A 126882-nucleotide genomic window follows, 5' to 3' on the forward strand; every position below is an offset into this window, starting at 1 on the left:
ACCATTTTACATTCCCACCAGCAGTGGCTGAGAGTTCCAATTGCTCCATCATTTAAATGGAAATGCAAAGGGCCTATAATAACTAAGACAAGCTTGAAGAAGAACAAATTGTTGGAATTACTGCTAACAGAAATTAAGCTTTACTCTAGCCCAGCTGGTGTGGCTCAGTCGTTGAGTGCCGACCTATGAACCAGGAGGTCACGGTTCCATTCCCGGTCAGGGCACATGACTGAGTTTTGGGCTCGATCCCCAGTGTGGGACGTGCAGGAGGCAGCCGATTGATGATTTTCTCTCGTCCCTGATGTTTCTATTTCTCTCTCTTGCCCTTCCTCTCTGAAATCAGTAAAAATATATTTAAAACAAAACAAAACAAAAAACAAGACTTGTTCTAAGACTACAGTAATTAAGCTAGTGTGGTATTTTGCAGGGACAGATAGACTGATGTAACAGAACACAGGCTAGAAGCAGGCCTGTGCAAATACAGTCAAGAGATAGCTGAGAGCCCTAACTGGTTTGGCTCAGTGGATAGAGCGTTGGCCTGCGGACTGATTGGTCCCGGGTTCGATTCCGGTCAAGGGCATGTACCTTGGTTGCGGGCACATCCCCAGCAGGGGGTGTGCAGGAGGCAGCTGATTGATGTTTCTCTCTCATTGATGTTTCTAACTCTATCCCTCTCCCTTCCTCCCTGTAAAAAATCAATAATATATATATATATATATATATATATATATAGATAGATAGATAGATAGATATAGATATAGATATAGATATAGACATATAGATAGATAGATAGATAGATAGATAGATAGATAGATAGATGAGAAAGTTCCCACATTCACATTCAGTGGGGAAAGATAGTCTTTTTACTAACTGGTGTGGGATAAATTGGATGTCCATGTCGGAAAGCAGGACATCTTGATGCCTACCTACCACCAGAAACAAAAATCAATTTGAGATGTAGCATAGACCTAAATATGTTTTTTTAAAGATATTACAGCTTTTTAAAAAATATGTTTTTATTGATATCAGAGAGGAAGGGAGAGAGAGAGAGAAACATCAATGATGAGAGAATCACTGATCGGCTGCCTCCTGCACACCTCTCACAGGGGATCAAGCCCACAACCCAGGCATGTGCCCTGCCCAGGAATTGAACAGTGACCTCCTGGTTCACAGGTCAACGTTCAACCACGGAGCCACGCCAGCCAGCTGGGCTAGACCTAAATATGAAAGGTAAAGCAACCAAGTCTCTAAAAGTCGAAGGACAGTATCTTCATGACCTTGCGAAGTTCAAGAACATGCAAAACTAATCTATGTGTCCCTGGTCTCTCTTGTGTGAGGAACCTTCCCAGGGTGACAGAAATGCCCTTGTACTGGTTTTAAACACGTGCACAAATTCTCTGGCACTCCTATCATCAAAAGCTGGATTGTAGCCCTGACTGGTTTGGCTTGGTAGTTAGAGTGTCAGCCCTTGGACCAAAGGGTCCAGGTTTGATTCCGGTCAAGGGTATGCACCTGAGTTGCAAGCCAGATCCCAGCCCAGGTCCCACCATTGTGTCTCTCACATTTGCATCTCTCTCTCTCTCTCTCCTCCCTCCTTCCCTTCCTCGCTCTCTTTCTCTCTCTCAAAAAAAAAAAAATCAACGGAAGAAATGAGAATTAACACACACAAAAATCACTGAGCTATACATGTATAGTTTGTGTACTTTTCTGCCTTTAAGTTAAACCTCCTTAATGAATTCTATTTCAAAAGCCTAACTTTTGAGGTCTGGCTCGGGCAGCTGGGTGGGAAGGTGGTGGTAGTGGCACACAGAAAACTTGTGGCAACTGGGAATCCAAAGTTCTGTTTTGTCAGTTAACAGAACTATGGCGACCTGTGAGACGTCAGAAGCCATGCCTGTGGCAGGCATTTGGAAGTATGGGTGAAAAGCTCAGAGGAGAGCTCATTGTTGCAGACGTTATTTGGGAATGATTAATAGATAGATGGTCTTTAGAGCCATGAGAATGAGTGAGTTCACTACAAGAGTGAGTGGAGGTAGCAATGAGGGTCCAGGGTGAGCCCTGAGGGACTCCTACCTTGTAGAGGTTGAGGAGAGGAGACAGAGAGGGCATGTTGGGGAGGTTGCCAGAGGAGGGCGGTCAGAGGGGGTGTGGGCACCAAGAGGCCCATAGGATGAAGTCAGAGAAAGGTCACTGGAAGTGCCAACATGATCATTGGTATCTTTGAAACCACTCTGGTGGAGTGGTGGGGTCAGAGCCAGATTAGGAGGGGTTGAAGAGAGAAGAAGTGAGGAAATAGGTAATTATTTTGGCTATAAAGAGTAACATAGAATTAGGGTTGTGATTGGATAGAGGTCTTGGGTCAAATGACCTCTTTAAGAATGGAACATATTTGCCCTAACCGGTTTGGCTCAGTGGATAGAGCATCGGCCTGCGGACTCAAGGGTCCCAGGTTCGATTCCGGTCAAGGGCATGTACCTTGGTTGTGGGCCACATCCCCAGTAGGGGGTGTGCAGGAAGCAGCTGATCGATGTTTCTCTCTTATCGATGTTTCAAACTCTTTATCCCTCTCCCTTCCTCTCTGTAAAAAAAAAAAAAATCAATAAAATATATTAAAAACAAAAAAAAAGAATGGAACATATTTGATGAAAATAGATCCAGGAGCAAGGGAGAAATTGATCATGCAGGAGAAAGATGGGATGACCTGAAGAGCCAAGAATTACAGTGGAACCTTGTCTCCCAGGCTTGATTTGTTCCGGAAGGCTTTTCGAGAAGCAATTTGTTTGAAAACCAAATCATTTTTTCCCATTAGAAATAATGTAAATTGAATGAATTCCTTCCAGTCTCCCAAATGATTCCGTTTTAACCTTTCTTATATACAGTGCATGTCTAATATACTGTTTAATCTATAAACAAACACTTCTTTCCTTTGTTAAAAAAATCTGTTTTTATTGATTTCAGAGAGAGGAAGGGAGAGGGAGAGGAGAGAGAGAGAAATATCAATGATAGGAGAGAATCATGGATCAGCTGCCTCCTGTACGTCCCCCACTGGGGAGTGAGCCCGCAACCTGGGCATGTGCCCCGACCAGGAATCGAACTGTTACCTTCTGGTTCATAGGATGACACTCAACCACTGAGCCACGCCAGCTGGGCAGAAAGGGGGCTCTTGAGCAGAACCAGTTATTAGAGTGAATAAGCCACTAGTGGAGAAAAAGTAGAACACCAGAAACATTTGATGAATCCAAAAGAAGCCAGGGAACAAAGGAAAAAGGAACCAAGAACAGATGGAACAAATGGGAAACAAATAGCATGATGGTAGACTTGAGCTCAACCATTACATGTAAATGGATTAAACAAACCAATTAAAGGCAGATATTATCAGACTGGTTCCAAAAGTAAGCTGAGCCGAAACCGGTTTGGCTCAGTGGATAGAGCGTCGGCCTGCGGACTCAAGGGTCCCAGGTTCGATTCCGGTCAAGGGCATGTACCTTGGTTGTGGGCACATCCCCAGTAGGGGGTGTGCAAGAGGCAGCTGATCGATGTTTCTCTCTCATCGATGTTTCTAACTCTCTATCCCTCTCTCTTCCTCTCTGTAAAAAAAATCAATAAAATATATTTAAAAAAAAAGTAAGCTGAAACCATATGTTGTCTTATAAGTGCACTATAAATATAAAGACACAGGTAGGTTAAAAGAAGAGAAAAAGTTATATGGCAAAACAAATTATAACAAAGTTGGGCTGGCCCTGGCTGGTGTGGCTCAGTTTGCTGTGTCGTCCTGTGCACCAAAAAGTCACCAGTTCGATTCTGGGTCAGGGCACATACCTGGTTTGTGGTCAGAGTACATGCAGGAGGCAGGAAGGCAGCCGATCGATGTTTCTCTCTCGCATTGATGTTTCCCTTCCTCTCTCTCTCAAATCAATAAAAATATATCTTTAAAAAAGAAGCTGGAGTGGCTATATTTATACTTGACAAAGCCGACATCAAAAGAAAGAATATTACCGGAGATAAAGAGGGGTATATCAAGATGATAAAAGGGTCAATTTCTCAAGAAAACTTAACAATCCTCAATGTGTATGCACCCAATGCAAAATAGATGCTGCAAAATCTTACAGAACTGAAAGAAGGCGCATCCACCATTACAATTGGAGACTGTGATATTTCCTCTCAGTCTGCCAGAGAGAACTGGTGGATAGAAAATCAGCAAGGATACTGAAGACTTGAACAACGCTATCCACCACCTTGACCTAATTAGTACTCCACCCAACTGCAAAATATATACTCTTAAAATCTACATAGAATAGCCCTAGCAGGTTTGGCTCAGTGGATAGAGCGTTGGCCTGCAGACTGAAGGGTCCCAGCAGACTAAAGAGTCCTAGGTTCAATTCCCGTCAAGGGCATGTACCTTGGTTGCAGGCTCCTCCCCCGGCCCTGGTCAGGGTGCGTGCAGGAGACAACCAATCGATGTGTTTCTCTCACATGGATGTTTTTCTCTGTCTTTTCCTCTCTTCCACTCTCTCTAAAAGGATCAATGGAAAAACATCCTCGGGTGAGGATTACCAACAATAACAACAACAACAAAAATATATATGGAACATTCACCAAGCTAAGTCTCAATAATTTTAAAAGGAATAAAATCATACAGAGTAAATTCTCTGACCACAATGGAATTAAAAACACATAACGAAAAGTTATCTGCAACCCCCCCAAATATTTGGGAACTCAATGTACTTCTATGTAAGACATTAAAGAAGTAATTGCACGGGAAGAGAACATTATGAACTGAATGATAATTAAAATAGAACATAGCCAAATAAGTAGAATTCAACTAAAGCTGTTCTCAAAGGGAATTTGTAGCTTTAAATGTTTATGTTAGGAAAAAAAGGTTTAAAACCAATTATTTTAAGGTTACATTTTAAGAAGTTGGAAAAAAAGGTGAGCAAATGAAAACCAAAATAAGTTTTATTATTCCAAAGTAAGTAAAAGAAAGGAAAGGGTAAGGAGCGGACATTAACAAAATAGAAAATGGGTAAACAATGGAGAAAAATCAATGAAACCAAAATTTGGTACTTTGAAAGTGTTTGATAAAATCGAGATAAGCTATCTAGGACAGTGATTTTCAACCAGTGTGCTGCCAAGAATTTTCAAAACATGCAGTACCTGACCATTTAGTCATGGGAACTGACCTCTTTTCCCTTAGATTGTCAAATAAAAAAAATGACAACAGCCAACACAATAGCCATCTAGTGTGGATGAGTCAAAATTATACCTATTTTTGTCAGTTTGGCAAAAAATATTTTTTGGTGTGCTGCAGAATTTTAGTAATTAGTTTATGTGAGATGAAAAATATTGAAAACTGCTGATAGAACATTTTGGAGGGGATTATTAACTTTATAATTTAGATGAAATAGGCAAATTCCTTGAAAGACCCAAATTACTAAAACTGACACATGAAGCAGAAAATCTGAATGGGCTGATAGATAATTAAAGAAATTGAATGTGTAATTAAAAACCTCCCACAAAGAAGTACAGAAGCCTTCACTGGTGAATCCATCAAACATTGAAAGAAATGAACACCAAGCATACACAAGCCCCTTAAGAAAATAAGAGAAGGGAACACTTTCGAATTTATTTTATGAGGCCTTGCTACCAAAACCTGGTGAAGATATTACCAGGAAACTACAGATCAATATCCTTCATGAACATAAATGCAAAAATTCTCAAGAGATATTAGCAAATGAAATTCAGCAAGTGCTCTTTTTAAATAGGGAATGCAAAGTTGGTTTAATATTTGAAAACCAATGGATGTGTTTCACATTGACAAAATCCGTGTTTGACAGTCCTACAGCTAGCATCATACTTAATGCGGAAAGATAATACTTTGCACCTACAATTGAGAACAAGGCAAGGATGTCTACTTTCACCACTTGTATTTAAGATTTGATTAGAGGCGCTAGCTAGTGCAATCCGGCAAGAAAAAGAACTAAAAGGCAGATTGGAAAAGGAAGTGTTAAAACTGCCTTTATTTGCAGATGAAGTGATTGTGTACTATCCCAAGGCATTTTACAAAAAAACTGCTAAAGCTAAATAAGTGAATTTAAGCAAGGTCACAGAATACAGAGCCAATAGATAAAACTCAGTTGTATTCCTATACATTATCAATGACCAATTAGAAAATGCTATCAAGGCATCATTTACAATAGTATCAAAACCCATAAAATAACCCTAGCTGGTTTGGCTCAGTGGATAGAGCATTGGCCTACGGACTGAAGGGTCCCAGGTTTGATTCCGGTCAAGGGCACATGCCCGGGTTGTGGGCTGGATCTCCAGTAGGGGGGCGTGCAGGAGGCAGCCGATCAATGATTTTCTCTCATCATTGATGTTTCTATCTCTTCCTCTCTGAAATCAATAAAAACATAGTTTTTAAAAACCCCATGAAATATATAGGGAAAATTTAACAACCCATGAGAGTACTGATGGGTAGTGGTGTTGTGGACCTGCCACCAGTATGGTGACTTACTGGGAATAGAAATAAGGACCTCCAGAGGATTGGGGGGGGAGGGGGAGGGTCTGGTGTTTTGTGTTGGGCACTCTGGAAGCCTGAGTTGAAAAGCATTGGAAAAGCTTGAAGCTTTCAGTGCAACAAACTCCACAAGTACAACCAGAGATTGAAACATAAGATTTTATTGCTCTAGTACAACTTGGACTTCACCAATGCCTAGCTTTGTGGGGCATGTAGTGTGTCATGACTGTGGACACAAAATCATTGTAAGCATGTGCTACAGCCCTGGGCTGCTTTCGAGGACACTCCTTCTCATGAAACTTCACTTGCTTCTAAAACTGCAAGTCCCGTTTTCTTTTTCCTCTTTCTCTGTCTCGATCCCAACTTCTCACCTTGGGGCTTCCCACTGTCTGGGGAACACAGGACTTGGGCCAAAGCGAACCTTGAGAAGTGGCCCCTTTGTGACACCAGTGCCTGGGCCTGGTGCTGAGCCTGCAGCCTCTGGAGGCTGACTCGGTTTGGGAGCCCGTCTCTAGCATCTAGGGGTGGCCTGGCTGGCAGGCAGTCATGTTAGGCGAGCTCCCAGCTCCTCAGACAAGCCTACGGACACTGGCTTGATGTGGGGCGCTGCTGGAGTCTCTGGGGTATCTCAGAACCCTAACTTCTAGCTAGTGGACTGAACCATAGGGGTAACCACACCTCACTTCTCCACATTGTAAGCAGGTGGGAGGGCCCCGGGCCTCACCTGCACTATTGCACAGAGTGGCATTTTCCTGCAGGGCTTCAGCTAAGGACAAAGGGAAGGGCTGTGGGCGGCTGCTGTTGGCCTGGGCTGCACATGGCTTACCCAGCCCTCAGGGGAGCCAGCTCCCCGCTGCATCCCACTGTACTAGTGGTCCCACCCACTCTCCTCTGGCCTGGGCAGCCAGCAGCCTTCAGACATGCATTCCTCCCCCACACACCCCTCCCATGACGGTGGCTTTCCTCTCCCCCAAGTGCTGGGCTGAAGGCAGGCCTTTGAGATGTCCTGCCCTACGGACGGCTTCCGGCAGCCGGCCCCGGTGGCTCTGAGTCTGGCCTGTGCCCACACCCTTACAGCACAGGGGCCACCATCTGCTCTGCCCTGCGAGGCTAGGGCCCCATCCCTACTGCCCACAGGCTCCTGAGGGTTTGCGTGTGCTCTGAGAACTTGCAACCATGAGAACTTTGACTTCCGGGTTTGGGGGATGTGCCTGGGTGAAGAGATCAGCTCTGAAAGTCATCACTCTCTTCCGGGCCCCGCCTGTTTCGGTGGTCCAGGCCCAAGCCTGCAGAGGGGGGGAAACGCCAGTCAGTCAATGGGGGAGCCTCCTGGGCTGCCAGAGGGCTGGGCCATGGTTCCCCTCAGCTCCCAGGATGCTCTCTGGAATGAGGGGGTTTCTGTTCCTTGTTCAAATGGCACCTGCATGGAAAATTCTTGCTGGAAGCAAACGGGGGCACTGGCACCCCAGGGCTATAAGGGAAGGTGCTGTTCTAGGAGAAAATGAGGGAGGCACCGGGCCAGGCTGGGCTTCCAGCCATTGTGAGACGGGGTGGGTGGCCTGCCCCCGCACTGGCCCACACCCTGAGGGAGCGGGGCGGGGGGCCTCATCGGTGCACCGTCAGAAGGAACACTGCTGTTTGGGGCTGGCAGGAGGCCGAGCGTCCAGCTGCAGAGCGCACACGGGGTACCTGGGAGGGAGCTGGACGACAGCAGCTGCAGGCTGTCTAGGACCCCGTCCTCATACAAGGCCAACTTCTGCACCATCTTCTGTCGGGCCGGGTTGATGACGATCTGTGGTGGCTGCGATGATGCAGAGCTGCCCAGGAGTGATCCTGGGGGAAGAGAGAGCATCGTCTTAGCTTCAGGGGCTGTTGTCCCTAGGCACTTCTCACGAGACACTTCAGTCTCACGAGATTTCCCAGCCCCCCCCCCAGCCTAGCTTCCGGCCCCTTCAGGCAGAAGTCCTCGTGCCCCGAGGGCAGCATCTAGGAGGCTGGTGGCCATGAACAGAGCGCTTTCCTTGTCCCCAGCTTTCAGGAAGTGAGCTCCTGGCCTCCTCCCACCCATCTGGGGGGGGGGAGGGCACGGCCTGGGGAGATGACAGCACCGAGCTGTCCTCTGGGTCCCTTTCCAAGGCTGGGCAGGCCACCTGCCCTAAGACAGAGGCCGGGAACTGGCCAGGGAGAGAGTGAGCTTACAGCAGGCCCCCAGTGGCCTCACCCCAGAGGCTGGGGGTGCAAGGTTTGGGGACCGCTGCCAAAGGAGGCCCCCGGTTCCTATTCTGGGCGCTTGTCCCCAGCTACCTTCCACAGCCTTGGGCCGGGGCTCCGGGCTGCTCCCCCATGACTCTCGGGCGGCACTCGCTTGAGTACAGCTGGCCTGCCTGACGGGTGCAGGGGTCCACGTGGCAGCCCCCTGGGCAGGGCTGTCTGGCAGGGCGGGGCCTGGAGGGCAGCCTGCGGTCAGGTGCCAGGAATGCAGGGCGGCAGACACGCCAGACACACTCTCATCACTCTCCACGGGCTGGTTGGGGCCTTTCTGGAGCCGCTCTGTCGCCGGGGCCGGGGTTCCTGAGGGCGCTGCCAGGGGCTGCCAGGGACTGGCATTGCTGGCGGTGGACATGTAGGAGTTTTCCTGTGGGGAAGGGGGGTTGCGGCCGGCAGCCTCTGCCTCCAGGGACGGCCCTGCCACTGTGACCTGAAGCTTCTCCAACCTCTCGTACACCTGTGAGGAGAAAGAGGGGCTCAGGGCACGTGGTGGGTGGGATCTCCCTTGCTCTTGGGCAGGCCAGCTAGGCCATGACCAATCACAGCCCTCACAGGAGACACTCAAACCGCAAGGCTGCTTCGGGGCATCTGTGACCTGCCTTGGGGCTTGGGCTGCCACCCCAGGCCCCACACAGCCACTCTGGAGGCTGCGGGGGCCCCCCAAGACGGTATATCCTGCAGCTGGGAAAGCTGTCCCTTGCCCCCTTGTCCCTGCCCCAAGGAGCGCTGAGTCACAGCCATCGAAGCTAAGGACTGAAAATGACTTCTCTGTCTTCTAGAAAGTGAATCTCTCTTGGCCAGCGTGGCTCAGGGGTTGAGCGTCGACCTATGAACCAGGAGGTCGCGGGTCCATTCCTGGTCAGGGCACATGCTCGTGGGGTGCGCGCAGGAAGCAGCTGATCAATGATTCTCATCATTGATGTTTCTATCTCTCCCTCTCCCTTCCTCTCTGATATCAATAAAAATAATTTCTTTTTTAAAATATATTTTATTGATTTTTTTACAGAGAGGAAGGGAGAATAGAGAGCTAGAAACATCAACCAGCTGCCTCCTGCACACCCCCCACTGGGGATGTGCCCGCAACCAAGGTACATGCCCTTGACCGGAATCGAACCTGGGACCCTTCAGTCTGCAGGCCGACGCTCTAGTCACTGAGCCAAACCGGTTTCGGCTAAAAATATATTAAAAAAAAAAAAAAAAGAACGTAAATCTCACTGCCCTGCTGCCCTCAAATGGGGCTTCTCTAGTCTCAACTGTCAGAGGGAAAGAGGTGGGGGCCAGGGAAGGGCCAGAAAAAGGCAGGTGCAGTGGTGCGGTACATCCAGAAGGGGGCGCAACAGAAGCCCTTTGCCTCTATACACCAGGCAGAGTTCAGTGGAGCTCCCGCCACCCCAGGCAGAACCAACGGGTGAGAAATATATGGAGACCTGGTCTCCAGAAAGATGCCGGACAGGTGCTGGTTGGCTCGCTACAGGGCAGTGCCAGGAATGTGGGGTTCCCAGCAGGCCACTGCCCCCACGGGCAGGAGGCGCCTCAAATGCTTTCTGTCCCCCTCCCCTAGGATACCTGGGTCATGGGGGGTCTCCTCTTAGCCCGGTGGTGCAGGCAGCAGCAGGCCAGCTGGCCCAGGGCCAGGCCTAGCTCGGGCGGGCAGGGCCCAGGCCTGGGATCCAGGTGCTTCTTGTAGATCTGAGAGGCGATTGGGGCAGCCCAGGCATCTGAGGCCAGACCCGCTTGGAGTGTGGTCTGGGTGCTTTTCAGGGCCACCCCGGCATCCTCAGCTTCCTCTTTAACCAGGTCTTTCTGTGGGACAGACACTGTGAGCATGGCCACTAGGGAGGCAGTGCCTTTGGCTGAATCCCCCAGGCCCGCGGTCACTGACTCCTGTGGTCTCCCTTTGGGGGGTTAAGCACCCGCTGTGTGCCCAGCACTGCCCGAGGCCCTAGGGATACAGCGACAAACAGAACAGCCTGGGCCACTTTCACAGAGCGGACTTCCTGGGGGGGTGGGGGGGGAGAGACGCCCACAAGCAGCCTAGAAAAGCAATGGAGGCCCATGAGCAAGTGGCACCTGAGCTGGGATCCCAAGGCATGAGTTAACCAGGGAGGGTAGAACCAAGAAGGGGGACGTACCACGGAGAGACACCCTAGGACTGGAGGCCACTTTTGAGTTCTGAGAGAGGAAGGACCAGGAGGAAGCATCTGAGTGGGGGGTGGCTTTTGAGGCCCTACGATAGGCAGCAGGGAGACTAGAGGACAGAGAGAAGGCTGGGGGCGGTGGGACCCGGGGAGTTGAGGCTGCGTTCAGGCATCGGGCCTTCACCCCCAGTACAATGGGAAAGCGACGTGGCTTCCCTGTTGTCTTTACAATTCCCACCTTTCTATTGATTTTAGATCAGGGGTGGGGATCCTTTTTTCTGCCAAGGGCCATTTGGATATTTATAAGATCATTCTCAGGCCATGCAAAAATCATCAGGTTAAAAATGAGCCTGCTATATTGGGTCAAACATTTAATTAACTCACCCCTAATGCCTTGGCAGGGCCGGACCAAGTGATTTCAAGGGCCTTATAAGGCCTGTGGGCAGGACATTCCCCACCCCTGTTTTAGAGAGAGAAGAAAAGAGGGAGAAAAAGAGGGAAGGGAGAGAGGGAAGGAGACCCGTTGTTCCACTTATGAATGCATTCATTGGTTGACTCTTGTATGAATTCACAACCTTGGCACATCGGACGACACTCCAACCAATGGAGCTACAGGGCCAGGGCTCTTTGTTTTTAAACGATTAATTTGGCAGCACGGAGAACAGATTAGAAAGGATCCAAAGAAGACCAAAGAAAGACCCCCTGAGGGGTCGGGGCGGTGATGACAATAGAGAGCAGCCCCGGTGGGATGTGCTGATGGGTGTGGAAGGTGAGGGAAGGAGGGCTCCTGTCTGGCTCCCTGGTTCCTGTCCCAGGCCCGGCAATGGACAGAAACAGCCCCAAGCCAGGAGCAGAAGCAGCCGGAGGTACGCCAGTTGGTCAAGTGCTGCTCGGGCATGAAATCTGTTTCCGCACCGGTCCAGAAAGGGGTCCAGAAAGAGCAGGGATTTGCTGGGATGCCCCCCTCCCTTCCCCCCAGCCCGGGTGGGGTCTGGAAAAGCCCAGAGCATCTACAGAAGAAAGACAGGTTTCTCTTCAGCAAGGTAAAGGAAGCTGCGGGTGCCCTGCCTACTTTCAAAGGTGAGTCAGCAGCAGCAAAGGTTGGCTTCTGTGGTTGCATTCCAGAACATTCCACCCCTCCAGGGCTGCACCTGTTGGTTGTCAGGAGCAGCGCCTCCCTGCCCCGCGCCCTGCCCTGTCTGCCCCTCATGCTTCCTGTCTGCCTCCCTCCCTGCCCTGCTCAGGAGGCTCACCAGGTACTTGGTCTTGGCACCATGCATTCTCACAGCCCTCTGGCCAGCCAGGGTTTCCAGAACTACCTGGAGAGAGAGCAGGATGAAGGGCACAGCAGTGGCTTCTGGGATGGTGCCGCCCCAGGCCTTGGTGGGGAGGGCTGCAAGCAGAGGTGGCTTGTGGGGTAGATATACTGGCCCAGCCCTTGGATGAGCCAATCAGGACTAGCACACTACAGGGAAGCTTTGACAGTATGGGGCACCGACTTGAAGAAAAAGAATGCAAAAGGACAGCTCGGCAGGAGTGGCTCAGTGGTTGAGTGTGGACCTATGAGCCAGAAGGTCACCAGTTCAATTCCTGGTCAGGGCACATGCCCGAGTTTTGCGCCCGGTCCCCAGTAGGGGGCGTGCCGGAGGCAGCCGATCAATGCTTCTCATCATTGATGCTTCGATCTCTCTCTCTCCCTCCCTTCTTCTCTGAAATCAATAAAAAATACATTTTAAAAAAGCAAAATGACAAATATGAAATGAGGTAACGGGGCCAAAGAAGGGGCCCATGCCAGGGAGGGAGGGGCCTGCAGCTGAAGCTCCGTTAGCTTCCTGCAGGTTGGCCTTGTCTCCACGTGGAATTCTCCAGGCCCTCCTACCCTGGCTGGCCTCAGCTGCCCCCCCTCCAGCCAGCAGAGGGGGCCGTGGCTCACCACGCCAAAGCTGAAGGTATCGGTGTCCACGGCCAGCCTCCCAGTCTTGATGTATTCCTCGGGCAGGTAGGCCAGGGTGCCGCGCACAGTCTGCGTCCGGGCCACGGTGCTGCTCTGACCAGGTTTGGCCGCTGCGAAACGGCTGAGACGGGCCAGGCCAAAGTCTCCCAGTTTAGGCATCAGTCTATCGTCCAGCAGGACGTTGGAACTGAGGGAAGAAGGGCAAGGTGTGAACTTGGCCCTGGCCCCAGCTCGCTCTCCCCTCCCACACCTGCCTGGCCCTGATGTCATTGGGCTCGAAGCCGCCACACTGCACAGTTCAGCCCCTACACACCAGTGGGGCCTGTCCTTGGCTTTTGCTTCCACATCTGTCCCATGCCAGGTACTCAGTGACCCTGGCCCCCAGCTGTGATGTCCCAGGCCTCAGGGCTATGTCCCCCACTTCCACCTTGAGCAGGAGAGGGCAGGCCTATTTTCATGAGGGGCACTCGGGGCGGGCCTTCCCTGGACCACATTCCCTGCTGGTGGAAGGTTTTGGGAGCATCATTGTCTTGCCATAGACGCCACTCCTGCAGCTCTCAGGGGACCCCGGGGCCCGGCTGTGTCCCCTCCTTACCTCTTGACATCTCCATGGATGAGGCTGGGGCTGTCCTGATGCAAAAACTGAATAGCCCGGGCCGTGCCCAGAAGGATGTCCAGGCGCTGAGGCCAGGAGAGAGGGGAGCAGGCCTGGGTCTGGAGCAGCAGAGGGAGCAAAGGGGCATGGAGGAGGCTGGGGGGGGCACCGTTCCTTGACCCCCAACCCTCCCTCCACCTGTCACTGTGGGATCTGGACAAACACTTCACTCTCTAGGCCTTAGTTTCCACTGCTTTATAAAGCACGCTGGGAAAATGGCTAGGAACAGGCTCTCTGTGAGCATAGAATTCGGCGGTTCTCACTTCCTGAAGTTCATTCACTTGTCCCAGGATGATCAGGACGTCGTCGGAGGCTTTCTCTCCACTTCCCCCACCACAGTGTGCAGTTCATCCCTGTGTCTTGTGGGCACCTCACTGGGCAGGGGCCCAAAGGGGGGTCCAGATAGTGCAGCCTGCTGCCCACTGCCCTCTTTCCTCGAGGGCAACGCTGACCACACCCTTCAGCTACTCAGTTTGCAAAGAGGCGTGGCTTAGTGGTTGAGCCTCGACCTATGAACCTGGAGGTCACATGCCCGGGTTTCGAGCTCAATCCCGTGTGGGGCGTGCAGGAGGCAGCCGGTCAATGATTCTCTCTCATCATTAACGGTGCTCTCTCCCCGTCTCCCTTCCTCTCGGAAATCAATAAAAACCTATTTTTTTTAAAAAAGAGGAGAAAGTTGAGGCAATAACTCCCTTTTTATAGAGGCACCAAGGCCCAGCTCCCGGGCAGACAGGAACAGTCAGGGGAGAGGCCACGGAAAATGGTGACCCCCACCTTGGGCCAAAGACTGAGCCCAGGCCCTGCCTGCTGGTGGGACTCACTCACGGAGGCCGAGAGCCCGGGCCTCCTGCCCACTCTGCCCAGGTGCTGCAGCTCTGGGAAAGCGTGCCAGGCCAGGTGAGACTACCTGGAAGTGGAGGCGGTCTTCCAGGGAGCCGTTGGGCAGGAAGCCGTAGACAAGGCAGTAGTAGCCACTCTGAGCACAGTAGCCAGCAAAGTCCACGATGTTTGGGTGACGAAACCTGCTTGGAAAAGTGGGGCCTGAGTGCTCTGGCCCCCAGGCTCCGTCTCGCTGTAGTGGGGGTGAGCAGTCCCTACTGGTCCCTCAGCGAGGCTGGGCCCGGCAGGTGTCCGTATCCGAGGGAGCTGTCCCGTGGTGTGTGGTCCTGGAGGGCCGCCCCAGGCTCACCGTGACAGCTGCTCCACTTCGGTCAGGAAGCTCTGCTTCACAGTGGTCCACTCCAGGTCTGCCTCCTGTAGCCCCCAGGGAAAATGGGGTGTGGGGGGGAAAGCATGAATCTCTTACAGCCAAGGCTTGATGGCCACTCCCAGTGCCATCTGTCCGGGGCCCAGAACAACCAAGGGGCTGGGGACCCGGGCAGGGGACCTGGAGGGCTGTGTGGGAAGCAGGGGGAAGATCAGAAAGGCGAGGGTTTGCTGTCGGCCTTCCCTGCCTGTCTCTACCCTGGTGTTCTTCTCAGGCACAAATCAAGCCACAGGGCCCTCGCCAGGATGCTACACCCACCTCCTTCAGCTTCTTCACAGCGTACACCGTGTTCCTCAGCACAGCCCGGTACACACATCCGAAGCCACCCTCCCCGATCTTCAGCTCCTCTGAGAAGTTGTGGGTGCCCTGGGAAATCTCATGGAGGGGCCAGCAGAATGGAGAGGGGTGGTTCCCTTGCAGTAAGGACACGGGGTTCTCTGGGCTCTGCTGTGGAAAGAGACCCCAATCAGGTGACGTCCTGTCTCCTCCCCTAAGCCCTCGCCACAAGCTCCCCCGCACCCCAGCTGCCTCCCAGCTGGACTGGCCGGGGCTCCCTGGTGTACCAAAGCCTGGGTTTCTTGTTCCTTGTCTGGAACCTTTCCGGGGGACCCACCTACCTTGGTAGAAGAAGGTTCTAGAGACGGTGGCAGTGGCTGGAGGGCAGCAGGGCTTGGGACAGGGCCACACTCAGGCCCAGAATGGGTCTGGAAGCCTGGAAAAGCTTCATAAAGACACCAGTGAGAGGCAGGTAGAGACCAGCGACAAGGTCTAGAGCCATGGCCATGGTCAAGGTGGCCTTTCCCTCAGGTCTATCAAGCCCAACATCAGAGCCATCTTACCTGGGGAGAGTACGGTTGAAGCTGACGACGGCATTTTCGGGGGGCTGGGGACCTTGGCCTCAGAGGGTGCAGGGATGGAGCTGGTCCTCAGGGCCTTGGTGCTGGAGGTTGGGAGGGGGGCGGGAGGGTGCCCTGGGACATTAAGGAAGGAAAGGCTGGTTAGGCCTTGGCAGGGGGAGGAGCCCCGTGGGAGGCCTCCAGCTCCGGGGTCCCAGGTCCCAGGGCTGCGCGCTCACAGGCCGTGATGATGTCCCTCGCACGGAGCAGCTGCAAGTGCGTGAGGATGTGCACGAGGTCGGCCACGCGGGCGTTTCGGTTGATCCAGGGCCACAGGACGCTGGCAGTGCGCTGCTCGGAGCGTTCGCACAGCCGGAGTTCCGTCTGGTCACGCACAATCAGGGCGGCTGCGGGACAAGGGGGCATCAGGCCTGGGCGCCGGGGCCCGGCGCGCCCCCTGCCCCGCCCCGCCCCTCCCCTCCCCTCCCCTCCCGGCCCGCCGCCACGTACCAAACTGGCACCAGTCACTGGGCTCCAGGGCGTCCATCACTTTGTAGAAGCGGCACATGACCCAGGGTGGCACCTCGTACAAGAAGTGTTGGGCGCCGGGGGCCGCGGGGTCCCCCGGGCCCGGGCCCCCAGCCATGGCCGCCGCTGCCGCCGCCGCCGCCGTCGCCAGGCCGGGGCCTCTTGGGGCCTCGGCCGGCCGGGTCCACGGACACTGACTCACTTCCCCTTTAAGCCAGCCTCGTGCGACGCCCGCCCGGGCGGAAGAGGCGGTGCCCGGGGCGCCACCATCTTACCCGCCGCGGCCGCCGCTGCCGCTGCCGCTGCCGCCGCCGCCACGGCCGCCGCTGCTGCCCTCGGCCACACGGGGGCGCCGCACGCGGTCCCTTCCTGGGAAGGCAGCGCCACTGCGCGGGTTCAGATGGGCAGGATGGGCTTCCAGGAGGGGGGGCCATTGAGTGGGGCTCTGGGGGATGGAGAGCGGTTCCCAGCACGGAGGAGGAGGAGGACGGAGGCTGTGGCAAAGGCATGGGGCATTCCAGAAAGGGCTGGAGTCGGGCCTTGTTGACAGTCACAGGGAGGTCCCATTGAGATGTTTTGGCTTTATTTGGGAGGCATGGAGAGTCCTCAGAGATGCCGGCAGAACAGGGTCAGATGGGGGTTACATATACAAAGCCCCCCCTGGCTGACTCCTGTCAGCTGGCCGAGTGGCTGGGTGCCGGGAGAACGTTCTGGAAATTTGTACAGCAGCCCGCCCCAACTCGGAGCATTTTCGCCCACCTCCTGTGCCCTGGATCCCATCTTTCCCACTCCTTCAGGAACCTGCGCCAGCATTACCTCTTAACAATATCTTCCACTTTTCCTTCTTTGCTGGTTCCTTCCTACCACATGAACTGTGTTTCTCTCTTTAAAAAAGGATTTTAGCTCCTGCTGTCCCTCTGCCCTCTTGTCGTCACGTTTCTGGCTCGGTTTGCACTCACTCCTGTGAGGATGGCTTCTCCCACCCTCTTTTCTGAAGCAGTGGCCAGGCACCAAGCTCAGTCCCCAGCCTGTTTTGACGTCTTGGCCACATTGGTCTCTCTTGCCCGTTGCCACAATGCTCTGCAGCCTCCAACCCTCCCAATCATCAGCCACTGTTCTCCTGCTGTCTCCCTGAACATCTCGAGTCCATCTCCTCCCCACCTGCCCCCTGCCCTCACTACTACCTCTTACCTGGACAAATGTGCTGGCTTCCTGGCTTCCCTGCCTGTCTCTACCCTGGTGTTCTTCTCAGGCACAAATCAAGCCACAGAGCTTTCCTGCTGAAGACCTTTCTGTGCTTTCCGAAGCGCTTGGATGGGTCCTAGCTCTTCAGGGCAGCCTCCACCGCTGTCACGATGTGGCCCCTGCCTTCCCACCTCATGTCTAGCTTTCTGCACATGTCAGCAGCCTGCGCCAGCCAGAAGTCCTTGGGGTTCCTAGAATGGGCCAGGGCTTCTGCAGAATTTGCACTTGCCGTTTCCTGGCCCTCATGTGCCAAGGTTGAGCTCAAACAGCTCCCCAAGTGGAAGTTAAGGTGAAAGCTCCCTAAGCCCCTCTGACAGAGCGGCCTGCAGCCCCTGCTGTGCCTGGCATCTAGGGTGCATCCTTCTTGAGCCTCCCCCACTAGAGGGGGAGAAGGCCCCCACAAGCAGCACCAGGTGTCTTCTGGTGCTTCTCCAGATAGATGAAGGCTTGCAAGGCAATAGGTCTCCTTCACTCACTATCCCCCCCCCCTTGTCCTCTCGATCCTGAACCCAGAGGGCTTTCGCCTTCCCAGGCTGTCCTCCCAGGGACTTAGGGCTGTTTCCAGAAACCAGGTCCAGTGTGCAGCTCAGCGGTTGAGTGTTGAGCCAGGAACCAAGAGGTCACTGGTTTGATTCCCAGTCAGGGCACATGGCCTCGGTTGTGGGCTTGATCCCCTGTGGGGAGCGTGCAGGAGGCAGCCGATCCATGATGTTCCTCTCTCATCAATGTTTCTATCCCTCTCCCTTCCTCTCTAAAAAAAAAAAAAAAATCAATAAAAATATATTAAAAAAACAAAACAGAAACCAGGTCCACCCAAATATGGGCCTCCATTGGAACCCCTTCCCAGAAGCCACAACCACTCCCCAAAAGGCAGCCAGCCACACCCCGCGTATGGGAAATTATCATGCACGCACACACCAAGCTCTAAGGGAACAGGCACTTGATCCTACTTGCTCACTGCTGGACTGCAGCACCCCAGACAGGCCTGGCACACAAGAGACACTCAGTACACACATGCTGAATTTCAACCCTTTGTTTTAACATTCAAGTCCAGGACTTTCAAATGCACCTTCTGATGGATACGTCCACATTTGCGTGTGAAGCTGGACACTGGGCAGTTGTTGTCCCCTCCAGCCCTGCAACTTCCTGGTGAGGATGTCTGTGGAGGGGCAGGTAGCTCCCGAGAGCCTGCAGCCTTATGCAAAAGCCAAGTAGCACAGGCAGGGTATGATACCTGCAAATGCTATGACAGCGCCCCCTTTGGGCAGGGAGGCAGTTCAGCAGAGACCATGGAGGGTCTCAGGTAATAATGTTATCCTATATAATAAAAGGCTAATATGCAAATTGTCCCCTCGGGAGTTCAACCAACCAGGGGTTTGACTGCTTGCTATGAGTGTGCTGACCACCAGGAGGCAGCATGGAACAAAGGCAGGCCCTGGCCAGCAGCCAGAAGGCCCCGATCAGCCCTGATCATGGGCCAGGCCTAGGGACCTTACCTGTGCACGAATTTCGTGCACTGGGCCTCTAGTATAGAATAGTTAAGAAGCTGGGAAAATTCCAGGACAAGCGGAATAGAGAAACTAAGACAGATAGTTAAACAACAGTTTGCAGCCACCTAGTAAATCCTATCTTCCCTAAACCAAAGATACTTAAGAGTAAATGGTTTGGTCTGGGTGGTATGGCTCAGCGATTGAGAATTGACCTATGAACCAGGAGGTCATGGTTCAATTTCAGTCAGGCCACATGCCTTCATTGTGGGCTCGATCCCCAGTGGGGGACATGTGGGAGGCAGCCAATCAATTATTCTCTCTCATCATTGGTGTTTCTCTCTCTCTTACTCTCCCTTTGTCTTGCTAAAATCAATTATAAAAATGTTTAAAAAAAAAGAGTAAATGGCCCTAGCCAGTTTGGCTCAGTGGATAGAGCGTCGGCCTGCGGACTGAAGGGTCCCAGGTTCGATTCCGGTCAAGGGCACGTACCTTGGTTGCGGGCACATCCCCAGTGGGGGTTGTGCAGGAGGCAGCTGATCGATGATTCTCTCTCATCGATGTTTCTAGCTCTCTATCCCTCTCTCTCCCTCTCTGTAAAAAATCAATAAAATATATTTTAAAAAAAAAAGAGTAAATGGCCCTAGCCAGTTTGGCTCAGTGGACAGAGTGACAACCTGCAGACTAAAGGGTCCTGAGTTCGATTCCAGTGAAGGGCATGTACCAAGGTTGCAGGCCCCCTGGTCAGGCATGTGCAGAAGGCAACCAATGGATGTGTCTCTCTCACATTGATGTTTCTCTCTCTTTCTCTCTCTCTCTCTCCTTCCCTTTCACTCTTTCTAAAAATCAATGGCAAAATATCCTTGGATAAAGATTAACAACAACAACAACAAAAGAGTAGTTTGCACTTCTCCTCCCCAACCAGAGGGCATATAGCTTAAATCACCCTACTCAGGGAGAAGATAGAAATCCAATTACTGCCATTTGCCAACCACACCCAAGGACAGACAAGAGAATAAATCTCATTTTGGTACATCAGCATAAAGTTGATGAATATTCTATTGATCTGCCCTTAAGACCTCCCCTAAACACCCAACCTTTTTTAAAACCCCTGAAAATTAAGGTCCCTGAGGCCCCCCCCCCCCCCAGAAACAAGCCCATGCTCTTCTCATCCCCCTCAGGCATGTATCCACTAAAGACTAGGGGACTCCATGGTATCTTTGTTACCATTAATACATCCTTGCTTGCTTTTCTACACTTTGTCTCGATTGAAATCTTTCCCTCAAGAAGACAAGAACAGCCCAGCCGGTATGGTTGAGCATCAACTCATGAACCAGGAAGTCACAGTTAAGATTCCTGGTCAGGGCACATGCCTGGTTGTGGGCTTGATTCCCAGTGGGGCGTGCAGGAAGCAGCCAATCAATGATTCTCTCTCATCATTGCTGTTTCCGTCTCTCTCTCCCTCCTCTTTCCTCTCTGAAATCAATACAAATATATACAGGAAAAAAAGGCAAGAACTGAGGTCTTGTCATCTTCCTGATAACAGTAAGCACAGAAGGAGCCTGAAGGAGGGGGGAAGGGGGGTTGTATTTGCAAAAGTACCTTGGCACACCTAGACCGAAGAGGTGCCCCTATCATGTGCTACTGTGCAGAAGGCCTGCAGCCCACCTGCCTCTGGGCCTAGGGCACGGTGGGCAGATTTGCACGCAGGAGCAGCGTGCCTGGAAAGTGTGGCCTCGGGGCGGCAGTGTATGGAACTGCAGTCCTGAAAGCGGTGGCTCTCCTCTGTGTTCAGGGACAGCCAGACCGAATCAGGAGACACACCACCATGCTGTCCTGTGAGCTGTCAGATAATGAAAGCCCAGACCTTGAGTCACTTTCACAGAGAGATTTATCGAGAATGCTAACAGCAAAGGATACAGTACTTCCCAACAAAAGGTGCAAACGCGTCACTTAGAAAGGCATGCTGAGTAGTCTTTGCTTTCACACGTATTAAAAAACTTACAAAAATAAAATAAAACTGCGTGCTGCCCATCTTTTCAAATAGTAAAAGAACCTTATGAAAAAATCACTTGATTTTACAACAAAAGACACAAAAGGACATTTTTATGTAAATTTATAAGGCAAACTCTTTATATAATAAATAGGTTACAGGGATTCAGTGGGGGGGGTGTTTTGAAACGTATACAGGTACATTCAGACAGGTTTACTGAAATGGTACAAATTTCCTTAATAAATTGCCTTTTGTTTTTAAATATATCAGTGCTTTCAGTCATTTGGCTATACACAAAGAACCTTTTTTTGAACACTACAAAAAAGCAATCAATATTTTTTTTGTTTTAAAACGACCTACTTATTTCCTAAAGTAATTGTCCCAAAACACAAAAACTGAAGGTGAATGCAATAGAGGGCTTTTAGAGACATCTCCAGCCAAGTCTGTCCTGGGCAGCTCCCCGCGCTCCTTGCCTACCTCTCCTGCCCTCAGCAGGGCTTCCCTCTGCACAGGGTGGCTGGCTTGTGTCACTGCAACTCGGGAGGGGGCAGCCACCCTGCTTGGTTCTTCCTGCTGCTAAACCCCGTGTGTAGTGGTCACTACAATCGGCACGGTCATCGCCTTGCAGATGAAGGGCTGCCAGGCGCCAAGGGAGCACGCATCTGTCCCTGTTCTGTGAACCCAAAATAATGTCTGGTGGGGGTAACGGCTTCTCTGAGGAGGCTCTGGTTTTGCCATGGAAAGGGAAGGGGGTTTCTCACATCCACATTTTTTTTCTGGGAACCTTATGACAGCAAAGAGAGTGCACCCTCCCATCCCACCACCGTTATCACCTGGGGTGGTTGGAGATTGAGGGGTCACATTAGTGTGGTGCACTCCAGGTAAGGGGTGGGATGTGATGAAGGTGTCCTAAACGATAATGCCCACTGCCTGGCCTGTCTAGAAAGAGCTGCGTCAGGTGAAGAGTGGCCAGTCTGCCCTGTCAACATATACCTGACCTGTGGCCACAGTGGAGATCTCCAGGGAGCTGCCCACCTTTTGTCTGAGCCACTCGGTTCAGGCCCGCTTCAGGCTGGCCCTGCTCACACCCCACCTGGCTCCCCTCACAGGAACATAAACCTGGACTGTCCTTAAAAATATCAATGATGCTAATAATCTCGGGGAGGGAAGGGGGAGGCAAAAATGTCCACTGGGTGGAACAAGATCTGGTTTTGCTCTGACTTGGAAAATGGCAACAAATCAGCTATTCGGTCTGTTGGCTTCGATTGATTTTCTTGGGTGGCTTCTGGCTGATCTGAGCAGGGGTCATCTCTTTGGGTCTCCCCTCCTGGGAAAATAGGACAGCCCCTCTCATCTCAGTCGCCAGCCCCTCCCTCTGAATTCTTTTGTTTGTAAAGAAAAGGTGTCTAGAAGCATTTGTCTCTGGAACAATTACTTTAAACAGGGTTACAATACAAACTTCAGTTCAAACACAGAAGAGATTTACTTAGCAAAGTTCCTTTCACCCACCAATTACACAAATATAAGCCTCAACACCACAGTTAAGAGGACCAGTAGAGAGAACCTCATGTTTGGAACACAAAAGGGGAAATAAAAACCAAACCAAACCCAAACAGAAAACCCCCAGAAAAACAAGGGGAGGGTGAGGAGAGCTAACACAGCACACATTACAGTGTCCGGGTACACAGGAGCCCAGCGCGATAAAAGGGCTCGGCACACATTGAGTAACAGTCCTGGTGATATTTGGTCATATATTCATCAACTACTGACTCTGGAGCGGCTGTTATTGATTGAAGCAGTGACAAATCAAACGGAAAAGGAGGCCTTGGTAGCAAAGGAAGGAGCAGGCTTCAAGTTCTGCAAGCCTTGTGCACTCCACTGTCCAGCTCCCCAGAAACACTGAACTGGGCGGGCCCCGCTCCAGCCCGGCGGGGCGAGGTCCCTGGGTGAGGCTAACTCGGGTGCTGATTTCACATTTCAGTCAGAAAGCATGCACGTGGACACATGCGGACACCCACCTGTTAGTGGCCAAGCATCGGTGGCAACGGCCTCCTCACCTCCTCGGCCCCATTCCAGGCTGGGTGGGCAAGGACGTCATGACCCACCGCTAATACTGAATGTGGGCTGGAGTGGGCCCAAGACCAGGTCCTCTGAGGGGCCTGAGGGTAGCCCAGCCACACAAAGAGCCTATGAGTGTTTTTTCTCTCTTGGATTCAGGCCTCAGAAGAAGTATTGACGCAGGAAGGGAAGCTTTTGGCCCTGGTGATTATAATGCTCTCTGCTTTGGAAGAACAAGTTTCTGGATTTTTTTTTGGTGTTTTTAATTACGTAAAAAAAAAAAACACAACAAAAAACGATCAAAAAGAATTGTTACAGCTAAACTCTAGCAGATATTGCTCATTAAGAATTACAAAAGCAAATGCAATTACTCGCAGGATGTGGGAGAAGAGAAAGGGACATTTCTGGAGTCTTCACTACCTCCTAGAGGAGACTGGACTCTCTATGTGGTTCTGGGTCCCTGGCATTCTACCTGGTGCAGCTCACACGTTCAAGGACACGACAGGCCTCCCTTCCCGGCTTCCCTCCAGCCCCTGGACTCAGCAGAGTGGGAGCCCTACTGGTGGGGAGGCCTGCTGAGCTGACTCTCCACACATGATCACTCTGACCGGTCACTGGAGGGGGTGGGAGGATCAGGCCACCCCCATGGACTCCAGCTGCCCTACCCAGAGGTGCAAGAGGACCAGGCGGTGCCAACTACATTCCGGACTTTGCCAGGGCAAGGGAGCGCTCTCGCACCCACCCACTGAGGTGGACTGCCCTGCACCAGTATCCCGGCACCTCTCTCACAAGCACTGGAGCAACAGTGCAAAACCTGGGCACTGCCTGGAGCCTCCTTAGCTTGGCACAGGGAAGCCCTTGAAAGAAGCGAGGAAAGACCACAGATCTGCTTGGACAGAAGAGGTGACCAGCAGACAGATTTGTCAGGTTTTTTTTTTTTTTTTTTTTGGTTTTTTTGTTGTTTTTATTTTCCCTTGTCCTATGCTACGGTTATCAGAAATATTGTAATTAAGCAACAGGTATTATTTTAACAGGTGTGTGTTTGTGTGTGTTTGTGTGTGTGTATGTGTGTAGCCACAAGCAAAATGAGTTTATAATTGTGCAATATACAGATATATATATAAAAATTCAACTTGCTTTGTGTGTCTAATCGGTGCATTAAATAAAAGGGACAGAAAAACTAAAAGCAAAACTAAAAAGCAAAACAAAAGCCCAGAACAGAGAGGACCAAGCAGGCCTATGCTTATAGTCTATAAGATACTGGATATAATCAGGGTCACCAGGAAAAACAGCTTTGTCACTTGACACACAAACACTGCAGGGAGAGGGACTACCAGTGATAGAAGCCAAACCTCTTGGCCTTTTCATCTTATTTTCTCTCACTGCTGAGCAGGACCTGAGAAAAGGTAAGATAGAAGGGGAAGCTCGAGGAGCAAAGACAATTTGCAAGTTTCCCAAATGCTCTGAAAGTCAAAAGGCCAGACTTCCCCTGTGAGGATCTCAGCTCTGCTAGGGGTGCGGACACTGATCCTCACACACAGCCTCCCCTTCTACCCCAGGGGCTCTCAAGGGTGAGGGGCGAGTGGGGCACACACCACAGCGAATGCTCAGGCCCCTGTCCTCACCTCCGAGTTCAGAAGGGATGCCACTTCATCAGGCCCTAGACCCCAAGGAGAGCAGAGCAGGGAATGTCCTCAGGGGACAGGCTGTGCCACAGGCAGAGGCCAAGGGGGAGACATCACCCTTTCCTTTCTAGTTACCTGGGCCTTAGTTAGAACTCATTTTTTCCTTGACAAATCAGAGCTTCGGGTAGGCTCTGTGGAGATGAGAACGAAGCAAGAAACAGGTGGTGCTGGGAATGAGACTGATGTAGGCCTTCACGAGTCCCTGTGACCACTCTGCTTCCCACACCAAGAGCTGTGCTCCTGCAGCTTTGGGCCCAGGTGGGCCACTAACCTCCAGGCCACCCCAGAGGACAGAGCTGAAGCCAAGTCCTCAGGGATGCTACCCAAGGAGAGATGGGTTCTCCAATGACAGAACGGCCCTGAGTCTCAGATCCAGTGGCTTGGGGCTGGAATCCCCTTTGCCTGCAGCGCTCACCACACATCAGGCCAAGCTCCAAGTATTTTCAGATCAGAATTTTCACAAAAGCTTGCTCTTATTTGTTCGGAAACATTAAAAAGTATTTTTTTGACCTATATTTTCTAGGTTTTTCCTTCTGAATTGTTGAGAGTGGGTTTCAGTGTTCACTGTTCCCCCCTAAAATATGTAACTTCAGACCCTGGGAGAGGCAGTATCCTAGCTATTTATAACAATTAGGCCTTGTCTAAAGATTGATCTAAAAGAGAAAGACGCAAAAATGGAGACTCAACAAACCCCTCCAGAGTGGACGGGCTCACTGACCAAGAGCAAAGATGGACCCTTGCAGAAAGCAGAGTAAGAGCAGGAATCCAACACAGCAGGGGCATGGCCACAGGCCTGGTAATGCTGTGCTTGCCCATCCACCAGCAGCTGGCACTTGGGGGACTGGCTAGGCAAACACCCATTCGGCTCTCGACACAGCTTGCTTCCTGAGGGCTGGGCCACTGGTCCTAGACTCTGTGCGGGAAACTCGCATCAGGAAGCAATTCGGGGCAATGACACCAGCTAGGAATGGATGTACAAAGGTCTCCAAGAACCAGTACCTGTGACCTCCCCTGATCACGTCAGTCCAGAGAGCCGGTAGGAATGCTCCCCAAGATCCAGGCAGCCCCCTGGTGGGTTTAGTTCATAACCTTTGCTCCCTCCTGGGCTCGGTCTGCTTATTAAGAGTTACTTAAAATCCAGAGGGCCTGTCAGCTAAGAAACTCCTTTCCCACCAAACATGGAAGCTTGTTTCTGGCTAGTACCCTTTCATCATGGCTGTCACGACAATGACAAACTGGGCAGAGGAGCAGGCAACAACTTGGGGCTGTTGCAGGTCTCGCTGCCACTGTTTTTGGCTCTAGTCTGAAATGAAGCCACTGAAGAGACTGTTGCCCACACTCGCATGGGGTCTCAGTAGAAGCCAGGTGCTGGCTGTGGCCAGTGTCCCCAGGCCACCACCATGACTTTCACCTTCCAGGGAGCTGAGGGGCTGGGGTCCTTGGCTACTTTGGCACTGATGGACTGGGGACATGGCATTTTTCGGTGTCTTCTATGCCAACAGAAGGGCACTGCACTAGAGCCTGGTTGTGGCCCAGTTCCCCAGTTCACTTTAGTGTCAAAGCCAGCAATTCCACTGGTAAGGACAAGCTCACCAATGGGCAGACAGGTAGGGCAGGGCTGGGCTGGGCATTGTGGGAGGAGCTCGAGGACACAGAATCTGTCAAGAAAGGAGGTAGTAACTAACAACTAGAATGACGGCTGGGGAGATGGAACATGACTCTCTGTGTGACCTAGACCCATGGGGATCTGAAAGTTGTCAGTCAATTCCTGTATTCTTCACAGTCCCTAAAAGATGCCCGCCCCCCCAATCTTCGTGGTGTTCAAGTACACGCAAAATCAAGGTCACACCCCGAACTGGGCTGGACACAGCTGGTGAGAATCCCAGGGCTTAGGCTTTCCCTCCAAACTTCCATCCACCTGACTCTAGGAACAGGGGTGGCACGGGAGCTGTAGGGCCTCTGCCTGCCGGGGTGACAAACCACCAAGGTGGCCTGTTTAAAGGTCACTCACTCATGATGCCCTTATTTGGGGAAGAAGAGGGAATATGGAAGAAAGGGGGGAGAGAAAACCTTAAGGAGCCTCAGGCACTGCCTGCAGCTCTGGAACTCTAGGGGAAGGAGCTGGGGAGTGAGGGGGCTGCAGGTCCGGCCGGACAGAAAGAAAATGACCCTTGAAATGCTGTGTTCTTGACCATCAATGCCCAGTCAGCCCCTGAATAACTGTCATGGGTGAAAGGGGGGCCTGGTGAGCCCCACACTTCTCTTCCCAGGACCAGCTGAATGAGCTGATGGGGTGGCCAGCCAGCTCCTGACATTGGTCCCAGGAGCCACATTTCACTGGACTAGGTATATAACACATAAAAACCCGACCGACCAGAATGGATAGCGTCTCCATGACAAACTGGCTGAATGCCGCGCTCGCACGGATAGGTGTCTTTTGGGGATGCCAGGAGTGCAAGGCCACTGTGGGGTCAGGAGCCTTTTGTCCTTGGAGGAAGAGGGGTCCCGAAGGACTCGCTCTCTCCTCCGACCCCCCTTCCCTCCTGGGGAGGAGTCAGAAGTGAAGCCCGGATAATCGACAGCAGAGTGGGGTTGCTTGTGGGACTTGCTTTTGCAGCATAAGGAAATGGATACAAAAATGCTAGGAAGGCCAACTATGACTCTACGAACAGAATGGGCAAACTCCCTTGCTTCTAACCATTCCGGAAGAGACAGACATGGTTTTTTCTTAAGCTACTGATCGGAACTGTCAACTATGGTTCCTGATCACTAAGGACTGGCAAGGAAGTGCTAGACAGTTTCTAGGATGTTTTACTCCTTCATGGTTACACCAAAGTAAGGAAGCCAGGGGACAATAACTGAAATACACAAGACAACACGCACTTGACAGTTCATGGCAGCAGCTCACATGGGACGTGCTTGTGGGTATTTCTGGAAGCATAAGACTGCTGTCTCATTTGCTACTTTGATAAGGTACTTCTCAGTTGGACAGATTTAGATATAAGAGACATCTCTGTAAACACAGAAAAGGATATACCAATATGATGAAGATATGCAGCTAGATAAGGACTTCCTGAACAGAGAGGTTGAAAGGATGGGATCCCACAGCAAACCCAAGCCTCTAAGCCCCTACACCATAACCCTGGTGCAGACGTGAAAATGTGTGCTACACTGGCCCTACCCAGTCTCCAGCAAGCTAAAGCCAAATGTTTTCCATTTGAAAAGAACTTGTGGTTAACAGAGGAGCCTGGGTGGGCAGAGGGGGGGGGGGTGCACCCTAAGCACTGGTCCCAGCTCAGGTCTGGGGGCATCTGCATTTGTTCTGCCTGCTGCCCTGCCACACTGCACTGCGCTAGCCAGGCCTGGCAGAGGCCAAGGTCATGGCTGGGCCGCTCGATGATTGTGGCAGACCACGGGGGCCTCAGTTCTGCCCTCAGCTCCAAAATCCAAATCTGGTCTGATTCCTCCCACCCACTTCTCTCAAGTGGAAGGTTGAGGAGGCTCAGTGTCTGGATTCTGACTTAGGAGAGCAAGGGTCAGGTCGGCTCAGCAGAGCCCGGGGCTTCCTCAGGGCTCAGGATGGAGTGAGGCTGGGCTGGGGTTGGTGGCGGAAAGGCCAAGGTTGGGGTGAGTTCTGGGGGGCATGAACTAACCAGAATCAGTTCGGGATACAGCTGGGCACTGGGGCTGCTTGGAACAGAAGGGATGAATGAGGAGGAAAGAGGGGAAGAAATGAAAGGATAAAATGACAGAAGGCAGAAATGGGAGAGAAGAGAAAGCAGTCAGGAAGTCCTTATAAAATTGCAGCAAACACTTAGAGTTTCGGAGCTTCGTGGGAACCCTATGTGCTGAGCCCACTTTAAAACAAGCGCAGGTATCTACAGATCCAGGCAGTTCTAAACACCATCGCGTCTGGTGGCTTGAGGGACAAAGTGCCACCAATTCAAGCCAGTTTGCTCTCAGAGCATGTTTGTTTTGAAGTGGGAACATGAAGACTCAATAGTGCAAATAGTTCTAAGCTGTCCCTAAGGAGTAGAATTGGAAAGTTTTGGAAGAACATTCTCCCCTCCTTCCCCTCGGCCCCCACCCCACTGAGCCTCTCTAACTGCCAGTCACAGACTGCTCTGAGCAACTGAGGAGTCTCCGCTGTGCTCTGCTGGCCCGGAGCTGGGCCAACCTGCCTACACCTCGTCCTGCTGCCTCCATAGCCTCTCTCTAGTGCCATCCACTGGAGGCCGGCCCTGGGCCAGCCTCTCCTCTGGCTCAGGCAAGTCTACACCTAGCAGCTCGAAGGATGACTCCCTCTGAGCCATGCCAGACTGGAGTGAACAGGTGCTACTTTCCTGTCCTGTGAAATGTCCTGGTCAGTTTTGGATTGGGGCTGGAGTGGGGCCAGATTTGTGCCACCACGAGTGGGATCACACAGGCTGTAGCCACTGGCCATCTCCATCTTCTTCTCTAAAGAATACAACTGTATCTCCTGCCTCACACCTCCTTGTCCCAACCTGGGTGAGTGGGGGAGGTGGGGAAGCTGGGGCAGGGTGGGGGGGGGGAGGAGAGCTGAGACTGGGGCACCAATGGCACCAAAAATGGAGTGTCCTCTTAAGTGCTCTCTGTCCTTAGCGACCACACGGGGGGAGGTCTGGGTGGGAGGGGAGGTGCAGGCATACCCTAAGAAGCCTGGTCAACAGCTTGTCTGGTCAGTAGTATCTGCAGCAAGCCTTGTTGAAGGAGCCTAGATTAGAAAAGTGCAAAGCTACTTCTGGCCCTGGTTAGGTCTTCAACCTGACTGTGCTTGTCGGTAAGAAAAACATCCCCAATGCTCCAACTACTCCCACCCTGAAGCCACGAAACTCTAAGTTTACTGAAAGAAAAAAAAATATTTTTTATTTCAGTTAATCGGGAAGCTTTGTCAGAGCCCTACCCATAAGGAGAAGAGACAACAGCTGCCTTTATTCTTGTTGGTTTGCTTTGCAATCCACTCTGTGTAAAGTCAGCTAACTCTCTCGGTCACGGGCGTCCGGCTGTCCACAGGCTCCTCTCTGTTTGGCCTCGGCATGGAGGATGAAACAATGTCTTTGCGCTCTCCCTCCCCTCGGTGTTTGTACTTTTCTGTGGCCGTGGTGGTGGTGGTCGCGACCGTGGGCTGAGTCTTAGCTGGCTCCTTGGGGCAGCCGTCGCTCTCCAGCGAGCCTCCTCTCGGCATCTTCTCCTCTTTGCAGATGCTGCTGCTCAAGTCCTGGGGCTCGGGGGGGCTGGCGGGGTCCTCGGAGCTCTGGGGCTCAGGCGGGGGCGGGGGCGGGGGCGGGAGCAGCGGTGTGGGTGCCTTCTGGGGCTCTGAGTGGTGGTGGTGGTGGTGGTGCTCCTTCTTGGGGGGCGAGGAGGCACTGCTGCTGCGCCCTTTAGGGCTGCTCTCCTTGCTTTTCCGCCCGGGGCTCTTGCAGGTCTTCAGTCCCTTCCCACTCTTCTCACCGAGGGTGGACACCAGCAGGGGCTTCACCACCTCCTTCACCTCAATGCTGACTGTCTCTCGGGTCTTACGCTTCTTGATGGGGAGCACGGTCTCTTGCACAGACCGGATGGATGACTCCTTCACGGCTTTCTTCTTGGCCTCAGCGGCAGCAGCTGCCACCACACTGCCCGGCTTTCGGCCCCGTTTCTTGGGAATGGCCTGGGGGTCGGCTTCGGCTTTTCGCTTCCTGCCAGGGCGTTTGATCACCATGACCTGGGCTGATGTGGTGGCCCCAGCCCCTTCGGCCTTGCTTCCTGGCGAAGTTTGAAAAGGCAACTTGACGAGCAGCTTCCCGGGACTTTTCTCCAGGACCCTTTTCACCTGCACGCCCTCTGATGCTGTTGCCTTGGGTCTCGCGGTGCCACTCCCTTTGGGGCGTCCCCGACCTCTGCCAGTTCCTGGAGCTTTGGGAGATTTGGGCTTCTTAGGTGGTTTCTGCTCTCGCCGGGAGGGGCTCCCTCTCCCAGTTACCGTGAAGTCAAAATCATTAGGGTCCAGGGAGGTGTCGCCTACCTTTTCGAAGTACGCAATCAACTCCACTTTAGATCGAAAGGCTTTTCCCTGGGGACTGTGGGAACAAGTGGAGAGACACAGAAAGTGATTAGAAGCTTCTACAGCAATGCTGGAGACAGGGCAGAGCAGAAGGTAGTGATGAACTTTAACAGAAGAGGTTCTGCAGCTGATGTACCTGACGATGCTACTGAGCCAGAGTCACATTTAAGAAGAGCCAAGATGAGCTAAAACTTGAGGGGCACAGCTGCGGTTATACATGAAGCAATCAGGTCGCCGGGCAGTGGCGGGCATCTAAACGGCCTGCTCCTATACCAGAATAGCTTGGTGCTAGCTGCTCCACAGCTGTCACCAGCATGCCACTGAGGCCCCTTCTGGACCCTGAAGTGGTCTGACCTGGGGACCCTGCCCAGCCATCAGGCAGGGGCCCATTCTGCTGGCTGGTGGCTGGGCATGACCCGCCAGTAGAGCACCGTGTCTGAGTCTGGGCCTGCTGTTTTAGCACTTCTGGGAATTGGTTTCCTCATATGACAAGAGGATAATGCTTTGCTCACCCTTCTCAGACTTTCTGGGACCAAACAAGGTTGCACATGTCCGTAAATGTCCTTTGAAAACTGCTAACCTTTTTGGGATTGTCTAAGGGGCTGACCTGAAATGTACTTATTCACTTCTCTGTAGCTCAGGCTTGGAAGTTACTGTTTTAATAGAAAATATCCAGAAAAAAACACACACCCAAGACCTGGCCAGTGTGGCTCAGTTGGTTGGAGCATCATCCTATACACTGAAAGGTAGTGGGTTCGATTCCCGGACAGGGCACATACCCAGGTTGGGGGTTTGATCCCATGGTCAGGACGTGTGTGGGAGGCAACTGATCAATGTCTCTCTCTTTTCCCTCATCTCTCCCTCCCTCCCTCCCTCTCTCTAAGATCAAAACAAACAAACAAGCAAGCAAAAACACCCAGTGACCCTCCCCCAAGGCTGGACAAATGCAAAAGGGACAGTTGAAAAGGTACATGGGACCTATCTGTGTCTTTCCCCAGAGGCCCTGTCCGAGAGCCCACTTTCCCCAGCACAATTCACAGAGTGTCCTGTGCTCTACGACTCATCTATTTTATTTTTTCTGGTTCATGAAGCAATGTTACAGAACAACTCTCCCAGAAAGAAGATGAGGGTAATAGGTTCTGAGAAGAGCCTTTTAGCTGGATGCTCTCCAGCTGAGAAATGGCAGGAACCCCAGGGAGCTCTGCTTGCCTCCTGAGCCCGGGCCACTACATATGGCAGATCCTGTGGCCTCAGCACTTCCCAGGTGATCTCTCCTGGCATTCTCATCGTGACCCTGGGTAGGTCCTACTGCTATTCCATCTTCAAACAAGGCCTCAAGGGCTGGCAGGGTAAATCACACTCTCTTATACCCCGTGCATGTTTCACTCAGGGCAGTGACTTCCATACACAGTCGTTCCTAGCATACCTAGTCATGCCTGCAAGAGGTGCTCATTACTGAAACCATCTTACCCCAGGTGGGGTTATGCACACACATTTTTTTGATCAACTAGTAGCAACTAGCTCCTACTCCAAGGGACCCCCATTAGTTTTCAGCACCTGTCCCCAACTTCCCACCTACCCAGGGCTCCCAGCTCTGTAGAGGCAGGAGTTGCCCTTACTTACTTGATCAAATACACATCATACTTCCCAGCGGAGCGGCCAGATTTCCTTTGCTTAAGCTTCCGGGTCCAACCTTCAGGCAGAGTGGGGTCATCATACATGGGTCCCCGGTCACGAATGATGGAGCGCCGCTGTTTGGGGGAGGCAGAAGCTTCCGGGACGGCTGGGGCTGAGCCTGACCCTTCCGAGGTCTCCGCTTTGCCTGCCTCTGCTGGTTCAGCAGAGTGGTGGGCTGGCGGCTGCAGGGGCTCATGCTTGCTTTCTTCTTTCTTATCCTTCTTCACCTTTTTAAACTTCAGGGGTTTGTCCTTGAGGCCCTGGAGGTCCTGGTCTTCTGACTTTTCTTCCCTGAAGTATTAAACAAGTATGTAAGTATCACAGAGGACACACCGGTTTGCAGAAAAAGTGAGCATCGGAAGGCTCGAGGCCGCCCAATGGCAGGGCTCCGGAAGCCGGGGCTGCCCTGCTGGTGCTCACTCAGGTCTTGATATTCTTCCCTTCACAGATTTCTTTAGGGGCTTTGGGCTGCTGGTGGTGGTGGCCAACTGCACTCTACCTGCACTGTGGTCACCCTTTGTCCCATTCCTGGTGTGCAGGAGAGTGAGCGGCCTGCACAGGTGGCATTTTTCCGAGTAGAAACACTATGTGGCTTTTCTGCATGCTGCCTTGGCCACTGGGATAGGGAGCTGTCAGCCCCAAAGGGGGTGGAGCTCCTTTTCACAAAGGCCGGGCTTGGGTGCTACTATAGCTTCTGTATTTTGGGTTTTCTCAAATGTGTACTCGACAAAGAGCTGCTGTGGGCACAGTACAACTTGCTGACAGGAGCACAGCCCTGCACTATTCCCTTGGGAGGTGGCACACAACGCAGCACTGCAGAAAGAGCACACGGGTTTGGAGCCAGCCAACCTGAGCTCAAATCCGGGCTTTGCCATTTCCAAAACACAGATCTGAGCAGGCCTGTTTCCTCATCTCAAGAATAGGTACCAACACCCCAGAGGAAGAAAAGTCACAAAGGCACCATATAAATCCTGGCTAACCTGGGCAACCAGAAACCGCTGCACAGGGTTCCGGCATAAGAAAAGTGACCCCAGGTCAGGTAAGCCTTGGTCACCAGACCCTCCCTTACAACGCAAGGCAATAGCACAGCCTTGCTGGTGAAAGGAAAGAGCAAGGAGGAAGGCACAGAGGAGCGCCCTCACCGCTGTCCCAGGCTGGGCATTCCCCATTTTTCACACGGACAGAGCAGCGCCTTCCCTACATTTCAGTTCCATCCGGTAGGGGCCCTTCCTTGTATACTTCAGAAATGCTTACTTGAGGCCCTGGACCCTGGGATCAGAGTCTGACCATGATGCTCTCATGGCCGGGCTAAGAGGACAAGAACACGGGGCCAGGGAAGGCTTAGGAAGAATTGTGGGCTCAGAATTAGCCATCTGCTAGTCCCTCAGCTGGCAGCTCATTACGGAAAAGGGCAAGACTATTCCTGGCCTCTGCATCTCAGCCCTAGAGCTGCCCTGTCTTATATAGCTCATGTGGCACCGATCACTGTCCCGAGGCTGGTCTATTCCAAGTGACGTCCCTTTTGGTCCACACTGTGGAGACTTCAGTGAAGGCACGGTGGTGTGCACTCGAAATGACTCGAATGACTCGGGTAAGTCACTGAAAGCAGGTTAGCACCAGGACTCACTGGGTGCCATGAAGACATGGCTTTCCTGAACAGCTCAGGTCAGGTGTGGGGACGGATCGTGGTGAGGGTGTGTCCCAGCCCTCCTCAGGCTTACTGAGTTCCCTGGATCTTCTTCAGAAGTTTAAGGCCCCAAGCATGGCTGCCAGTGTCACCCAGATTCAGTCCTTGACTCACAGGAGACCTTTTCTTGCTGTAAAAGTGGGGTTCCTAACCTGTTCCAGCAGAGCTTACTTTTCAATGCTCGCAGTCTTAGGGAGAAGGAAAACTCTGCCAGCAGCAAAGTGGTGACTGGATTGGAACCACCACTTCCAAACAGTTCACAGCGCACTGCTGAAGTCCAGGGCTGCTCCCGGAGTCAAAGAGAAAACTGCACCAATGGAAAAGGTCTGGCTCCCTCAGAACTCTCATTTGTATTCCTCCAATACTTTCACCACCATGAGGTCAAGTACAAGCCATATCACCCAGGAATGCCTCTTAGATACAATCTAAGGGTGTTGATGCAATCCAGGGCAATCCCTTCCAGAAATCTACCCTGAAGAGACACCTTTAGAAACTCAAAACAACAGAGGATGATGTTATTTACAACAGCATTGTTTTTACTAGCCCGGGACTGCGGACAACTCAGACAGCCGTCACCAGGAACCTGCTGACTAGATGACAGCAGGCCCGCACCATGGAGAGTGCCCAAAACCACTGGGGAGTGATCCCTAGAATCTACTGTAAGTTAAAAAAGCGTATACTGCAGGCTGCCTTTTGTGTGAGATAGAAGGGGACTTTAGGAAGCACACAGCAGAAACTAATAGAACTGCCGAGGCCTCTATGGGTATGCCAGAGCATAATTTCAACTTCTGAATCAGGTAAAAGTTTACATAACCCCAAATAAAATGAAAACAAAATGATACAAAATGTCATGACACTGTATGTAAACAGAAACTAATAATTATATCAAATTGATGACATACCACAGAAAAAAAGATTTATTTCAAATACTTTTGACCCCAGTGCTCTATATGCCCTTGGTGGGACATATTCTAAGGCCAACAGTGACATCTCAGGGGCAGGGAAGGGAACCAGGCTGGCCCCTAGGAGAATGAAAAAGATACAGGCATTGAGTGGAAGGGTTCCTTGTATTGGGCAATGCTGTGACCAGGTAAGTGTTCAAAAGAATGAACTGATTAGAACACAATGAAGAAAATAATCCATGTGATGGTATTAGGGGAGAAAAGAGAGAAAGACCTAAATGAAGTGTAAGGGCTAGCCATGTGGCCATGTGGGGAAAAGGCTCCAGACAGTGGAGACATGGAGGGACATGGCGGGCTTTGCTGGGTTTTATTCCAAGTGTGATGGGAAGCTTTGAGCAGGGGGCAGGGACAAGGGCGTTTGAAAGGATCACTCTAAACGGACCACTGGAGACCTAAGAGGAAAGCAGGGAGGAGCTCTGAGAAGCCTTTTGCAGTTGTCTTGGTGTGGCCCAGGATGGGGACAGCAGAGGATTGGGGACAAGACCAGGAGGTGAAGCAACACTGCTGGCTGATGGACTGGTGCGGGGGTGAGGGATGAGTTAAGGACCTCGGCAAAGCCTGGAGGATGAAGTTCAAGAAGAGGAGAACATACATCTTTGGCTACCAGCTATAAAGGTGGGATATCCAGCTGTGGCCAAACTCTGATGAAATGAACTATTTGTTTTTAAGTTTTTATTGTGATAAAAATGTACATAACATAAAATTTATCTTTTAACAGTTCCTAAGTGTACAATAACCAACTTTTTTATTGTTAAATATTTCTTTAAAAAAATATATATATATATACATTTTAAAGAATTTTAGTGAGTTTATTTGAGCCAAACTGTCGACATATGCCGGGAAGCAGAACCTGAATGAATTGAGATAATGCTCCAAAGAATGGCAGGTTACATCTGTATTTATACATTGCAATCAAAGGAGGGACATAGGTGGGTTACGTGAAATTCATTGGTGATGGATTAAGGAGGTGGGATAAAGTCAAACGGTGGGAAACCCCTGGGATTGGATAAAGAGTAAAATGATGGACACATACTTAGGTGGATACAGGAAGAATTAACATGATAATGAAGGAATTTGAGGCATCTGTCCTGGCGCCCACCACATTTGGTTGTGCCCCAGGGGCTCCAGTTTAAAATATATTTTTATTGATATCAGAGAGGAAGGGAGAGGGAGAGAGATAGAAACATCAATGATGTGAGAGAATCACTGATCGGCTGGCATGGCCGAGCACTGTTAAGTATTCTTAATTGATTTTTAGAGAGAGAGAGAGGAAGGGACTGGGGAGAGAGAGGAACATCAATGTGAGAGGAACATCAATATCAATCGGTTGCCTCCTGCACGCTCCCTACCAGGGATGGAGCCGGCAACCTGAGCATGTGCCCTGATTGGGAACCAAACTGGCAACCTTTTGGTGCATGGGATGATGCCCAACCAACTGAGCCACACCAGCCAGGGCAATAAATGAACTTTAATAGCACCAAAGATGGTGGGGAATAAAAGGACCTTTAACTCTATCTGCAGTATTCTAATTCTTTATGACAATATAGTGATTTTCAATTCTGTGCATCGAGGTGTACACAGGTGTTTGGTACTTAAAAACAAATAACAAAAGCCCTAAAGCCTGGAAGCCATTATGCTGGGTGTGGAGGTAAAAATGATGCAAAACAGGTAATCCAAATGAGTTTACCCCTGGCTCAGATGCCTGCTCGGTCCCAGGGTGACCTTGAAGGAGGCCTGGCAACTCCCTAAGCACCCCTCCCACACACACACCAGGACGTTATGGGGTTTGTTGAATCATACATTTTTCAAAGAAACCAAACAGCCCTCTTCATCCTCCCTGTGATTACAGCATATATATATGTGTGTGTGTGCACGTACGCATGCACATGCACACATATAATCCTACGTATGAGAACTGAGCACATAGTTCACAAGTTCATGTATTTTAGAAAAATCACCTATTCAATTCTTCAGTGTCACAAATGAAAAAATAAAAATAAAAGGAAGTACAGCCAGACAAGGAAGTTCAACTTGTATGTGGTCACAGTTGAGCCAATGTGTTTTCATTGATACCCTTGCCCTGAACCAGACTGCTAAGAGCTGAGATGCCAGAGCAGAGTTAGCATTATTCTTGGGTCTTCTAGAGCTCCAAGTTTTGTGTGTGTGTGTGTGTGTGTGTGTGTGTGTGTGAGACAAAGAGGTAACAAAGAAATAGTGACATCCTCCCCTGTTCCAGGCAGAGGGGAAACCCGGAGATGGGGATTCCTGGAGGAGGAAGTTCTGAGCTTGGTTTTTAAGACTCATGAGGAATTTCACAGGCTGGTCAGGAGGGCTCAAGGCAAGCCAGGTCAGATGAGCAGAGGCAGCAATATCAATAGTCCCTCCTGTCCTCACTATGATGCCCTTCCGGGGAGGGAGACCAGAGGCTCTGGGCCGGCCCTCTCTCCCATCTTCAATTGGGTTAAGATGGCGCTTCTGACAAGCCTTCCCTGGTCTCTCCTCCCACCTCCCATGAATAGGAGCACCCTATGTCCCCCCTTACCCCCACCCCAGTGTATTTAGAATATCCCCTGGTGATGGGCAACTCCCCCTAGATGTGTGCCTGCCTTCTTTACTGTCATCTCCCTGCTCAACACACAGTGAGTTCCCGTCACAGGAATAGCATTTAATAGTCACATGCCAAGTGGCAATCACAACTCAGATACTGTGGTATCTTGCCTTCTTTGTAAAAAAAAATTTATTTTATTGATTTCAGAGAGAAAGGGAGAGGGAGAGAGAGAGAGAGAGAAACATCAATGATGAGAATCATTGATCGGCTGCTTCCTGCACGCCGCACACTGGGGATTGAACCCGCAACATGGGCATGTGCCCTGGACTAGAATTAAACCCTTCTGTCCGCAGGCCGATGTTCTATCCACTGAACCAAACCAGCTAGGGCCCTTTCCTTTTTTTGATGGCTGTATCCCTGGGGCCATTAGCTTTGAGGAGCAGGGGCTAGCTTAGCACCCAAAGCAAGCAGGCTCTCAGTGACCAAATAATGAATTTGGGCACTACCAGTAGCCTGGTGGTCACTGGTGGTTTGGGGTTGGCAGGAGACGAGGCTGGGATAGTTACCGAGGGCCTTGGTGTCTCGCTCGCCTAAGAGCACAGTGATATCTACAGTGATAGGGAGGGAGGGCTCACGAGGGAAGCAGTATGGGAGATGGTTACCCTGGGAGGACGGGTCCCAGGCTTCTGCAGATTGGATTCCAGCAATGAGGTGGTCAGATCCACAGACACTCCACCTTCTAAAATGACTAAAAAGGCTGGACTGAACATCTAGAAGATGCTATAGAAGACAGTGTTTAAAAACTCTTACCTACACCCATAAGCTGGCAAGAAATGAAGGAATACATAGGCTAAAGAATAAGGGAAGGTGTCTTGTTTATTGAAGAAATCTGGCAAGTGCCCCTTAACAAGAGATCAAACTGAGCACTACTGACTGTGGCCAGCCTGCAGAAGTGCTGTGGAAGAGTAGGAGTATTGGCACCATCCCATCTTGCAGGAAGGGGTAACTGAGGCCATGAAGAAACAGCCAGAAGGGTCCGAAGAGAGGGTCCACTCCACACAACAATGGGCCTGGACTCTTCAAAATGGTCTTTGGCATGGAAAAAAAAAGGGGGGGGGGGGCTGGGGACTGGTTCTGATTAAAGGAGACCAAAGAGACAGATCAAAAGCAACATGCAATCCTGGACTGGCTCCCGGGTTCGAAGGTGCTGAAAGAGGCAGTAATGAAGCATTTGGGGAATGTAAATATGGTTCCATGTTTGTTAGCTCAAAGTGAAATTCCCAGAGTGTCATAACTGCATCCTGTGCTCTTAGGAAAGCCATGCTTAAGAGTGCAATGTTACGATGACTGTGACTAACCCTCCAATGGTAAAGGGTTCAGGGAAAACATGTTTAAAAGGGAGGAGATGACATCAATATAACTGGAAGCGTTTGAAGCAGTTTTAGGAAAGCTTCCTAACAATTAAAGAGAAAGCCTTCACGTTTCACAAGTACATTAAGAGAAAAAGAACCACATCTTCCACAGTGTTATGTACTATATGGTGAAGCTGTATGAATGAAGATGTCAAGATATTTCCCTGTGTTTAAAATAATATCATTGCTGAAGGAAGCCTTGCTTAGGACCTGACTTTTTAAAAAATATATTTTTGTTGATTTCAGAGAGGAAGGGAGAGGGAGAGAGAGATAGAAACATCAACGAGAGAGAATCACTGAATGGCTGCCTCCTGCATGCCCCACACTAGGGATGGAGACTGCAACCTGGGCATGTGTCCTGACCTGGAATCGAACCGTGACCTCCTGGTTCATAGGTCAACACTCAACCACTGAGCCAGGCAGGCCGGGCAGGACCTGACTCTTAATGTCAATGGGACAACTCATCTGTGCATCGTGTGGGAGGAAGCACAAATCGGGGTTATGGTGAAAAATGGTTGGCTGATGGAGATGTTGGGTGCAAATGCCAAGAGAGATTTCAATGGCCTGGTGTTCTGTTTTTTAAACAGAACTGTCACTGGTTTTGTTAGTGAACTCTGGTTACCAAATCTCCTAGAGTTTGCGTGGTCTACCCTACCTATTTTCCCCTTAACAACTCCTAGATTTTATTGTGTGATTTGTAGAACACAAGATTTTTCTCCCCCAGGAATGCACATATCGCAATGAAGCAGAAAGGTTTTCACAAATCTTAAATATCTATGAAGCATGAGAGAAGGCTCTTGGTAATAAAACATTCAGTGATTCTGCTGCTACATTAGACCAAATCCTTCCTTAGAGTTGCAGCAATCTTTTTGGGGGGCCAAATCATTTTATCTCAAGGGGTTTGATGGTTAGAACTGCCTGTACTTTATTATTATTATTTTTAAAATATATTTTATTGATTTTTTACAGAGAGGAAGAGAGAGAGATAGAGAGCTAGAAACATCGATGAGAGAGAAACATCGATCAGCTGCCTCTTGCACACCCCCTACCGGGGATGTGCCCGCAACCAAGATACATGCCCCTGACTGGAATCGAACCTGGGACCTTTCAGTCCGCAGGCCGACGCTCTATCCACTGAGCCAAACCAGTTTCGGCCTGCCTGTACTTTAATAATGAAAGTAACCTCCAGTAATCCTGTAGCAGGTAGCCTTGGGAGGCTGTACCCGGTGCTCATCTGACCCAAGCCTACTGTACATTACAGGGGAGCAAGCAACCAGCAGCTGGTAGGTACAACTGGCCAGACAACTATGGGAGGAAGGACTACTCAATCCCCAAGGTCTTCAGATTTAAAAAAAAAAAAAAAGCTTAAAAGCCAGGTAAAAGCAGCAGCTGAAAGTTTTTCACTTGAATTGGAATCTAGCTCCTCCCAGAGTGAGCTTCATAGAACCTTCCAGAGCCCCAGCAATATCCTGACCTTTCCCAATGCCAGTCATGTTTGCATCATGCCAATTCCAGATGTTATTTCTCAGCACCTTTCATTTCTAGTCATCCCTCTTATGGAGCTGCATCAAGAGCCCAAGTACCACAAGAAGGTCATGAACTACAAGGGCAGGTCAGTGGCCACTTTCCCAGGGACCAGAGGAGAGAAATGGACTCCTTATAGTGGCTGCTTCCATCCTGAAGTGTCATTCACTTGGTGCTTCCAATTCTTTCTACTTCTAATACGAGCTGCACAATCTCAGAATCAAGGAAGCTTCTCTGCACAAATCAATAAAGGCAGCAGCACTTTGAGACGCCAGCTTCAGCCCCTTTAACACATTAAGCGCCTAGCCTGTTTTGTCTTCCGGATGGAAAGTATAGTGTCAGTCACCGGTGACTGACTGGGCACTTAACGTGTTAACGATCTGTGAGAAATCAAACTGCACTGACAGAGTCTCAGGAACAAAAGAGGGGATGGTGCTTCAGCCTGCAGGCTACAGTGGTAGAACCTGAAATTCAGTGGCCCTGCTCTGAACTCAGTGTATTTTTTAATACCCCAATTTTAGAAGATGCAAGAAACTGTCTACATTTTTGAAAGCTAAATAAAACAGTTTTTGCCCAAAGATAGATCCCTCCCCAAATGAAGGCAACCAGCATCACACAATAAGTCTCATCTTTATACTATGAGTCCACCACACAGGGGGAAAGACAAGCAGGTTTAAGCAAACAGTGCTGATGTGGAGAATAGTCAGGCAGTTCCTCAAAAGGTTACACACAGAGTTTCCATATGAACAAACAATTTCACTCCTAGATATAGATTCAAGAGAACTGAAAACAAGGACTGGAACCGATGGATACTTGCAAGTCAATGTTCAGAAAGGAATGATATACAGTAGCCAAAAGGTAGAAACAACCCAGGTGTACATGGACAGATATATGGAGAAACAAATGTAGTCTATCCAGGCAATGGAATTTAATTCAGTCATAAAAAGGAAATTCTGACACATGCTACAACATGGATCATTATTGGGAGACTTGATGCTCAGTGAAATAAGCCCCTCACAAAAATACATATTGAATGATTCCATTTATATGAAATGTCCAGAATAGGAAAATCCACACAGACAGAAAGTATACTAGTAACTGCCAGGGACTAGGGGTAGTAGATAACAGGGGGTGACTGCTAGCAGGGTACAGGGTTTTGTAGGGGTAATGAAAATGTTCTGGAACTAGATAGAGGTGATACTTGCACAGCATTGTAAATGTATTAAATGCCACTGAACTGTACACTTTAAATGGTATGCGAATTATTTTTTTTAAATATATCTTCATTTATTATATATAGAGAGGAAGGGAGATGGAGAGAAACATTGATCGGCTGCCTCCTGCATGCCCCCTACTGGGGATCGAACCTGCAAGTGTGGCATGTGCCCTGGCTGGGAATTGAACCAGTGACCTCTGGGTACATGAGATGATGTTCAACCAATTGAGTCATATGGGCCAGGGCTCATGGTATGTGAATTATACCTAAATTTTTGTAATACTCCACTAAAATGACAGCTGACTTCACCAATTATCCTAAATCATAAAGCTAGGTTTTATGATTCCCATGCAGTACTCAGAACCCACAGCTGGCTCCAAGCAAGCCTGTCTGGTTGCAGGCACAGAGCCCAGGCAAGCAGCTCTGTCATTTATCCCAGAGAAAGAGCCAAGCCCAGCATGGGGACCTAGGGGGACACGTGCTAGACTGGACCAAGCCCAGGACATGGTAACAATGCCAGTCAGAAAGGAATTTAGTTCAAGAAGTTTAATGACAAGGCATTTGGCCAAATTGAAGGTTGTTGGCTAAATTTTCTGAGGGCGTTTGATCAATTTTTTTAAAATTGTGGTAAAACACACATAACATAAAATTTACCATTAGCAGCACTTAATACTTCACAATGTCGTGCAACCATCACCACTACCTAATTTCAGGACAGTTCATCACCCATGGAGGAAACCCCAATTCATTAAGCAGTCATTCCCCCAGTTCCCCTTACTCCCAGCCTCCTCAGCATGTTTTCAAGGTTCATCCATGTTGTAGTATGTATGAGAACATCATCCTTCTTATGGTTGAATAACATTCCATTATATGGAAATACCACTTTTTTATCCAGTCTTCTGCTGATGAACAACTGGGTTGTTTCCTATGAACATTTGTGTACAAGATTTTGCACAGATGTATGTTTTCAATTCTCTTGGGTCTATACCTAGAGTGGAATTGCTGGGTCAGATGGGAACTCCATGTTTACCTTTTTGAGGAACTGCCAGGTTATTTCCCATGAGGTTTCCTTTGGGGGTGATGAAAATGTTCTGGAACTAGAGAGGAGTAAAGTGGGGCGGCAGAAACTGCTTTCACTCTGGAATGCTTAGCAGACAGGGGCAAGCTTTAAACAGAAGTCATTACAGCAAGAATGCCGGGAACAGGGCGCGGGTGTTTCATTTCACCTACTCACTCATTTAATAGCTAACATTACTAGAGCACCTTCTAGGTACCATGCAGATGTGCTAGAGCCAGGGATGTTTAGCAAGACACGCTTTCTACCTGCATCCATTTCTTCTTTCTCCTGGTGTGGTCACTCTTCTACGGCAGATAGTCAATAATGAAATCGTAACTATTTTTATTAATGTTGTGAAAGGGGAGATACTAAGAGCTAGGGGAACCCAACAAGAGCCCCAGAATATGGATGTGATGGTGACACTGTGACCTGAGGGGCCACTGAGGGTGGAGGAAGGATCAGGCCCAAAGCTGATAAAGTCATGGACCACAACTGAAATCCAAGCAGGGTGGCTTCCCCAGCTGCCACACAAAGGCTTGTATTGTTAAACTTTGCTTTCCATTCTCTAGCCTCCCCTCCTAGCAACTTCTCTTCCATCATGTTCCCCAGTGCCATGAGCACACCCTTCAGCGTGCTCAATGGAGATGCTCTGTCCCCATGACAAATATCTAATCTTCAAGGTCCCAACAGCTGGTCTCCATAGGCACTTACATGTGCCTGCCTTTTTGGTCCCCAGCAAAGCATTCTCACTGCTGCTCCTCCCTCTCACCATTTTCTGTTGATACTGTTTTCTTCTTACCTTTGTAAACAAATCTTACAGACTTTTATCAAGTGTCAGCTGTTTTTACAGAAGAACAGAATATTTGCCAAAATAAAATTTTAATACAGAGGCAACATATTTGGGGGGCGGGCAAAGGAAGGGGCAGAAAGGAGATCTCCAGTAACAGAAGAGAGAACTCTCCATAAGAGTCCACTTACTTGGTGTGAATATCTCATAACTAACTTGAAGTGAATGGCCTTGTTTTCATTATTGTGCCTTGTACTAGCACAGGTCGCCCCACATCTGCATGCCTGACAAACTTTTGTTTTCTGATGATGACATCTGAGCCCACTGAAATGATCAACAAATAGAAAACAGGGGAAATCTCTCTATCAGTGTTGGCAAACAAGAAGGATGCCACCAATGACTGAGGCACATTTTTGAGAAACTGCTGTAAGATGTGGTGCAGTAGGAGTCAATGTGAGAGAAGTTCTGCTCTCACAGTTCTACCACACTCAAACATTGGGGGCGGCGGGGAGACCCGCAAAGTCCTAACAGAACCCTAGGAAATTTTCAAGGTCAGAACAACAGGACCTCAGAGCCGGAGCCAGGCTGGCTGAAGTGCAATTTGGTGGTGGCAAATGAAGGGCCTGGAGCCCGCTAGTGCCATACATGGAAAGGACAGTGACAGGCTGAGGGGTTCCCCTGGGCACTGCTGAGAGCAGGGGAGGGGCTGAGAAGGGCTGGGCGCTCCAGTGACTCTGCACTGCTGGAACACCCAGAAAGAGATACACAGATATTGATGGAGATCCCACTTGTCTCAGCAACCTCCACAGTAACATCCTGGGGATCCACTCTACCCCAAACCAGCTTCTGACAGCAGGGGTTCCAAGCCACTAGGAAGCAGCAGGCAAGTAGCAGGGACTAGGTCTCTGTCCCATAAACAACTCTGGGGACTGGCTAAAAAAGAAGTAACACGCTTGGTGACAAGACAAATATAAACATATCAGTTACTTATCTGTGTACCAACACTAAATGGGTAGAAAATACAACAGGAAGATTGAATACTGTCCTTCCAGTCAAGATCCCAATGGAATTCCCTTTGGAACCTGACATTTACCTAGAATAAGTATCTGTGAACGGCCAAAGAACATATGGGGGTGCGGGGCTGTGAATTGCTTCTTGTGGTCAGTGCATCCAACACCACACAACAAACTTAATTTCACATGGATCAGAGACTTAGAATCAAATGACAGGTTACAACTTCCCACAGAACTGCTCTCTCCTAATCCCTAATAAAAGAAGAAACAAAACAAAGGTGGGAGAAGGAATGTGAAGGGAAGAATTCATCACACATAGAGAAAGGGCATAAAATTGAACTCAATACATTTCAAAACCCAGCAGCCTAGAAAAGGATTCCAGAGGACAAAGCAGCAACAAGACTGAGCTCCTGCCCTTGCCTCATGCCCAGAAGCCATGCTGGGGAGTCAATAACACCACGAGACCTCTAAGCCAACAAAAGACCTCTTTCCGCTGAGCTGGAAAGAAGCAACTAGGTGGGAATCAGTAACTTTTTCTCCTTTTTGGCCCAGGAACTACTGCAGCTCCTACTGGGAGGTGCGGGACAAAGAGGTAAAGTGCCTGCGAGCCAGGCTGGCTCTGGGGAAAGCAACTGCTCTTGGGTACACACAGACTCAGGGAACCACCTGGAGCCTGAGGTGTCCCCCATTCCGCATCGCTACAGGAATGGCATACACATCCTTCAAGCAGCTGGAGTGAGCCTTGGTGTAAGACAGTGGTCAGCAAACTCGTTAGTCAACAGAGCGGCAAACCGCAGTTTGCCGACCACTGGTGTAAGACATTTAGCACAATTCTTAGGACAGAGAGAAGAATTTAGATACTCCAGACTATCCCCCACTATAGCTCCCGCAGTGTGCAACTTCTCTCTTACCACAGGATAAACAGCTCACCATAGCCCGGGGGGTGGGGGGGGGAGAAGCAGTGAGAGCCGATGCCAAGAGACTGGGAAAAGAGGGCCAAGAATTCCCCCTCTGTACCAAAGCAAACAGAATGACTGCATGAAGCCATCCAAGCCTGAGCCCAGATGACAGAGGAAAAAAGGAGACAGGGAAGGAGATGGCGCAGGAAAGGCAAAGTCCTCCACAGGGAAGAGACGGAAAGCCCCCACCACTTTATAAGAACATGTTCTCAATAGAAGTTCAAAGATGAGATGATAAAACAGTAAGGTGAAAGGGCAAATTCCTAACCTAGAGAAACAAACTGCAGACCAAATCCCTTCATTATGGAACTCATAAATACATTTTAAAAGAGCACAAAACGGAATATACATAGCTGAAAATCAAATCAAACAAACTGTGAATGCAGATGAAAAAAATAAAAAGCAATTAGAGCAAAGCTAATAGCATCGGAAAAAAGGCAAAGCCAATCTAACAGAAGGATAACTTGTGTTCCTCTAGTAGGGGACCTCCAAAACGGAAAAGATACTATCAAAGATATTTTATAAGAGAACTGACCTGAAACGAAGACCAGCTGCATATGCAGCTCGAAAGAACACATTGTGTTCCCATGAAAATGTGATAAAGAACACTCAACAGTGACACTCTGGTCAACTTCCTCAACTTCAAGGATAAAAAAAGAATTCTGCAGGCACCCTGAGGGAAAAAGCAAATGACTTCCCGGGGGGGGGGGGGGGGGGGACATCAGAAGACCAGAAGTATGTAACATCTACGAAGTTCCAAGACAGTTCAGTGCAGTGGCAAGGAGCATAAGCTCTCAAGCCAGCAAGCCATGAGCTCAAATCTTGGCATAGCTGTTATGGGTCTGTGTGTGTGTACGTGTACACACACACACACACACACACACACACAGTCAGAGGTGACGCCTGAGAGATGGGCAGGGGCCCGATGCCTGAACGAGGCCTCTCTGAAGTGATTCTGAAGTGAGGGGTGGAGGTCATATAAAGAGGGGCCTAGGCATAAGGAGCAGCAAGAGCCAAGGCCCTGACCCCAGGTACAATCTGGCATTTTCCAAGAAAAGCAAGAGTGATGGAATGGAGCGACATGATAAAGGCAGAGAAAATGTGCTCAAAATGAGCCCAGCTGGTGTGGCTCAGTGGTTGAGTGTCGATCTATGAACCAGGAGGTCATGGTTCGATTCCCGGTCAGGGCACTTGCCCAGGTTGTGGGCTTGATCCCCATCTGGGGCGTGCAGGAGGCAGCCGATCAATGATTCTCTTTCATCATAGTTTCTCTTTCTCCCTCTCTCTTCCTCTCTGAAATCAATAAAAAATAAATAAATGAGATAGGCCTGACTACACAATTTGCAGGGCCCCATGCAACATGAAAATACAGGGCCCCTTATTAAAAAATGGAGAATTTTGAGCTCTAGCTGGTGTGGCTCAGTTGGTTGAACGTCATCCTGTGAACTGAGAAGTTGCCGGTTCGATTCCCGGTAAAGGCACATGCCCAGGTTGTAGGCCTTTCACCCCTTTCAGAATAAAATCCAAAATCTATTGCCGCAGGACTGGCACCTCAGATGTGAGTGTGAACAACTTTTCTTCCACTACCTGGAGTTCCGATGAGAAGAGTCAGCAAAGGAGACAGAGGAAGAGAAGTGAGGTGGTAGCAAGACAATCAGGTGTATCTGTCCAGATTATTGGCAGCAAGCAATGGAGATCAACTCTAGCTGATTTACAGACAAGGACTTGATTAAAAGGCTATTGGAAGATAGAAGGTGGTGATGTTTGCACAATATGAATGTGCTTAATACTACGAAACTGTACACTTAAAAATGGTAAATTTTATGTTATGTGTATTTTACCATAATAACAAATTGGGGAAAAAGGCTTACTGGGTGGCCAGAGAATCCCTAGTGTTGGAGGAACAGGTTTTGAGCTAAGGTGGCCAGGAACAATATTCCAAATTCTGCTGCCAGGCTGGCACAGGGCAGCCAGCACTGCCTCTTCCACCCTGCAGGGGGCAGCACTGGCCACAGGTCACTGGGGTCCCTCCTGCAGCCCTGACACTGAGCAAGGACTTCTCTTGCTGCCCACCCTTCTTTCCCCAGGCAGGTAGGTCTGAGTGGTAGAGCCTGGGCACATGCCCGTACCCTCCTGCAGGGCTCAGGTCTTTTAAAAAAATCGTTTAAATGTTTTTACTGATTTCAGAGAGAGGGAGGGAGAGTGATAGATAGAAACATCAACAATGAGAGAGAATCGACTGGCTCCCTCCTGCACACCCCCTACTGGGAATGGAGCCTGCAACCTGGGCATGTGCCATGACTGAGGATCGAACCGTGACATCCTGGGTCATGGGTAGATGCTCAACCACTGAGCTACACTGGCCGGACTGAGGCTATTTTTTGGGTAAAGGACCAGAGAGCAAATATTTTCTGTTTTGCTATCTGGTGCTCTGTGGGTCACATGGTCTTTGTCACAACCACTCATATTGCGGCGCAGTGGGGAGAAGCCACAGATAATGCTTAAAGTAAGGGGTGGGGCTAGACTGCAATAAATTTTTTTTACAAAAACAGGCAGTGGGCCAGATTTGGTTTTGGGATGTAGTTTGCTGACAGCTTCCCCAGCTGAAAGGGAACCTAGGAAGAGACTACAGTCAGAGGTCACTTGACCTCCCAGCAAACTCATAAGGTGAAGTGATCCCTCCAAACACAGAATGGAGCTCAGGTGTGAGATAAGGTGGCCAAGGAAAATACAATCGGCTATGCCATTGATGCTGTACAAGGTGAGGTCCCGGAAGAGACACTAAGTTTCCAGGAGGGAATAACCATGTCAAAAGGAGGACTTGCCAATGGCCACAGCAATGTGGACATCCACTGGGGGCTGAGACTGTGGAATGTGGGGAAGAAAGCCTCTGTGGAGTGGGGCTGAGCAAGAGTGGGAGGTAAGGAGATGGGATGGTGAGTAGCCAACTCTTGAAGAGCATGGCCAATGGGGGAAGAGAGAACAGGGCAGGAGCGGAGGAGGCAGCGCTCAGTGAAGATAGGAAATTCTAAAACATGTTTGTAGGGTGATGGGCATGATTCATGAGAGGAGTGAAAACTGATAGAGTCCCAAGGAACACAGAACTTGAGAGCTAGGAGCACAGGAAGTCTTTGTCACCAGCAGAGCTATTACAGCTCCGTGGGTGGAACAGTTTCCAGTGATGACAAAGTCCAGGCTGTGATGGTGGCAGTGGGTGGCTGAGATCACGGGAGCAGAGGTGGTCAAAGAGATGGGGAGCCAGCTGTTATGAGGGCCATCTATGTGTGCACTTAAGTCACCTGTGGGATGGAAAGGACTGGGTCAGAGAAACCAAGACTGCGGGTCTGGCACTGAATCCTTAATGGAGAGGGACTGTTTGGGGCGGTGAGCAAGCCTATGACAGGGAGTGTGTGGGCTTGGAAAGCTGAGTGGAATGAACATCTCAGCATGCTTTTAAAAATATATCTTTTTTTATTGATTTCAGAGAGGAAGTGAGAGGGAGAAAGAGATAGAAACATCAATGATGAGAGAGAATCATTGAGCGGCTGCCTCCTGCATGTCCCCTACGGGGACTGAGCCCGCAACCCGGGCATGTATCCTGACCAGGAATTGAACTGTGACCTCCTAGTACATAGGTCGATGCTCAACCATTGAGCTACGCCAGCCGGGCTCAGCATGCTTTAAAAAAAATATGGTTGATTTTAGAGAGGGAGGAAGGGGAGAAGAGAGGAGGAGGGAGAGAGATAGAGACACATTGATGTGAGAAACATTGAGCGGTTGCCTCCAAGACTAGGGATTGAACCCGCAACCTAGGTATGTGTCCTGACCGAGAAAGACACAGCTTCTCCTCCTGCGTGGGGTACATGGGCCATGACAGTTAACATGCTGCTCTCTTGGTATGAAGTGGGAGCAAGGGAGGAGGGATCTAACCCGGATGGGGCCTAGGGGCTTAGGAAGGGCTTTCTGCAGGAAGAGATACCTGAGCTGAGTCTTCAAGAATAAATAGGAGGAAATGCAGCAGGGGAAACACGGACAGAGAGCAGTTTTGTGTGGCTGAGGGGTACACCTATGAGAAAAGGGGCAGCAACAGAAGCCAGAAAGAGGCATGGGTCACATTAGGGGGCCTCAACACCATTGGAAGACATGGGTGCCACTCTCAGGTTTAAAGCAAGGGAGTGATATTTGACTCCAGGGACTGCATGGAAGACAGAAATGTGTAGAAGAGTTAGCAAGTTATTGTAGGAGTCCTAGAGAGAGAGAGAGATGAGGGCTTGAACCAGGTGAGTGGAGGAGGGATGAAAAGAGAGGTTGGAGAAATAAAGAAACATAGGGCAAGGCTGGCTGGCTGGCTCCTGGGATATGAGCAGTGATGGGCAGGTCAGGAGACTCGGGTTCTCAGCTTGCATGACTGGTGCTGCTATCAAGTGTGACACAGAGCAGAGGACATGGGGTTTGGCTGATAGGTCTTCTGATCTAACCACCTTATAAAGGCAGAGGCAGGGATGTGGTAAGGCAAGCAGTGAGTTGAGAACGGGAGGGAGAAAAAAGGACAAAAACCTTCAAATTTTACCTTTCGCGGTAAAATCTGACTAAACTGTATATACACTCCATGAGCCTTTTTCTAACATGAAGCAAAACAAGTTCTATTTCCAATTCATTTTAGTGCTCTCTGTCGCCACCTAATGGGATGTCAGCTGAAACCCAAAGATTCACCTGGGGACTGTCAGGTGGGCCACAGAAGGCTGACAGAGTATGGGACAGTGCCGGGGTGGAGCTAACTTTAGACATCTGACAACACCTCTAGGGTCCACGGGACCATCTTCTGGAAGATCAGAGGTTCCTGGGGCTAAGAGACATTCATTTGTTAAAACCTTGTTCAACGTAAGATCATTTTCCACAGACGTGCTTCAACCTTTACTTCTCTGTACTCTCAGAAACAACCATCAACTGAGTCATGCTCAGGGAACCACTGTGCAGATGTGCATGAAACTGCTATATGGTGGGACAAAAGTTCCGGGACACTTGAGCCTCGTTGAGCTGTTTTTAGTTCTAGCATTTAACGTGCTGCCTCTAGGTCTAGATGGGACTTGCTCCTTGCTGCTAACTGCCTTCTTCCCACAGTTCCGCATACCTACAAATGTTATTCACTCGAACAAGAAGTGTAATAAGGGCCATTTTAGTAGAGGTAACAAGGGGAAGCTGTAGTGGGCGAGCAGAGGCAGTCACTGCTCTCAGTGGCTTCAGCAAAATAGGGGGGCACACGCAGCAATAGTAACTTCACCGTCATCTGGGACTACTTGGAGAGAAGTCCACAGGAGCCTCAATGCAGGACACAGAGCCCAGTGCAGGGGAGGGGACAAAGAGATGAGGGACAAAGAATATGACCTGGTTTAACTCCCCTTTTTGCCAGTGAAGAGCTGCAAGAAGGAAATCAACATTTTCACATGCCATGGAAAGGCACTAAGGTAAATGCTTGAGTCTGGTTAAGTTCTCACCTGCGGAGTTTGTGTAAGGATGAGTCTGCCTCTTGAGCTGGTGTGGATTCCATGAGTGGATCCTGATCAGGCAGGCAAACAGCAGCTCGTCCAGAACCACTGCACGTGGAAGGACAGAGTAGAGAAGCGATCCTAGGGGCTGACCAACAGGGAGGTGGAGATCATGAATATAAACGACTCTTTTGGAAAGTATGGCACAGAGAAGATGCAGGGTATCCAGAGGTAAGGGGTAGGGAGCCAACAGAAGGCCAAGATAGAAGATAGGCTAAATTTGCAATGGAATGTAAGGTATATTTAAAAGGACGTTTACTGTTTTTCGTAACATGGATATATTAGTCTGCTTGGGCTGCCATAACTAAATACCACAGACTGAGTGGATTAAACATTATAAATTTATTGCTCACAGTTTTACGGCAGGAAGTCCAAGAGAAAGGTCCCGGCAGATTCGATGTTTGGTGGACCCTCTTCCTGGCTTGCAGACAGCTGCCTTCTCACTGTGTACTCATGGCACATAACAGAGAGCAAGCGAGCTCGCTGGTGTCTCTTCTTATAAGGACACTAATTCCATGATTATTTCCACCCTCATGACCTCATATAGTTTTAATTACCTCCCAAAGGCCCCGTCTCCGAATATTTTCCCATTGGGAGTTTGGGTATCAACTTGCGAATTTGGGGGGAACATAAACACTTTAGTCCCTAAAAATGTTCTATTATTAAATGAAAAATGTAACTGCAGGGTATGGCACTACATATACTATGTGACACCAATTAAAATTTAATCCAAAAGATGATAGTATAAAAAACTGAATTTATTTAATGCTAAACTGTATGCTTAAATGGTTAAGAAGGTAAATTTTATGTTATGTGTATCTTACCACAATTTTAAAAAAACAATCTAAGAGGAGGCAAGAAAGGAAGAAAAGAAAATGTAGAAAACTGGAATGCACAAAATGAAATGGTAAAAACAAATATAAATGCATCAGTAATTAAATAGATGTCAATGGATGAAAGACAGAATGGAGTTTTTAAAAAAAATCTAGCTATTTATCACTTTTCAAGAGTTACATCTAACCCATAAAGACACAAAAGGAAGGAAAATGAAAAGAGGCAGTGCCGACCAAAAACACAGGTAGTGCAGTGCTATTATTATCCAACAAAGTAAAATTCAAAGCAAAAGCACTGTTAATTATAAAGAGGGTTATTCATAATGCCAAAAGTTCAATTTACCAGGAAAACAATACCGCTCCTAAAAGGCCTTAAAAATAAATAATAAAGCCAAAATTAACAAAGCCCACGGAGAAACTGATGTGACCATCAACATGACAAGATACTCTGACAAATGTTCCCCAGCCATGGGCAAATCAGGCTGACAAAAGTAACAGTAAAAGAGAGGATGGACAAGACGAGGTGATGAGCTGCAGGCTTCTGCATCCCTGCCTGGCAGCTGTATGCTCTATTCAAGCAGTCACGCACTTGTCAACAAGTTGCGAGGGCTGGTGTCACACATACCAAGTCCTCAGACTACAGTGCAATTCAGCTAGCACTTGAGTTTTTAAAACAGTAACTAGGAAAACACCACAAAGCCATGCGCTTAGAAATTTAAAAAATACATTTTTAAATAATTTGTGGTTCAAAGAGAGAATCATAAAGGAAATTATAAAAACCCTTTAAGCGGACTTAAAGTTGTAGTACTACACATAAAAAAACTTGCTGGATGCAGCTAATAGTTTGAGGGTGGGCTTTAAATGCTTATATTTGCAAAGAAGGCTGGAAATCAATGAGCTAAGTTTACAATTTGAGAAGTGAGAAAAAGGCCCGGCTGGTGTGGCTCAGTAGTTGAGCACTGACCTATGAACCAGGAGGTCATGTTTTGATTCCCGATCAGGGCACAGTCCCAGGTTGCGGGCTCAGTCCCCAGTGTGGGGAGTGCAGGAGGCAGCCGATTAATGATTCTCTCTCACCATTGATGTTTCTATCCCTCTCTCCCTTCCTCTCTGAAATCAATAAAGATATTTTCTTAAAGAAAAAGAAAACCAGAGAACATACCCCAAGAAAGTAGAAGATATAATACAGATAAAAGTAGAATTTAACAAACTAGAAAGCAGACATAGAGTAATACAGGACAATTATGCCTAAAAGTTTGCTCTTGAAAGACTAATAAAACTGACAAAGTTCTACCAAGACAAGGAAAAAAGGGAGAAGGTGCAAGCAAAGAATTCTAGAATGAAAAAGGAGACATAAATACAGATATTAGAGGTTTACAAAAAAGAGATACAACTTCATCCTAATGAATCTAGTAACGTAGACAAAATGGACAAAAATATACCTAACCCGAGCAGTGCAGGGAAAATAAAAATAGGTTTCCAAGTGTGTGTACATGCATGTGCACATGCACAGAACATGTCAAAAAACATACATAGGATCCTGGAAGCAGCTGTTCCCTAAAGAGGGGCCTGGGTGGTAGCAGGGACACTCACAGACCAATCATTACTCTAGAGTTTGCATTTCCCGAGTTGTGAACTGTGTGGTGAGTCACCTGCTCAACAGTGGATCCATATGTGCCCGTAGACAAGGAAAGGCCTCACCTGGTTGCATGTGCAGGCCGGCTCAGTAGGTGGGGAGCAAGCTGTGCAGCAGGAGCAGATCCCAGCATTAGCTGGCACTAGATCTTTTCTTTCTGTCTTTTTAATCTTTACAAATTTGGTAGGTGATAATGGCATCATGTTTGTTTTCATTTGTGTCTCTTTGATTATCACTGAAGCAGAACTCTTTTCCTACATCTTCATTAGCCACCTGTATCTCTTCTTTTATGAATTTCTTGTTCATTAGTGGTGACTAATGGCAAGTCAGTAATAAACACTGTTGCATTCATGTTTAGAGTAAAAAGGAAATTTAAAAATCTGCACAAATATACTCACAATGAGTGATTGTTGAATAACCCACGATAACTGTCCCAACTGCTGGGTTAGAGGCACTTAATTAAGCCTAGGATGAGTTGTTGAATGGTGCTATGCAGCTGAATTGTTTTCCCCAATCCAAACACTTCAAACTCACCCAAATCCCATGGAATTACACCCAAGCATGCATTCATTTATTCACAGAACAGCCTCTGTCTGCCAAGCACTGTGCTTTGCTGGAGGCCAGGGTCTGTTGGAGCGTCATTCAGTGGGCACCAGCGGCACTTCCCACTCTTATTTACCCCCTTTCCAGAGGGCCCTTTTAGCTGTTACCAGTACTGCTAAGTTACTAGCCCATTACTCAAATGATATAGAACCAGTCCAAAAGCTCAGACCAGGGCATTTTCCTAATACTTTCACAATCACTGCTTTACATACAATCTCACTGAATGCTCAGCAACATATTAAAGTAGGTAACCAAAGGCAATACAGGCTCAAGGACAGAAAAAGCAATTGACAACTAGTAGATATAAAAGCTGAGATTTAATCCTAAGGGCAACAAGGCTCAAAAAGCCTCTTCCATCTTGAGATAAAAATTTGAAAGCATGTTTTTTTCCTTGCCTATACATCAAGGACCTGGGTCGCAAGCAACAGAAACCAACTCTAGCTAACTACAATTACAAAGAAGTTGTGTTGTTGTTGTTGTTGTTGTTTTTTGGCAGATCTGGAGATGGAAAGAAGACTAAAGAAATAAGCCAGAAAAGTGTTTACATAACTGAAAACTAAGCTCAGAAAAGCAGCCACACAACTGAAAACGCAGCCAAGGTGTACTAAAGGGACCATCTGGTTGGGAAACCCATCCTGGGCATCACCAGATTATCTCTGGACATTAGCCACCACTGCTCGCTTTCTGATGCAATGCCACTACCATGACTTATCTCTCACTATCCCTCAAGAGTCAAAGTCCCTGAAGGCAAAATGGGCTTGACCAAGCCTTGGTCTTATCACCATCCCCTAGCTTTCAGGGAGCAAGGAAGGAAATATTGTCCCCTATGGCAGGCACTGCCGGCTGCCCCTGACACCCAGGTTTCTCCATCTGCCTTCTTAATGGGACCCTGTAGTCAGCTAAGAAAAGATATTTCCCAGCTTCCCAGCAGAGCTGGGACAACGTTCTGGCCAATGAGACGGAGGCAGTGTGTGCTGCCTCTTCATTCTTCTGGCTGGCTCTTGCTCCATGGACTGTGGACAGAGCACCTCCCTGCCCACTGGCTCTGCGTTTGCTTACACTTGCTCTAGCTTTCTCTGATGGGACTAAGGAGGATAAGGCTGCTCACTCCTCTTGGACTCTTGAGAAGAAAATGTCCACCTAAGAAGAAACTGTCCCTGGCAGTTGCTTTCCTTTCCTGGGTTCAAGAACCATAGGCTTGCAAACAGATCTGAACCCCATCTTGCATCCAGATCCATTAGTGAGAAATAAACCATTGCTTGTTATAGTCACTATTTGTTCCTCAGTTAAAAAAGATAGATGTAGAAATGGAAATGATTGAACGGTAAGGTAAGGTAAGGTAAGCTGGCAAGTCCCTATTGCCCTTTCCCCATCTCTCCTTCTTTCTACCTGGAGAAGAGGATGCAATGGCTAGAGCTGCAACTGCCATCTTGTGACTACAGGTAACCTTGAAAATGGAAGTCTCTTGCTCAGGGTGATTGAGGAAAAAGATTGAAGGGTTCTGGATCCCAGATACTGACAGAACCACTGCAGTGGCCATGGACAGCCTGCCTCAGACTTTAGGGCACATGAGAGAAGAGGATACCACAAGTCTCCAATCCCATATTTAGGCTTTCTTAAGTAGAAGCCAGGGTTCACCTGCCTCTTACCCAAGATCCACACAATGCGGGATTCTTTTCCAAAATTGCTGACAATATTACAGATGTCCCCCATATTCCCTTTCTTTGACCCCTTTCCACCCAGTCCCCACCCCACCCCACCCCAGGCCTTCACCACACTATTGTCTGTGTCCATCGACTATGCATATCCTATATAATCCTATATAATAATCCTACATAATAAAAGGGTAATATGCAAATAGACTCAACGGCAGAACCAAACAACCAATCAAAGCATAATACGCTAATGATATACTAAGGTTGCTCAACTGCTGGATATGATGTACATTGACCACCACCCCTGGGGACAAGGGACAGATGCTCCCATCAGTAGGTTATCTTGCTGCTGGGGTCCGGCCGATTGGGACTGAGCAAGATGGGCTGGACAAGTCCTGGAGCCCTCCCGCAGTCCCTCCCTGGCCTGATTGTGCACCGGTGGGGTCCCTTAGCCTGGCCTGCGCCCTCTCGCAATCTGGGATCCCTTGGGGATGTCCGAGAGCCGGTTTCAGCCCGATACCGTAGGCCACTCCCCTTGGGAGGGCGCCAGACGCAGGGCTCATGGCTGGCGAGCACTGCTGTGGCAGCGTGAGCCTCTCTCGATCGGGACTGATTGGGCACGAGCCCATGGCAGGCACAGTGGGCCAGGATGAGTGGGAGCGGCAGGTGGGAGTTGCAGGCAGTGTTGAACTGCGGGTTTCGGCCCGATCCCTGCCGGCCACCCAAAGGGACCCCACCAGTGCACGAATTTGTGCACCGGGCCTCTAGTATACATATAAGTTCTTTGGTTAATCTCTTCCAATCCCTCCTCCCTACTCCCCTCTGAGATCTATCAGTCTGTTCCATGCATCTATGCCTCTCAACCTATTTTGTTCATCAGTTTATTTTGTTCATTAGATTCCACATATAAGTGAGATTACGAGATAGTCGTTTTTCTCTGACTGGCTTATTTCACTTAGCCCAGTAGTGGGCAAACTGCGGCTTGCGAGCCACATGCGGCTTGCAAGCCGCGGTTTGCTGCTCTGTTGACTAATGAGTTTGCCAACCACTGACTTAGCCTAATACTCAGGTCTTTTACTTCCTTGGTTAAGTTTATTCCTAGGTATCTGATTTTTGTTGTAATGGTAAATTGGATTGTTTTAGTTTTTCTTTCTGAGAGTTCATTATTGGTGTATAAACATGCCATTGCTTTTTAGATGTTAATTTTGTATCCTGCTACTTTCCTGAATTCATTTATTAAATCTAGTAGTTTTTTGGTGGAGTCTTTAGGGGTTTCTATGTACAATATCATGTTATCTGTGAATAATGACAGTTTTACTTCCTCCTTTCCAATTGGATGCCTTTTATTTTTTCTTGTCTGATTGATGTGTCTAGGACTTCCATAAGAGTGGTGAAAGAGGACATCCCTGTCTTATTTCTGTTCTTAAGGGAAACACTTTTAGTTTTTGCCCAATGATTATGATGTTGGCTGTAGGTTTGCCATAAATGGCCTTTAAAAAAGATTATATATGTGTGTTTATTCCAATACTGCCGGCAGTATGGGAGAGCAGCAGGTCACCCACAAAAACCTGCTCTGCAGCCCCTCATAAGCCAGCTGCTTATATAGGGTAGGACAAGGATTACATGGGGAAGCAGGGACTACAGGCATGGGAAGTAGGAGGCTGGGGTGGGACTCCATTGTTTGAGCAACAAGGTAGTTAATCTTTCTAAATGGCCTTTTTAAAAAAGTATTTTTTTATTGATTTCAGAGAGGAAGGGAGAGGGAGAGATAGAAACATCAATGATGAAAGAGAATCACTGATTGCCTGCCTCCTGCACACCCCACACTGGGGACTGAGCCCACAACCTGGGCATGTGCCCTGACCGAGAACCGAACTGTGGCATTTTGGTTCATAGGTTAACACTCAACCACTGAGCCACACTGGCTAGGTCAGTGGTTGGCAAACCGCGGCTCGTGAGCCACATGCGGCTCGAGAGCCACGGTTTGCTGCTCTGTTGACTAATGAGTTTGCCGACCACTGGGATAGGGGCTTAATCACAAGGAACAACAACAGCCTGTAATTATTGGAATCGAGAACCTAGGTCAGTGGTCGGCAAACTCATTAGTCAACAGAGTGGCAAACCGCGGCTCACGAGCTGCAGTTTGCCAACCACTGGCCTAGGCAATATGGCCTTTTTTTTTTTTTTTAATTTTATTGATTTTTTACAGAGAGGAAGGGAGAGGGATAGAGAGTTAGAAACATCAATGAGAGAGAAACATCAATCAGCTGCCTCCTGCACACTCCCCACTGGGGATGCGCCCGCAACCAAGGTACATGCCCTTGACCGGAATCGAACCTGGGACCCTTCAGTCCGCAGGCCGACGCTCTATCCACTGAGCCAAACCGGTTGGGGCTGGCCTTTTTTATGTTGAGGTATATCCCACTATTTCAACTCTGCTGAGAGTTTTTATCAAAAATGGGTGCTGGATTTTTATCGAATGCTTTTTCTGTGTCTATTGATAGGATAATGTGATTTTATCCTTCATTTTTTTATGTGATGTCTCACATTTATTGGTTTGTGAATATTGTACCAGCCTTGCATCCCCAGAATAAATCTGCGTGATTCTTTTAACACAAAAAAAGTATCAAGTTGCTTAGAAGAAAAAAAAAAGGGCACAAAAAATGTTCATGATAAACCATATGTGAGGTTTACTCGCTACACAGCTTTTCCACTAAGTTATCACAATCACTATAACTCAAGCTATTGAGAAATGACAAAATAAATTCTGACATTCTTCCTATTTCTGTTGGCTAAAAACGCAGCCTTTGAGTTGTTTATAAGTGAATACAAGAGACAAAAATAAACCTATATAATTCAGAATGTACTGAGGACAACACAAATGCCTTCTATGTGATAAGCTCCCCGCATTATTTATTCAAAGAAAACTTGCCTCACTGCAAAAATATGTAAAACTTAAAAATAAAACAATTAACAACACAACACACCACCTCCTACCAGATTGCTTTCCTTTCCTTCATAGTATGGGTGTCATAACCTGACTGGAACAAAACAAAACATTGTTTGAACTGCTGAGACTCAGAAAGTTCACTTAACTGGCCAGAGCATTTTGCTCTTCCAAACTACAGCTGCCAAGTAGGGAGACAAGTGGCTCAAGCCTGGTGCGTGAACCTGGAGAACCAGGTCCAGATAGTGGAGGTGTGCGGGAAAGCCATGCCGTGAGCCAGAAACCCTGCCCCTTATGGGTCCCAGGAGAAACTCCATCAGCCACTCATGCCAGGTGCCATACTATGCAGGGGAAGGCCCTCAGAAGTTGCATGGGGTCTCTGTTCCAGAAGCTCATAACCCACTAGGGAAAGAGCAACATGTGAGAAAATCATTGTCCTTTCGGGCTATAGGGGCTGCACCAGATGTCTGTAGGGGTCACTGAGGGTCCAAGGGCAGAGTGGTCAGGCTCCTCAGGCCTGGGAGCTGGGGTGGGCAGTGTCAGCCTCTTCTCAGGAATCAGTTCCTGAGGTTTCGTCCAGTCAGGCAGAAAACCACAAAGACCACTCTCATGGGTACTTCAAGCAACACATCTGTTGGCAAAACACAAATGTTGTTACACAAATACCAAGCCACAGATTGCAAAGGCACCTGACAGCCTTTAAATTCATTTCTCCTGTTTTTCAAAGCTGCATTGGGAAATCGTGCTATTAAATTGTACACTCATAAAGGATGTATGTTTAAAATGTGGGGCAAACTGTGTAGGTGCTATTTAGATTCTCATCAATTTATTCCATGTTTTTTTGATAACCACAAATCCCCCAAAGTAACTCAAACTTTAACCCCACATATCTGCCCCTTATGTGTGCCTTCTGACTCCAGACTGCAGGTTTGATTAACCCATAAACAATATTGTTCCTCTTGGCCACATAGAAGCTAATGGGCCAACAGCAGAGCAGGATGCAGTCCACTATGCCCTTCTTAGCATAAGAGAAAATCTTAGGACAAGGTCCCACTTCAAAATTCACTCATCCATCCATCCATTCATCCACCATGCCAATTGTAGGCACTGGAGATACAGCAGACAAGAGGTGAAAAAAAACCTCTTCCTTCATGGGGCTTAGATTCTAGTGGAAGGGAGAGAGGGAAAGGGAACACAAATAAAACGAATGAATAAAACAGCATACAGCAGATGATGACAAGTGCTAGGCCAGGCAGGGGGAAGTGGTGGGGTAGAAGCAGACACCAATCTTCAGGGAGGGCCACACCTGAGCAGACTTGAAGGAGACCCTAAAGGGCCCTGCCTGGGGCAAGAATGTCCCCAACAGAGGGAAGGACCCTGAGGCCAAAACCTTGAGGCAAGGGTGTACCTGGAGGTTCCAGGGAAAAGCAAGGAGGCCAGGGAGACCTCAGTGGGTAAGTGACAGGAGAGTAGCAGGAGAGGTGATCACAATGAGTGAACCTTGTAGACCACGCTAAGGACTCTGGCTTTGACTGAGCAACGGGGGAGCCAACTGGAGGGTCATGAACAGAAGAGAACCATGTTCTAGCCCAAATATTGCAGGATTGAAGAGAGACGCAGGGGACAAGGGCAGAGGCACGCTGGGTGCTTGGACCAGGATGTGACCAGTGGAGATGAGGAGACCTTTTAGGGAGAATGAACAGGGTTTGGGGATAAATGGATGTGGTGTGACAGAAAAGCATTCTGGGTAACCAGCAGCAGGTTTCAGGCCTAAGGAGTAGGAGGATGGAGTTGCTGTTTAATGGGAAGTGGAAGACCAGGGAAGGAGAAGGTGCTGGGGGTTGGGAGCTCGGGTTTGACATCTCTGCTCAGTTGGAGGAGCCCGTTAGAAGCTGAGCAGAGATGTTAAGTCAGCACTGGGAGCACAGGTGGACCTAGTCAGCATGGAGACAAATTTGGTAGCCAGTGGTTTGCAGATGGAATAGAGAGACATGGGGCTGGATAAGATCACCTTGGAAGTGAGGGTGGAGAAGTCTAAACCCGAGGCCCTCCAACACCATGTGGGCATTGAGGAAGATTCAGGCTCCATTCGAGGTACCTCTGTGAATACAGTGAACAATCCTGCCCTATAGGGTTCTGCCCCAGCAGGGACAACACAGTTAAGATAAACATGATTAGTCACCTATTTTGTTAGAAAGGAACCAAAGCTGTGGTTTGGGGGGGAAACAGGGCATTCTGGGTAGGCCCTACTGAGAAGATGCACACTTGTGCAGAGCCTCATGGGACAGAAGGGTCAGACTCGTGGATACTGGGATCACTGATACTGACAGGTTGGGGGAAGAGAAAAAGTGACAACTGGCTTCCAGATTTAACAACACAAAGGTCATCATTCACATCAGCAAAGGACTGAGTAGAGAGGGCTCAAGAGAGCATATGGAGAGACGTAGTGGAGTCTTGCTGGAAAAGGGAGGCAGAGAAGCTGGAAGGTTGGTGGGGCCAAGAGAAGCTTCTATCAAGGTGGGAGAGATAACAGCAGGCTTTTGGGGGGATAGGAAGGACCCAACTTTGAGGGAGAAGTCTCTAATGCAAGAGAGGGCTGGAGAGATGGCCCAGAACAGGAGCAGGAGTAAGGGCCCAGGAGAGGACTGGGGATATAGAGGCGGGGGGGGGGGGGGGCAGATGCTAGTAAGGAGATACGGGGCCTGCAGACGTTCTCTTCAGATTGCTTCCAAGCCTCTTTGGGAACTAAGAAATGAGATTATCAGCTACAAGATGTGTTTGACAGCTGACGAGGAGGGTGGGAGAAGCAAGGAGAGATTGGGAAATTGCAGTATGATGGCTGGGCAGTGTGAAGTTCTCCTGAAGTAAGTGGATGTGAACCTGAAATGAGAACAGTCAGGGGGCCACATTCAGCTGTATAGCAGAACAGGTATGGGGCAGCCGGATGACTGAATTTCAGCAGAATATGACAAAGAATATGACAATTTCATAGAATATGACAAAGCAAGAAAGTGGTGAGGCTTGGAGGTGGTATGCCAGGGAGTATTACGACTGCCTGGGAAAGAGATGAGGGTACGAGGGCAGCAAGGACCAGAGAGAAGATGGAACCACCAATGGTGTCTGAGTGCCAGTGAAGGCAAAAGATTATGGAGTTGGGTATAGAGACTGTGAGCTGAACACAAAGGAGAATCTCTTGTTTTGCAGATGATAAAAATGACTAGGGCTAAATTTTCTGGCACTAGCACCAGCCATTTTAAAAGTTGTTTGACTTTGAGAAAGAATAAGATGTGGCTATTCTTTTTTTTAAAAAAATATTTTTATTGGTCTCAGAGAGGAAGGGGGAAGGGAAGGAAGGAGAGGAGGGGAAGAGAGAGAAACATCAATGATGAGAGAGAATCACAGATCGGCTGCCTCCTGCACATCCCACACCAGTGATTGAGCCTATAACCTGGGCATGTGCCCTGACCGGGAATCGAACCATGACCTTCTGGTTCATAGATTGAGGCTCAACCAATGAGCCACGTTGGCCGGGCAAGATGTGGCTCTTCAGAGCATGTGCATCTTTAATAAGTTGTCTTGAAGACACAGTTGTAAGTACTTTAACTTTTAAAAATGTTTCATTTCTTGCCGAAACCGGTTTGGCTCAGTGGATAGAGCGTTGGCCTGCGGACTCAAGGGTCCCAGGTTCGATTCCAGTCAAGGGCATGTACCTTGGTTGCGGGCACATCCCCAGTAGGGGGTGTGCAAGAGGCAGCTGATCGATGTTTCTCTCTCATCGATGTTTCCAACTCTCTATCTCTCTCCCTTCCTCTCTGTAAAAAATAAATAAAATATATTTTAAAAAAATTAAAAATGTTTCATTTCCATGTCATAGAACAAGGTACACAAGTACAGAATGGATTTAAGGGAATACTTAATGTTTTTCTTCCTTTTTTATTTTGTTTATATTTTATTTTCTTAAAATACATTTTTATTGATTTCAGAGAAGAAGGGAGGAGAGAGAAACATCAATGATGAGAATCACTTATCAGCTGCCTCATGCACGCCCCCTTCTGGGGACCGAGCCCGCATCTGGGCATGTGCCCTTAATCAGAATCGAACCCGGGACCTTTCAGTTCATAGGCTGACGCTCTATCCACTGAGCCAAACAGCTAGGGCTATATTTTATTTATTTTTTAAAATTAAATTGAATTTATTAGGGTGACAAAAACATACAGATTTCAAGTGTACAACACAACAAAACATCATCTGCACACTGCATCATGCGTCCTTCGCCCCAAGCAAAGCCTCTTTCCGTCCCCATTTATCCCTTTTGCCCACCCCCCCTTTCCCTCTGGCTATCACCACACAGTTGTCTGTGTTTTACCAGTATATGTTTTCTTGCTAAATCCCTTCACCTTCTTTCATCCAGCCTCAAAACCCCCCTCCCCTCTGACAGCTGCCAGTCTATTCCATGCATCCATGCCTTTATTTCTATTTCGTTCATCAGTTTATTTTGTTAAACATTATATTCCACATATAAGTGAGATGATATGATACTTGTTTTTCTCTGACTGGCTTATTTCACTTAGCAAAATAATCTCAGGTCCATCCATGCTGTCTGTCACAAAAGGTAAGATTTCCTTCTTCTTCTTCTTTTTTTTAACAGCCAAATAAGGAAACACTTCATTTTTACTACACAAACTTTCCAGTGAATAATGAGAGTTGTCCTATTACAGCTGCCAGATTGTGACAATCAGACAAGTTATGTGGGTCCTAAGTAGAAGACAAGATGAGCATCTCATTAAGTCTACTGTGAACTCCTTTAGCTGAACTACTGTGGTCATGCCACACAGAATGGGACTGAATTGCCACTGCCCATCAACTTATAGCTTGGATTCCACTGAAAACAACCATTCGGTGGGGATCCGGGTCTTCCCTGGGCCCTTTTATTCTGGAGATGGACTGGCTTCTATAGTGGATTCAATGGTAGCCCCAACAAGGTATGTATATGTCTTAACCATCAGACCTATGAATGCACTTTATTTGAAAAGGGGGTCTTTGCAGATGCAATTAAGTGAAGAATTACAAAATGAGACCATCTTTTAAAAAAATATATATTTTTATTGATTTCAGAGAGGAAGGGAAAGGGAGAGAGAAATAGAAACATCAATGATGAGAGAGTATCGTTGATTGCCTGCCTCCTGCACATCCCACACTGGGGATTGAGCCCACAACCCGGGCATGTGCCCTGACCAGGAATTGAACCATGACCTCCTGGTTCACAGGAGGTCATGGTTCCATTTTGAATTAAAAAAAAACCACATGGTTCCATTTTGGCTATGCTGGCCGGGCCAAAATGAGACCATTTAAATTTAGGGTGAGAAGACATACACAAGAGAAGGCCAACTGAAGATGGAAGCAGAGATTGGAGTGATGCAACCACAAGCCAAGGAATGTCTAGGATTGCCAGGCAGCTCCCAGCTGCTAAAGTGGCAAGGAAGGATTCTTTGCTAGAGCCTCAGGAGAGGGCCCTGTGATACCTTGATTTTGGACATCTGGCATCCAGCACTGTGCAAATATGCTGCTGTCCCTGTTGCAGCTGTCACATAAACTCACCAGCTTCTACTTGAGCTCTAATTCTCACTAGACTCCTGAGCTCTAACAAAGGATCCATGTGCCTTCTATCCTCTTGCTTTTACCAAAGAGGAAGTGCCTGCCCCAAGCCCGCCTTCAGGTGGTCACTCTCCATGCAAGGACTCTACTCTGCAACTTCATAGGGCCCTGGTCTCCTCCTCCTTTTTTCCTCTTTGTACAAACACGCTCTCATGGCCACCCATCTTAGAAAAGATCCTCTGCAACCTCACATCACCTTTGACCCCACCCCCATTTTTCTGGTCCTCATTACAGCAAACTTTTCAAAAAGAGTTGTCTATAACCAGTCTCCATTTCTTCGCCTTCCACTTACCCACTCCAAGCTGGCTTCTGTCCCCATTACCTGTGATAAAAGTTCACCACATTACAGCTAGTTCCCTGCTTAAAATCCTCCACTAAAGGATGATCATTTATGACCTAACTCTTTAAACCTCAAAGAAACAAAGTACACAGATGTATAAAAAGGAAGAAATATCCCACAGAGATGACAGTAGGAGGGGACTTGTGAAGAGATGAGATGTATTTCACAAATTTCTAGATGCTGGAAGTAAGAGGAACATGTTGACTAACAGAATAGAGCAGAATGCACTACACAGGAGCTACAAAGGAGATGAGAACCCCAAAGAGGTTCTTAGATCAGAGCAGACTGGGGGCAAGCAGTGCCCCTCAGACTCTCTCATGGCATACTAGTCACCTGGAGGGCATTGCTGACCATCATATTCTGACCCAGTAGTTTTGGGATGGGCACTTCCAGCAAGCTCCCAGGTGAAGCTGATGGTACTGGGCTAGTCAACTCTGAGTAGTAAGGTGCCACTTCCTCCCATAGGCAAGAAACCAAAGGGTCTTTTCTCAATCAATGGCTGGAACCTTCCCTTCCTCCCAAGACTCCTGGTGTGGCTGGGAGCAGCCCAGGTGAAGTCCACCTCTTTCTGGCCTCTGAAGGCTGACCCCTGTCTAATTCCCTGCAAAGCCAAGTCTGTTGGTCAACCTGCTCTGTCCTGTTCCTCACATAAATCCTACTACAAATCTCCACTCTGGGGAGGGACCCTGCAGAAAACGGACAACTCTATCAGAGCAGGAGCAGTGTGCCAGATAACCAGGCCTCTTGTCTCCAACCCAAACGGCTCTTCAAAATCAGGGGAAGAGACCCAGCAACATGGAAGAAAAACAAATTCTGTCCATAGACGAGAAATTCTAGAAGATAATACAGCCATAAAACCAGAACAAAAACGTCCAGAGCAAGAAAGAAACAGACAGATGATAAAAGAATTCAGAGATTAAAAATGGGTTAGTTACAAATACAAAGAAACAGTGGGGGCACTGTTTACAATAGGAAAAGACTGAAAGGGACAGAAATGTCCATCCTCAGGGAGCTGCTTGACTAAAGCATGGTTGATCTATACAACAGAGTCTATGCAGCAGGAACAAAACAAAAAAATGAAGAAGGGAAAGTCCTACACTGCCATAATAAGGTGTGTACCTATGCTGATAGGGAGTGACCATCAGGACAGACTAAGTGAGAATAAACTGAAAACAAGATGTAAGCCCGACCACGTGGCTCAGTGGTTGAGCATCGACCTATGAACCAGGAAGTCAAGGTTTGATTCCTGATCAGGGCACATGCTTGGGTTTTGGGCTCAATCCCCAGTGGGAACGGGTGGATGCAGGAGGCAGCCAATCAATGATTCTCATCATTGATGTTTCTATCTTTCCCTTCATTGCTGAAATCAATAATATATTAAAACAACCAACAACAACACAAGATGCAAAACAGTATATCCAGCATGCTAACTTTGTGTGTAAGAAAGGAGAAAGAGAATTATTGGCTTATCTTTGCAAGAGGAAACCATAGAAGGATGAGCAAGAAAACGATAAAAATAGTCACCTATAAAGGGGTGAGGGAAATAGGATCAAGTGGATAGAGATGGAAATGTGACTTCTGAGTATACCTTTCTATATTGGCTTGGTGTGTTTTTTTTAAATTCAAGCCTATTATACTAGACACCAAATTGCATTTCAATAAATATAATCAGGACAAGTATAACAAGATAATTACAAAAACCATACACGCTTACATGTACATAAAATGTGTGTATGAACCATTAATATAAATAAACACCACCACAATCATAACTTTTTTTTATTCCACTAATATAAAGAATCACTACTATAATCATAGCTTTCTGTTACTCCACAGTCAAACTAAACAAAGATCAATTAAGTAGCAATTCCCTGTATTACATTAGGCATGATTTTTGAACCATTAACTACTTTATGTATCCCAAAAATAGGGAAAAAAGCAAACCACAAAATAACAAATAAACCTAACTACATATCAAATCAATAACAACCACACAGAAAAGAATTATTCCAAGTGACTTTTCCCCAACATATTGTAAAGAAAAATTTGAACATACAGTATAATTGAGCAAACTGTATAAGAACACCCACATACTCATCACCTAGATTCTACTGTTGTTGACATCATTCATCCATCCATTAATTCTTCTTATTCTTTTTTAAAATATATTTTATTGATATTTTACAGAGAGGAAGGGAGAGGGATAAAGAGTTAGAAACATCGATGAGAGAGAAACATCGATCAGCTGCCTCTTGCACACCTCCCACTGGGGATGTGCCCGCAACCAAGGTACATGCCCTTGACCGGAATCGAATCTGGGACCTTTCAGTCCGCAGGCCGATGCTCTATCCACTGAGCCAAACCAGTTAGGGCAATTTTTCTTATTCTTGAAGCATTTCAAAGTTCACACACCAGTACACTTACACTACTACATGCATATCATTAATTAGAGTTGAAAATGCATGTCCTTTTTTCAGGTAAAATTTACATCCAGTAAAATGACAAATCTTAAGTCTATAATTTGATGAGTTCTGTCAACTGCATGGCACCTGTATAAGCTAAACCCTTATATCAAGATAGATGTCACCATAGCCACATTAAGTTCTCTGGTACTACTTCCTAGTCAGCCCCACCCCACATCCCCAACAATATTTGGTGGTGTCAGTTTTGGCCACTGTGGTGGATGTGTACTATTATTTCATTGTGCTTTAATTTGTATTTCTTTGATGACTAATGTTGAACACTTCCTCATGAGTATATTGGTTATAATTCACAGGCCATAATTTGTGAAGTATCTATTAAAATCTTTTCACCTTTTAAAAACAGGTTGTCTTTTTACTATTGAGTTGTAGGAGTTCTTTATATATTCTGATACAAGTCCTTTGTCAGATAGGACTTGTCTCAACTATTTTCTCAGTGACTTTTCGTTTTCTTTTTTATATGTTTTAATTGATTTTGAGAGAGAGAGAGACAGACAGACAGACAGACAGACACATCATTCAGTTGCCTTCCGCATGCACCTCTACCAGGGATCAAGCCAGCAATCTGGGCACGTGCCCTGACCGGGAATCGAACTGGCAATCTTCCCATGCATGGGACGACACCCAAACAACTGAGCCACACCAAGGCTTAAATTAATTTTTATGTATGGTATGAAATAGTGTTGTGTATTAAATTGTGTCTTCCTCAAAAAAGATACGTCCTAATCCCAGTACCTATAAATGTGACCTTATTGGGAAATGAGGTCCTTACAGATGCAATTAACTAAGATGAGTTTATCCTGGAGTAGGGTGGGCCCATATTCCAATATGACTGGTGTCCTTATGAGAAGACAGCTATGTGAAAACAGACACACACAGAGAATGCCACATGATGAGGAAGGCAGATACTAGAATGATGCAGCCGCAAGTCCAGAAACACCAAGATTGTTATCAAACCACCAGAAACTAGGAAGACGCAAGAAAGCATTCCCCTTGACTGGAATCAAAACCCAGGACCCTTCAGTCTGAGGGCCAATGCTCTATCCACTGAGCCAAACTGGCTAGGGCCAACAGCAAATATTTTGCCATTTGAGGTGCTCATTATACCAACTCCTTACTCTAGAATTTGGTAATTAATTTAGTAATTAAAGGCAAAGATTTAGCATTTATACTGCCTTTTTAGAGGGAAGTATAGTTCCTCCTTATCTGATGAAGGAAAATTCTTTACTGAATGCCAATATTAAAAGTACAAGAGATGACAGAAACCCATCATTTTGTAACACCAATGTAATAATAGCTGCAGGCAAGGATCATCAATGAATGCTAAAATCATTAGGTGAATGGCTGTTGGTCAACAGGATCTTCATACGGTGCCAAAGCATCACACCACAGATTACTTATCAATTACAATAGGAAAACTGTATATTCGCAATGGAGAGATTTGGCAGTAACCTTCTTCTTCAACCAAGTGGTAAAATGTAGCATCAAGAACCAGTGTGATGCTAATACAAAATATTCTTACCCCAAATGTTTACCTAAACAAACCTGCAGATATAACCTCTCATTTACAATTAATGGAAAGGATAAACAGGAAAAGAAACACATCTAAAATGTGGGCCTTCTGTAAGACAACTGGGCTCGTTGCTTCATAAAGTCAATGTCACAGGTGGACTGGAGGTAGGGAGCCTGTTCTTGTTAGACGACACAAAGGAAGCATATGCAAATGCAAGGTATAAATCTTAATTGGTTACTGCCTGCCCCCCCCCCAAAAAAAAACAGCTATAAAAGACACTTAGGGTAAATTACAATTTAGAATGGCTGTCTGATAACATTAGAGAATTACTGTTAATTTTTCAAGATCTGCTTGAGACATTATGCTCATATTGGAAAATGTCCTGATTTTTAGATGTTTGCTGAAGTACTCAGGGATGAAATGCCATACTGTCTGCGAATTCCTTTCAAATGGTCAGCAAAAGGATATAAAAATGCACATAGCAATGCAAACCAAGCAAATATGTCAAAATGTCAACAATTGATTCTATGCAGTGGACCCACAGGCTTCACAATAAGTTGGGGGGAAAAAAGATTGGGCTGAAATAAAGAATTTAACAGAAAAGGTAGAAAATAAAGTCTAGGAGATATTATAAAATTCAGAGCAAAAATTAATAAATGGAAAACATGAGGGAGGATCAAGACAGAGGACCAATGTAAGAAGTCCAAAATTAAGTGAACAGGAGTCTCCATAAGAAAGAAAATAAAAGAATGGAAGCTAACATATTTTTTAAAAGACTTGACAATAGACAAAAGTATTCTCCAGGGAAAAAGAGAGTAAAGAAAACCACCTACAAAAGAACCACAACTAGTTTGTTTCATTAGTGACTCTGCATGCTAGAAGACAATGGTAGCAATGCCTTCAAAGTTAGGAGGGAAAATAACTTTTTTTTTTCTTTTCTAATATTGTCCTTATTTTTATTTAAAAAAATCTTTATTGTTGAAAGTATTACATATGTCCCCGTTTTCCCCCATTGACCCCTTCTAGCCCATCCCCACCCTCCACCCCCACCCCAGGCCTTCACCAACCTATTGTCTGAGGGTTATGCATATACAAGTTTTTTGGTTGATTTCTTCCCTCTTGCCCACCCATCCCGGTCTTCCTTCTGAGATTCAACAGTCTGTTTGTTCCACGCTTCGATGTCTCTGGATCTATTTTGTTCAACAGTTTATTTTGTTCATTAGATTCCACATATGAATGAGATCATGTGATACTTGTCTTTCTCTGACTGGCTTATTTCGCTTAGCTTAATACTCTCCAGGTCCAGAATGGAAAATAACTTTTAACCTTGGAATCCTATTCTTAGCCAATCAAGTAGAAGAGCAAAAGAAAGGCATTTCAGCCCTAGCTGGTTTGGCTCAGTGGATAGAGCGTCAGCCTGTGAACTGAAGGGTCCCAGGTTCAATTCCAGCCAAGGGCACATGCCAGGGGTTGCCAGCTCGATCCCCAGTAGGTGGCGTGCAGGAGGCAGCCAATCAATGATTCTCTTTCATCATTGATGTTTCTATTTCTCTCTCCCCTCTCCCTTCCTCTCTGAAATCAATAAAAATATATTTTTAAAAAAAGGCATTTCAGACATGCAGTTACTCAGAAGACATGTCTGTTATAATGCTTTTGGCCGCAAGTAAGAGAAAAGCCAATTCAAAATAGCTTACAAAATTCAAAAGTGTATTCTCTCACATAACTGGAAGCCCAGAGCTGGGGTTCCTCCTGTCTCTCTACTCCATCATCCTTGGCAAGGAAGTGCTGTCCTCAGGCTTGGTCCCTCAGTCTGAGGTTACAGAGCTGCCAGCAGCACCTTCCTTGTTTACATAGTGAGGGAAAGAAGTCTCCTCTGAACATGCCACTGAGGGCCCTCCCTTCAGTATGAGTGGACCAACTGAGATCTCAGGTCCAGCCTTAATCAGTAACAGTTCCTTGCCAAGGGAATGCAATGTGTGGAATGACTTCAGGATCCTTGCTAGAGTTGGGAATAATGTAGAAAGGTGAGTAATACCAGGGTTTTATAGAAACTGGATATGGGTAAGCAACAGTGTCCATTCCAGTTTACTACCCATGCACTCTCTCCTAGCAAATTATTTAAAGATGTATTCCAGAAAACAAGGAGTAAACCAAGTAAAAGATATGGGTTCGGCGAAACATTAGCTCAAAGCCCAGAACTCAGAGAAGGGAAGATCCAGGTGGCAGTGTGTACAACCTTAGAGAGTAAGTACTTGTCCAGACGGCAGGCCAATAGAGAGCTCTGAGAGGAAGGCCTTTAAGGGTGAGAAACGCAGAACTGCAGGAAAGAAATAGCATGGCTGAGAGGATTTTTACGAGATCAGGAAATAGTATTCAGCAAAAGTGAAAAGCAATCAGAAGCAGTGGGAAAAACAAAGAACTGTACAAGAAAGCCATGGTTGAAATATAAAGCAAGAATTTTAAGCAGGTGGTAGAGTCTAAGAAAGGGGGATTGTGATTCTAGACCTATAAAGAAATGTAATCCTCACATTCATTACTAAGCCTTGTGGTGAACAGTAGTTACATATGTGTAATAATGTCAATGATGTTGACTTGCTTTCAACTTTAGAATTAACCTATGACCACTGGATGTGGATGCAGGGCAGGGCATAAACTTAACAATTATAGGAATGGAAAGTTATCGAGTATAGCTTTTAGGAGGTAGAAGTGGGGGGGGGGCATGTGGAAGAAAAATCGGGTCATTAATATCCTCATCTTATACAGAGAGAAGTGCCATATGGACTAAAATAGATGGAACAGGAACCACTGTTTAAAGTTATAGAGAAAATGTGTTATGAATCTCAACATGGGAGGTGATATAAGCTAAGTCATTCTCTTTCATTAATCCTCACCAGAGGATATTCCTCCCTCCCCCACTGATATTTAGAGAAAGTGGAAGGGAGGAAGAGAGAGACAGAGAAAGAAACATCGATGTGAGAGAGAGACATCTATTGGCTTCCTCTCAAATTCACTCCGACTGGGGTTGGGGATTTAGCCTGCAACCAAGGAATGTGCCCTTGACCAGAATCGGATCCACAACCCTTCAGTCTGTGGGCTGACACTTTAACCACTGAACAAAACTGGCCAGGGTGGTCATTCTCTTTCATTTTAGGGAGCTAATATAATCCCCCAAAGTTGGCAAGTGAAGAAAAATGTATAAGCATATAATTTAGTTTTTTAAAATTTTTATTTTAAAAAATATTTTTATTGATTTCATAGAGGAAGGAAGAAGGTGAGAGAGATATAAACATCAACAATGAGAGAGAATCATTGATCGGCTGCCTCCTGCATACCCCCCACTGGGGATCGAGCCCGCAACTCAGGCATGTGCCCTTGACTGGAATCGAACCTGGGACCCTTCAGTCAACAGGCCGACGCTCTATCCACCGATCCAAACCAGCTAGGGCATAATTTAGTTTTAAAGGTAACCATCAAAGAAACTAATAGAAAACAGTTAAAAGCTGTCATCTCTGGGTCATGGAACAGGAATAGGAAGAAGTAAACTGTTATTTTCACCATAACCTCTTTTGAGAGAGGTTATATTGTTACTGAGTGGCTGTAATATTTTGATAAAAACTCAAAATCCAAACCTAACCCTCAATAGTTTCCTACTGCTCTGACATTAACATAAAAAATCCTGCACCAAGCCTGTCAACCTTTCTGCCCGCATCTGTCACCCTCCCCGCCCCCCGCCCCCAAATCCTGCTCTGCTCCAGCCACACAGGGCTTAAGAGCCTCAGATGACTAAGCTCCTCCCAGGCTTGAGGGGAGAGGGTGCTTCACACATGCATTTATCCTTTGGAAAAAAAAGCCCTCATCCACTCTGCACCTTGCCTAACACTTCTGTCCCCCCTTGATTTCCAGCTTTAGCGTTGCCTCCTTATCCCTCCCAAGGCTGGGCTGTTCCCCCATTATACATGATCACAGTGAGCCCCGCATATTTTTCCTTCAGAGCACTTAACCCACTGTAATTACATAATTACTTGGGAAATATTTAAAGTCTGTCTCTCCTGCCAAACTTAGGCTCCATGACGAAAGGTACCACTAATCTCTGCCTGGGGTACCACAGACACCCGACTGTCGTGTGGAATGAATGGCTGGATGACAGCCTGATAAACTGCAGACCCTTAGGCATGGAGCAGCAAGGAACTCAGTACTCAAACTGAACTGTATTGGCCAGATGAAAAAGTTACTAAACGTGGAACAATCCCAGCATTTAGAATTGTCATTTTAACAAATAGTCTTATGAAACGTGTGTAGGTGAAGAAGCTGTTCAATATATCACCCAAAGTCCTGCTGCATCTGAGAGGTGACCTGTGGCTTGGATGGAGGTTTTAGAAGTAGAGATGGTTCTGGAGTACCTTTTGAATGTAAAGCCCCACAGGACTTGCTGGTGTATTAGAGGAAGGTGAAGGAAAGAGCAGAATCAAGGACAACTACTAGAATTTTTTATTGGTAACTGGGTGGATATTGATGTTGTTTACTGCGACAGAAAAGACAGGAGGTGAAGCAGATTTAAATGGGGGGGGGAGCAAAGTCCCCTGTTTGGGACTTGTTAAGTCTGAGATGTCTATGAGCAACTCAAGTGGAAATACTGAAGAAGCCATCCAATGCGGGGCTTAAGAGGGAGGTTAGAGATACAGGCACAGAGTGAAATCATCAGCACACAACTGTACCTATCATTCAGAGCAATGAAAACACAGACACAATGGAAATGCCTCTAATTAAGTCAAGGCATAACTATCAATGAAATGTCAAGTGGTCATTAAAAATGATTGTGTAAAGACATTATCCAGATGTTATCTGTAGATAGCAGATTTATGAGCAATTCTTAATCTTCCTCTTCCTATATTTTCTAAAATTTTTTTTCATCAGGTATTACTTTTGTAATTAGAAAATACAATTAAGTTATTTTCCTTTTAGGGAAAAGTGATGATACAAGCCTATTTTTACTGGCATGGACAGATATCTACAATGTATCGTTGAGGAAACAAGGCAAGTTACAACTGCACGTACTATATGATCCCATTTATCTAAAACAATATGTATGCATATTAAGAATTCTTAAGCAGTTTTAGTTGCATTACATTTTACATGGTATCTGTAAAAAAACAAACGTGCTCGTAAAAATGTTTGATACAATAATTGGAACTAAGCTTTAAATGTCATCTTATCTCCCTTTATTGCACTTGTGCTTTAGGGATTTCCTTGGTCTCTTTCCCCCACATACTGACTACTCAGTGCTGGCTGTTCTTCTATTTGTAGTTCCATGGTATAAAGTACACAATAGGCATTTTTTTAAAAAACAATGTATTTTTTATTGATTTTAGAGAGAGGAAGGGACAGGGATAGAGATAGAAACATCGATTGGCTGCCCCCCGACTGGGAATCGAACTGTGACATCCTGGTTCATAGGTCGACACTCAACCACTGAGCTACACCAGCCAGGCACAATAGGCATTCTTAATCTTTTTCTGCCATGATCCTTTTGGCCCTCTGAAGCCTCCCCCTTTATTTATTTTTTAATATATGTTATTGATTTTTTTTTTACAGGGAGGGAGAGGGAGTTAGAAACATCGATGAGAGAGAAACATCAATCAGCTGCCTCCTGCACACCTCCCACAGGGGATGTGTTCGCAACCAAGGTACATGCCCTTGACTGGAATCGAACCTGGGACCCTTGAGTCCGCAGGCCGCCGCCGCTCTATCCACTGAGCCAAACTGGTTAGGGCTGAAGCCTCCCTTTAGAAGAATGTTTCTATTATTATTTTTTTAAATATATTTTTATTGATTTCAGAGAGGAAAGGAGAGGGAGAGAGATAGAAACATCCATGATGAGAGAGAACCATTGATTGGCTGCCTCCTGCATGCCCCCCACTGGGGATAGAGCCCACAACCTGGGCATGCGCCCTTAACTGGAACTGAATCCGGGATCCTTCAGTCTGCAGGCCGGCGCTCTGTCCACTGAGCCAAACTGGCCAGGGCAAGAATAATTTGAAATGCATAAAATAAAATGCAGAAAAATTTATTAACAACATACTTTGAGAATTGGAGCTAGAGTAATAAATATCCAGATCTAGAGGTGGGTCAAACAACTACCCAAAGTTTGAAGGAGTGATGAGCACAAATGATATTTCAAAACATCTGCAACTATAATACGATAGCATCTTTGATCTCTATTGGTGACAAAGTCACAGGTACTCCTAACACTACCATAGTCTGTTGCCTACTGAAGGAAATCTGAATTTTCATTGAGAGGTTGGTGAAAATAAAGATGGAGTGTTTTTCCCAATCAAGGTCACAGAACCCCTGAATTCTCAGAGCCCTCGGTCTAGAAAGATACACACCAAATAACAACAGCAGTTTTCTCTGCATGGAATTTCCAGAGTAGTTTCCATATGCATCTAATATTTTTACAATGTTTTACTTGTGTAATTAAAAAATAAATACCATATTTCTGCTTGTTTGCTTTGTCTTAACCCGGAAAAGTGACTAAGAAATGTTATACAGTTGCTTACAAGCTACATTAACATATTTTTAATAGGGTGATACCACTGAAAAAAGACTTTCAACCTTCCCTAACCACTTAGGTATTGAGGACTTTAATCATTCCCATGTTCTTGCAAATCTAGAAAAAATTCACTAGAATTATTTACTCTAGAGCTAAAAGGAACAAAAAGACAAACTTGTCACAACTGCAGACGTATGTCTACTTTTTTTGCCAAGTGTTATTCCCAAAACAGCTGAAAATATTAGAGCAAATTAGTACTTAATATGGACTAATACCTTCTGTTGTTTACAAAAAACATGAAAACCAGAAACACACGAAAATTTATATTTAAAAAATAAGATAGTAAATACGCGTAAAGAAATTTAAAATACAACCTGTCAAAGTAATGTCAAAATTTGACCTGGCTGGTGTGACTCAGTTGGTTGAGCATTGTCCCGTGCACCGACAGGTTGCCAGCTCAATTCCTGGTCAGGGCACGTGGCCAGGTTGCGGGCTCAATCCCTGGTCAGGGTGCATGCAGAAGACAATCAATTGATGCTTCACTCTCACATTTATGTTTCTTTCTCTCCCTTCCTCTCTCTCTAAAAATCAATAACAATGTATTTAAAAACAAAACAAAAACTTAACTACCACTAGAAGCCTCAGAAAAACCAAAATGCTTTAAATATTTTCAAAAATAACTCACACATACAAAGTCAGTTCATGCTTAAAAATGCTCAAGTTCATATTTTAGCAGTAATGTGGAACGTTGCAAAGGAGATGAAAACAAAGAGAAATGTGCATATCTTAGAAGCCAGCTTTGCTTTCTTTCAAATCTAAAAATAAAACCTTTAAACTGTCCTATTAATAAGTCTAGAAAATGGATGCCTTTTTTGAGGAAAGCTTTAACAAACACAGAAATAAAAATATCTTCTCGGTTAATAGGACCAAAGGATGTAAACATAAACCAGATGTCAATCCTCACTTATCTACAATTCCATTCAGGGCTCTGGTGGGGCTTCTGATATAAAGATGTTTCTACAGCACAAGGAGACATACTAAATGAATGTGTGCATAGAGCAACCAGGCTCAAAAGCTAAGTATTAGTGAAAATCAGAATAAGTTGCAAAATGTTACATCTACAACACCACCCTGTAAATTTGCAAAAACACTTTCGAATGTTATATATTTGGTTATGTGTTACAGCATAAAGCTTTCATGGAGCGTGGAGACTATCCCCATCACCTCTGAGGAACAGGCTACCTTGGGGAGGCAGGGCAGCAAGTGCAACCACAGGCTGGGATTTTGCAGGAGCTGCCACATTTGAGTTTCATAAAAGGAGGCTGATGTAAATTGGACAAACTGTTAATATTTCCAAAGTCAGAGTGAAAAGTACCCGAGTAGCTACCACTGTGAAGTCCTGCAGGATAGCAGGACTTCAAAGGCAGGCACACGGATGGGCAACGAGGAAGGCTCCAATCCCATCTCCTTAGTCCATGCTCGCAGAGATTACAGTGGGCCATCCACAATGGCTTGTCAGGGTGGACCTGATCCTTGACAAGCCAGGAGCAAGCTTGCTTACACACTGCTTCCTTCACGATGAAAGTCTTGGGTAAAAAAAAAAAAAATTCAAAAACAACAGAAGAACTAAGCAGTGAGTTTGGTACCATAGTTGACTCACACACCATACAAGCTCTTGCTCTCTCAGTATTGAAGATCAGAAAATAAAGTGTGTCGAAGAAGGGAAAGCCTTTTCAAGAGTCTTCCAGGGTCTCCTGGAGGAGAAGTGGAGAGAAGGAAAGTTTCATGAAGGAACCTGGAGTGGCAACCCTCAGGGTCTGATGGGTGGGTGGGATGTCAGCTCAGGGAAGATGGCCTCCAGAGCAGTGAGGGGTAGAAAGGGGACATAATGGATGGCCAGAGCGCCTCACATTACCTTCTGAGGCTTGGGAACATCTTCAAGTATGATGCAGCTTGGAAGAAAAGCTGAAACTATTCAGCATAGTTGGTAAGGCTGTGTCTGATTTCCTACCAGCACACTGCAAACAGAACCACTCCCAACCCACAGCTTGCCTTGCTCTGCCTGTCTCATTCACCTCCACACTCCAAACTCCTCAGACCCAGCCAAACAGTTCTCTCTGGCCCAAGCCTCCATATACGCTGGTCTCTCTTCCATTTATACTAGCCCGGAACTAAGCAATGTCCTGTGGGTCACTTTTCAAAGAAGTAACTTCCCTCATCCCACTCCCATGTCTAGATGGGACCCCTCTTAAATTTATATGCTTCCTCAGTGGCCAGTACTTCTCCATTGTAGCATTTAGCCCCTTTTAGAGCAGTGGCCTGTTTGTCTGTCTGGATCTTCCTTTAGACCATTAAGATTACTAAGGGTTGCCCTGACTGTGTGGCTCAGTGGTTGAGTGTTGACCTATGAACCAGGAGGTCACAGTTCAATTCCTGGTCAGGGCACATACCTAGGTTGTGGGCTCGATCCCCAGTGTGGGCGTGCAGGAGGCAGCCAATCAATGATTCTCTCTCATCACTGATGTTTCTATCTCTTTCCCCTTCTCCCTTCCTCTCTGAAATCAATAAAAATATGTTTATTTTTTAAAAGATTACTAAGGGTTAGAGACAGTCCCTAGCATCTAGGACAGTAACTGACATCTAATATATGCTCAATTAGTATAGGGAAAATGAATAAAGTATTGCAATATAAAGAGTACAATAGTGAAAGAGAAATGAAGCAACAGCAATCTGTTCCAGCAGCCATGAAGACTTTTCAACCTTGAGTCCCAAGGAATCACACAGCAACTTAGAACAGTACCAAAATAAAAATGTTTCATTTTCTTCAAGATTCACAAATGAGAACTGGTTGAAGTTCCTCTTGCCAACTAAAGGGTCCTGCCTCACAGGTTCTGCTCACATCTGATGAAATGGAAGCTTCTGACTTTTCACTTTCTAATGCTAACTGTTATAAACTGTCTTCCTAGACTAACAACTCTCTAATCTCTACAAATGGCCTTGCAATAATAAACTTGCATGCTTATCTACTCATATGTAGTCTTTTCTTTAAAACTAAGCAAGTAAAAGGCTACCCTTGATTTAGCAATATCTATCAAAGTTTAAAATGCATATACCGTATTTTCTGGCGTATAAGACGACTGGGCGTATAAGATTTTCCTGGGTTAAAAAGTCGTTTTATATGCCGGAAAATACAGTAGTCCAATATATCTAATCCCATCAATATAGTCCAATATACCATATTTTCCGGCGTATAAAACGACTTTTTAACCCAGGAAAATCTTATACGCCCAGTTGTCTTATATGCCGGAAAGTACGGTACCTTTGATCCAGCAAGTCCTATCTCTAGGAATTTCTCCTATACATACATATACTTGCTATAAGCAATATGGTATATGTAAAAGACTATTAACTACAGCATTAACGAAGTTAAAAACACTGGAAACAAAAATATCCACCAACAGAAAACTAGTTAAATTATAGTGAATCCATATAATGGACTACTAAACCAACCCTTTTAAACAGAATGATACGGGCCCTGGCCAGTGTGCTCAGTGGTTGGAGTATCAGACCACACACTGAAGGGTCACAGGTTGCAGGTTCTCATTCTGCAGCACTCATTCTGGAAGATTCAAGAAAATAGTGGATCTTCACAAAAGTAGGTTTTAGATAATCTAGGAGGAAATTCAGAGGCCAAGTACGAGAGGCAACCAATCAATGTCTCTCTCACATCAATGTTTCTTTCTCTTCTGGTTTCTTTCTCTCTCTTCCCCTCCCTCCCTTCCATTCTATCTAAAATTTAATCAATGGAAAAAACATCCTTGAGTGAGGATTAAAAAAAAAAAGAAGAAGAGAATGATATGGGTGTATAGGAACTGATACCAAACAATCTCCAAGATACATTAACTAAAAAGAGCAATCGCAAATGTGCACAGTATTTATAGTGTAAACACACACACAAAAAATATATACATAAACACATACCTATATATATAAAAGGCTAAGATGCAAAGTGTCCCCGCAGGAGTTTGACCAGGAGTTCTATCACTCGCTATGACACGCGCTGACCACCAGGGGGCGATGCGAAATGAAGGAAGGCCCTGGCCAGCAGGAGGAAGGCCCTGATCGGCCCTGATCACTGGCCAGGCCCAGGGACCCTACCCATGCATGAATTTCATGCACCCGGCCTCTAGTACAATATATATAATAATATGAGGTATCCAATTTCATAGAGACAGAAAGTATAAGGATGATTGCCAGGAGCAGGGGGAGGAGGGAGGAATGAGGACTAATGGTTTAATGGGGACAGTTTCACTTTTGCAAGATGAAAAGGGTTCTGGAGATGTATATTGGTGATGGCTGCACAACAATGAGAATGTATTTAAGGTCACTAAATGTACACTTAAAACACATAAAATGGTAAATTTGATATTATGTATTATACCACAATTTAAAACACACACACACACACACACACACACACACACACACACACACACAAATAGAACTGGTAATGATGGCTGCCTCCAGGGACAGAAATGGATATCCGGGACAGGATGGCAAGGAGATCTTTTATCATATAACCTTTAATACCACATTTTTCATTCTGTGCTATATACTCAACTATTCAAAACACCTGCAAAAATCATTTTTAAAAAAACCCAGCCTTATATAAGAAGCCTTTTCCTTCATCATTTATACCCTTTTTAAATAAATATTTTCAATACAAATCAGGATTCCACTTCAGTTTTGTGGGTATTTATTAGATTTAAATAATGCAAGTTGTAAAAAATTACACTTGTTCTCCTAAGATTATATTCACCAAAAGCCTGTCTTTATATTTATCAGCCTTTACAGGAAAGCTTCAAAATCATCATAGAAGAAAATTACCATTTTTATCAGTACGTAACTTTTATTCTATCATAACAATCAAGCTGGCTGAATATAGAACTGTTTCAACAGCAAAAAGCCCTCATCATAATTCAAGACAAAAATCAGCCTGCAATTACATGAGTTATAAAACGAACTATGCTTTATGTTGCAGTCTACCCTAAAGCTGAAACTTATATGTCAGAATCAAACACACACACAAGCATAGCCTCTACATTTCCTCCTAGATTATCTAAAACCTACTTTGGTGAAGATCCACTATTTTCTTGAATCTTCCAGAATGAGTGCTGCAGTCAGTCAAGGAGAAGGCAGCACTTGCAGGATCCAGTACCACCCCTGGCTCAAAGCAGGGGCTCAAATATTTGTTGGGTGAATGAATAAATAATTATCCGCTGACAGGCTTGTCACCAAGCCTCACAAAGAAAAAATTCAGAAAGAAAAAAGTAAGAGATGCTTTGTTCACTTGAAGTCAGCACATGATAAAGGTGAAGACTATATTATTGGTTCACCAAATAGCTATGACACAACTAAGTGGACTCTATACCGCATTCTATCCTAAAGTTAAATACAAATTGTTATTTTAAAAAACCATACAAAAAACATAGGACAACTTACCTAGAAGATCCTTTCGTACAGATCAAATATGCATGTGTGAATACGGCATATCAAGCTTTTTTTTTAAATCAAGAAAATGTTTTTATTGATGCTCGAGAGAGGGGAAGGGGACCAAACCTGCAACCCAGACATGTGCCCTGACTGGGAATCGAACCAGCGACCTTTTGGTGCATGGGACGATACTAAATCAACTGAGTTACACCGGCCAGGGCTCAAGTTTTTTATGAAGAAAGATAATATAGATGAATATTGATGTGTTCAATAGTAGGAAAAGATTTTCTAAGAATAAAAGTAAAAGGAGAAATCATAACAGAAATCTTATATATCAAAAAGACAAGCAGAATCAAAAAATATATGATAAAGTAGGAAAAAATATCTGCATGATGAAAGAGAATTAATATCCTTAATACATTGAGAGTTTCTACAAATTGACTTAAAAATATCTCAATGGAAGAATGAGTGCAGAACACGAACAGGCAATTCACGAAGACCAAATACAAATGACCAATGATTACTGAGGTTCAGCCTCAGTTAATAACCCAAAGAGCAAAAATTTAAATGATGGCTAGCCAATTCTGGGAGGGTATGGGGAAGTGGCACTTTCTCAGACTGTCATGGGAACTGGAATAGCCATTTAGGAAGATAATGTGGAGGTATCGACTAGCAACTTCATGTCTAAGCAGTTGTTCTTCAAAAAGACTGACACATGAGTAAGTTGAATCTAGTAGTATCTTTAATAGGGAACCATTGGGAAAACCAATAGGGGGACAATGCATGACAAAGTTAGTACTAGACTATAGTGCTATTTAACAAAAATGAGGCAGAGAGATAAATATGTATAATACGAAATATGTATGATACCAACCTCATTTTGTTAAAAACACAAAAGGTGCATATTTGTATAGCCTGAGAAGAAGATTCAGAAAGATCTATGTTAAGCTATTAACATGATTACTCTGGGAAACAGGCACAGAGAGTAATAGGAAGCTTTTATTTTTTACTTGATATACTTTAAAATGTATGCATCCATAAAAGTATGTATTCTTTTTATAGCTTCTTTAAAAAGAAGAAAATTAGTAAGATACAAGCACTCATCTACTAAAGACAGGTTCTGTCCTTTAAGTATTCCCTTCAAAGTTCCTTGATGCTCACTCAAATCACCGTCTTTCCCATTCATAAGTAGTAAGAGATATTTTTAAAAGATCTCGTCCTTTCTGTACTTTTTAGAAGAAACTGTAGAGTCATCACTGCGTGTTTTATAAAATCCAGAAGAAACCCATTTACCGCCCATATTACATTTAGTCCACACAATTTCTGAGACAATGCACAAAGCGCCAGCCACACAACTCCCACCAGCATAAATACATGGAGCACAAAGAATGTCCTGTCAGCAGGGCCCAAGGCACACCCCACAGCAAAGGGGAATGACAATTTGAGTCATAGGATCAGGAGCGAAACCAAATTTGGGACTTGGCAGCAGTGTGATGCTCTTCCCTTCCCTTCCACACCTTCTATTCTCCTCTGCCCAAACACTGCCCCTCACATAGTCTCTAAACAGGCTATCATCTAAGATGTCCACACAGCTTCAGACTGAGATGTCAGAAACCACTAGAGACACAACAAAGTGCTACTTGGGAGTCTCAGCTGAAATCACAGTGGTAGCATATGTGTAAACTCACATTTTTTTCTTAAGAAAAGAAATGAAAAATATCAATTAGAATGTTTTGCCTTACCACATGGAATGTTTGAAATCCAGGTGTCAAAACATCAAATGTGAAGTGGCCACGGATTTTTAAAAAGCTGGAGATACTGAGCCTGACAACTGAGAAATTAAGGAACCACTCATTTTTACAAAACTTAAGTCCACACAAGGGCACCAAAGTAGCCAAAAGTGTGGCTGACAGAGCACCTGAGTGTCAGACCTCCAACAGCTTGGATCCCCAGCTTTTCAAAAAGCATTCCTTCTGCTCTAGGGTGTCAAGAGCCAGAAATGTGTCTGGGTGTTCTTTTTAGTTCCCATGGAAGGAGAGTGGCAAGTACATGCCATTAGCCATGGGCTCCACTGTTCTGTGACAGCTTTCAGGAGACTATCCTTCCAGGGGACCATACACCAGTTCCCGTATCTGCAAATACATTACCACTGCTCACTAATGTTGACCAGGAAGTCATTTACCCAAAACCAAAGCAAACAAAGCACCATGCTGAAGACCACTGGGCAACAGCAGCAGCGGCAGGTGAAAAGCTCAAAGCGCTCTCAGCTCAGCTGACCTGCCTCAAGGTGAACTGAAGTTGCAGATCACCAGTTCCGGCTCTAATCTGACGCCCGCCCCCAGATCACGCTGTGGCTACCAAGTAACCCTACCCAAACTGACCTTTCAGGGCTCAGGGAAGTGACTTTTTTTTATTATATGGCACAGTTTGGCACAGTTATGTCTTTTGTCTTTGGGGTACTTTTATACTGTCCAAGAGTAGTATATCTTTTTTTCCTTGTTTTCATTTTTATTTTTTAAAAACAGATGGCCAAACCAGGACATATACTAAAAAAAAAAAAAAGGAAGGTTACTTACCTGAGCCCTAACATTCCAGCTACCATGGAATCCTGTTGGAGCTGGTCTACAGAAGCAAGATGTATTCTGGGGAGTCACATGTCACATCAAAGCAGGAACTGGTGAGTCTGTATTTTTATGGAGCCTAAAACAAAGAAAATCGTAAGTTGAAAGCCCCCATTGTGCTGCACGACCTTTTTCCCAGGGCTATTTGGGACATTTCGAAGATAAACATATAGACAAAGTACTATGCTATTTCCCAGCTTACCTAGCTAGAAACAAAGGATAAACTGCAAATTACTGGCACATAAAACACAGTGCTAAAATAAAGGAAAGATTCATGCGTTAGAATCGACACTATCACAGGTCCTGTCACTTCTGAAGGACACTTTGACACTATAAAGCATATCGTTAGTGATGGTCTCTGATAAGTATTTCTTATACCATGTCATACAGAAACACTCAGGGATAGAATGCATGTCCAAGAGAACATGCAACATTAATATCTCATCCTCAAAAGAACACGTGAAATCCAGAGGCAAAGTCTCCCTTCTTTTTTCAAGCAGCTGAAGCTGCAACAAGTTGCTGTAACATCATGTAAATGGGGCTCTCACCCTAAGAGAAAAAAGCAGTATCAATGGAAACCAAGTGCCCTGGGGGATCCAAAGCCAACCTCCAAAATACACAAGTCTGACTCAGAGCAATCACTTTTTAAAAGCCTCTCGGATCAGTAAATTGCCTTGTTCAACAAGCTGAGTTATTAGTTTGACAGTTTCTCTTTTGCTTTTGAACACATGTTCAAAAAAAGGACTTTTGTCATCACATTTTTCATCATTAAGATAACTATCATTTCCTTGTTAAAACCTAAACTGGCCCATATTAGCTAATCTCGGATACCTCGCTGGCCCAAAAGTAGCACTTTCATCTTAACGCTAAAAAAAGCCTAGTGTGTACAACTTAGAGAGACTATTCACACAATTACTTGTGTAATCAAACGCAGAGGAAGGGCAACGCCAACCAAGTCTTTTACTTACAGCTGGTCTGTAACTACCAGGATGGTACCTAAAATTATCAATTGAGGTGCAGTGAGGCCTTACAATTCCCTTAAACAGTCGAGTTATAGAATGCTTTGAAATCCCCAAAGTCGAGGTAACAGTATTACTCAGTTAGCTGTATAATAAAAATCAAACTGGTATCCTGGCTGGGAGGCCCTGGAAAAGCCACAATTTCTCACAGCCACAACTGTTTTTCTACTTATACACCGAGGGAGCTGGACTAGGTTCCTTCCAGCTCTGAAAGTTTAAGATCTTTAATTAACTGAAGATTTCATGGGGGAAATAAAAGAGCCAGCAGATGAGAGCAGTTAGGTGAAAACCCAATAAAGCAGTGATTTGCAGGTCCATATATATAACACCCCCAGCTCTTAGGCGAGGAAGACAAGTGACGGCTTCCTCAGGCTTGCTCCCGAGAGTCCAGACTTCTGCAGTAACAGCAAAACAGCTACAGTGAGAACACATCCATATGCCAGCAGACCCAACACAAGTGTGCCTTGAAAAAGCTATAAAGGCCAAGGCTTTATTCTCTAACAGAATAGCCACTTCGCCCTTTGAGTGGGGGTGCCCTGCCCACCCCCCAAATTCCCATTTCCACTCAGGTCCCCTACACACCATACCTACCATCGAAGTGGTGGAACCAAGTTTTTAAGCAATGGCATGCAAGTCAAGTTTTCAATAGGAAAAGGTTCCTTGCAAGAGAAAGGCAGAAGAGAGCAGGTAAAAGGCAGAGGAGCGCAACCTTTGTGTGAGTGAGCCCAAATAAGAGGAACCCATTTACGTCTGTCTGTCGTAACCAAAACAAGGTAGAAGCACAGTGGTGACAATGGCAGTTTGCCTGAACAGGGCTGGTACAGAAGCATTGAGGACAAGGTCCTTCCATTGGAGCGGCAATAATGCTCTACCCAAGAAAAAAGGTTGTGCCTGGGGGCCGTACGAGGCTGGTCTCATGTCACCATAACAGAGGGCAGTGAATACAAGCAAGTGTCCTGCCAAACTCCCTGGAACTTGCCGCCAGTCTAGGACTGTTCTTTACCCCCGTGCGTTTAAAACACTAGTTACTACAAACAAATATCTTCTTTGATTCTCCCCTCCTCACAGATACTCAGGCAACCTGCCAGCAAACTGCTCTTAGCCATTTAAATATGTCCACTGATATTCACCTTTACAAAAGATTACTAGTTTCAGGACACAACATTTATCATGCAAATAGTCCCAGGCAGGCACATTAGCGGTGGAAACCGGCCATGAGACAGGGACTAACAATTTTACCTCTGCTCTTCTTTATTCTAAGTTAAAGAAGCGAGCTTCTCATTCCATCTCTATGTGGGGGAAGGAATATTTGGGTGGGGGCAACATAATACTGCAGTCATCTAGCCAGTTTTGTCAAACACCACAGCTTGCCTCCCCACCCCACTAGATTCAGCCACTCAGAGGCAGGGCAGACAGGGAAACAATGACTCTGGTTCGAAATTGCAAATAGAATGCAAAAATTGTATTTTAACCCCACCGATACAGAAACAGTAGGGTTTGACTGCGTCATGCTCTGTCAGGTGCAACAAAGTACTCTAGGTTTAAAGCATTCCAGGCAAATTTGTAACAACAAGAAATAGGACAGTGTGATAAGCCAGTACCAGCAAGAAAGCCTTCAAGCTGTTAGGACATGCTGACTTCAGACGCCACCAGGAACTTTGCAGAGAAACTATATTCTGGACGCTGCCTGTGCTGTTTAAAGGGCTGGGGGTATAACAAACAACTAGCTGGAGCGCAGCTGAGGAGGCCAACACATTGCCAACAATGGCAAAACAAAGCAGAGCCCTTGTCCTGTCACATCTCAGGTTTAGAAGTGCATACTTTGGAATCTTTGTCAAGTGAGGCTTGTGTGTCTGTGTGCGTGGACAGGATGTACCTCAGTGATCAGCCACCTAGCTGACATGCTACAAATGGGTGCTCTCTGGCGACTTAATCAACCGTACTTGTACTAGATTGATTGTGCCCTTTGAAAGGAAGTGTTTCCTAGGATTTTAAGTAGAAGTCCTAAAAAATCCCATTTCCCTGAATCCCAGAGGGAAATTCCCCAAAGACCTAAAAATCCAGACCCTGCATTTTTCATAAGGATCCAGCGTATTTCAAAAGACCCAAGAGATCAGCTCAATCTTGTTATTAACTGCAGTCACTGAGATCCAGATGAAAATTCCAGCCACAAAACCCCAAATTTCTCCTCTAAAGTAATAAATTCACCTATTAACAGCGAATTTTACTACCAAGGTCCGACTATGCTTCGTTTTTCTACTACGCCTACAACTTGTGAGAGTTCTACAAAGTCTAAGCCACTTAGCAACACACACGGTTTGGCTCCACGATCACCAACCACCCCCTGAATTTGATCCTATCATCTCATTATTTAGGATACCGATCCCACACAGCAGACACAACGTGTGAACACAGCAGACACAACATGTGCATAGCTCTGCAAAGCCCATTCCTGTTCCTGGAAAAATAACCAGAAGCACACATCTGCCTGACCATGAGTCAGGAATATCAATGTTGTGGTGGAGCCCATTTCTGCTGTGACCAATCCACACCGAACACACAACAGAAGCGACTGCCACAGAGATATTCCAGAGCAAGCTTCCCCTTCTCGGGTCCATACTTAGCAATGTCATACACGGTCTCCTCTGTAAGAGCACTCTTTTAAGCCTCTTCACAATGACCTCTTAAGTCTTCAGTGCAAAGCCACAGACACATTGCCACGCCACGTAAAAGTCACCTGAGTTTCAGTTTGGGTGATTCAGTCATAACCAAACTAGAAAGAAAATAAACTTTCAGGGACAAGTGACAGGAACCACAGCGATGAGATGAACTTGCCCCATCTGGTACTGGTGATCTTCGCGATCCAGGACTATGGGAGCCCGTTACATACTATGTCCCATTCCACTTATGTAACTGGAAGATCGCCGGCGAAGGGGGGAGGATGGAAGGGCACTCATATTCTGAGGCCACAGCATCCCCAAAGACCCCGGGGGCGCGCTTCCACAGAAGAGCCTCAGGTGCTGCCGGACACGCAATCCCCTACCCACGGCTCTGGATGGGAACTAGAACAGCCTCTTTATGATGAGTTGTGGGACCAGAAGCACAATATCTAGTTCCTTTTGTGGGTTGACAATAATTCCCACCTACTTGTTCCTGCTAGATAGGAAAGGAGATGGTGGACGACTCGCTCGCAACGGGGGCAGAAATTCATGGAATGGGCGAGAAGGAGGGGGAGGCAAAGCCTGGAGATGGGGGTGAGAGCGCAGGAGCCCTTGTGGCGCACTCTCTCGACAGGAGACGGACTGCGCACGCGCGCCGGTGGGGGGGGGCGAGTAACGGGAGAGGGGGCGCGCAAGGAAGGGAGAGGGGAGAGCGCGAGGAAGGGAGAGGCCGGGGCCGCGGGCGCGCGACGGTGCCGCGGGCCCGAAGCCCCTAGAAGGGCACGACGCACACGCAGCCCGGACAAGTGAAGCTCTGGCGAAAGAGGCGCCCAAGGGGCTCGGGGCCGGGATGCGCGCCGAAGGCGGGAGGAAGCGGGACGCCAGGCGAAGGCGGCCCTGGGAGGCCGCGTCGAGGACGGACACCCGCGAGTGTGGGTGACGGGCCGGGGGGGAGCCGTCACCGGCGGCGGCGGGAGGGGGAGGGTAGAGAGGAGGGACGCCATCCGCCAGCCGTGTCGCCGACCCCGCGGGCCCCTCCCGCGCCACGTCCCGCCCCTACCCCCCGCCCCTCGGCAAGGGTCCCCGCCCGCGGCTGCGGCGGTCCCACTCACAGTCTCTCCTCCTCGCCTCCTCCTCCTCCTCCGCTTGGCGCGGCAGCGGCGGCGGCGGCCATTTTCCGGACGGCTTTTACCACAGCCCTCTCTCCGAGAGGAGGGAGCGCGCGCCTCCGACGCCGGGACCCCGCACGGCCGACGTCGCGCCCCGCCCTCCCGGCCGGCATGCGCGCAGCTGCACCTGCGCGCCTGCGTCCCGCCCCCCGGCCCCCGCGGCGAGCCCGCCCGCAATTGGGTGCGATGGCCGGGGTGGGGCGGGGCCTCAGCGGCGACGCGACCAATTGGCGGGAGTTTGTGTCCATTCTGGCCAGGGAAAAGGGGGCGGGTACCCCGTCCAGCTGCCTATTGGCTGCCATTGGCCATCATTTGGTGAAAAGAGGTGGCTTTGGCACGAAGGGGCTGGTTTAGTGGGCGGAATTTGAATATTAAGGATTAATGGGCCCTTGCGGATGCTGGGGCAATTGAAGGCCTAGGCTCCAGACTCCTGGTTGCGCGGCCCTCCCTGGCTATTGACATGCTGTCCACAAGTGCAAAAAGTGCGCTGCAATGAGTGTTCCATTGCACCCACTTTTCCTAAATGCCATCACCTTCAGTAGAAGCAGCAAAGTTGCATGTCCTGGACCCTGATCCAGCTAAGGGACCTTGATTTAATAGGCCCATTGCATTCTTTCATCTGAGCCTGCCATGAGTCACACTGTCATAGAGGCAGGGAATAAGCTGACAACAAATCACAGCCTTGGCCTTGGTGAAACACTCTCATGGGGGAATAGGGTACATGCCAAGCTGCATGACACTTGTCATTGTTGGATCAGATGGTTTGGTGGAGGTGTGAAGAAGGGACAGTGGGATCACAGGAGAACAGACTAAGCTCTGCCTGGAGGGGAAAGGGAAGACTTCCTAGAAGAGGTGATTTGGGAGCTAAGATCCAGCAATTCTGTTTTGTAAAAATATTTAAGAGTGTGAAAAAAGTTTTAACCAATGGAGTGTTCGGAACAAGACTGTTGGTCAAAGCGACCTTACTCTGATTCCAGCCATCAACCAATTCATCCAGTGCTCCTTGTGCTAGTTCTATGATTAATGAGGAACCCTCTGATTCTGAGTTGGCTCCAACCCATTCATTTATTAAACAGCGAGGCACTGTTCCAGGCTCTGGATGCACAGTACTGAACAAGACAGGAAACTAACATTATATGGAAGATTCAAACTAAACATACAAATAAGTGTATATTATAATGTCACATAGTGATAAGGGATTTGAGTTAGATAAAACAAGGGTGCAGGGGATGTTATTTAGATATCCAGCCCTAGCTGGTCTGGCTCAGTGGATAGAGCGTTGGCCTGCAGACTAAAGGGTCCCAGGTTCGATTATAGTCAAGGACTGTGGGCTCGATCTCCAGTAGGGGGTGTGCATGAGGCAGCTGATCAATGATTCTCTCTCATCATTGATATTTCCATCTCTCCCTCTCTGAAATCAATAAAAATATATTTTAAAAATATTATAGATATCTACAGGCTGTTGCCCTCATTTTATTCTCCCATATGGATATCTGGGGAGAGAACATTCAGGCAAATTCAAATGTCCTGAGGGAAGATTATGTCTGGCATGTTGGGGGCTAATAAGGAAGCTTATGTGGCTAGAGAGGGCTGGGATGTGCAGTTGGAGAGGAAGCTGGAGCAACCATGGGAACTGGGAGCTTATTCTGAGATGAGAAACCCCTAGGGAATTTTGAACTTGGAACTGACATCATCAGATCTATGTCATAAGTGCAGCATGGAGAACTACCTGTGCTAGGACAACACTAGGAGCAGGAGCCCAGTCAGAGGTTCTGACAACAGTCTAGGAAAGGTGATAGTGGCTTTAATTAGTGTGGTAGCAGTGGAGGTTCTGAGAAGCTGTGAGATTCAAGCTATATTTTCAAAATCAAGCAGAAAGGATTGGCTGTGGGGTATAAAGAAAGAGAAGAAACAAGGATGATTCCTGAGTTTTTGGCCCAAGCAATTGAATAAAGGTATGCCTTTCACCATGATGTGCAAGTGGAGATGTCGAGTAGGTGGTTGGGTCAACAAGTAGTCAACAAATCAGCAAACTGAACACCCAACTTGAGAAGCTATAAAAGGAAAAGCATACTAAAGCTAGAAAAAGTAGAAGAAAAATAGGATGAACAGAAATTGATGAAGCAGAAACAAGTGATAGAGAGAACTGAGAACACAAAAGTTGATTCTTTAAAAGCTGAAAAACAAAACCCAACCCTTTAAAAAGCTAGATATAAGGAGAGAAGAGAGAAGTCAATTATGTATATTAGAAAAGAAAAGGAGACATAGTCTACAGATACAATAGATTATACAATAGATGATTGATAACACAGATACGTTGTTTTTTTTTTGGGGGGGGGGTACCAAATTACTTCATTTGAAAGAATGGTACAAATGAAAGACATGAATGGATGATTTGGTACAAGTTATAGAAAAGGTAAAGGTAACTCTGACATGAAAGTGCTACTTTGGTGACCAAGGAAGTCACTCCCATGGCTATGGGAAGCCAGCCTATGACTTAGCTCTCATCACTGTCTCCCAGGATGTGCTTGTCAGAGAGAAACTCTGCCATGCCAGTTTCAGGGGCCCTCAACCTGCTCAAGTTGGTTACGTGGTCACCCAATTCATTGATGAATTTCACCTGTTCATTCAGGTAGTGAGTCTTAATGAAGTCACACAAATTTTTTGCCAGTGGCCAGTTGGTGCAAGTCCAGTAGTGACATGACTCACACTTTTTCCCAAGTGTAATGCACACTCCATTGCATTCAGCCCAGTCTCCCAAATCATCACGGTCTGGTTTTTTGATATCCCGAAGGAAGATTCAGCCACCTCGATTCTGCAGCTTCATCAATTTCTCAGCTCGTTCCCTCTCCTCATGAGGTGGTGAAGAAAATATTTGGCAAAAGTTCTTCAAAGCCACATCATCACGGTCAAAGTAGTAAGACATGGACAGGTAGATGTAGGAAGCATAGAGCTCCAGGTTGACCTGGCGGTTGATGGTGGCCTCTGAGTTCTGGTGGTAGTTCTGGCGCACCTGTGAGGTGGACCCAGTCTTCATGGTGGGTGGCTGAGGAGAGTCTGCTGCACAGTGCTAGAGTGCTGGCAGGGGCCTTGGGACTGTCCAAGGACGGGCACTCTGAGGAGGTGGTGGAAGGCTGGATCTGGGCAGCTGGCTGGGATGGATCGAGCTCCGGGTTCTGCCCAAGCACTGTTGAAGCAGGAAACCACGGTGACTCTCCGCAAAGATTGTCCAGATACATTTTTAAAGGATATTATGCACAATTGTATGTCAGTAAATTGGAAAACACAAGCACAGGAATAGATTTCTAGAAAAAGCACAGCTTACCAAAACTGACTCTAGAAACAGAAAACCTGGATAGACTCTCTATAACCACAAAGAAATTGACTATATATTTAAAAAATCTACCTCCCAAAAAGAACAAGCTCAGAGAGCTTTATAGATGAATTCTGCCAAATCTTTAATGAGTGGGTAATTCCAATCATAGACAGAAAAGAAAGAAGTCTCTTCAAACTTTTATGAGACCAATATAACTATTATAATGAGCCAATGAAAGTATGACACAGGATGTGGAAATAGGGGTAAAAATTCTAGACAAATATGCGGAATCCAGCAATATATAATGATATGTCATAACCAAGTTGAGTTTTATCCTAAGAATGCAAGGATGGTTTAAAATTAGAAAATCAAAGTGAAGAGATTTAAGGGGAACAAATTATATGATTATTCCAATCAATGCAGAAAAAGGACCTGGTAAAATTCAACACCAACTTATGATTTAAAAAAACAACAACAACAAGCCCTAGCCAGCGTGGCTCAGTGGATAGAGCATCAGCCTAGGAACTGAAAGGTCCCAGGTTCGATTCCAGTCAAGGGCATGTACCTCAGTTGAAGGCTCCTCCCCGGCCCGGCGGGGGTGGGGGGTGGGAAATGGCCTGGTTGGGGCGCGTGCAGGAGGCAACCAATTGAGGTATTTCTCTCACATTGGTATTTCTCTCTGTCTTTTCCTCTTTCTTCCATTCTCTCTAAAAATCAATGGAAAAATATTCCTGGGTGAGGTTTAAACACACACACACACACACACACACACACACACACACACACACACAGAGAGAGAGAGAGAGAACCAACAACAACAACTTAGAGAACTATGAATAGAGTGGAACTTCCCTAATCTAATCAAAGGTATCTATAAAAAGACTTAGAGCAAACATCATATTTAATGGCATCAAGTGGAAAGAAAGCAAGAAACAGAACAAGATCTACAGTACAATATCATTCATGTAAAATAAAAACAAATATGTGTTTTTCCTCCCACTCTCTTTTAACTTTCATCCTTGGAGTTTCATCATGAGGAGAAAGACGCATTAATCCCAAATCGATTCTCTGGTTGTTAGAATGCAGAGATGGAAATCCAGCTAGTAATTAAAAGCTGGAAAAGGAAATGGGGGAGAAAAGATTCAACTCACTCTAGCTACAAAAATTATAAAACAGTTGGGAATAAACTTAATAAGAAAAGCTAAAATGTCTATTAAAAAACTATAAAACTTTACCGAAAACATAAAAGAAGACCTGAAAGAAAGAAAAAAGAAACTACTAAGGCAGTGGTCGGCAAACTGCGGCTCGCGAGCCACATGCAGCTCGGGAGCCGAGGTTTGCCGCTCTACTGACTAATGAGTTTGCCGACCACTGTACTAAGGGAAGAGCTGACAACAATAAAGATGTCACTTCTTCATAAATTAATCCGGTAATTCTTTGCCTGAGTAAAAATCCAGGAGTTTTTCTAGACTGTAACAAGTTAATGCTAGACTGAGAAAAGTAAGTGTACAAGACTAGAAGTTGAGACATTTTTGAAAGAGAAAACCAATGAAGAGGGTCTTGCTAAAAAATCTTTAGTTTGAATAAGTAAGAGTTAAATGATACAATTTCACCCTTTCCATCTAAAAGTAGGAAAATAGAGTTTAAATCACTTGCTAGTAGAATTTAAAATGGGTCATTAAAAAAAATGGGACTATAACATTTTTAAAATGGCTCTCCTTAAAAATGGGACTATAGAAGATAAAAACCAGGAAAATGTCATAGAGATAGCAATTGACAGAAAACCAACAACCACAAGGATTTTATGGATATGGCAGATAGAGTGCAAACTTCTACTCCATCTGTCTAAAAATTCCTTGAACTGATAGAAAATATACATTTTTTGCCCAGCTGGTGTGGCTCAATGGTTGAGCATTGACCTGTGAACCGGGAGGTCACAGTTCGATTCCCGATCAGGGAACATGCCTGGGTTGTGGACTCAGCCCCAGTGTGGGGCGTGCAGGAAGCAGCCGATGAATGATTCTCTCTCACCACTGATGTTTCTATCTCTCTCTCCCTATCTCTTCCTCCCTCTAAAATCAATAAACATATATTTTTTAAAAATCTCAGGTCCTACCTGAAGCCTAGCCCTGAGACGTGGCCTGGGACTGAGCCCTTGGTTTCACCAGCTTCAAAGCCTTACCAGCCACACTTGAGATGGTTTTGGTGTTTAATGCTGGCCGAGGCCGTAGGACTATCAACAGAGATGCACTGAAATCCATCCTGTCAGGAAGTGATCAGCAAACACTGATGTTACATCTGTCTCAATATGACATTATCAAGTGCACGATCTGATTTTCTGGCGAGATGTGAAGGTTTGTCTTTGGCACCACACTGGTCATGCTGCCTTCCCTGGAAGCTTTCAGTGTCATCAGTGTGATTTCTTACCGCATCCTGGCTCTTCTCTCTGTCACCATAAGCTTCAGAATCTACAAGGTTGCCATCCAAGCTGCACAGAATTCAGAAGAAGGCCATCCATTCAAAGCTTCCCTTAATTACGTGAATGCTGCCGTGGTGCACATCAACAGGGCCCTGAAACTCATTATTCTCTCTTTCTGGTAGAAGATCTGGTTGACGCTTTAAAGCTGGTTGTCTTAATGTGACTGATAACCTTTGTTGATGCCATTTTCAATGAAATCGCCCTTCTGATTCTTGCTGAACTGCTCATTTTCAATGTTTCGATTGTCTGTGAGAAGTACAAGACCCAGATTGATCACTATGTTGGCATCGCTCATGGTGAGACCAAGTTGACTATTGAAAAAAATCCAAGCAAAACTACCTGGAATTGTTAGCTTTGCAGAATAAGTTACATGGAAACCAGAAATGCCACGGTTACAAAAACATCATTTAATAGTCATAATGTTGTTACCTATACTCTGAAGGAACGTGCTCAGTGTCAGCCTGAGCCTGCATTCCAAGTTTGTTTGTTTAATTTTGGTGTTTCCCCCTTCTATCTCTTTACCTGCAATATGAAGCATAACTATTGCTGTACTAACCCCCCCACACACACACACACACACAACAAAACAAAACCAAACCCTGATATCTTAGAACCCAAAAGAATAAAGACAGAATCAGTTTAATAGGATAAATCAATACCTTAAGAGTTGTGGAGCTTTTATGTGTATCATGAAAAGGGAAATATTGAAGTAAAGGAGAAAATGAAAAATAAAACACACCTCTTGGGTTCTTCTATTTAATTTTCAAGGACTAGCCTGGTTAGCGTGGCTCAGTAGTTGAACGTTGACCTATGAACAGGAGGCCACAGTTTGATTCCTAGTCAGGGCACATGCCCGGGTTGCAGGCTCAATCCCCAATGTGGAGTGTGCAGGAGGCAGCCAATCAATGATTATCATCATTGATTTTTCTATCTCTCTTTCTCCCTTCCTCTCTGAAATCAGTCTATCTATATAAAGGCTAATATGCTAAGTGTTCCTCTGACCATCCGACCAGTTGCATTGATGCACACTGACTACCAGGGGGCAGATGCTTGATGCAGGAGCTGCCGTGAGCGCACTAGCCATTTACAAAGAAACAGCACCGCGGACCTGGTGCCGACAAAGCAACACTTGGCTTCCCCCAAGTGGGACACAGGCCCCTCCACCACCCTGGAGCGACACCCCACCAAATTGCAGCCAACGCTGCCAAGACCCCATGGCGCAAAATGCAGCCCACAGCCCATCCCAGTCAGAAATGGTCACTGTGGGCACCAGGTAATGATATCACATAGCAACACCAGGCTTCTTCTCCCTAGTGACTAGCCATCTTGGAGTTTCTTCAGCCCAGGAACATGACTTGCTTTATAGCCAGGTGCAAACATTCTACACTTTAACCAAATGTCTGTGAAGCATTTTCCGTGCCTCATCTCATTTGATCCTCACAGAAGTCCTGGAGTAGGTAGATAGGATACTTGGTAGAATCCTATTTTCTTTTCATTAGCCAGAAAAATGGAAATTTAGAAAGTTTAGAAACTTGACCAGACTGAAAAGAAATAAGAAAAGGTGAACCTTGAAAATGACTTCAGGTTTTCTCACTGCACAGAATATAGTCAAGCACTGCTGCAGTTAAATATTCTTTCTTCTCCCTGCATGATCTATAATAATAATCTGCTTTGTGTTGACATTTACTGCTGTGTTGCTGACAATTACCTGAAAGAAGTTGGGGTGCTTCACTGAGCTGGAAAAGTTTAGCTAAATCAGAAAGCAGGTCTAATTAAGCAAGTTTATTCTATATACTAGAGGCCTGGTGCACAAAATCTGTGCACTGGTAGGGTCCCTAGGCCTGGCGGGCAATCAGGGCTAATCTGTGGGGTGACTGGCAGGGTGATCGAAGGCCCCCACTGGCACCCGCCTTGGCTGGCCTGGAGCCGTCTGCTCGCCGGCCCCACCCCTTGCTGCCACCGCTGCCGGGAGCAACTGGCGGGGCAATCAGGGGGCCCCCCGCTGGCACCTGCCTTGGCTGGCCTGGGGCCTGTGGGTTGGGGGAAGTTCCTGCATTAAGAATCTGCCCCTTGGTGGTCAGTGTGCATCATAGTGACCAGTCATTCCACCAGTCGTTCCACTGTTCAGTCAATTTGCATATTGGGCTTTTATTATCTACACTAATAAAAGAGACACATGCAAATTAACCATCACTCTGCTACACCACCAGCCAATCAGGAGCAAGTATGCAAATTAGCCCAACAAAGATGGTGGCCGCACGGAGCTGGAGCAAGCAGGAGGCTTGGGTTGCCCCTGGCAATGGAGGAAGCCAAGCTTCCTGCCCACCCTGGCCGGCCCTGGCCTCCGCTCAAGGGTACAAAGTTTCAATTATAGAAGATAAATAAATCCCAGATACCTGCTTCTAGCCGCCCTGGCCTCCACTCAAGGAGGCGCTAAAAAAAAAGAAAGAAAAGAAAAAAAGGAGGGGCTGGGAGCCTGGATCACCAGGGGGCATGGCCAGCCTGAAAACAGCCCTGAGCTCTTCACCCAGGCTGGCCAGGCACCCCAGTGGGGACCCCCACCCTGAAGGAGGTGTGGCCAGCCTGAAAACGGCTCTCAGCCCCTCACCCAGGCTGGCCAGGCACCCCAATGGGGACCCCCACCCTGAAGGAGGTGTGGCCAGCTTGAAAACAGCCCCTCACCCAGGCTGGCCAGGCACCCCAATAGCACCCCCACCCTGAAGGGGCTGTGGCCAGCTTGAAAACAGCCCTCAGCCCCTCATCCAGGCTGGCCACGCCCCCCCAGCGGGGACCCTCACGCCATGGGAGCGTGGCAGACCTGCAAACCACCACAGGCCCCTCGCCCAGGCCACCCCATGCCCCAAGGGAACCCCCACCCTGATCCGGGCAAACCAGATGGCCCCGACCCATGCACTAGGCCTCTATCTATACTAATAAAAGGGTAATATGCTGATTAGACTGGGAGACCTTCCAGGAGACCTTCCGGATGTTCTTCTGGACAAAGCCATGGTGGCGGTTAGAGGCCAAGAGGGGAGGGCAGTTGTGGGTGATCAGGCCAGGATGGGACGGCAGTTGTGGGTGATCAGGCTGGTGGGGGGTGGGGGCATTGGTGGTAAGCAGACCAGCAGGGGGGCCAGTTGTGGGTGAGCAGGCCATCAGTGGGGGTCAGTTGGAGGTGATCAGGACAGCAGGGGGGCAGTTTGGAGTGAGCAGGCCAGCAGGGGGGCAGTTGGGGGTGAGCAAGCCAGTGCGGAGGGCAGGTGGGGGCGAGCAGGCCAGCAGGGGGGTGCAGCTGGGAGTGAGCAGGCCGGCAGGGGAGGCAGTTGGGGGAGAGCACACTGGCACGGGGGGCATTTGGGGGTGATCTGGCTGGTGGGGGGGTATTTGGGGGTGAGCAAGCCAACATGCAGAGTGGTTAGAGGCAATCAGGTAGGCAGGCAGGCAGGCGAGTGGTTAGAAGCCAGCAGTCCCGGATTGCGAGAGGGATGTCTGACTGCCGGTTTAGGCCCGATCCCTGTAAATCGGCAGTAGGACATCCTTTGAGGGGTCCCAGATTGGAGAGGATGCAGGCCGGGCTGAGGGACACCCCCCCCATGCACGAATTTCGTGCACCGGGCCTCTAGTATAGCATATAAAAGGCTAAGTTGACTCAGAAATGTGTGATACATATAAAGCTCTCACTGGCATCAATCTCATGTGTGTGTTTTGATCTGTCACTGTTGATCATAATTTGGTTGTTTTTGTTGACACTCTGAAGCTGAAAGAAAGCGGCATCATCGACAGAATATGTATGAAGACCAACTATTGGCACAACGTACCTCTGAAGCTGAAACAAGCTGGTGTTGTCGACAGAATATGTCTGAAGAACAGTTATTGACAAGTACTACCAACACTGGTAGGAACTGCCTTCATAGCGAAAATGAAGTAAATGAGGATGCAATTATCGAACACAGTTGTGGTGGAATGACTGTTACATGTCAATTTTGCCTATCCCTAAATTTCTCTGATGAAAAACCATCTGATGGAAAATTTACTCAATGTTGTAGCAAAGGCAAAGTTTGTCCAAATGATATAAATTTTCCAGAATACCCGGCATATTTTTAAAAATTAATGATAAACAAAGATTCTGACAGTAAAAATTTCATGGAAAATATTTGTTGTTATATCGTGTTGTTATTGTTTATTAGTAGTCAATTTATATATTATTTTCATGTACATTTTTACTAATTTTCTTTAATCTCTGATATGTCTACTATAAAGGGCAAATGGTGATATTAAAATATTTCTTCTAATTAATTTTCTTTCAATGTGCATGAATTTGTGTACCAGGCCACTAGTAAAAATATATTTTAAAATGTTTTTCAAGGACGAGTCTTACATACCTTCCCATCATAACTTTGTCCTTATTTAAACATTTTTTAAAATTTATTTTAGAGAGGAAGGGATAGGGAGAAAAAGAGAAATATCAATATATCGCCTCCCATACACACCCAGATGGGAATGAATTCAAAAGCTGAGCATGTGCCCTGACTGGGAATCAAACCCGTGACCCTTCGGTACACAGATTGATGCTCTAACCAACTGAGCCACACTGGCCACGCTGTCCTTATTTTTAAGTTAAGAAATAATGGTTAACTTATGAAGAAATTATCTCAGTGGTATTCTTTCCCATGGGTTTGTGTTGTTTAGCAGTCCTTGATCCCATTTTCCTGCTCCACAAATGTGAGCAGCTACTCCTCATATTCCTCTTTGTTGCTTATTTTTTTAAAATATATATTTTATTGACTTTTTACAGAGAGGAAGGGATAGGGATAGAGAGTTAGAAACATCGATGAGAGAGAAACATCGATCAGCTGCCTCCTGTGCACCCCCCACCGGGGATGTGCCCGCAACCAAGGTACATGCCCTTGACCAGAATCGAACCTGGGACCTTTCAGTCCACAGGCCGACGCTCTATCCACTGAGCCAAACCGGTTTCGGCCTCTTTGTTGCTTATTGATATAACTCTCAATTCTCTGAATAACTTATAGGTGATAGTAATAATTTCTGGTTCCCAGAATGCCATCTGATAGCCAAGAATGGAAACAGAAAGTGGGACTAGAGAAGGAGTCATCAGGAGCCCTGCTGTGACCATTGCTCCCTCTCCCACTCATCCTAAGGAAAGGAAAGGCGCTGCCATTTGGTAATGTGGTGTCTGTGTCATTTTGGAGACTAGTTCTGGGCTTTAGTTTGAAAACTCATTCCTGAATGTTCTTCCCTCCCTCTTCCCTACCCACCTCACCTCAAGTATGGTTGTTTCTTATTATGAAATTAGAGGCCCGGTGCACGAAATTCGTGCACGGAGGGGGGTTGTCCCTCAGCCCAGCCTGTACCCTCTCCAATCTGGGACCCCTCAAGGGATGTCCGACTGCCCGTTTAGGCCCGATCCCTGAGATCGGGCCTAAACGGGCAGTCGGACATCCCTCTCACAATCCAGGACTGCTGGCTCCCAACTGCTTGCCTGCCTGTCTTCCTGATTGCCCCTAACTGCTTCTGCCTGCCAGCCTGATCGCCCCCTAACCACTCTGCTGCCAGCATGTTTGCCCCCAACTTCCCTCCTCTGCCAGCCTGGTCACCCCTAACTGCCCTCTCCTGCAGGGTTGATCACCTCCAACTGCCCTTCCTTGCAGGCCTGGTCCTTCTCAACTGCCCTCCCTTGCAGGCCGGGTGCCTCCCAACTGCCCTCTCCTGCTGGCCATCTTGTGGTGGCCATCTTGTGTCCACATGGGGGCAGGATCTTTGATCACATGGGGGCAGCAATATTGTGTGTTGCAGTGATGATCAATCTGCATAGTACTCTTTTATTAGATAGGATAGAGGCCTGGTACAGGGGTGGGGGCCAGCTAGTTTGCCCTGTAGGGTGTCCCTGATCAGGGTGGGGTTCCTTGGGGCGGGGGCGACCTGAGCGAGGGGCCTGTGGTGGTTTGCAGGCAGGCCATGCCCCCTGGCAACGCAAGCAGAGGCCCTGGTATCTGGAATTTATTTTCCTTCTACAATTGAAACTTTGTAGCCTGGAGCAGGGCCAAGCCTGGGGCTCCCTCCGAGGCCCGTAGCCATTTGTGTTGGGGTTATAATTGAAACTTTGTTGCCTTAAGCGGGTGGGCCCGGCCAGGGTGTGCGGAAAGCTTTGCTTGCCCTGTTGCCGGCAGCAACCCTGGCCTGCCCTCTCAAGCTCCATTCTGCCGCCATTTGTTTGAATTTGTTTACCTTCTATAATTGAAATTTTGTAGCTTGAGTGGAGGCTTAGGCCTGCAACGGCTGGCAGAAAGCTTGGCTTCCTCCGTTACCTAGGAAACCTTGCTCTCTGTGGCTGTAGCCATCTTGGTTTGGGTTAATTTGCATACTCGCTCTGATTGGGTGGTGGGCATGGCTTGTGGGTGTGGCTTGTGGGTGTGTCAGAGGTATGGTCAATTTACATATTTATCTATTATTAGATTAGATTAGTGTCTGTAACTGCTATACACTGATGTAAACTTGTTAGAGGGGAAAAAATCTGCGTGTGGGCACAAACAAACAAACAAACATGAAAACAATCTCAGTAATCTCCAAAATGTAGATATCCTGCAGTTCAATCTCTGGCAACAATACAATAAAATTAAAACTTAGGAACAAAATGGGCAAAAGTAAAACAAAACAAACTAAAAAACCCCATTCTCTATTTGGAAGTTTTAAAACAGGCTTCAAAGCCCAGCCGGTGTGGCTTAAGTAGTAGTTGAGCGTTGACCTATGAACCAGGAGGTCACGCTTTGATTCCTGATCAGAGCATATGCCTGGGTTGTGGGCTCTATCCCCAGTGTGGGGCATGCAGGATGCAGCCGATCAATGGTTCTCTCTCATTATTGATGTTTCTCTCTCTCTCTCTCTCCCCCCCTTCCTCTCTGAAATCAATAAAAATATACTTAAAAAATAAAACAAGCTTCAAAATAACCCTTTGGTTAAAGAGGAAACACAAACTTAAATTATAAACTCTTCAGAAATGACTGACAATGAGAGCCCTACATATTCAAATCTATGCTATGTGGCCAAAGTGGTAATCTAGGAAAAGTAATAGCCTTAAATACATTTATTAGAATATGAGAGATAGATGAGAAATGAATTGATTCTGATATATATCATGCTTGCACACAGACATACACAAAGGGTTTTCTTTCTTTACCCTTAGAAGCTCACTACAAGAAAAGTATTGAGGAATAGAAAGGAATAAACCCAACAAAGTGAAGAGAATGTGATGAGGATGGGTGGTTATCCTTAATGGATACATTTCAACAATGTTTTTTGGAAAACAGATGGGAATTAGTTGATGAATAAAATAGGAAAAATCCAGCCTAGAATATTTGACAAGGGAACTACAGAGAAGGTGAGAGCCAATTTGCCAGATATAACACCAGAGAATAGGCTCAGAATCAGCATGCATATGGTGGAAGGAAATAGAATTAAGTGGGACTGAACATTTGGGGATTGATTGAAGGCCCCAATACAGAATGACTGTACTAGTTGGAACCTCCTCTCCTCCAACAGACAGCTGAGCTGGTAGCTGGTGCAGGCCTGCAGTGAAAATACCTGACAATTCTCTAAAGAAATTGAATGACATGTCTGTAGAGAGCTAGGGCTTCCAGCATGGATGTTGGCAACCCCTGGACAATTTTCTTCTCATTGTAGTATATGTGGGATATGAACTCTGTTTCTCAGCTCCCTGCCCTACAAAGAAGAGTCAAAGCAGGAAAGTGGGCCTATTTATCCTAAAGCAGATTAAATCCACAATAGTTACCCAGTCCTTCTTTATTAAATACTAGAGGCCAGTGCACAAATTCATGCACAGGTGGGGTCCAGCCGGCCCGCCCTGATCAGGACTCATTGTACCAGGCCGGTCAGGGGGAGGGGCCTCTGGCGGTTGGCCGGCCACCCCAACTCCTGGTCGATCTCCCAGTTGAGGGGACAATTTGCATATTAGCCTTTTATTATATAGGATAAACCAACCACTAAGGATCATCAGAAATTTGAATAAGGCCCTCAACATTGAAAATAGTCAAATATAAACTAGAGGGGAGAAATGAACTTGGAGGAATCCCAGAAAATGCAGGGAACATATGGAAAAACACATTTTAATTTAATTAGCTTATTCCGAGAACTAAGAAAATACTGCATCCACAAGACAAGAACAGAATATTATGTAAAAGGAGTGGAGAACAAGAAAGAATTACTTGAAATTAAATGTGACTATTGAAATTCAAATTTCAATAGAAATATTGAAAGATAAAACTGAAGAAGTATCTTAGAAAACAGAACTAAAAAATATAGATAAAAAATATAAGAAAAAATATTAGGACTTTGAAGAGTGATCTAGGAAGTCCAGAATATAACTAATAAGAGTTCTTGAGATAAAACCCAGAAAAGAGAATAAGAATCAGAATAAATAGCATCAGACTTCATAACAACACTGGATGATAAAAGATAATGCAGCAACAATTACAAAGAGATACTATAACAATGCTTTCAAACTTCTAAGAGAAAATGACTTTCAATTTAGGATTTTACACCAGCCAAAATGCACATCAAGTGTGATAAAGGAATAAAAGAATTTTAAATACACAAGAACTAAGAAAATTTACCTCTCAAATATACTTTCTTAGGAAGCTACTTAAGGATGTTCTCCAGCAAAATAAGGTTGTAAGCCAAGAAAAAGGAAGATATGGGATCCACAACATAGTGGATCTAATCCAGGAGAGCAGTGACAGGAAATAACAGGAATGCCAACTGGGCAGAAGGCCTGATTGGCAATCAGTCCAGAATGGCAGGCTCTAGGAAGGAAGACTCCAAGAATTTTTTTAAAAGTCTGAGTGTATGTGAATTAAACATATTAAATGGTGTGATTGTGAGTTTGAAGAAAATTTAATATGATGGCAATCAGTATAAGAAAATAAGGAGGGCGATTAGAAACAGCAGAGGAAAAAGAACTGGACAAGAAAGTTATGATCAAAGTAAAAAGCACAGTAAAATATATCATCATTTTACAAACTGATGATGTGTAAAAGATAATCCACTGGACCTTAATGCTAAGAAAATTCTCTTTTCAAACGGCCCATTAAATTAGATTTATAAAATGAAAATGTAATCCCAACACACCTCTTCTTGATCTGACATTATAAAATATTTATATGAACATCATAATGTTAATTTTTGTCTTTGGTTTTTAACTCTTAGAGTCAACCTATGCACAAAACATGGAGAGACATGTTTTGTTACAGATGGGACACAGTCCTCTTCCCCTTATATGTGGTAAAGGGTTAACTCAGCAGTCCTGAGTGTTTCTGAGGGGTATCTTGGGAACTCCTTACACACCATATTGGATATTCATGCTATCTTTAGTTCTTTTTTTTAAAATATATTTTATTGATTTTTTACAGAGAGGAAGAGAGAGCGATAGAGAGTTAGAAACATCGATGAGAGAGAAACATCGATTGAATAACACACTCAAACCTCTTGTTCCATTAACTTTCAATAGTAACGTATTTTTGACAACTTGGTATCAGGTACACTTTACTTTTACATTGTCCGAGTTAACATTTACAACCCGTCCTGATAAAGATAAAAAGATAATCATCAAGCGAGAGGTTGAGAGAGTGGAGAAAGGGGGAACCAAGGCATATTGGAGTTTGAAGGGGCTCAATAAACGATATCCATTTTCTCCCTGAGTGTCATGGAATTTGACAATATGATTCTAAGGTTCATCAGAGTAAAAACGCCCACAGACTGAAGGGTCCCAGGTTCGATTCCGGTCAAGGGCAAATACCTTGACTGCAGGCTCCATCCTGGCCCTGGTCAGGGCGCATGCGGGAGGCAATCAATTGATGTGTCTTTCTCACATCGATGTTTCTCTCCCTCCCTTCCCCTCTCTCGGTAAAAATCAATTGAAAAATATCCTTGGGTGAGGATTAACACAAAAAAAACAAAACAAAACAAAAGAATATGTTGACTCAAGGGAAGACTTGCCTTACCAGATATCCAAAGACATTCTGAAATAACATCGATGAAAATAGGGCAGCTTTGGTTCCGAAAGAGATAAATGGTCAATGAAACGAAGTAGAGTCTTGAGGTCCAGACACAGTCTGGGTAGATACCCCTTCTGCCTTGGTGGTAGAGCCCTGGTTATATTTCGGCTCCCACTGTTTTTTTTGTGTGTGTGATTTAGAAAGAAATCCTGTTGTGGTGAACTGTGGTGACTGGTGACCTAGTTCTGGCCAATGAGAAGTTCAGGCCAATCCTCCAGGGGCTTCTGGGAAGCCGCAGCCCTTCTGCTCCTCCTGCACTGCGTTGGGTCTGAAGGTGGCATTTGAAACAGTGGTAGTAGCTTCATCAGGTGTCAGGGGTCTCTTTATGAGAACTTTCTCAGTGGTGAAGGGTTCCCCTGCCATAACTACTTTTTCTGTTGATCACAAGTTGCTTGTGACCCTGGTGGAGGGAGGAGGCTTAAGGCCACTTCTATGAGGTCTTGGGAGATTAGAGACTTCATCTGTATTTTTTATTTCCCAGATTGGGATTTTAATTTTGTGTTATTTCCCCCCACCCCCCTTCTTAGGATGGCTATTGTTTTATCTTCTTGTCTTGTTTTGGGGTTCTCAAAGAACTAGTCTTGGGATTGATTTATTAGTTCTCTGGTTTCTCGGTGTTCCAACAAGTTACTTTCCGTCCTCATCCTTCCTGTTTTTTAGATGTTCTGAATTTTTCTTTTAAAAAAACAACATTTAATCACCTTTATTATTTTTATTTTTAAAAATATATTTATTATTTATTTTTTACAGAGAGGAAGGGAGAGGGATAGAGAGTTAGAAACATCGATGAGAGAGAAACATCAATCAGCTGCCTCCTGCACACCCCTCACTGGGGATGCGCCCGCAACCAAGGTACATGCCCTTGACCAGAATCGAACCTGGGACCCTTCAGTTCGCAGGCCAATGCTCTATCCACTGAGCCAAACCGGTTAGGGCTTTTTATTTATTTTTGTTTGTTTGTTTTTGTTAATCCTCTCCCGAGGAAATTTTTCCATTGATTTTTAGAGAGAATGGAAGAGAGAAGGAGAGACCGAGAGAAACATCGATGTGAGAGAAACACATGAATTGGTTGCCTCCTGCAGGAGCCCTGACCAGGGTCCGGGCCAGTCAGGGAGGAGCCTGCAACCAAGGTACATGCCCTTGACCGGAATCAAACCCGGGACCCTTTGGTCCGCAGGCTGATGCTCTATCCACTGAGCCAAACCGGCTAGGGCATCTTTGACTTTTTCTTACCAAATATTTTTTTAAAGAGCATTCTAAATTCTAAAGATAGGCTTTCCTTTTCTTTTCGATTTTTTGTTGTTAACATTCTAATCCAAGAATGCATGCTGTATTATTTTCTTTTCTATTTTTTGAAATTTCTTGAGGACCCTTTCCGGCTTAATATACGGTCAGTGGTTCATTCATCACTCACCTCTGCCATGATGCCCAACATGGGATGTTCCTCATTGTGGTCTCAGAATGGCTTTTTTATCCATTAGGGTCCTCCCAGGAAAACAGAAAACACTTCAACTTAGGGCATTGAATGCCCGGAAATGGGCATGTAGGACTACTGGGAGGCAGCTTGGGGTTCATGAGCAGGAAGTTGCTGCCACCCCTAGTCTGGAGGGACACAGCGGGGAGACCTAGAATCATGAAGGCCTCTCAGTGGGAGCTGCAGCTGCTGTCCCCGGGGCAGGGAGGGAGAGAGGCAATACCCTGGCTGTTCCTCTCCTTCATTCTCCATCTCTTGTACCTGCCTCTCACTGTCAATCCCAGCCTGTAACCAGCTGAGCCAGGAGCCTGGGAAAGGCGGTAGAAGGCCTCACGCTGCAGGATGAGGGAAAGGTGAGCAATGGATCTGAGGACAAACAGGCCTGGGGCAGGCCCATTGGTGAACTCTCTACTTTAAAGGACTAGAAAAGTCCAGCCGGCGTGGCTCAGTGGTTGAGCATCAACCTATGAACCAGGAGGTCACTGTTCGATTCCCGGTCAAGGGCACATGCCTGGGTTGTGGGCTCGATCCCAGTGTAGGGCATGCAGGAGGCAGCTGATCAGTGAATCTCTCTCATCGTTGATGTTTCTATCTCTCTCTCTCTCTCCCTCTCCCTTCCTCTCTCTGAAATCAATAAAAAATACATATTTTTAAAAAGACTAGGAAATCAGCCGGCTCATTCTCCTTGCCACCTGCCCTCCTTCCCTGTCCTCTGCTCCTCCAAACTGCTGTTTATAGAATTATTTTTATTTATTAGTTTTTTATTAATTTCAGAGAGAAAGGGAGAGGGAGAGAGAGATAGAAACATCAATGATGGGAGAGAATCACTGACCGGCTGCCTCCTGCACGCTCCCCACTGGGGATCGAGCCCGTAACCTGGGCATGTGCCCTTGACCGGAATTGAACCTGGGACCCTTTAGTCCGCAGGTCAACCCTCTACCCACTGAGCCAAACCGGCTAGGGCAGGGGTCCTCAAACTTTTTAAACAGGGGGCCAGTTCACTGTCCCTCAGACCGTTGGAGGGCCGGACTATAGTTTTAAAAAAAACTATGAACAAATTCCTATGCACCCTGCACATACCTTATTTTGAAGTAAAAAAACAAAATGGCAAAAAAACCCGCATGTGGCCCGCGGGCCGTAGTTTGAAGACGCCTGGGCTAGGGCTATAGAATTATTTTTATATCTTCTAGTGGTTTAATTTAAACCTTTAACTAGTATATTTAAAACTTTATTACCTGATTGATCAACATTAGACAATACCTTTTGATAAGAACAATTTTTATTCAAAGATCTGGAAACCACCCCGCTTGAACTTTCTGCTCCCTCTTCTCCCTCCATCCCCGATTTCATTCTGTGAATTACTGTTTCCGTATCCTCACAGTTCCGGAAGTTCCATTTCCTTTTGGGAAGGCTCCACAGATGCTTGGCTTTCTTACAGTTCTCTTACGTTCACAGACTTAACGCTGACCGTCACTCTTCAGAACATCGTTGCTCCGTGTGTCTGGATTTACTACATTTTGTCATCAAGCATTTTGACATAGGTTTCAGAATGGTTCCTTTCAGAGAATTACTCATTTCCAAAATGGGATGATTCCACCTGAACCAGTCACTGAAGATAACCCACAGCCTACTTATACCCTTGGGTGGGCCCGCCACCCCAAGCCAGGGCTCACCAGTCCCTTAGATGTGCCGGTGGATTTGATCATCCTGGGCACTGGCTGGATTCTTCAGAGACATGTCTTCTCTCAGCAGTCTCTTTCCTGAATCCATGGAAAAAGCAATAGCAGTGTCTGCCAAAGAAGAATAATAGTAAATGGCACCCCCCAAAGTATCATTTTATGTCAATAAAGAGAGCACTTGACAATAAATAAGTCACTGTAATAAATCTTTTTTTTTAATTTTTAAAAATTGATTTCAGAGCGGAAGGGAAAGGGAAGGGAGAGAGAAACATCAGTGGTGAGAGAGAATCATGGATCGGCTGCTTCCTGCAGGCCTCTCACTGGGGATAGAGCCTGCAACCCAGGCACGTGCCCCGACCCCGAATCAAACTGTGGCCTCCTGGTTCATGGGTCGACGCTCAACCGCCAAGCCACGCCGGCCAGCTGTAATGAATCTTTATGAACTGAGCAGTATTTCACTGAAGCAGAGAAAGCGCAATGTGCTAGAAATATGTGAGGAAGAAATGGGAAGAAATTCCACAGTCTTATTCTTGGGGCAAAACAAAGAGGAGGATACAAGTTGGTGTTTTATGGGATGACCAGTCAGGTGCAGGCGCTGGAGGAGACAGAGCACAGGCTCGGGAAAGGAAAGTTTATTACGCTCACGGCTCCTAGAGACAGGAAGCATAGCATGCAGGGCCACGCGGGGAAGCTCCGGGTGGTCAAGAGGTGAGGAAGAAGGAGAAGGTTCAGGCCAGAGCCTTTATTGGAGTTTCCATGGGAAAGGCATGCACAACAGAGAGAACAGTTTAGGATTGGCTAGTTTGAATGGTCTCGGCAGGCTTTGGGCTATAGGCGTGTCTCTAGTGGAATGGCTCCTGGCAGTGGGATGATTAAAGTGGAAGAATATTGCCTCCTGGGCTGTGGGGTCCTTAGAGGAGGTATGGAAATGCATCGGTCAGTTTGCATATCAAAGGCACGCTCCTGAGCTGCCCCTTTGCTATTCGCTATATTGGAGAATTGGCTAATCTCACTCTGGAAGGAACGGCTATAGGGTCAAGCCTTGGACTGACCTGTGGCAGAGCCACATACAAGTCCCAGCTTGGAGGGCAGAGCCCTCCTAACACAATTAAGCTTGAACTTATAGTCCTCCCTTGTTCCTACATAGCTAATGGGCTGTGGGAGGTGCAGCAAGTGCTGGCAAAAAAAGACTTGAGTAACGAAATAGATTTAAAACCGCAAGAACATTGTAAACATGTTGACCACTCCCCTTGCTTTGCTTTGTGTGCTCTGACTATAAAATAAAGCTTCAGCTTACAGGCTGTGTCACTGTTTCCTCATCCAGGCAGTGATCCACCTGGTCCCAACTGTATTCTCTTGTCTGTCTTCTTTAATCCTTCACCGCCCCTCCTCAGGTTCACCCCTGGCTGTGCTGGACATGGTTCACACTCCAGCCAGGAAGGTCTTTTTAGGATGTCAAACATCATAATATACAGAAAATGTAAAAATATTTACAGTACAGTTGGCTAAAACGATAATCCATGACATTGGTTTTCTAAGTATCTAACTGTGCGCTACAGAGAACACATGTGTTTTCTTTTGTTTAAATATATTTTTATTGATTTCAGAGCGGAAGGGAGAGGGAGAGAGAGATTGAAACATCAATGGTGAGAGAGGATCATTGTTCCGCTGCCTCCCGCATGCCCCACACAGGGGATTGAGCCCGCAACCCAGGCATGGGCCCTGACTGGGAATCGAGCCATGACCTCCCGGGTCATAGGTCGATGCTCAACGCTGGCTAGGCTACATGAGTTGTTGTTGTTTTTTAGTTCCAATGAGAGATTTACAAAAAGTGATCATAGATTACACTGCAAAGGGAATTGGAATCAATCAATTGCTCAGGTGTCCCCGGCTCAGCGAAGCCCTTCCTATTCACACACCTAAAATAGCAGCTGACACTGCTGCTCCATGCCACTCTACACCTTGGCTCTGCCTCCCTTCCGGGCACCTCTCTCTAATGCTGCAGATTCTGGGTGCATGTTAGCTTTTGTCTCCTCTGCTGAGAGGTGAGCACGACGAGGGCAGGGCTGCACCTTTTTTCTGCTCTATCCAATGCTTAAAAGGTGCTTGGCTTATTGTCAGCACTAAGATGTCAGTTGATCTAATAGATAAAGTCCCCAAACACACTTGTACCTCTATTGCCTTTGTTATCAGTGTCAAGAAGGAAATGGTGTCTTTGTCAGATCTCTTCGCTGTTCTAGATCAAGTCTAGAATGATGGGCAGTAGGAGGGTTGCAAATTTAAACAGGGTGACAGGGAAGGCCCAATTCATAGAGATGCGTGAGAAAGATGATGAACATAAAACCTGAGTGGTAGGTAAGGAGAGGGCAACCTCATGACTGTAGGGTCTAGGCTTTCCAGACAAGAGAAGCTTAGACAGACTTTCTGGGTAATGGTCTGGCCTCAGGAAGCTCCATTCTGGAGAAGCCAGTGGGCAAGGTCACAAGACTGTTAGGAAACAGGGCTCCCCAGTAGGGTATCTGGCAGGGCTGGGATGGGGGCCAGGGACTGCATGTGTCTGTCTTTTGCATCACAGTTTTCCAATCCAGACTGGCTGCCCCCAAGCCTGGGACCTGGAGTCAGGCCAGACCCTCCTTTTGGGAGGTCCTTCCCCTCTGTCCTCTGTTGAATTTTGTGTCCCTGTGGCCCTTGTATCCCACTATCATGTTTACCTCACAGTTCAGGGGAGGGGGGCATGTTTTCTAGCCTCTTCCAGAGAAAGTGTGTAAGGGAGAGAAACTTTTGAGAACCTGCATGTCTGAGAAAGTCTCTATTCTGCTTTTGGATATCAGTGATAATTCGGCTACTTATAGAATTCTAGGTTGGAAATTTTTTCCCTCCAGCAACTAGAAGGAATTGCTGCATTAGCTTCTTATTCCAGGGTTGACCATTCTGACTCCTGACTCTTTTAAATTTATTTTTTTAATTTTTATTGATTTCAAAGAAGAAGGGAGAGAGAGATAGAAATATCCATGATGAGAGAAAATCATTGATTGGCTACTTCTTGCATGCCCCACAGTGGGGATTGAGCCCACAACCCAGACATGTGCTCTGACCAGGAATTGAACCATGATCTCCTGGTTCATAGGTTGATGCTCAACCACTGAGCTGGCTAGGCTGACTCCTGACTCCTGACTCTTTAGGCTGGCTCCTCTCTCTGGAAACTTGTTGAATCTTCCCTTTGTCTCAGTGCTCTAAAGCAAGCATGTCAAACTTGTAGCCTGTGGGCTGCATGAGGCCCACAACGAATATTTTTGCAGCCCAGCCAATATAAAGGTATGTAAAAAACATTTTAATAAAACTTTCATTACTTAATTTTTGCAATATCCTGTTATACATAATCCTATCTAATAATAGACAAATATGCAAATTGACCATACCTCCGCTACACCCAAGCCACGCCTACCAGCCCAAGCCACGCCCACCAGCCAATCAGGGTGAGTATGCAAATAAACCAAACCAAGATGGCTACAGCCACCAAGAGCAAGGTTTCCCAGGCAACAGAGGGAAACAAGCTTTCCACCTGCCCTTGACAGCCCTAAGCCTCCACTCAAGCTACAAAGTTTCAATTTTAGAAGGTAAACAAATTCAAACAGAATGGCAGCAGCCACGGAGCTGGAGAGACCAGGCCAGGGTTGCCCACGGTAGTGGAGAAAGCAAAGCCGGGCTCAGGCCTCTGCTTAAGGCTACAAAGTTTCAATTATAGAAGGTGAATTAACTCAAACAGAAATGGCTGCCAGTGGAGCATGCAGGAGGCTTGGCTCTGCTCCAGGCTACAAAGTTTCAATTATAGAAGGTAAATAAATTCCAGATACCAGTGCCTCTGCTTGGGTCACCAGGGGGCATGGCTGGCTTGCAAACCACCACAGGCCCCTTGCTCAGGCTGCCCCATGCCCCAAGGGAACCCCCACCCTTATCTGGGACACCCTTCAGGGCAAACCAGCTGGCCCCCACTCCTGCACAAGGCCTCTATCCTATCTAATAAAAGAGTAATATGCAGATTGACCACCGCTCCAACACACAATATGTCTGCCCCCATGTGGTCAAAGATCCTGCCCCCATGTGGACACAAGATGGCCAGCAGGGGAGGGCAGTTGGGAGGCACCCGGCCTGCAAGGGAGGGAAGTTGGAGGCAATCAACCCTGCAGGGGAGGGGAGTTAGGGGTGACCGGGCCGGCAGAGGAGGGAAGTTGGGGGCAAACAGGCTGGCAGGGGAGCAATTAGGCATCAATCAGGCTGGCAGCGGAGTGGTTAGGGGGTGATCAGGCTGGCAGGCAGAAGCAGGTTAGGGGCAATCAGGAAGGCAGGCAGGCAAGCAGTTGGGAGCCAGCAGTCCTGGATTGTGAGAGGGATAACCAACTGCCCATTTGGTGGGATCAGGCCTAAATGGGCAGTCGGACATCCCTTGAGGGGTCCCAGATTGGAGAGGGTACAGGCTGGGCTGAGGGACACCCCCCCCTCTGTGCACGAATTTCGTGCACCAGGCCTCTAGTCTATCTATATAATAGAGGAATATGCAAATTAGCCAGGACTCCATAACATCACGACTGAACAGCAGGGACCTGAGGCTGCATGGTGCCTGGCAGGGGTGAGGGACCTCAGGCCATGCCCCCTGCCCCAGCGCCAGCCTAGGGGACTTCAGGCCATGCCCCCCACCCCAGCACCAGACCAGGGGAACTCAGGCTGCATTCCCTGCCCAGCGGGGCTTGACAGGGACCTCAAGCCATGCCCCCTGCCTGGTGGGGTTTGACAGGGTACCTAAGGCTCTGCCCCCTGGCCAGAGCGGCTTGATGGGGGTGGGGCTGGCCGGTTCTGGGTTTCACCCAATGGGGTGGGGCTGGTTGGGTCTGGGTCTCCTGTGTTTTTGAAGCGCGTGTGGATGGTGGGCAGGGACTTGACTCTAGGTTCCGCGGCATGCCCCAGACCAGGCATCCTCAAACTATGGCTCGCAGGCCACATGCGGGTGTTTTTGCTGTTTTGTTTTTTTACTTTAAAATAAGTTATGTGCAGTGTGCATAGGAATTTGTTCATAGTTTTTTTTTAAACTATAGTCTGGCCCTCCAACGGTCTGAGGGACAGTGAACTGGCCCCCTGTTTAAAAAGTTTGAGGACCCCTGCCCCAGACTCTGACAGGAGGGAGATTTTCATATACATTTTACTAATTTTCTTTCATCTCTGACACTTCTATTATAGAGAAAGGGCAAATAGCAATATTAAAATATTTCCTCTAATTAATTTCCTTTTAATGTGCACAAAATTCGTGCACCGGGCCACTAGTATATCCTATCTAATAAAAGAGTAATATGCAAATTGACTATCACTCCAACACACAAGATGGCTGCCCCATGTGGTCAAAGATGGCTGCCCCCATGTGAACACAAGATGGCCAGCAGGGGAGGGCAGTTGGGAGGGATCAGGCCTGCAAGGGAGGGCAGTTGGGGGCGATCAAGCCTGCAGGGAAGGGCAGTTAGAAGTGACCAGGCCTGTAGGGGAGGGCAGTTAGGGGTGACCAGGCCTGTAGGGGAGGGCAGTTAGGTGCAAACAGGCTGGCAGGGGAGCAGTTAGGCATCAATCAGGCTGGCAGGGAAGTGGTTAGGGGGTGATCAGGCTGGCAGGCAGAAGCAGTTAGAGGCAATCAGGAAGGCAGGCAGGCGAGCAGCTGGGAGCCAGCAGTCCTGGATTGTGAGAGGGATGTCCGACTGCCCAGTAGGATCAGGCCTAAACGGGCAGTCAGACATCCCTCGAGGGGTCCCAGATTAGAGAGGGTGCAGGCTGGGCTGAGGAACACACACACCCATGCACGAATTTCGTGCACCGGGCCTCTAGTATATATATAAAAGCCTAATACACAAAGTGTCCCCTTAAGTGGGAGTTCAACCCACCGGGCTTGCTATGATGTGCACTGACCACTGTGGTTGGCGCAGAACGAAGGGAGGCCCCGGCTGGCAGCCGCTAGGGACCATACCTGTGCACAAATTTCATGCAATGGGCCTCTAGTTATTAATAACGAACTACAATGTTTGCTAATGACTGATAACTATAATCATGTTGCATTCATTTCCCTTACCTGCCTTTCACGCAGGCGCACCATTTCTCTCCACTAATACTAGCAGCAAATATTTTAGCAGCTGATGGCCACGTCATTAATCTTGGACTGACTTGTTTGGTATGTGCAACAGGAAATATTTTGCTTTCAGAAAACAAGAAAAATAGGTTTATTTGCATGACGCTTATTAATTTGGGCAGTTATTCAGTGTCTGGTAAGTGAATGTTCAAGAAAATATATTAATTTTTATTAAAATGTTCTGTTATTTTATGTCAGTGATGACTCATTTATTTCAGCCCTTTGTACCCAGCGTGCCTCTATTGAAATAAACCTACGTTTCTATGAAAATGGAAGCTTTTATTTTTTTTGTGGCCCACATACACTTCAACCTTGTTTATTTGGCTCGTGTTAGCCTTTGAGTCTGACATGCTTGCTCTAAAGTATGAGGAGGCTGTATCCTGGAGAGGGTCTGTTTTCACCCATATCCTAGGCATTTGGTGGTCCTCAGTTTGTCAGCTCCTGTCCTTCAGTTCTGGGAAAGCGAGTGGAAGCACAGTCTCCCAGAGGAGACACTTCTGACACCCAGCCTGGGGACCTGGATCAGGGTGCAAAGGAAGGGATCTGAGCATGCAGGCTGCAGACATTCACAGGATCACCCTGTTCCAGGTAGAACTTCACTGCCCTCAATGGTGTCTCACAGTCCACTGACCCCTTGTTTTGCCCTCTCCAGAAAATAAAGCTCCCAATTTCCCCCAGCTCCAGTCTCTGCACCCTCGGCTCCCTCCCTGCCAGCTTGTGTTCTGACGTTCTGAGCATTGCTGTTACTTCACGTCCTGGCCAACACTTGGTATTATTGGAGCTGGGACTTTTTTGAATTCTTGCCAATCTGGTGGCTGTGCAGTGGTATCTTGTTGTGGATTCATGTTTATAAAAAGTTCTACTTTTGTGAGCTGCCTGTCCGAGCCTCTTCCCATTTTTTAATGGAGTTGTTGGTCTTTTTCTTATTAAATTGTAATTCTTTATTTTGTCTGTGAGTGCCATAGTTAGGCTGGATTGTGGGACTGTCATCCACAAACAGGAAGATTGCCTTTTCAGAAGGAAGCTGGATCCTTTTCCTAATGAGCCACATGAACTGAGCCTCAGTGATGTCAGATGGAACCAGATACTTCCGTTTGTCAATGTCAGCAACCTGAGAGCCTGAGACGTTTTTCACGCTCACCGGAACCCGGTTGGGATATTTCGCTCGGATCATCGCGGATTCCACGCATCAGTGTTCCAGCGAGTGGTCCTCCTTAAACACCCACTTCATGGAGGGGGCAGTGACTACAAGACGGAGCACTCTGTTTATGACTGCAGCTCACAAACACATTTCTCATGATTTCTCATTAAGATTCCCCTATCTGGCATTTCTTGGAAATATATCTGGGTCAACATGACCCAGGTTTAACCCACACAACTCCTAAAGACATGGCAGATTTTCAGCCCTTGGCACACTAACCTGCTTCGCACCTCTTTCTCTGCAGCTCTCCCTGACACCAGCCTTCTCTAGCTGGCTGCCTCGCTGTGTTTGGACACATGTTCCTCATCTCTCTGGCTGAGACGGTTGCTTTCACAGTTCAGAGCAAGCATGTCAAACTCAAAGGCTAACACGGGCCAAATAACCAAGGTTGAAGTGTATGCGGGCCGCAAAAAACACAAAAGCTTTCATTTTCATGGAAACGTAGGTTTATTTCGAGAGAGACACGCTGAATACAAAGGGCTGAAATACATGAGTCATCACTGACATAAAATAATAGAACATTTTAATCAAAATTAATCTTTTTTTCTTGAACATTCACTTACCAGACACTGAATAACTGCACAAATTAATAAGCGTCACGCAAATAAAGCTATTTTTCTTGTTCTCCGAAAGTGAAATAGTTCCTATTGCACATGCCAAACCGCCAAACAAGTCAGTCCAAGACTAAAGACGTGGCCATCGGCTGCTAAAATATTCGCTGCTGGTATGAGTGGAGAGAAATGGTGCGCCTGCGCGTAAGGCGCGTAAGGGACATGAATGCAACATGATTATAGTCATCAGTCATTAGCGAACGTTGTAGTTCGTTATTAATAATTATGTATAACAGGATATTGTAAAAATTAAGTTATGAAATTTTTAGTTTCTTTATATATATATATATATATATATATATATATATATTATTGATTTTTTACAGAGAGGAAGGGAGAGGGATAGAGAGTTAGAAACATCGATGAGAGAGAAACATCGATCAGCTGCCTCCTGCACACCCCCTACTGGGGATGTGCCCGCAACCAAGGCACATGCCCTTGACCGGAATCGAACCCGGGACCCTTCAGTCCGCAGGCCGACGCTCTATCCACTGAGCCAAACCGGTTTCGGCTAAGTTATGAAATTTTTATTAAAACGTTTCTTATATACCGTTATATTGGCTGGGCCGCACAAATATTCATTGTGGGCTTCATGCGGCCCCCGGGCCGCGAGTTTGACATGCTTGGTTTAGAAGTTTCCTCCATGAGTCCCTCGACTTCAGGATAGATGGCTGCTGTCAGAGCAGAGCCTTGGCCCTCAGGAAGTCCCAGCAGTGCATTGTTAGGGTCCTTTAGTCTCCCTCCCTCATCCCCCACACTCGTGCCCTCACCCCCCTCGGGCCTTGCCTCCCAGGAGGGCTGAACCTTGATTGCAGCAAATGAGCAGGTTTCTGGTCTCTTGTTTGTCTAAGTCTGGTGGCCACTTGAGTTTCTGGTTCACCGGTTCATCTTGGTTAGTTCCTCTTGTCTTTCGTGGTTTGAGACTGAAAGTCTTGTTTTTGTGAACCAGGACTGTGTTCCAGGACGTTGACCAGATCCCTTCTAGCTGAGAAAGCAGAGCCTGGGTAAGGTGTCCTGTCTCCCAGATTGAAGTGACACCACTGGTGGTCCTCTCCACGCTTCTAGTCCAAGGGACAGCTCCAGCCCAGTAGCCCTCCCTGTGGGCCCAGGGGGTCTGTTTACACGTAGCTTCTAGCTCTCGCTGCAGAACTGGTTCTGCCTGTTTTCTGTGGCCGATGCCTGTGAGTTCTGCTCCCTGAAGTCAGTTACAGCCCAAGGGGACCAGGACATGTTGCCTGTCCGTGTCCACTAAGGAAAGTACATGCAAGTAGCTGTAGAAATGGGACAGGTTTGCAAGAGAACCACCCCGTGAGAATGGCTTCCCGGGGGGGAGTTTGGTTCCTGGGGGCACCTAGGGTCCCTGTGACATTTGCAGCACAGCTGTGTGTGTGTGTGTGGGGGGGGGGGTGTCTGAGTCTTACACTGGAAGGAAAATAAGTGGAGTCTGGCCGGCTCATGAGGCCGACCTCCACCTGAGCTCCTAGAGGCTGGTTCTGACTGCTTTTTCTTTCTTTCTTTCTTCCCCTCTGAAGAACCAGAGGAATCCCAGGAAAATACACAAGCGGGCAAAGGCAGGAGAATCTGTGGGTGCCAGCTCCCTGTCTGTGTGCTCCAACGAAGTACCACCTTTCTGTAGTGTTGCAAGAAACAGGAGCAGCCCCCACACCTGTCAATCCACACCCAGGAGTTCCCACGCTTATGCAAACACACCCAGGGAGCCCGGCTGGCGTGGCTCAATGATTGAGCATCGACCTATGAACCAGGAGGTCACGGTTCAATTCCTGGTCAGGGCACATGTTCGGTTGGGGGCTCGATCCCCGGTGAGGGGTGTGCAAGAGGCAGCCGATCAATGATTCTCTCTCATCATTGATGTTTCTATCTCTCTCTCCCACTTCCTTTCTCTCTGAAATCAATAAGCATATATTTTTAAAAAGCAAAATGACAAATATGAAATGAGGTGCAGGGCCACGCCGGCCGGGCATATTTTTTTAAATATATATATATAAACACGCCCAGGGAGACCCTAAAACTCCATACCCAATGAAGACCCTCAGTGTGGGCACTGTCACCGTGGTGGAGGGGACTTCTGTCCTCACAGGAGGTCTTCTTGACAGTTTCCAGCTTGCAGGCCACTTAGAGAGGAATCTTCTGCTGGGTGAGGGCAAGGCTTTTTCCTTTGTATGCTTATCAGTGGGAGGAGTTTCCTGTGAAGAGCATCTTTGCGCATTTCCGGAACAAATTAACATACTGAGGCTCTCAGAGCTGATGGAACGTCTACTTCAATTGGTTCCAAAGACTCCCAGGAGGAAGACACTAAACAATGTTTAAGCTCACACCTCTGGTGCTGTAAAAGCGCTCATCCCTCAGGGTTCTGAAACAGAAGAAACCACAGGCTGGGTCAGAGCCCAGGCAGATTTCCTCAGAGAAGCCCTCACCGCAATCCCCTCCCCTCTCAGGGGCTCTCCCCAAGTTCGTAGAGCTGGCACCGGGGCCCTGGACCACCCTGACATCCTGGTCCAGGGTGGTCCCAGGATGGAGGGCCTCATCAAGTAGCCTGATTTCTCTTTGACCTTGAGGAGAGGGAGGTGTAGGAGACCTGCTCTGTCAAGGGCAGGTGGGTAGGGAAAACTGCAACCAGGCTTCAAGGTCATCCGGATGGAACTGGGGTGGTGAGAGTCAGAGCAGCGAGAACCTGGCCAGGCTGAATGACAGCAACCCAGTGGCCACAAGGAGGGAAATGGGCCTTCTGTGCCCACTCCCCAGGCCACACCCAAAGGGCTGGTGCCAGAGCAAGGAGCAGGGTCTGAGCAAGAAACTGCACAGGGCCCAGCCAGCATAGCTCAGTGGTTGAGCATCTACCTATGAACCAGGAGGTCATGGTTTGGTTCCCAGTCAGGGCGCATGCCCGGGTTGCGGGCTGATCCCCTCTGTGGGGCGTGAACGAGGCAGCCAATCAATGATTCTCTCTCATCATTGATGTCTCTATCTCTCTCTCCCTCTCCCTTCTTCTCTGAAATCAATAAAAATACTTTTTTTTAAAAGAAAGAAACTGCAGAGGATGTTCCTGAGGTGGCTTTTCTCATAAGGACTTGTGAAACAGAAAGAGACTGATTTCAACCATCAACAGTAATACATTTCAACCAAGCACACTTTATCCTTCTCTTCTTCCTATACAAATTATGTTTAAAAATCATTGTCATATGAAGATGTGATCAAAGAGTTCGCAGCCAAAATGTTGGGAAGAAAAAGATAATACAAGTATATCAAGTGGAAAAGATAATAACAATAGTGCTTTGTTGGCTTTTGTTATTTTTGTGGTATTTGTCACCTTTTTAAAATTTGTAATTTGTTGTGACTTATTTCCTCCTTCTACATCAACGTACACTTTTGGAACTAACTTTATATTCTTTTTTCTTAAAGAACAATGCAAATGGTGTAAACTTCAGGTCCCCTACTATGTGGATCTGCCCTTTGGTATAGCTGTTTTGAGATTAAATAAATTTTAAAAATTAATCTTGTGGGAGTAATATCATCTGTGCATAGAGGTAATTTCTAAATGCTCAAAAAGGAAAAGAAAAAATAATCAAAATAATAGAATTTTTGGTTATTACACTCTAATACAATGATTTGCAGCCTTTTTCATCTCATGGCACACACTAAAATTCTATGGCACACCAAAATATATTTTATACTAGAGGCCCGTTGCACAAAGATTTTTGCAATAGGCCTTCCTTCCCCTGGCTGCTGGCACCGGTTTTCCTCCTGAACCGGGACCTAGGCCTTCGCTCTGGCCGCCGCCTTCAGTCTTCTCTGCTCCTGCCAGAGTACCGTTCCTGTAGCTCCCTCCGCCCCCGCCCACCCCCTCATAGCAGGCTTCCCGCCCCACCTGGCCACTCCTCACCTGCGTATGCAAATTAACCCACCATTTTTGTTGGGTTAATTTGCATGCTCACTCCTGATTGGCTGGTGGGCGTCGTGGAGGTATGGTCAATTTTAATCTTTCTCGTTTATTAGTGTAGCCTTTTTGCCGATCTGACAAAAAATAGATATAATTTTGATTTATTCACACCAAACGGCTATTGTTTTGTTGACTGTTGTCATTTTTTTTTTTACTTGACAATCTAAGAGGAAAGAGGTCAGTACCCCTGATTAAAAGTCAGTACTGTATTTCATGGGGATTTTTTTGGTTTGTTTTTGTTGTTAACCCTCACCCAAGGATACTTTTCTATTGTTTCCAGAGAGAATGGAAGGGAGGGGGATACACGCAGAGAGAGGAACATTGATGTGAGAGGGACACATTGATTGGTTGCCTCCACCAGGGTCAGGGATCGATCGAGCCTGCAACCAAGTTACATGACCAGAATCAAACCTGGGACCTTTCAGTTTGTGGGCCGACACTCTATCCACTGAGCCAAACTGGCTAGTGCTGTATTGCATGTTTTAAAACTTCTTGTAGTACACTGGTTGAAAATTGCTGCTCTAATAAGTAAAAATAAAATATATGTAAATAACCATATAAAACCAGTTAGGCTATTAGTAAAAGTCTAAACAGTAGTCTTACTTCCTTCATACACTCTTTCTCTCTCTAAAAAAGTTTTTGGAGGAGGAGAAAATGAAAAACTGGAATTTTTTTTCTTTAATTGCTTTGATGTTATGGTGCTAAGTTATAGGATAAGCAATAAAGAAAGGCACTTGGGCCCTGGCCGGGTTGGCTCAGTGGATAGAGCGTCGACCCTCTGGACTGAAGGGTCCCGGGTTTGATTCCGGTCGGGGGCATGTACCTCGGTTGCAGGCTAGATCCCCAGCGGCCCGTGAGGACGCATGCGGGAAGGCAACCAATCGATGCGTCTCTCTCACATCGATGTTTCTCTTTGTCTCTCCCCCTCCCTTTGATTGTCTCTAAAAATCAATGGAAAAAATATCCTCGGGTGACAATTAACAACAACAAAAAAGACACTTCGTTATCAAACCAAATATTAACAGTTTTAAAGAAGCGTCAGGGACCTCTTCTGTATTAAACACTCTTACCAATATTTCAAGGGCTTTAGCAATATAGGGGAGACAGATGGGGAAGTGGCCTGTGAGCCTGATGGGAATGGAAAAGCAGAGAGGAAGTCCCTGACCCCTGAGGTTCATTCTGCCCTACGAGCCTCCATGGACCAAGGAGCCAGCACCAACAATTGGGAGATTCCTCAAGTCCCTGCCAGTTACAGGATTCTAAACCGAGAACTGTGTGGCCTTGGATTACAAAGGCCCTGGTCATTGCATTTATCGCCCAATGACGCACACAACTCATTTTTTTGTGTGTGTAATGAAAGTTTTTGGACCCCCTCTTATCAAGTTGTGGCCTTAGTAAAATAAAGCCAAGAAAATAACCTAAAACTACAAGTTCAACATTCATTGCAAGGTAAAGCCTTGAACAATTACATTGTTTTGTTCATTTAAAAAATAGCTCTTTCTTCTTCCCAATTTTATCTTAGTATAAAATATCATGCAAATGCTACATTTGGGTTTTTGCAAGATTTTAAATTCATTTCTTTCTTTCTTTCTTTATTTCTTTCTTTCTTTCTTTCTTTCTTTCTTTCTTTCTTTCTTTCTTTCTTTCTTTCGTTAATCCTCACCCAAGGATATTTTTCCATTGGTTTTTAGGGAGAGTGGAAGAAAGAGGGAAAGATAGAGAGAAACATCGATGTGAGAGAAACACATCGATTGGTTGCCTCCTGCATGAGCCCTGACCAGGGCCCGGGCCAGGGAGGACTCCGCAACCAAGGTACGTGCCCTTGACTGGAATCGAAACCAAAACCCTTCAGTCCGCAGGCCAATGCTCTATCCACTGAGCCAAACCGGCTAGGGCTATTATTAATTTCTTACAAAAAACTTTATCAAATGGAAAACTTTCAACTCATGATACTTATCCTATAGATCAGAAACATTATTTCTTACATTACATATCTATGGCTATGCAAATGTAAGCACATGAGTTGAACTAAATTGAGTTAAAATAACAAATATCTTTATTTTAAAAATTGATCCTTTTAAATTTCCAACAAGAGCAATAATTATGTAGTCCTTCAAAGGTACTCCATTTTGTAAAGTGAGTCATTTTCATTCATCAGTTATAATCATACTGTTCTTAAATGTCAACCTACTATGATTTCTAAGATTTCCTAATCCATTGATTTTGAGACCTTGGATGAATAATAAATTGAAGTAATGAGCAAGTAAGCTCTATCTGAACAATTTCCAAAGTAATTACAATTCATAGAGACAGAGAATGCAGAAGCACGTAGTTTCTTTTTACTTATATATTCCTGCCTGTGTATAAACACAATTGCCCCTCATAACATTCTAATTAAATTCAGAAAACCATTGTAGTGTAACATTATTTTGCACTCTGCCTGATTGTTTTAATTATATTTTAAAACCTTAGGAGCTCAAAGTCTTAGAGCTTTAAATAATATTGCCATCTGAACATCTTTTACTGTGACTGTATATAAATGTAAATTTGCATAATGCATATAAAGGTGCACTAAGTCAATAAATGTTTTAAAAGCTTATGTATAATACAGTAAAGAGGTCTCGGCGCTCAGAAGAAAAAGGATCTTTAAGTAATCAATATTTTTTCAGCATAGGTATTCTACCCGGAGGGCAGGAGTTTTTTCTCACCCTAGTAGGAACTGGCAGCTCAAAATATGTCAACAGAGTTGCTTTTCTGCTGTCCCACACTAGGCATGGGTATTTCGCAAATGAGGCCAATTATAAGAAAACTAGAGGTCCAGTGCATGAAATTCACTGGTAGTGGCTGCCTGCTGCTGGCTGGGTACTCTCTCCCTTCCTCCAGCCGGCCCTGCCACCTGGTTGAACTCCCAGAGGAACTCCCTGTCAAGAGGACAATTTGCATACTATTCTTTTATTATATAGGACTAGAGGCCCGGTGCACGAAATTTGTGCCCGGCGCGGGGAGGGAGTCCCCTCAGCCCAGCCTACACCCTCTCCAATCCGGGACCCCTCGGGGGATGTCTGACTGCCAGTTTAGGCCCGATCCCCAGTATTGGGCCTCAACTGGCAGTCGGACATTCCTCTCATAATCTGGGACCACTGGCTCCTAACTACTCACCTGCCTGCCTGCCTTATCATCCCCAACTGCCCTCCCTGATGGCCTGGTCGCCCCTCACTGCCCCCATCTATCGGCCTGGTTGCCCCTCACTGCCCCCCCCTCTGGCCTGGCCACCCCTCACTAACCCCCCTGCCAGCTTGGATGCCTCCAACTGCCCCAAGCCGGCCTGGTCACCCCACACAGACTGCTGGTCAGTTGTTTGGTCGTCCCTCACTAACCCCCCTGCCAACCTGGTCGCCCCACGCAGCCAGCTGTTCAGTCATTACTGTGAGGGCATCCTGACCAATTTGCATATTACCCTTTTATTAGTATAGATAAGCAAGCAAACAAAACAAGCAGCCAAGCTTCTTCCTTGGTGGAGGAGCTAAAATTGCTACTAGTTATCATGTTACTTTCGCCTATCAAATATTGTGACTCTGGTTTCACTGTCAAGGCCATCGGCATTTCTGGGTATAGGACACCTGTGCTCTCATCAAGCAACTGACCATTTTCCTCTCACAACTCTCTTTGATACTGGCCTTCTCTTAAGATCAGTCCTCAAATTAATAGCAATTCTGACAAGGGTCTTCTCCACACCACCATCCTTAGTAGATGGCTGCTCAGTAGTGCCAAGGTTTGCTCCTTCGCCTGGTATTGGATAATCCATTGCAGGGAGCATAGGAATAAAGGGAAGGATCTGAAATAATGAGGCATGATCAGAATGTGCCTGTTATTCAAAACAACTCAATGAGATTTTAAAAGCTACCCGATCAATTTTTCAAAATGTCATTAATTTAAATGTGTTTGGGTAATAAGGTATGAAACACTGATCCAGGCTGCATTGTGGATGAATCTCAGGAACATGATGCTAAGTGAAAGAACACAGACACCAAAGGTCACGTAGTGTATTATTCCATTTATATGAAATGTCCAGAACAGACTAATTCATAGATAGAAAGCACATTAGTGCTTGCCGGGGGCTGGAAGGAGCAGGGAATGGCAAGCGACTGCTAATGGTACAGGGTTTCTGTTTAGAATAATGAAAATGTTCTGGAATTAGATAGTAGTGATAATTGTACAACATTGTGAATGCACTAAGCTCCGCGAAATTGAATTGTACACTTTAAGATGGTTAATTTTGCATTACACGAATTTCACTTCAATTAAACAAATTAAAATATGTTTTGATAATTGCCTAACTTCTGAGGATGAATTTTAAATTGCTTATATTTTTATGTGAGAGCTAACACATGTGCTCTCAGCACAATAACTTTAATACCTTCTGAAAGATCATATTCCAAGGTTAAAATCCTCTTGCTTATTAATAGCTTTAGTGACACACAAAATGGACAGATTGTCAGGTCCAAGGCGTCTGGAAGCAAATGGCCCAGCAGGAGAGTGTCATGGTGCACAACCTGGCTACTGTATCCACATCATGGTTTGTCAAGTGGTGACAACATGGACACTGTTAATTGGGAAGGGGCAGTGCCACTGTCACAAACCCACACAATCCCCCATCAGAGACCTCCATGCCGACTGCTTAACAACTTCTTCCTGTCCATTGGGTTTTCTCTGAGATGTGGGGACTGACAGAGCACTTCTCGTTGGATGGGTGGATAGTCATCACAACCACTCCATTTAAAGGGGCCGTTCTTGCCCCACCAGTGTGGCTCAGTGGTTGAGCATCAACCCATGAACCAGAAGGTCACAGTTCAATTCCCAATCAGGGCACATGCCTGGGTTGCAGGCTTGGTCCCCAGTAGGCAGTCAATCAATGATTCTCTCTCATCATTGATGTTTCTGTCTCTCCCTCTCCTTCTCCCTTCTTCTCTGAAATCAATAAAGATATTTTTTAACAAAATCTGGACTAGTAATACTTATAACAGACAAAATAGATTAAAACAAATAAACAACAACAACAACAAAATCGCTCCCATTCTGCATGTCTTTCTGCAATATGACTTGGCCACTCCTCCTCTCAACAAGAGACAAAGTCTATTTCCCCTTTCGTTGATCAGGGCTGGCCCTGTGATTTGCTTTGGCTAATAGAATGAGGCAGAATTGACATTGGGTAACTCCCAGGCCTAAGCCAGAAGAGGCTTTGCAGTTTCCATATTTGTCCTCTTGGAAGCCATTACCACAGAAAGAAGAGGCCTGGCTCGAGAGGCCCGGGAGGATGTGATGAGATGCGGAAGAGAATAATACAACCCAGCTAACACGAGCACCATGCCACACATGGGACCAAAGTCATCTTGAATGTTCCATCCTTGGCTAAGCTCCCAGTGAAGTCACACGAGAGACCCCAACCAACACCATGAAGAGCAAAGAACCATCCCCCAGAGCTAAGTCAATACATAAGCTCATCAAAAATAACAAATCATTGTCAGTGTAGGCCACTAACTTTTGGAATGACTTGCTATGCAGCACCAGATTACAGATATACTTGAAATCCAGACCAAATCACAAAGTGTATGTAAACCAAGAATAACCTGAAACTACCTGAGAAACCTACCTCAACCTGTAGAGAACTAAAGCTCAAGATTCCTAGACAAACCCTAACCAGAAGAAGATTTCCTGAGGTAGGCTGCTGGCCCAAGACCAGTGGAACAAGACATAATTACAAAAGACTTTCAAGGAACAAGTGAAACTGGTGAGGGAGAGCCAGCTGTCATTAACTGTCCTGGAATACTCTTGGCATTGTCCTAGTGTCACATTTTCTAATACTCATGCAATGAAACCTTTTCTCCTTGTTCTGTCTCTCTTTCTCCATGGAACAGGTTATGCTTCTGCGGACTGGACTGCACAGTCCACTGACATCAGGATCACATTAGATTTCATAGATGCCACCATGGGAAAGGGAAGTATTGTAATGCAGAAAATGCTTAAGAAAACCTGAAAGCAATGACCGATTCGAAAACCTACAACTAGCCTTTGATAGAGAAATTCGGGTTGAGGACATACTGACCTTGACTTTCATTCATTCAAATTTGTCTTAGCATTCTGCCCCTAGACCCCCCAAATTCATGTCTTCCTCACATGCAAAATACATTCATTCTGTCCCAACAACCCTAAAAGTCTTAACCAGTTTCAGCATTGGCTCAAAAGTCTAAAGTCTGGCCCGACCAGCATGGCACAGTGGTTGAGCGACGACCTATGAACCTGGAGGTCACGGTTCAATTCCTGGTCAGGGCACATGCTCAGGTTGCGGACTCAATCCCCAGTGTGGGGCGTGCAGGAGGCAGCCAATCAGTGACTCTTTCTCATCATTGATGTTTCTCTCTCTCTCTCTCTCTCTCTCTCCCTTCCTCCCTGAAATCAATAAATATATATATATTTAAAAGTCTAAAGTCGTATTTAAATGCCATGTAAATTAGATATGAGTAAGACTTGAGGTCTGGCCCAACCAGTTTGGCTCAGTGGATAGAGCGTTGGCCTGTGGACTGAAGGGTCCCAGGTTCGATTCTGGTCAAGGGCATGTACCTTGGTTGCGGGCACATCCCCAGTGGGGGGTGTGCAGGAGGCAGTTGATTGATGTTTCTCTCTCATCGATGTTTCTAACTCTCTATCCCTCTCCCTTCCTCTCTGTAAAAAATCAATAAAATATATTATTTAAAAAAAGACTTGAGGTCTGATTAATTATGAGGCAAATTCCTCTCCAGCTGTGAACCTGTAAATCAATCAAGCCCTGTGCTTCCAAAATATAATGGCAGAACAGGCAGAGGGAGAAACTGAAAATGGGAGAAATTGGAAAGAAAGGGCTGACAGGTTCCAAGCAAGTCCCAACAGGGCAAAGAGCATCAAATCTAAAGGCTTGAGAATCACATTATTGAACTTGAGGCTCTGCTCATCGGGCCCACTAGGGCAGAGGGCCTACCTTCTGGACACACTGGGGCATTCCTGTCCCCATTGCTTTCCTGGGTGTGTCAACTCTCACAGTTTGGAGTTGCATGCCTGTGGCTCTCTGAGGCTGGAATTACTCACAGGTGGTTCTATCAGTCTGGGCCCTGAGGGTGGCCCTGACCCCATGCTCCGCTACGCATTGCCCTAGCTAAGGCCATCTGCCTGGGTCGAAGGTCCAAGTTGGCTCCATCCTTTAAAGTCCAGGTTGAAGAAGACATTCCCTTGGAACTCTACTGGGCAGGGATTGGCCCCCACACTTTGAGCAGCACCACCGAGGAAGCAGCGCTGATGATCTCTGACCTTTGGGGTCCATCCCTTGTCTTGAAGAATAGCTCTATGGTGCCGTCCTGTACAATGTAAGAAGTCCCACAGCCTTCATCACTCCTTCCGCTTCAGTTCAAATCAGCAATTTTACTGCTAGGATAGCTGAGGAAGTCCGTGGTTCACACCCATACTAATTTCCTTATTGAAGAGTTGCTTGACCACACACGCCCTTAGTGTTTGCTTCAAAACTTGCTTTGTCGTCTTTTTTTTGTTGTTGTTCAATATGAATAGGCTGAGAATTTTCCTAATCTTTAAGTTCTGTTTCCCTTTTGATTAACTGTTTTATCTTTAAGT

The 126882-nt window shown here is 46.6% G+C and overlaps 2 protein-coding genes and 2 pseudogenes across 3 annotated transcripts; 1 reads left to right on the plus strand and 3 right to left on the minus strand.

Moving 5' to 3' along the window:
- Positions 1-6662: 6662 nt before the first annotated feature.
- IRAK1 (interleukin 1 receptor associated kinase 1) lies at positions 6663-16337 on the minus strand. 2 transcript variants are annotated; one of them, XM_054712082.1, is made up of 14 exons: positions 16146-16337; positions 15875-16042; positions 15639-15770; positions 15417-15520; positions 15058-15243; positions 14722-14786; positions 14440-14554; positions 13473-13591; positions 12857-13064; positions 12177-12242; positions 10352-10588; positions 8822-9242; positions 8207-8350; positions 6663-7803 (listed from the first exon to the last, which is right to left on the minus strand). In XM_054712082.1, the coding sequence occupies exons 1-14, from the start codon at positions 16279-16281 to the stop codon at positions 7742-7744; spliced, it is 2163 nt and encodes a 720-aa protein (XP_054568057.1). In that variant the 5' UTR covers positions 16282-16337; the 3' UTR covers positions 6663-7741. The 2 variants fall into 2 exon arrangements, with proteins under 2 accessions (XP_054568057.1, XP_054568026.1); XM_054712051.1 differs by having other exon boundaries at positions 15058-15246.
- Positions 16338-29568: 13231 nt separating this feature from the next.
- Positions 29569-88348, minus strand: MECP2 (methyl-CpG binding protein 2). The gene is made up of 3 exons (XM_008159257.3): positions 88201-88348; positions 32319-32663; positions 29569-30711 (listed from the first exon to the last, which is right to left on the minus strand). Exons 1-3 carry the CDS (start codon positions 88260-88262, stop codon positions 29625-29627), a joined length of 1494 nt encoding a protein of 497 aa, XP_008157479.3. The 5' UTR covers positions 88263-88348; the 3' UTR covers positions 29569-29624.
- A 2406-nt stretch (positions 88349-90754) lies between these two features.
- On the minus strand, positions 90755-91294 carry LOC103302222 (ferritin heavy chain-like; annotated as a pseudogene).
- Positions 91295-93769: 2475 nt separating this feature from the next.
- Positions 93770-94492, plus strand: LOC103302250 (reticulon-3-like; annotated as a pseudogene).
- The last annotated feature ends 32390 nt before the right edge of the window (positions 94493-126882 follow it).

The sequence above is a fragment of the Eptesicus fuscus genome, chromosome 1 (assembly GCF_027574615.1).
Source record: "Eptesicus fuscus isolate TK198812 chromosome 1, DD_ASM_mEF_20220401, whole genome shotgun sequence".
Lineage (NCBI taxonomy): Eukaryota > Metazoa > Chordata > Mammalia > Chiroptera > Vespertilionidae > Eptesicus > Eptesicus fuscus.

Bases quoted from the DNA above. Each gene is read 5' to 3' on its own strand.
- IRAK1 (XM_054712051.1), bottom strand. From the start codon at position 16,281: ATGGCTGGGGGCCCGGGCCCGGGGGACCCCGCGGCCCCCGGCGCCCAA. The intron at 15,771-15,874 runs GTGAGCGCGCAG...TTAATGTCCCAG, and splicing joins GAGGGACATCATCACGGCCT to GGCACCCTCCCGCCCCCCTC. The intron at 13,592-14,439 runs GTAGTCTCACCT...CTGCTGCTCCAG, and splicing joins AAGACCGCCTCCACTTCCAG to ACCCAGGCCTGCTCCCCTCT.
- MECP2 (XM_008159257.3), bottom strand. From the start codon at position 88,262: ATGGCCGCCGCCGCCGCTGCCGCGCCAAGCGGAGGAGGAGGAGGAGGC. The intron at 32,664-88,200 runs GTGAGTGGGACC...TTAATACTTCAG, and splicing joins GGAGGCGAGGAGGAGAGACT to GGAAGAAAAGTCAGAAGACC. The intron at 30,712-32,318 runs GTAAGTAAGGGC...TTGTTCCCACAG, and splicing joins TATGATGTGTATTTGATCAA to TCCCCAGGGAAAAGCCTTTC.